This window comes from Salmo salar, chromosome ssa18 (genome assembly GCF_905237065.1).
Source record: "Salmo salar chromosome ssa18, Ssal_v3.1, whole genome shotgun sequence".
Lineage (NCBI taxonomy): Eukaryota > Metazoa > Chordata > Actinopteri > Salmoniformes > Salmonidae > Salmo > Salmo salar.
This window is the reverse complement of record NC_059459.1, coordinates 60,533,987-60,678,165: the sequence shown is the minus strand read 5'-3', so window position 1 is coordinate 60,678,165 and position 144,179 is coordinate 60,533,987. Positions and strand designations below refer to the sequence as shown.

General features: G+C 44.1%; 1 protein-coding gene and 2 long non-coding RNA genes across 3 annotated transcripts; 1 reads left to right on the top strand and 2 right to left on the bottom strand.

Annotated features, from left to right (window-relative positions):
- Positions 1-64,173: 64,173 nt before the first annotated feature.
- Positions 64,174-65,858, bottom strand: LOC106577741 (uncharacterized). Its single transcript, XR_001322192.2, has 2 exons — positions 65,688-65,858; positions 64,174-65,216 (listed from the first exon to the last, which is right to left on the bottom strand). It is a non-coding gene; the product is annotated as an uncharacterized lncRNA (long non-coding RNA).
- On the top strand, positions 65,325-68,355 carry LOC106577740 (uncharacterized). The gene is made up of 3 exons (XR_001322190.2): positions 65,325-65,505; positions 65,826-66,022; positions 67,972-68,355. It is a non-coding gene; the product is annotated as an uncharacterized lncRNA (long non-coding RNA).
- Positions 68,356-70,497: 2,142 nt separating this feature from the next.
- Positions 70,498-114,762, bottom strand: LOC106577610 (peroxisome proliferator-activated receptor gamma coactivator 1-alpha). Its single transcript, XM_045701351.1, is given in 17 exon segments — positions 70,498-73,606; positions 75,861-76,012; positions 76,359-76,480; positions 79,422-79,542; positions 80,194-80,298; positions 82,347-82,504; positions 82,507-82,560; positions 82,562-82,774; positions 82,777-82,958; positions 82,961-83,599; positions 87,563-87,636; positions 87,844-87,889; positions 88,744-90,064; positions 90,865-90,987; positions 91,975-92,169; positions 111,031-111,210; positions 114,560-114,762. Coding segments are annotated over 17 exon segments (3,837 nt in total). The 5' UTR covers positions 114,608-114,762; the 3' UTR covers positions 70,498-73,502.
- Positions 114,763-144,179: the final 29,417 nt, after the last annotated feature.

Genomic DNA, 144,179 nt, shown 5'->3' with positions numbered 1-144,179 from the left:
GCTTCGAAGTACGGTAATGGAATATTTAGAATTTTTTTGTCACGAATTGCGCCATGCTCGTCACCCTTATTTACCCTTTCGGATAGTGTCTTGAACGCACGAACAAAACGCAAGCGTCCCACCTAGCCCATAGAGGTTAATTGTCTTACCCGTTGTTGTCTTAGCTAGCTCTCCCAATCAACACCTGTGATTGCTTTATGCCTCGCTTTATGTCTCTCTCAAATGTCAATATACCTTGTACACTGTTGTTTAGGATAGTTATCATTGTTTTAGTTTACTGCAGAGCCCCTAGTCCCACTCAACATGCCTCAGATACCTCCTTTGTCCCACCTCCCACACATGCAGTGACCTCACCCAGCATTACTGGCCCGTCCAGAGATGCAACCTCTCTTATCATCACTTGGTGCCTGGGCTTCTGTACGCGCACCCCACCATACCCCTGTCTGTACAATATGCCCTGAATCTATTCTACCACACCCAGAAATCTGCTCCTTTTATTCTCTGTCCCCAACGCACTAGACGACCAGTTTTGATAGCCTTTAGCCGTACCCTCATCCTACTCCTCCTCTGTTCCTCGGGTGATTTGGAGGTTAACTCAGGCCCTGCGTGTCCCCAGGCACTCTCATTTGTTGACTTCTGTAACCGTAAAAGCCTTGGTTTCATGCATGTTAACATCAGAAGCCTCCTCCCTAAGTTTATTTTACTCACTGCTTTAGCACACTCCGCCAACCCTGATGTCCTTGCCATGTCTGAATCCTGGCTTAGGAAGGCCACCAAAAATTCTGAGATTTCCATACCCAACTACAACATTTTCCGTCAAGATAGAACTGCCAAAGGGGGAGGAGTTGCAATCTACTCCAGAGATAGCCTGCAAAGTTCTGTCATACTTTCCAGGTCTATGGCCAAACAGTTCGAGCTTCTAATTTTTTTAATTAATCTCTCCAGAAATAAGTCTCTCACTGTTGCCACCTGCCTATCTTCAGAATTTGTTGGTGACCTAAACTGGGATATGCCTAAACTGGTCCATGGTCAAACGACCAACCCTCATCACTGTAAAACGCACCCTACAACACTTCTGCGAGCAGGCATTTCTAATCGACCTGGCCCGGGTATCCTGGAAGGATATTGACCTCATCCCGTCAGTCAAGGATGCCTGGTCGTTCTTTAAAAGTAATTTCCTCACCATCTTAAATGCCCCTTTCAAAAAATGTAGAACTAAGAACAGATATAGCCCTTGGTTTACTCCAGACCTGACTGCCCTCGACAGCACTGTGGCGGACTGCACTAGCATCGAATAGTCCCCGCAATATGCAACTTTTCAGGGAAGTCAGGAACCAATACACGCAGTCAGTCAGGAAAGCAAAGGCTAGCTTTTTCAAACAGAAATTTGCATCCTGTAGCTCTAACTCCAAAAGGTTTTGGGACACTGTAAAGTCCATGGAGAATAAGAGCACCTCCTCCCAGCTGCCCACTGCACTGAGGCTAGGTAACACTGTCACCATTGATAAATCCACGATAATCGAGAATTTCAATGAGCATTTCTCTATGGCTGGCCATGCTTTCCTCCTGGCTACCCCAACCCCGACCAACAGCTCCGCACCCCCCGCAGCTACTTGCCCAAACCTCCCCAGCTTCTCCTTCACCCAAATCCAGATAGCAGATGTTCTGAAAGAGCTGCAAAACCTGGACCCGTACAAATCAGCTGGGCCAGACAATCTGGACCCTCTCTTTCTAAAGTTATCTGCCTCCATTGTTGCAACCCCTATTACCAGTCTGCTCAACCTCTCTTTCATATCCTCCGAGATCCCTAAAGATTGGAAAGCTGCCACGGTCATCCCCCTCTTCAAAGGGGGTGACACTCTAGACCCAAACTGTTATAGACCTATATCCATCCTGCCCTGCCTTTCTAAAGTCTTCGAAAGCCAAGTTAATAAACAGATCACTGACCATTTCGAATCCCAACGTACCTTCTCCTCTGTGCAATCCGGTTTCTGAGCTGGTCACGGGTGCACCTCAGCCACGCTCAAGGTACTAAACGATATCATAACCGCCATCGATAAAAGACAGTACTGTGCAGCCGTCTTATTCGACCTGGGCAAGGCTTTCGACTCTCGATTCTTATCGGCAGACTCAACAGCCTTGGTTTCTCAAATGACTGCCTCGCCTGGTTCACCAACTACTTCTCAGACAGAGTTCAGTGTGTCAAATCGGAGGGCCTGTTGTCCGGACCTCTGGCATTCTCTATGGGGGTACCAAAGGGTTAAATTCTCGGATCGATTCTTTTCTCTGTATATATCAACGATGTCGCTCTTGCTGCGGGTGATTCCCTGATCCACCTCTACGCAGACGACACCATTCTGTATACATCTGGCCATTCTTTGGACACTGTGTTAACTAAGCTCCAAACGAGCTTCAATGCCATACAACACTCCTTCCGTGGCCTCCAACTGCTCTTAAACACTAGTAAAACCAAATGCATGCTTTTCAATCGTTCGCTGCCCGCACCCGCCCGCCCGACTAGCATCACTACTCTGGACGGTTCTGACTTAGAATATGTGGACAACCTCAAATACCTAGCTGTCTGGCTAGACTGTAAACTCTCCTTCCAGACTCACATTAAACATCTCCAATCCAAAATTACATTTTGAATCGGCGTCCTATTTTGCAACAAAGCCTCCTTCACTCACGCCACCAAACATACCCTCGTAAAACTGACTATCCTACCGATCCTCAACTTCAGCGATGTCATTTACAAAATAGCTTCCAATACTCTACTCAGCAAACTTAATGCAGTCTATCACAGTGCCATCCGTTTTGTCACCAAAGCCCCTTATTTCACCCACCACTGCGACCTGTATGCTCTAGGCGGCTGGCCTTCGCTACATATTCGTCGCCAGACCCACTGGCTCCAGGTCATCTATAAGTCTATGCTAGGTAAAGCTCTGCCTTATCTCAGCTCACTGGTCACGATAACAACACCCACCCATAGCACGCGCTCCAGCAGGTATATCTCACTGGTCATCCCCAAAGCCAACACCTCCTTTGTCCGCCTTTCCTTCCAGTTCTCTGCTGCCAATGACTGGAACAAATTGCAAAAATCGCTGAAGCTGGAGACTTATATTTCCCTCACTAACTTTAAACATCAGCTATCTGAGCAGCTAACCTATCGCTGCAGCTGTACATAGCCCATTCTGTAAATAGCCCACCCAATCTACCTACCTCATCCCCATATTGTTTTAATTTACATTTCTGCTCTTTTGCACACCAGTATTTCAACTTGCACATCACCATCTGCTCATCTATCACTCCAGTATTAATTAGCTAAATTGTAATTACTTCGCTACTATGGCCTATTTATTGCCTTACCTCCTCACGCCATTTGCACACACTGTATATATTCTTTCTTTTTTTCTATTGTGTTATTGACTGTCCGCTTGTTTATTCCATGTGTAACTCTGTGTTGTTGTTTGTGTCGCACTGCTTTGCTTTATCTTGGCCAGGTCGCAGTTGTAAATGAGAACTTGTTCTCAACTAGCCTACCTGGTTAAATAAAGGTGAAATAAAAAAATAAATAAAATAAAAAAACAAGAGAGAACGGAGAAAGGAGGTGGATAGGAGGAGATGAAAGAAGAGGAGGAGGAGGAGGACAGTGGGGCTATAAGCGATTGTGATGTCCATTATAAAGCCTGGTCCCTGAGGTCAGACAGAAAAAGCAGGAGGATGAGGAGTTGTTTAAGTAAACTGTCAGCTCACCACTCAGAGATGGTGCTCATGTGGCCCCCTGAGTGACGCAGTGGTCTAAGGCACTGTGCCACTAGCTGTGCCACTAGAGATTCTGGGTTTGATTCCAGGCTCTGTCGCAGTCGGCCGCGACTGGGAGACCCATGGAAGGGGCGCACAGTTGGCCCAGCATCGTCTGGGTTAGGGGAGGGTTTGGCCGGCAGGGATGTCCTTGTCCTATCGCGCACTGGCGTCTCCTGTGGCGGGCCGGGCGCAGTGCATTCTGACACGGTCGCCAGGTGTACGGTGTTTCCTCTGACACATTGGTGCAGCTGGCTTCCGGGTTAAGTGGGCATTGTGTCAAGAAGCAGTGCGGCTTGGTTGGGTTGTGTTTCGGAGGACGCACTCCTCAGCCTTCGCCTCTCCTGAGTCTGTACGGGAGTTGCAGCGATGAGACAAGACTGTAACTACCAATTGGATACCACAAAATTGGGAGAAAAAAAAATGATTTACAAAAAATAACATCAAAAATAAGAGATGGCGCTCACGTCCACCATCCTGTCCAGAGAGCTCTCGACAGACATCTATTAGTGGAGACAGGCCGTTTCCATTTGGACCTCCCGGCCCCAAGGTGACCTGTCCCCCTCCATCTAGGGTTGTACTCAGAGTTTACCACCCCATCTGCATGCCACCTCCCTCCCAGTCTCCAGACAATCTCATCTTGCCCACATCAATCAGGGCTGATGGCTTTGGCTTGGGAGTTTTTTTAATAACTCACTACTATTTGGGGGTTTTCTGTGCTGTGGGAAAACATCAACTCTGTTTGACCATTTAAACCGGAGGACTGGAGAGGTATTTGTGTCTTAACCTGAGTGTAAGTATCTATGTGTAGCTGGTGCAGAGGAGTCAGGCGCAGGACAGGAGAGATGAGTAAATAAAAGAACTTTACTCAAAGTCATCAAAATACAAGAGAATTACCAAGCCCACAATACGGACCACAACACAACAAACAATCACTCACAACCAAACATGGGGAACAGAGGGTTAAATAATAAACAGGTAACTGAGTGAGTGAAACCAGGTGTGTAAGACATAGACAAAACAAATGGAAAATGAAAAGTGGATCGGCGGTGGCTAGAAGGCCGGTGACGTCGACCGCCGAACGCCGCCTGAACAAGGAGAGGGACCGACTTCGGCGGAAGTTGTGACAGTACCCCACCTTGACGCACGGCTCCAGCAGCGCCCCGACACGGAGGTCGAAGCACAGGGCAATCCGGATGGAGATGGTGGAAGTCCCGCAGCAATGAAGGGTCCAAAACGTCCTCCACTGGCACCCAGCATCTCTCCTCCGGACCGTACCCCTCCCACTCCACGAGGTACTGAAGGCCCCTCGCCCGACGCCTCGAGTCCAGAATGGCTCGAACAGCATACGCCGGCTCGCCTTTTGCTGCCTCACGGCCCATTGTTGGTGCACATGGGCGGCGTCCCAGGTCTCCTCCAAGTGCTTAAACCATTTGTCCACCGCAGGAGCTCCGATCTGGCTCTGATGCCACGGTGCCAGAACCGGCTGATACCCCAGTACGCACTGGAAAGTAGAGAGGTTAGTGGAGGAGTAGCGGAGTGAGTTTTGGGCCATCTCTGCCCAGGGGATGAAAGCTGCCCACTCCCCCGGCCGGTCCTGGCAATATGACCACAGAAACCTACCCACATCCTGGTTTACTCTCTCCACCTGCCCGTTACTTTCGGGGTGAAAGCCTGAGGTGAGGCTGACCGAGATCCCCAGACATTCCATGAACGCTCTCCAGACCCTGGACGTGAACTGGGGACCCCGATCAGAAACTATGTCCACAGGCACCCCGTAGTGCCGGAAGACATGTGTAAACAGGGCCTTCACAGTCTGTAGGGCGGTAGGGAGACCGGGCAAAGGGAGGAGACGGCAGGACTTAGATAACCGATCCACAACGACCAGGATCGTGGTGTTGTCCTGTGAGGGAGGAAGATCCATCAGGAAGTCCACTGACAGGTGCGGAACGGGTAGGGTTTGTAACTTCCCTCTGGGCAGGTGCCTAGGAACCTTGCACTGGGCGCACACCGAGCAGGAGGAAACATAAACCCTCACGTCCTTGGCCAAGGTGGACCACCAGTACTTCCCACTAAGGCAACGCACCATCCGACCGATGCCAGGGTGACGTGTGGGCCCAGTAGATCAACCGTTCGCGGACAGCAGACGGAACTTTAGAATTATACACTGTCTTTTTAGGCCTTATCAATAGCCTAGTGAATATAATCTTGCTTATTGACTACTTTTGGCATGTCCATGTGTAACCGATGTGAAATGGCTAGCTAGTTAGCGGTGGTGCGCGCTAATGGCGTTTCAATCGGTGATGTCACTCGCTCTGAGACCTAAAGTAGTTGTTCCCCTTGCTCTGCAAGTGCCGTGGCTTTTGTGGTGCGATGGGTAACGATGCTTCGTGGGTGTCAGTTGTTGATGTGTGCAGAGGGTCCCTGGTTCAAGGCAAGGAGAGGGATGGAAGCTATACTGTTACACATGTCCAGACTATAATTTACAGTAGGTCTAGCTCCTATATCAGTGGGAATGTTATAGCCTATGTTTAACAATGTACAGTATTTCAATATTGAAGCAATGTAATTAGAGCAATGTGGACTGCTGTCACGCCCTGACCTTAGAGATCCCTTTTATTCTCTATTTGGTTATTGCAGGGTGTGACTATGGTGGGCAATCTATGTTTTCTATTTCTTTGTTGGCCGGGTAGGGTTCCCAATCAGAGGCAGCTGTCTATCGTTGTCTCTGATTGGGGATCATACTTAGGCAGACTTTTTTCCACCTTTAGTTTGTGGGTTCTTATTTTTGTACTGTAGCTTTTCAGCCCTACAGAACTGTGCGTTTTGTATTTGTTATTTTTTTCGGTGTCATCATTAAAAGAAGATGTACGCCTACCACGCTGCACCTTGGTCCAATCTTTACGACGAGCGTAACAACTGCAAACATGTTCACAATATTTAACAAATATGGGCAGGCTATTTAACAAACTAGGCTATAACGGACTAACATTCGAATTGGAGTTGATGACAACGCAATACATAAAAGACCATAAATACACAACTTGAAGCAACCTCATATTTAGCCATGGAGCATGTTCTGATTGGCCAGTGAGGGGCCAAGCCTCGACACAGCCGCAACTTGTTTATTCATTAAAACCCAGCCTTTTTGCACCACCTCTACTGCACCCATAATTCCAGTTGTGAAAATAGGAAAAATATTTTTGACAAAACCCCCGAACCACCAGCACTAACATTTACCATTGCGTTTAGTTTGTTAAAATAGAGCCGCCTATTTTCATTTACCTCTTATCTGAAATAAAAGTCTCAGACAAATAGCACAGTTATAATAGTCTATTCTTGACATTTTAAGCAATTATCCTTTGGGTCAGAAGTGCAACACGGTAACTCGATCCACTAGGTTAGAAGTCATGGCCAAGCCATGTACACAACAATACGGAGTTGATTAGTATTGGCACGAGAATCCAGAGCTTGCTTGTACATCACCTTGCAAGGCGTCGCATAACTAGTTTGCATGCAACACAAATAAATTAACTAATTGAATATGCAAAGAACTGCAGTAGGTCACTGACAAACACAACAAGAAACAAAAAAGTTAACGACAACGTGATCCCTGTAATAAAATATGCAAATGAACAACAAATTAAACAACGCAACAGTGCATTGTGAATGGAAGGAAACACAGTAACTGCACAAATACAAGGGAATGGTTACCACATAATTCAAATGGCAACTCAAGGGCAGCTACATTTGTCAAGACCCACACCCCACAGTTAACAAACAAGCGCAGGGGGCAGCGGTTTTGACTTGACGTAAAAGTTCCAGATATTGCCATTTAAAGGTTTAAGTTTGGCAGGATCTGAGAAGCCATTTTGTCATGCTATGTATGTAACCTGGAAGGGGTCTGCTTCCCAAACTCAAGCGAGTGGTCTCTACCGTTGAAATAAACTGCAAATAAAACCAGCACAGACAAGGTGATTATTTCAAACTAAGGCCTCAAAGGCTCCCGATGGCATTTCACTATACTTTAGCCAGCCAGACATTGATGGTGGATGGTAGCTAGCTGGTCATTTAGGCTTGGCTGCTACCTGGCTGTCCCTAATGTTGCACTAAATGAGTTAGAAAGGTTGGAGCGCTATGTGACTGACTGTCTGACTGACTGACTGTCTCTGGACACTGGGCATACTTTGTGTGTGTGTGGCAGATTGTGTGTGTGGCAGACATGTGGCGTTTTGGATGAGGGGCTGGCCTTTCCATGATATAGCATAGGTGAGGATATTAGCATTAGAAAGGTCACTTTGAAAAGTGGAAATCAAATATGGGATTCAGAGGGCCATTAAGCCAACGGGCCTATTAGTATTCATGTGGTGCAGATGAATGGAAAATAAAAGCGCTACAGTGGGGCCAAAGTATTAAACTCAATAAGCGCTGATTTACCCAACCTCCAACACCCTTGTTTTTCTACCCCCCCCATATTAATATCCCTATTTTCGGTATTGCCATCACAACTACCTTAGCGGGCAGAACTGGTTGGAATGACGTCAGGCTTTGTGACGTCATATACTAGTTGTAAAACTGAAAATATGTCTTAAACTTGTAGTAACATAACATAAAGGCTTGTGTGTACAGGAAACCAGAACCAAATGTTTCAAGATTTTTCCTTTGCCTTATGCAGGTGGCCAGCAGAGACTTCTGAGAGAGTGAGTTCTTCTGGGATTGAGTCACTGAATGCTGACTGACTGAGCAGAGGGTCCTGGGCCTGGTTTCCCGATAGCAATGGAATATAGGCTTAGGAGTGTTTTAATGATGCATCGTAAAAACAACATCTGAAAATGTCACATCCGTTTCCCAAAACTCCATGAAGTGCACTCCTTACAAAGTTAAACTTAACTGTGTCGTTACAGGAGCTGCCTCGTTCTGAAAAAAGATAGCAGAGTATAGGCTAAAGAGCTTGCTGTAGCGCTTAAATGGCTATTCAAAGTAATCTTTAAAAAATATAAATAAATTACACAATACAGTTTTCCGATCAAGAGAATAAATGTTCTGTAGCCTATTATGTATTCTAAGTGTTTGTATTATGTTTACCACACCTTATGTATTCTAAGTGTTTGTATTATTTTTACCATGCGTTAAGTATTCTAAGTGTTTGTATTATGTTTACAATGCGTTATGTATTCTAAGTGATTGTATTATGTTTACCATGCGTTAAGTATTCTAAGTGTTTGTATTATGTTTACCATGCGTTAAGTATTCTAAGTGTTTGTATTATGTTTACCATGCGTTAAGTATTCTAAGTGTTTGTATTATGTTTACCATGCGTTAAGTATTCTAAGTGTTTGTATTATGTTTACAATGCGTTATGTATTCTAAGTGTTTGTATTATGTTTACCATGCATTAAGTATTCTAAGTGTTTGTATTATGTTTACCATGCGTTAAGTATTCTAAGTGTTTGTATTATGTTTACCATGCGTTAAGTATTCTAAGTGTTTGTATTATGTTTACCATGCGTTATGTATTCTAAGTGTTTGTATTATGTTTACCATGCGGTATGTATTCTAAGTGATTGTATTATGTTTACCATGCGTTATGTATTCTAAGTGTTTTCACATGCTATTCTGTATGCAATGTTTGATTATGTAAATTCTGCACTCAGTTTGTGTAAACTGTGAGCAAGAATTAATAAAGACAAAGTCAAAGTTGCTCGTTGGCTGTCCACGTGACCTAAAAATAGGATACACTGCATACAGTGCATTTGGAACGTAACACGTTTCCACTGCTCCAGAGTCCAATGGCGGCGAGCTTTACACCACTCCAGCTGACGCTTGACATTGCGCATGGTGATCTTGGGCTTTTGTGCTGCTGCTCAGTCACGGAAACCCATTTCATGAAGCTCCCGACGAACAGTTCTTGAGAACAGTTCTTGTGCTGACTTTACTTCCAGAGTCAGTTTGGAACTCGGTAGTGAGTGTTGCAACCGAGGACAGACAATTTTTACGCGCTACGCACTTCAGCACTCGAAGGTTCCATTATGTGACCTTGTGTGGCCTACCACTTCGCCTTGTTGCTCCTAGACATTTCTACTTCACAATAACAGCACTTAGAGTTGACCGGGGCAGCTCTAGCAAGGCAGAAAGTTAAAGAACTGACTTGTTGGAAAGGTGGCTTCTTATGACAGTGTAACCGATGTGAAATGGCTAGTTAGTTAGCGGTGGTGCGCGCTAATAGCATTTCAATCAGTGACGTCACTCGCTCTGAGACTTGAAGTAGGGTTTCCCTTTGCGTTGCAAGGGCCGTGGCTTTTGTGGCGCGATGGGTAACGATGCTTCGTGGGGTGTCAGTTGTTGATGTGTGCTAGGGTCCCTGGTTCGAGCCCGGGTTGGGGCGAAGAGAGGGACAGAACCTACACTGTTACATTGATGCTGTTGACCCGGATCATTGGTTGCTGCGGAAAAGGAGGAGGTCAAAGGGGGGGTGAGTGTAACCGATGTGAAATGGCTAGTTAGTTAGCGGTGGTGCGCACTAATAGCATTTCAATCAGTGACGTCACTCGCTCTGAGACTTGAAGTAGGGTTTCCCCTTGCGTTGCAAGGGCCGTGGCTTTTGTGGCGCGATGGGTAACGATGCTTCGTGGGGTGTCAGTTGTTGATGTGTGCTAGGGTCCCTGGTTCGAGCCCGGGTTGGGGCGAAGAGAGGGACAGAACCTACACTGTTACATTGATGCTGTTGACCCGGATCATTGGTTGCTGCGGAAAAGGAGGAGGTCAAAGGGGGGGTGAGTGTAACCGATGTGAAATGGCTAGTTAGTTAGCGGTGGTGCGCACTAATAGCATTTCAATCAGTGACGTCACTCGCTCTGAGACTTGAAGTAGGGTTTCCCCTTGCGTTGCAAGGGCCGTGGCTTTTGTGGCGCGATGGGTAACGATGCTTCGTGGGTGTCAGTTGTTGATGTGTGCAAGGGTCCCTGGTTCGAGCCCAGGTTGGGGCGAAGAGAGGGACGGAACCTACACTGTTACAACAGTGCAACTTTGAAAGTCACTGAGCTCTTCAGTAAGGCCATTCTACTGAAAATGTTTATCTATGAAGATTGCGTGGCTGTGTGCTTGATTTTATACACCTATCAGCAATGGGTGTGGCTGAAATAACCAAATCCACTAATTTGAAGGCGTCCACGTACTTTTGTATATACAGTACATTCGGAAAGTATTCAGACCCCTTGACTTTTTCCCAGTTTTCTTTTACGTTACAGCCTTATTCTAAAATGTATTGAATATTAGTTTTTCTCATCAATCTACACACAATACCCCATAATGACAAAGCAAAAACAGGTTTTTAGACATTTTTTCAAATGTATAAAAAAAACTTAAAATGTACATTTACATAAGTATTCAGACCCTTTACTCAATACACTATTGAAGCACCTTCGGCAGCGATTACAGCCGAAGGGTATGACGCTTCAAGCTGGGCAGACATGTATTTGTAGATTTTCTCCCGTTCTTCTCTGCAGATCCTCTCAAGCTCTGTCAGGTTGGATGGGGAGCGTTGCTGCACAGCTATTTTCAGGTCCCTCCATGACTCTGGCTGGGCCACTCAAGGACATTCAGAGACTTGTCCCGAAGCCACTCCTGCGCTGTCTTGGCTGTGTGCTTAGGGTCGTTGTCCTGTTGGAAGGTGACCTTCGCCCCAGTCTGAGATCCTGAGCGCTCTGGTGCAGGTTTTCATCAAGGATCTCTCTGTACTTTGCTCTGTGCATCTTTCCCTCAATCCTGTCTCCCAGTCCCTGCCGCTGAAAAACATCCCCACAGCATGATGCTGCCACCACCATGCTTCACTGTAGGGATGGTCCCCGGTTTCATCAGACCAGAGAATCTTGTTTCTCGTGGTCTGAGAGTCTTTAGGTGGCTTTTGGCAAACTCCAAGCGAGCTGTCATGTGCCTTTCACTGAGGAGTGGCTTCTGTCTGGCCACTCTACCATAAAGGCCCGATCGGTGGAGTGCTGCAGAGATGGTTGTCCTTCTGGAAGGTTCTCCCATCTCCACAGAGGAACTCTAGAGCTCTGTCAGAGTGATCATCGGGTTCTTGGTCACCTCCCTGACCAAGGCCCTTCGCCCCAATAGCTCAGTTGGGCCGGGCAGGTTCCAAACTTCTTGCATTTAAGAATGATGGAGGCCACTGTGTTCTTGGGAACCTTCAATACTGCAGAAATGTTTTAGTACCCTTCCCCAGATCTGTGCCTTGACACAATCCTGTCACAGAGCTCTACGGACAATTCCTTCGACCCCATTGCTTGGTTTTTGCTCTGGCATGCACTGTCAACTGTGAGACATTATGTAGACAGGTGTGTGCCTTTCCAAATCATGTTTAATCAATGGAATTTACAACAGGTGGACTCCAAACAAGTTGTAGAAACATCTCTAGGGTGATCAATCGAAACAAGATGCACCTGAGCTCAATTTCGAGTCTCGTAGGGGTCTGAATACTTATGTAAATAAGGTATTTATAAAAACCTGTTTTCACGTTGTCATTATGGGGTATTGTGTGTAGATTGCTGAGGAAATGTTTTTATTTAATCCATTTTAGAATAAGGCTGTAACGTAACAAAATGTGTAAAAATTCAAGGGGTCTGAAAACTTTCCGAAAGCACTGTATATGCCTAGAATTATTATTTGTTAATGTCAGTATTGCCTTGTAACTTAAGTTTTATGCCTTGTATGCAGTGGCGATTTTAGCGTGGAAATCTTGGTGGGGCAAAAAAAAAAAGTGGGATGCAAGCCAGCAAAGCAACTACACAACACTAAGCAATACATTATTTGCACTATAACAGTGACAAAAAGTGCCCACAAATTGTTATGGCCTACATAAAGCTGCTACACCTGGCTTTCAGCGGAGATGTACAAACTATGGCATAAGGGGACGACAAGCGGATAAGAAGCAATGCATAATTTCGATTAAGACATTAATGAGCGAAATTAAGAGGTGAAAATAGACCAAATTATTAGGGTAAGGCAGGTGGGCTACTAACAGCTTACTACACAACAAACACTTAGTATTACTTTCTTAGATACAGTATACAGTACATATCTCCCTGGCATATTACATCAATTATGCAGCAGCATACAATACATTTTTAAACTCACCTTGTTGTGCTGTGCTCACTTGAAGAGGAAGGTGGCGCAGCGGTCCTTCGTTGGCAAATTTTGTCATCAAACTTTGTCACCAAAGTCTGGCATTCTCTGGATTTATGGTGCTTTCAAGACAACTGGGAACTCCCCCCAAAAAAGGTTGAATCATGATGACGTCAGTGATCTTCAGGCTGTAGTTCTAGAAAGAGGCCCGAGTTCCCAATTTACAATTCCAAGTTGGATGAAAGTTCAAAATGTATTTTCCCAGTCGTAGCTCATTTTTCCCGTCTTCCCAGTTGTCTTGAACTCAAGTCAGATTTTGCAGTTACGAGTTAACAGTTGTTTTGAGTGCGGCACAAATCATGCTTCATTGACAGCATGGCCATTGTTGAATGTTTATACTTTTAAACTAGGAAAATAAACCCTTAATCTTAGACTTGGGACCACACAGCCACTCCACTGAATAGCAGGCTAATGATTGCTTTGCAATGCTTGCAGTCAGCCACTGATTCCTTCCAAACCACTCATTGTTGAATTTGCAATTTCCAACTTGTTGTGTAATGTTCATGTCCTCTGGCCGATGAGCACCGATACGTTTTATATATAATTTGTCTTCATTATTTCTCGTCATATGACAAGGATTAAAAATAATTTGCCAGTAGATTGTCGACTTGAGCTACTGTAGATGTAACGTAATTTGACGTCATTTTATATGTGTCCATATATATATTTGTTGCTAAAATGTGGGTCTCTGCCCCACCTGCCCTGAATGACGGGTCGCCACTGCTTGTACAGTATGTGAATCCATTCATTTGACAAAGTTATTCAATAATACTTTGATATTCGCTTCTCATGACCATTCCTTGATCTCAGTCAGCTAAATGCATAATACTTGATTGCACATGGATTACTATAATGTTAAATGAAGTCAGATAAAGATAAACATTTGAATAGGCTACTTCCATAGTCTTATTACGAGTCGCATATGAGGTGTATATAATATGCCTATACAGTGCCTTCAGAAAGTATTCATTCCCCTTGACTTATTACACATTTTGTTGTATTACAGCCTGAATTCAAAATGGACTAAATATACATTTTTCTCATACATCTACACACAATACCTCATAATGACAAAGTGAAAACACGTGTTTAGACATTTTTGCATGTTTATATAAAAAATGAAATACAGAAATCTCATTTACATTCACACCCCTGAGTCAATACTTTGTAGAAGCACCTTTGTAGCAGCGATTACAGCTGTGAGTCTTTCTGGGTAAGTCTCTAAGAGCTTTCAACATCTGGATTGTGCATCATTGTGAAATTGGTTGTTGATCATAGCTTGACAACAATTTTCAGGTCTTGCCATAGATTTTCAAGTAGATTTTAGTGAAAACTGTAACGCGGCCACTCAGGAACATTTACTGTCTTCTTGGTAAGCAACTCCAGTGTAGATTTGGCCTTATGTTTTAGATTATTCTCCTGCTGAAAGGTGATTTTAGCAGACTGAACTATGTTTTCCTCTAGGATTTTGCCTGTGCTTAGCTCAATTCCATTTATTTTTTATCCTGAAAAACTTCCCAGTCTTTAACGAGTACAAGCTGTCATAAGCGTCGTTGAAGGGGAACCAAAACGCAGCGGGTAAAGTGCTCATCTTCTTATTTTATTAAAGAAAACACTTAATCAAAATAAACAAAACGACAAAAACAGTCCAGTAAGGTGCACAGGCTATACTAGAAACAACCACCCACGAACACAAGTGAAAACAAACACAACTAAATATGGCCTCCAATTAGAGACAACAACAACCAGCTGCCTCTAATTGGAGGTCATTGCCAAAACTCACATAGAAATAGAAAATCTAGATTTAAACATAGAAATAGGAAAACTAGAACCTAAACCCAAAATACCCAAACACACAAAACAAACACCCCCCTGCCACGCCCTGACCAACTATATTGACAAATAACCCCTTTTACTGGTCAGGACGTGACAGTACCACCCCCTAGAGGTGCAGACCCCGAATGCACCTTAAACAAAAAAAACACAAAACAACCCCAAACTTAAAGGGAGGGAAGGGAGGGTGGCCACCGTCAACGACGGCTCCCGTGCTACACCCCCCCAATCCTCCAACTACGGAGGTGGCTCTGGCTCCGGGCTTAGTCCCCATTCTGAAAACTCTGGGCTGCGCGGCGTCGCTGGAGACTCCGGGCTGAGGGGCGTCGCTGGAGACTCCGGGCTGAGGGGCGTCGCTGGAGACTCCGGGCGGAGGGGCATTGCTGGAGACTCTGGGCTGAGGAGCGTCGCTGGAGACTCCGGGCTGAGGAGCGTCGCTGGAGACTCCGGGCTGAGGAGCGTCGCTGGAGACTCCGGGCTGAGGAGCGTCGCTGGAGACTCAGGGCTGAGGAGCGTCGCTGGAGACTCAGGGCTGAGGAGCGTCGCTGGAGACTCCGGGCTGAGGAGCGTCTCTGTCGGCTCCGGGCTGTAGGTCGTCTCTGTCAGTTCCGGACTGTAGGCCGTCTCTGTCGCTTCCGGACTGTTGGCCGTCTCTGTCGGTTCCGGACTGTAGGCCGTCTCTGTCGGTTCCGGACTGTAGACCATCTCTGTCGGTTCCAGACTGTAGGACATCGCCGGAAGCACTGGACAGGGAACTGTCACCGGAAGCTCTGGACGGGGAACTGTCGCCGGAAGCTCTGGATGGGGAACTGTCGCCGGAAGCTCTGGACGGGGAACTGTCGTCGGAAGCTCTGGACGGGGAACTGTCGCCGGAAGCTCTGGACGGGGAACTGTTGCCGGAAGCTCTGGACAGGGAACTGTCGCCGGAAGCTCTGGACTGGGACTGCGCACTGGAGGCCTGATGCGTGGGGCTGGCTTTGGAGGCGCCAGAACAGTAACATGCACCACAGGGCTAGTGCGAGGAGAAGGAACAGGACGTATCAGACTGGGCATACGCACTGGAGGCCTGATGCGTGGGGCTGGCTTTGGAGGCGCCAGAACAGTAACACGCACCTCAAGGCTAGTGCGGAGAGCAGGAACAGGACGTACTGGACTGGGCTGACGCACTGGAGGAAGAGTACGAGGAGCAGGAACAGGATACGCTGGGCCATGAACTCTCACCGGCGGTCTGATGCTTGCAACTTGCATCACCGGTCCTGGCTCGATGCTGGCTCTAGCATGACACCTGTGAGGATCTTTCACCAAGAGCACCGGGCTGTAGCTGCGCACTGGCAATACCATGCGTATCTCCGCATAACATGGTGCTTGCTTGATCCGTCGCTCCCCATAGTAAGCACAGGTGCTCCTTCGTGCCCTTTCCGCCAGTACCTCTCTCCAGAATCTCACGTCAAGCTCCTCGCTTGATTCCTTGACTGGCTCCTTTTTGCTCCACGGCTCCCTCCTGTACGCCCGGGAAGTTAGGTCAGGGCTCCCCCCTGACTTAGCCCAATTCCCCATATGGCCCCCCCCCAAAAAAAAGTTTTTGGGGGCTGCCTCCTCACCTCCTGAAATGGAGGATATAATGCCTCATACCTCTGTTGTTTCCTCTTTGCTTCCTCCAGCTCCTCCTTCGGGCGCTGGTACTCCCCAGCCTGGCTCCATGGACCCTTACCATCGAGGATCTCCTCCCATGCCCATGACTCCAAATAGCTCTCCTGCTGCTCCCTCCTCCGCTGCTTGGTCCTTCTTTGGTGGGTGGTTCTGTCATAAGCGTCATTGAAGCCGGGGACCAAAACACAGCGGGTACAGTGCCCATCTTCTTATTTTATTAAAGAAAACACTTAATCAAAATAAACAAACAACAAAAACAGTCCAGTAACGTGCACAGACTATACTAGAAACAACCACCCACAAAGTCAAGTGAAAACAAACACAACTAAATATGGCCTCCGATTAGAGACAACAACAACCAGCTGCCTCTAATTGGAGGTCATTGCCAAAACTCACATAGAAATAGAAAATCTAGATTTAAACATAGAAATAGGAAAACTAGAACCTAAACCCAAAATACCCAAACACACAAAACAAACACCCCCCTGCCACGCCCTGACCAACTATACTGACAAATAACCCCTTTTACTGGTCAGGACGTGACACAAGCATTCATATAACATGATGCTGCCACCACTATGCTTGATAATATGGAGAGTGGTACTCAGTAATGTGTTGTATTGGATTTGCCACAAACATAATACTTTGTATTCCGGACAAAAAGTGAATTGCTTTGCAAATTTTTTTTCAGTATTACTTTAGTGCCTTATTGCAAACAGGATGCATGTTTTGGAACTTTTTAATTCTGTACAGAGGTCCTTCTTTTCACTCTGTCAATTAGGTAAGTATGGTGGAGTAACTACAATGTTGTTGATCCATCCTCAGTTTTGTCCTATCACAGCCATTAAACTTTAACTGTTTTAAAGTCACTATTGGCCTCATGGTGAAATCCCTGAGCGCTTTCCTTCCTCTACAGCAACTGAGTTAGGAAGGACACCTGTATCTTTGTAGTGACTGTGTATATTGATGTACCATCCAAAGTGCAATTAATAACTTCACCATGCTCAAAGGGATATTCAATGTCTGCTTTTTTACCCATCTACCAATAGGTATCCTTCTTTGCGAGGCATTGGAAAACATCCCTGGTCTTTATGGTTGAATCTGTGTTTGAAATTCACTGCTCATGGTACAGAGATGAGGTAGTTGTCACGCCCTGACCTTAGAGAGACGTTTTATTTCCTCTAGTTTGGTTAGGTCAGGGTGTGATGTGAGGTGGGCAATCTAGTTTTTGTATTTCTTTGTGTTTGGCCGAGTATGGTTCCTAATCAGAGGCAGCTGTCTATCATTGTCTCTGATTAGGAATCATACTTAGGCAGCCCTTTTTCCCTCCTTCAGTTGTGGGATCTTGTTTTGTACAGCTCAGTGAAAGCCTGCAGAACGTGACGTTCGTTTTCCTTTGTTTTGTTTAGTGTTCTGAGTTATTATAACATTTATCATGGGCACTTACCACGCTGCACCTTGGTCTCCTCTCTACGACGAACGTCACAGTAGTCATTAAAAAATCATGTTAAACACAAGTCCATGCAACTTGTTATATGACTTGTTGGGCACATTTTTACTCCTGAACTCCTGAACATTTTTACTCCTGAGGCTTGCCATAACAAAGAGGTTGAATTCTTATCGACTCAAGATATTTCAGCTTTTCATTTTTAATTAACTTGTAAACATTTCAAATAACTTAATTCCATTTTGACATTATGGTGTATTGTGTGTAGGCCAGTAATAAAACATCTCAATTTAATAAATGTTTTGTTCAGGCTGTAACACAACAAAATTTTGAAACAGTCAATGGGTGTGAATACTTTCGTAAGGCACTATATATCAAATATTATAAACTGGGTGGTTCGAGCACTGAATGCTGATTGGCTGACCACGGGTTTGACAAAACATTTATTTTTACAATTACGTTGGTAACCAGTTTATAATAGCAATAAGGGACCTTCGGGGTTTGTGGTATATGGCCAATATACCAAGGCTAAGGGCTGCGTCCAGGTACTCTGCGATGCGTCGTACGTAAGAACAGCCCTTAGTTGCCTTATTGCTTAATTATAACATTGCAAACTTTTGAGGCTATTTATATTCAACTATTACATTTTTGCGCGATCACAGATATACAGAAAAAACATTTTAATTCTATGTTAGCAGAGATTTTCTGTGTGTAAAGTGACGCGGGAGGGCAAACGGTGATCTAACGACGCACTTCGCTGTTCTGCGAGTGGTCTGAGGCAGGTGTTAGATTACGAGCTATGTCAAGTGCAATGTTAATAAAGGCGGGTTTTGGAAAACGGCTCGGAAATTTTAAGATGCTCTTACGAAGGTTCCAACGACAGCAGATCCCCACAAGCAGCCTACACCGCCCCCCAACCCCCACCCTACCTGCCCCTCCCGCCCCACCTTCCGCTCCATCTGTCAGCCAATAACCTGCTGCAGCTTGCCATCCCGTTAGCGCACCTGTTCCTGCAACCTCAAATAGAGTTGTCTGAAGCGCGCAAACGCACAGGAACCCTCTCACGCACTATGCTGTCCTATACACACACGCACAGTATCTACTCAGATGTATGCACACGCATCTACACACACACACACTTTCCCCTCACAATGTAGTCAGCTAACGGCTCGGCTAAACTAAATCCCTGCCACTTCTCAGGATGACGACTGCCAGGCAGTTGGTGTTTGGTGACGGACGGGAACACACACACAGCTTGCCATCTCTCTGTCTCTGTCCCTTTCTTGCTCACATTCACTCACAGTGACGTAAAGAGGACAAAAGGAGTGCCTGGGGCCATGCTCCCACAGTTCCATTACCTCAGATGAGGGATGCACACACACACAGTTGTCATGTACACAGGCACACACACACACATAGCTGTCATATACACAAGTGCATGCAGACACAAAAATGTACACGCACACAAACACACACACATGGACGTCATTGAGCGGCAAAGGTGTTCACCAGGCCCTCCCCTCGTTGGGTTTAAAGTATGGCTGGGAACCACACTGTCCCATCCCCTCCTGTCCCCAGATAGACTCGCACCATCACTCTAGTCTGATAGGGGATAACATGGCAGCCCCCCACCCGTCCTGTGACGGAGTGTCGCTCCCCAACACCTTGAGCCATCTGTTTACCAACACACAGCCAAATGGCACCCTATTTCCTACATGGTGCACTACTGTTGAACAGTGCCCCATGGGCCCTGGTCAAAAGTAATGCACTATGTAGGGAATAGGGTGTCATTGTGGATGCAATCGGGAAATTTTGTCCCCATTTCCCAAACTTTGTTCATTCGGTGTTATCAGGTGCTGCCAACTCAAGATTGGTGGTTGTTGTGCTCATTCAGATGTTATCAGGTGCTGCCAACTCAAGGTTGGTGGTTGTTGTGTTCATTCAGATGTTACCAGGTGCTGCCAACTCAAGGTTGGCGGTTTTTGTGTTTATTCGGATGTTACCAGGTGCTGGCAACTCAAGGTTGGCGGTTTTTGTGTTTATTTGGATGTTACCAGGTGCTGCCAACTCAAAGTTGGCGGTTGTTGTTCATGGGATGAAAAATGTTGTGTTTTCATACATGGTGCTCTTTTTAATACTACAGTGGTTCCACAATTCATATCCTTGAATGAGTTGTGTCCTCTGTACACAAGTTAAATTGTTATGTGATATTAGTCCATTGAATGACACGAGGGAATGTGATCAATTCAATTATTTGATATAACATTTAAACTGTTAAATAACCAGTTAGATAAAAATCCATGACAGTGATAAATAAGTAGTTGAGGCAAAAAACTACTTCCAATTAGAATTATACAATTATACAACCCACCAACCAGAAAAGCTTGCTCAAAAGACTACCACCAGTTCTTTGCTCCGACGACTATGTCACGAAAAGCACCACTCCGGTGGTTCAGAAAGCGAACCGTGTTCTTTGCATAGCCACTGTCTTCTTCCTCGAATGTGGCGAGAAGAAAAGGCACAATTAGTCAGCATTAGTTAGAAATGAATAATTGATTCCGATTTAGATGAGGCTGCCACTGGATTCCCACGTGACGGCGCCGCCGAGGCCTCGGCACAACAAAAAGCCTGTCTGCCAAGAAGATAGAAGATATATGTTTAAGTAATGCTACTGGAAGCCCTGTGCCGCCAGGCTGAGCGATAATACCCATCCCCCAACTTCTCCTACTCATCCGCAGACAAAGTCTATTGACTCTCTCCCAGTCATATTCAGTCGTCTCTCCCGTCAATCTGTCACATATTCTTCCACTGTATTTTCCATTCCCCCCTCTCTCCATGGCACTCCCTTCATCTGCATTGTGTAGTTACGTCCTGAGTGATATTTTGTTGGCCAATTGACCTTTTCCCAGTGACGAGTGGCCCAATGAGTAGGTACTCTGTGATTGTTCTAGACACAAAACATTGCTGCTCTGATGAAAAGGCTCAATTTGGGAGGAGTTTTTTGCTCCTTCTGTCTCTCAGCTAATTGGTGTGGACGTCTTGGTTGTTTGGCTGAGGAGAATCATAGCACATTTATATGGCCTCCCTTCGACGCACATTTATATGGCCTCCCGTCGACTTGAAGAGACACGAATTTGGGTTTAGATTGTCATGGGTAAAGAGCCCCTGTCATTGTCAAAAGGGGCGATAAATGTATTCTGATTAGCTACCCTCACTTTTCGTTTGTATTCAGTCTTTGATTAAATATTTGAAACATTAAAACGTAAATTAAAAGTGAAAAGGAAGTAAATCTCAAAATACTTCTACCCAGAACCATTTTTTAATAGCAACTAGGACTATTTACAGTACAGCAGGGATCATCAACTAAAACCATCCGCGGGCCAAATTCGGCCCGTGGGCCTCCAGTTGGAGAATCCTGATATACAGTATTATCCACCTCTATCCAGTTGACTGTTGCTGGAGAGATTTTGTTACAGAAAGAAATCTCTGTCTGAGCAATCCCTTACCTCCTCACCTCTCTCTCTGTCAATCAATAGTCTCTTTCATCCAGTGGGTTGAGATATCATTAATAATGGCTGAACGCTGCTATAGCGGTAATAAACTGGGGGAATATGGTGTGTAATGGTACAGTAATGGCACCTGGACAGTGTGTTACACATGCGACAGCTCGTGATGGATAAGCCTAGATAAATGGATTTGGGCTCATCGCTACTCCTGGCTTTGGATTGCCTTCCCTCTTTTGAGTTGTGGTGTATGAATACAGGGGGTTTTGTGACCTGCTATTGCTCAGGGAAAGGTAGCAACAGACACATGGATGTGTGGTTTTAAAACGGGGGATGGTCGGCTTTTGGTGCTGCTAAAATAGAGTCTGTGGACAAATATGGAGATTTTCTGAGTGAGACTACCAGACCTGGCTTCAAATCGTATTTGTTGTCTTTGAACATTTTATTGAGCCTGCTTATTTATAGCGGCAGATGGGTGAAGTTTGCACTTTTGGGACTATCCTATTAGTTCCATTGCGCATGGCAAGCTCAATCAAGCACAGCTAACATATTTGAAGAAAAACTAAATACAATTTGAACCCAGGCCTGGAATGTCCCTGAACTGGGGATAAATGTAATTGGTAAGTAGTTTCTAAGTGGGGCAAGTTACAGAAATTGCTATTCCTAGATTTGCAAAATTCTGGGAACTTTCAATAAATTACCTGATTTTCCAGAAATCCTGTCTGGAAGATTCCAGATTTCCTGCTTATGCCCTCATGATTCTAGGATTCCTCCAACCTGGATTTCAGGAAAACCAGGGATTTTATTGAGAGTTCCTGGAATTTTGCAACACTAGTCATTCCCCCTCCCTCTATTCACTATGAAGAATGATTTGCTGGTCCATGTGCTATTCCATCTCTACAAAACATAGACAAATGTCGACCCGGGTAGGGTGCTAAAAAGGCCAAACTCCTTCAGTCGTTTCAGTAGCCAAAGAGTTGAATTAGATGATTGATTTCTAGAGATGATGACTTGTCATTTCAGACTGAGCGAGGAGGAGGAGAGTGAGAAAAAGTCGAGCAAAGATTAGATATTTTTCTTCTCCTAACTGACAAGCCTGAAATTTGATCTATACTGGTTAACCAAAAGGAACACATACATTTTCTACATTAGAAAAATTCCCATTATTTCTCTCTCAGCCATGAAAATCAATTCTGAAATGATTGCATTCAGGGACAGAGGGTGAGAGAGAGAAAATAGTTGATGCGCCTTTGGCTGGTCAAATAGATAGAAATAGAAGTTGTTTTTCTCTTCCTACTTCCCAGTCCCGAGAGAACAGCTCGAGATGGGGACGCCTAACTATTTCTGCTGTTCTTTTTCTTTCCTGTCATCTTCCAACGCGCGTACCTTTTGTTTACCTCATCACGATCCCTGCAGTTGCTCGTCTTAACGTTTTGTGCGTTCCTCCACTGCTATAGTAAAAACCCAGAGCGTAGGTGTTCAAGGTTTTGAGGGTTTGCCTTGTCTTCCCATTTGCATTTTAAGTGCACAGATAATGATGATGCGAGCGCCTGCGAATATTTAATTGTGGCTGCCAGGATTAAGTTAAGCTCTCGAGAACGTCTCTCACCGCCGAACGGGTGTGTGGGCCAATGAGACATTTCATTGACTGCACAGTCCCATGCCCACCGCTTGCTGAATCAGAGCCTGGCGTGGCGAGGGATCGGAGGAGTGTCTGATCCGCTGGGGTAACCGGGTCCCGTTGCTCTGTAGCTAAGAATTTCAAACGGCCAACCCAACCTCACCCATCCCCCTCTCTGCCTCTCACCTCCTCTCCGCATCACGGCATGTGTTCCCTCCAAGGGCGTAATCACAGAATGAACATGTACCTGGCGCCTTTCAAGGGGAAAAAAAGAGGCGGGAGAGGCACATTTATTTTTCATGAACCCTGGCTAAGGTATAATGACCAGAACCTGTAATGTGAGCCGCGAATACGAGTGGGCTAAAATGAAGACGTTGTGGTGTTAGGAGAGACACTTGGAGAGACCCCTCTGTGCCCTCTTGAAAAAGAGTGCCTTTCAAAGGAGTACCGCCTTCAATGAGAGAAATGGCAGGGATAATGGATGTGGTGTTTGTGTGTGGCTGTGTGTACTTGTGTGGTGTTTGGGATTATTTGCAAGACTGGTGTTTGTCTGCCTGTGTGTGTGTATATATATATATATATATGTTAGAAGCTGTATGTGTTAATGTGTGTATGTGTGTGTGCAGGGGTAAGGGGTGGAATTAAAATGCCAAATCCACATCTGGCTGAGTGCCCTGGCCTCATAGCTCATTCCAGATATGCTCATCTGTTAAAGTGGCAACCACTGACATCCTCAAGGAGCCGTTCCTTTTCCGAAGAGAAGCGAGGGAGCAGGAAAATAAACGAGGGCCTGCCAGAGGAGAGAAAGTGAGAAAGAGCTCCTCCGCTTTTCGGTTGGACCCCGCGTCCTCCATAGCTCTACTCAAATTACACACAATCACAGGAGAGGGGAAATTAGCACATTTGAGTACCCAAATTAGCATGCTGCGCAAAGAGAGCAATACAAACTCTGGTTATAGGTAACACATCTCCTGTGAGGCAATAACGGGATAACAGAGGGAGGAAAAGACAGACACAACCCCCCTCCTTTCTGGTTGTCAATGCTCGATGACCTGTTTTAACTGACCCCAGCATCTCAGCTGTGACTCGTCGCTGTGTCCATTAAACATGGATGAGAGGGACTCAATATCGCTCATTGCTTCTTACACACACAGCAACTTTGCCATACAGACACCTGTCCACATTTCAGTCCACTTCTCAAATGCATTTTTTTCCTTTCTTTTTCTTTCTTTTTTTTCTCCAAACGTATTCAATGTTATTACTTTCTCCAAAAGACCACTTAGGATGCACAGGGGTAATATGCTGGGTATCTTCGATTTTTTTCTCCCACAGGTCCGTTCGCTCCCGAGTGTATTTCTAATTCACTCTGTTGGCATGGTTCGCTACATATGAAACCGCACTACATTGAAATGGACCTAAAGGGGGGGGACATTTATGAACTGAATTCCTACCCCCGTGGAACCGAGTGGGGGAAAGATATTTGCCTTCCCAAGCGGTAAAGTGAAATGAGCCATTTGCGGCACTATATTATACATAAAAAAATGTACATGTGGCAACCTCCCTCTGTGGGTGACCCCCATAAATAATCCATGACAGTAAACAGCAACAAGTAAACAATGGATAGAAGGAAGTGAATCGAGAGAGAGATGAAAAGTGCACAGGTGCAGCCGACTGTATCCTTCAACATGTGTGTTCTAGAAACCTCTAAATTCATGCGCTAGTCAAGCTACAGCTCATCTTTTGACAGTTTGCAGCTTAAGTCTAGAGGTTTGTCAAGAAAAACAGTAATGAAAAAGGGTCACTAATGTGAAGGGGCTAAGCCCTCAATCCTAACATGTCCAGCAGTTTATCGATCAAGATATGTCATATATCTACTCTATTCTTTTAAGAAAATCAAGAACATGACGGCAGCCAGTATCCTCTCAAATGCCAGTATGTCAGAAAAGTTTGTTTGTTGAATTAGTATGAGTGCTATTAAGGCATTTTAAGATCTTTGAAAAGGCAGGAAAGATAAGGGATTGCAGTTGCCATGTTTGGTGTTTGCACCTGAAGCCTACCCTGACCCTTGACCCGAACAAACATGACGATTCAGCCAATTGAGTCCGTGCTGCAACCTGTCTCTTTAAGGCAAACACACACAAACACGCATGCATGCACACACACATACATAAATTAAAATGGCCCGAGAACAATCTCAATCTCGGGTCCGTGCCCTTAAATCCACATGACGTGCCTCAATCTCCTGTGCCTGTCACACAACGAACCCAACGCATGCTGACAAATCTGTGTGCGCCTCCATGTATGATAAAATTAGAGAAGTACCCCTGTGGTATCGGGGAGAGACAGAGAGACAAGTTAATCATGTCTGAGTAGCTTCTCCCATCACTGGCAGCCCATTTTAATCAAATTATGACCTTGTAAAGCATGCACTTGTCATTTGGGACCAAAATCTCTTCGCTAATGACTAATTAGCCTCACATCACCTGTGCCTTCCAAACTTCCATTACACCCAAACTATGCTTAAGATAATGGAATAAACAAAAGAGCGGAGGAAAAAAACAAGGCAAAAAAACTTCAGATGGCAGCCATCAATCAAAAACATAGTAATCTATGGTTGAGGGGATGTTTTTTAGTTTTTTTCGTCAGCGAGAGGCCACACTACGGTGCTCCAGAGGACGATAAGGATACACACGTTCATTAAGACCAATTAGCGGGAAATGGCTCGACAGAAAGGCAGAAAACAAGTGAGGAAAAATGCAATGTGATGCTAACCTTGTTTGAGGTTTTGTCGGCAGAGTAGGATGTATAACTTGGGGCAGGCTTTCCCAAACTTCAACCTCAGCGCCCCCAAGGTTTGCGCGTTTTGGTTTTTGCGCTAGCACTACACAGCTGATTAAAATAATCAACTAATCATCAAGCTTTGATCATTTCAATCAGCTTTGTAGTGTTAGGGCAAAAACCAAAAAGTGCACTCCTTGAGGACCGAGTTTGGGAAACGCTGACTTAAGGCCATGACACGTCGGTGACTCCAAGTCAACTAAAACCAAACCCATTTGACTAAACGCAGATAAATAATAATTTCCTTTGTGTTATGTTTTGTTACAAAGTAGCTTTGAGATAGTGCCCATATGGAAATATTATATATTGAAATATATTTCAATAAAATATACATATATTGGGGAAATGTATTTATCAAATATAGAAAGAAAGAAAATATACAGTGCATTCGGTAAGTATTCAGACCCCTTCCCTTTTTACAAATGTTGTTACGCTACAGCCTTAATGACAAAGTGAAAACAGGTTTTTAGAAATTGAGCTCAGGTGCATCCTGTTTCGATTGATTATCCTTGAGATGTTTCTACAACTTGATTAGAGTCCACCTGTTGTAAATTACATTTATTGGACATGATTTGGAAAGGCTCGCACCTATCTAAATACTGTAAGGTCCCACAGTTGACAGTGCATGTCAGATCAAACACCAAGCCATGAGGTCGAAGGAATTCTCTGTAGAGCTCCAATACAGGATCGTGTCGAGGCACAGGAAGGGTACCAAAAAAAACTTTGCAGCATCCCCAGGAACACAGTGGCCTCCATCATTTTTAAATGGAGTAAGTTTGGAACCACCAAGACTCTTCCTGGAGCTGGCCGCCAAAGCAAACTGAGAAATCGGTGGAGAAGGGCCTTGTCAACGAGATGACCAAGAACCCGATGGTCACTCTGACAGAGCTCCAGAGTTCCTCTGTAGAGATGGGAGAACCTTCCAGAAGGATAACCATCTCTGCAGCACTCCACCAATCAGGCCTTTATGGTAGAGTGGCCAGACGGAAGCCACTCCTCAGTAAAAGGCACATGACAGCCCACTTGGAGTTTGCCAAAATGCACCTAAAGCACTCAGACCATGAGAAACAAGGTTCTCTGATCTGATGAAACCAAGATTGAACTCATTGGCCTGAATGCCAAGCGTCACGTCTGGAGGAAATGGTAAAGCATGGTGGTGGCAGCATCATATTGTGGGGATGTTTTTCAGGAGCAGGGACTTGGAGACTAGTCAGGATCAGGGGAAAGATGAACGGAGCAAAGTACAGAGAGATCCTTGAGCGGTCAAGACCTCAGACTGGGGCAAAGGTTCACCTTCCAACAGGACAACAACTCTAAGCACACAGCCAAGACAACCCAGGAGTGGCTTCGGGACAAGTCTCTGAATGTCCTTGAGTGGCTCAGCCAGAGCCCGGACTTGAACATCTCTGGAGAGACCTGAAAATAGCTGTGCAGCAACGCTCCCCATCCAACCTGACAGAGCTTGAGAGGATCTGCAGAGAACAATGGGATAAACTTGTAGCATCATACCCAATAAGATTCGAGGCTGTAATCACTGCCAAAGGTGCTTCAACAAAGTACTGAGTAAAGGGTCTGATTACTTATGTAAATGGAATATCCGTTTTTTATTCTTAATATATTTGCAAACATTTCTAGAAACCTGTGTTTGCTTTGTCATTATGGGGTATTGTGTGTAGATTAATGAGTGAAAAAACTATTTAATCAATTTTAGAACAAGGCTGTAACGTAACAAAATGTGGAAAAAGTCAGTGTTACTGAATAGTTTCCAAAGGCACTGTATGTAATATGTAATATGTAATATGTAATACAGTGCCTTTGGCCATGTTCTGTTATAATCTCCACCCAGCACAACCAGAAGAGGACTGGCCACCCCTCATAGCCTGGTTCCTCTCTAGGTTTCTTCCTAGGTTCTGGCCTTTCTAGGGAGTTTTTCCTAGCCACCGTGCTTCTACACCTGCATTGCTTGCTGTTTGGGGTTTTAGGCTGGGTTTCTGTACAGCACTTTGTGACATCAGCTGATGTAAGAAGGGCTTTATAAATAAATTAGATTGAAATTTGATAATAGATATAATTGATTTGCCAAAGGTATTGTTAAATATTCTTGGCAAAATGTTCTCTGATAGAACTGGCTAGCTAGCTAGATTATTTCTAGCAACAAAAAAATATTTTGCCCTCCTGCAGTGGATCCTTCTGGTCTGGAGTCTCAACTGACCATGGACAGACTCCAGCCAATGGAAGTAGGATTTTGTATCATTTAGCTAGCTAGTTCCCAATTCAATTAAATGTGTTCATGAACATGAATTTATTCTTCATCTTGTGTGGAACTGTTTCACTGACTCCCCACTGGGAACAGACGTCAATTCATTGTCTATTCCACGTTGGTTCAGCGTAATATCATTGAAATGATGTGGAAACAACGTTGATTCAATCAGTGTGTTCCCAGTGAGTCTCGGCATTATCCACAGGGTAATTGTGAATTTTTGAGTCTGCAATGGACACTGGAGGTGAAGGAATCTGCATTGTAAGTATCAATTTGATGTTCAAATACATTCTTTTCAAATACAGATCTTAAGTGCACAGAGGTAAGTTGTACATTATATTTTGTGTTTCAGATGCAACCTTCCAGTGACTCCCATGCCACAATTCATCAATGGACCAAGTTATTTGAGCAAAAAAGGATGACTATTGAAAGCACTCTTTTAAAAAGTTGTTAGTCATTCATTCAAACTTTTCAAAGGATACCACGGCATGGTACTGTGACAGTGCTGAACATTGTAGTTTGATGCACTGAAAAAGCAACATTTTCCTCTCATTAAAATACATGTCAACATATATGGTATTTATTAAATATATTTTGGAATATATTTTACTAGCTACCACAGCATGCTGTTAAAATGCATTTCCACATAATATATTTAAATATATCAGCACATATGTAGAAATATGAAAACAGCCAATTTTGTAATATGTCCATATATTTTGTCCATATATTTAAATACTGTATATGTACATATAAGGCTTAAACACATCTGAAAAGATCTGTAATTGTAACGCCCTGGCCATAGAGAGGGGTTTTTAGTTCTCTATTTTGGTTAGGCCAGTGTGTTACATGGGTGGGCGTTCTATGTTTATTTTTCTATGTTGGTTTGTTTCTTTGGGTTGGCCGTGTGTGGCTCTCAATCAGGAACAGCTGTAGTTTGTTGTTGCTGATTGGGAGTCATACATAGGCAGCCTGTTTTTCCTTTGGGGTTTGTGGGTGATTGCTTTCTGTTTCGTTGTGAGTACCTGACAGAACTGTCGGCTGTCGTTTTTTTGTTTATTTGTATAGTGTTCTATTTTCAGTTTATTAATATCTTGAATATGAATACACATCCTCCGCTGCACCTTGGTCTCATTGCGACGACAGTCGTTACAGTAATTTACATGCACATAAATATACTGCTCAAAAAAATAAAGGGAACACTTAAACAACACATCCTTGATCTGAATGAAATAAATAATCTTATTAAATACTTTTTTCTTTACATAGTTGAATGTGCTGACAACAAAATCACACAAAAATAATCAATGGAAATCCAATTTATCAACCCATGGAAGTCTGGATTTGGAGTCACACTCAAAATTAAAGTGGAAAACCACACTACAGGCTGATCCAACTTTGATGTAATGTCCTTAAAACAAGTCAAAATGAGACTCAGTAGTGTGTGTGGCCTCCACGTGCCTCTATGACCTCCCTACAATGCCTGGGCATGCTCCTGATGAGGTGGCAGATGGTCTCCTGAGGGATCTCCTCCCAGACATGGACTAAAGCATCCGCCAACTCCTGGACAGTCTGTGGTGCAATGGAGCGAGATGGAGCGAGACATGATGTCCCAGATGTGCTCAATTGGATTCAGGTCTGGGGAATGGGCGGGCCAGTCCATAGCATCAATGCCTTCCTCTTGCAGGAACTGCTGACACACTCCAGCCACATGAGGTCTAGCATTGTCTTGCATTAGGAGGAACCCAGGGCCAACCGCACCAGCATATGGTCTCACAAGGGGTCTGAGGATCTCATCTCGGTACCTAATGGCAGTCAGGCTACCTCTGGCGAGCACATGGAGGGCTGTGCAGCCCCCCAAAGAAATGCCACGCCACACCATGACTGACCCACCGCCAAACCGGTCATGCTGGAGGATGTTGCAGGCAGCAGAACGTTCTCCACGGCGTCTCCAGACTCTGTCACGTCTGTCACGTGCTCAGTGTGAACCTGCTTTCATCTGTGAAGAGCACAGGGCGCCAGTGGCGAATTTGCCAATCTTGGTGTTCTCTGGCAAATGCCAAACGTCCTGCACGGTGTTGGGCTGTAAGCACAACCCCCACCTGTGGACGTCGGGCCCTCATTCCACCCTCATGGAGTCTGTTTCTGACTGTTTGAGCAGACACATGCACATTTGTGGCCTGCTGGAGGTCATTTTGCTGGGCTCTGGCAGTGCTTCTCCTGCTCCTCCTTGCACAAAGGCGGAGGTAGCGGTCCTGCTGCTGGGTTGTTGCCCTCCTACGGCCTCCTCCACGTCTCCTGATGTACTGCCCTGTCTCCTGGTAGCGCCTCCATGCTCTGGACACTACGCTGACAGACAGAGAAACCTTCTTGCCACAGCTCGCATTGATGTGCCATCCTGGATGAGCTGCACTACCTGAGCCACTTGTGTGGGTTGTAGACTCCGTCTCATGCTACCACTAGATTTGAAAGTACCGCCAGCATTCAAAAGTGACCAAAACATCAGCCAGTAAGCATAGGAACTGAGAAGTGGTCTGTGGTCCCCACCTGCAGAACCACTCCTTTATTGGGGGTGTCTTGCTAATTGCCTATAATTTCCACCTGTTGTCTATTCCATTTGCACAACAGCATGTGAAATGTACTGTCAATCAGTGTTGCTTCCTAAGTGGACAGTTTGATTTCACAGAAGTGTGATTGACTTGGAGTTACATTGTGTTGTTTAAGTGTTCCCTTTATTTTTTTGAGCAGTGTACATCTACATACTGTACATGTTGTTAAAATATATGTCAATATATTATGTTTCTGTGTGGGTGACCTTTGCAATGAGGTCACACATGCAGTCTACACTGCTTCTGGAGCAGCACCTTATCTGCAAGGAGGACAGAGACTTTGTTTGTGCCATCCGGTGCTCTGTGCAGCTGTGGCGTTTGGCGGCGGGCACACAAACACTCATTACCGCCGTTTTATATCAGCGATACACTCTCCTTCTGGGGGCCCTAAGCATATGCCTCCATAGCAGAGAGATAGGGGGAGAGAGAAAGGAAGAGAGGATTTGAGAAAGAGGGAGAAAAGGGGGGAGAGAGTGGGAGTGTGAAAGAGAGAGAGAGGGACAGAAAGACGAGAGAGAAAATGAGAGAGAAAAAAGAGGTAAAGAGATAGATATGTAGAGAGTAAAAAAATATTACAAAAGAAAGAAAGCTTCTCTGCTGCAATGTGTCCGACCATTTGGATGTCCCTCCCCTTCATCTCTCCCTCCTCATTCTCACATCACAGGAACATCTGGCTGTGAAGCCGGCCAATAAAAAGGCCCATCGGCTGAGAGTCCACAGATCTAGCATAAACACACACACACACACACACACACACACACACACACACACACACACACACACACACACACACACACACACACACACACACACACACACACACACACACACACACACGCACACACACAGCCTCCTTCGTTAAGTCATCCTAGAGGACTCATGGGGGACCAGTACACTCTGCAGTACACAGCTGTAACAATTAGAGCCACAGTTTTAACACAGTCATAACTGCACTTGCCTAGAGTCTGATATGGTATTCAGCATCAAATTCTAAATGAGAAACATAGTAGTCATAAATGTTTAACGGTTCAATACATATTATTTCCCATCTGAAATCGAATACAATCATGTAGCCATGGACATCAAAAACAGCTACAGCAGAGCTCCTTCAGGAAGTAGTCACACCCTTTGATTTTGTCCACATGTTGTTGTCTAACAGCCTGAATTTAAAGATTTTGTGTCCCTGATTTACACAAAATACCCCATAATGTCAAAGTGGAATTATGTTTTTAGACATTTTTAGAAATTATTTAAAAAATGAAAATCTGAAATGTATTGAGTCAATAAGTATTCAAGTCCTTTGTTATGGCAAGCCTAAATATGTGCAGGAGTAACAATATACTTAACAAGTCACATAATAACTTGCATGGACTCACTCAGTGTGCAATAATAGTGTTTAACATGATTTTTTAATGACTACCCCACATATGCAATTATCTGTAAGATCCCTCAGTCGAGCAGTGAATTTCAAACACAGATTCAACCACAAAGACCAGGGAGGGTTTACAATGCCTCACAAAGAAGGGCACCTATTGGTAGATGAGTAAAAAAAAGCAGACATTGAATATCCCTTTGAGCTTGGTGAAGTTATTAAATACACATTGAATGGTGTATCAATACACCCAGTCATTACAATGATACAGGCATCCTTCCTAACTCAGTTGCCAGAGAGGAAGGAAACCGCTCAGGGACTTCACCATGAAGTCAATGGTGACTTCAAAACAGTTACAAAGTTTAATGGCTGTGATAGGAGAAAACTGAGGATGGATCAACAACGTAGTTACTCCAAAATACGAACCTAAATGACAGAATGAAAAGAAAGAAGCACGTACAGAATAAAAAATATTCCATCCTGTTTGCAATAAGGCACTAAAGTAAAACTGCAAAAAATGTGCCAAAGACATGAAATTTATGTCCTGAATAGAACGTGTTATGTGTCACGTCCTGGCCAGTATAAGGATTAATTGTTATTGTAGTTTGGTCAGGACGTGGCAGAGGGTATTTGGTTTATGTGGTTCGGGGTGGTGTTTTTTCTAAAAGGGCATTTGATTTATGTATTCCGGGTTTTTGGGCACTTTTCCTTGTTTATATAATTCTATGTTTAGTCTAGGTAATCTGTTTCTATGTTGAGTTAATTGGGGTGGACTTCCAATTGAAGGCAGCTGTGTGGTGTTGCCTTTGATTGGAAGTCCTATATTAGTTGGGTATGTTTGTCTGTGTATTTGTGGGAGATTGTTCTGAGTTTAGCCTTGTGCCTTGCCATACTGTTTCGTTGTTCGTTTCGAATTGTTGTTTCGGTGTTCACTTAGTTTGTAAATAAATACACAAGATGAGCATCAACATTCCTGCTGCGTTTTGGTCCTCCTTAACCAACGACGACCGTGACATTATGTTTGAGACAAATACAACACATCACTGAGTACCACTCTTCATATTTTCAAGCATGGTGGTGGCTGCATCATGTTATGAGTATGCTTGTCATCGGCAAGGTCTAGGGAGTGTTTTTAGGATTAAAAAAAAATAAAACAGAATAGAGCTAAGCACAGGCAAAATCCTAGAGGAAAACCTGGTACAGTCTGCTTTCCAACAGACACCGGGAGACAAATTCACCTTTCAGCAGGACAATAACCTAAAACACAAGGCCAAATATACACTGGAGTTGCTTTCCAAGATGACATTGAATGTTCCTGAGTGGCCTAGGTACAGTTCTGATTTAAATCGGCTTGTGTCAAGACTTGAAAATGGCTGTCGAGCAATGATCAACAATATTTTACAATCCAGGTTCTTAGAGATTTACCCAGAAAGACTCACAGCTGTAATTGCTGCCAAAGGTGATTGTAACATGTATTGACTTATTGTACGGGTGTGAATACTTATGTAAATTAGATATTTGTTCATTTAATTTTCAATACATTTGCAAAAATGTCTTAAAACCTGTTTTCACTTTGTCATTATGGGGTATTGTGTGTAGATGGGTCAAAAAACAACAACAATTTAATCCCTTTTGAATTCAGGCTGTAACAACAAAATGTGGATTAAGTCATTAATACTTTCTGAAGGCACTGTAATTACAATATTAATGTTTTATTTTTCATTAACTCATTTTTATTCCACTTTGACATTACAGAGTATTATGTGTGGATTACAATTAAATCAATTTTAAGCACACTTTGTAAGACAGCAAAATGTGGAAAAAGTCAAGGAGTATGAATATCTTCCTAAGGCACAATTATGTATTCTGTATTAATTATTTTGTGAACATAAAAAAAATCCTGTTATGTAATGGAAAATAGGAACTAAGTAAGATATAAATACATTAATTACGTTGTTGGTCGAAACTCTATTTAAATGTAATCCAAACTTGAGCTAAAAAGTTTTTGTGTGTGTGCTCCTCTGTTGCTGTCGTCTACACCGTGGCCTCAATCCAGTTCTTTATCTACCATGATGAATGGGCCCATGCCCCTTCCGAAATGAAGATATCCCACTGCCGTCGCTACGGTAACAAAGAACTTCAATAATGTGGCTAACCCAATGGTGGTTGCATTAAATTTGATCTTATTCAATCTGCCAAGGCATGCAAGGACAATGGCTGTCTTTCATACACTGATCAAAAATATAAAATGCAACATGTTGTTCCCATGTTTCACGAGGAGAAATAAAAGATCACAAAAAATGTTCCATGTGTACAAAAAGCTTATTTCTCAAAAATGTTGTCCACAAATTTGTTTATATCCCTATTGGTGAGCATTTCTCTTTTGCCAAGATAATCCATCCACCAGACAGGTGTGGCATATCAAGAAGCTGATTAAACAGCATAATCATTACACATGTGCACCTTGTGCTGGGGACAATAAAAAGCAACTCTAAAATGTGCAGTTTTGTTACACAACATAATGCCACAGATGTCTCAAGTTTTGAGGTAGTGGGCAATTGGCATGCTGACTGCAGGAATGTCCACCAGAGCTGTTGCCAGAGAACTGAATATTCACAAGCCGCCTCAAACGTTATTTTTTTGAATTTGCAGGACATCCAACTGGCCTCACAACTTCAGACATGTAACCACGCCAACCCAGGACCTCCACATCCGGCTTCTTCACCTGTGGGATCGTCTGAGACCAGCCACCTGGACAGCTGATGAAACTGTGGGTTTGCACAACCGAAGAATTTCTGCACAAACTGTCAGTAACCGTCTCAGGGAAGGTCATCTGCATGTTTGTCGTCCTCACCAGGGTATTCACCTCAAATTAAATCAAATTTTATTTGTCACATGCGCCGAAAACAACAGTGAAATGATTACTTATGAGCCCCTAACCAACAATGCAGTTAAAAAAAAAAGAATAAGAAATATAAGTAACAAGTAATTAAAGAGCAGCAGTAAAATAACAATAGCGAGACTATACACAGGGGGGTTCAGGTACAGAGTTAATGTGCAGGGGCACCGGTTAGTCGAGGTAATTGAGGTAATATGTACATGTAGGTAGAGTTATTAAAGTGACTATGCATAGATGATAACAACAGAGAGTAGCAGCGGTGTAAGAGAGGGGGGTGGGGCAATGCAAATAGTCTGGGAAGCCATTTGATTAGATGTTCAGGAGTCTTATGGCTTATGGGTGGAAGCTGTTTAGAAGCCTCTTGGACCTAGACTTCGCACTCCGGTACCGCTTGCCATGCGGAAGCAGAGAGAACAGTCTATGACTAGGGTGGCTGGAGTCTTTGACAATTTTTAGGGCCTTCCTCTGACACCGCCTGGTATAGAGCTCCTGGATTGCAAGACCTCTAAATAGCCTTGGGACTGTTATTATATTGTTGCTCCTTAATTATTTGTTATTTTTCTCTTTTTCTTATTTATTTATATATATACTGCTCAAAAAAATAAAGGGAACACTTAAACAACACATCCTTGATCTGAATGAAATAAATAATCTTATTAAATACTTTTTTCTTTACATAGTTGAATGTGCTAACAACAAAATCACACAAAAAGAATCAATGGAAATCCAATTTATCAACCCATGGAGGTCTGGATTTGGAGTCACACTCAAAATTAAAGTGGAAAACCACACTACAGGCTGATCCAACTTTGATGTAATGTCCTTAAAACAAGTCAAAATGAGGCTCAGTAGTGTGCGTGGCCTCCACGTGCCTGTATGACCTCCCTACAACGCCTGGGCATGCTCCTGATGAGGTGGCGGATGGTCTCCTGAGGGATCTCCTCCCAGACCTGGACTAAAGCATCCGCCAACTCCTGGACAGTCTGTGGTGCAACGTGGCGTTGGTGGATGGAGCGAGACATGATGTCCCAGATGTGCTCAATTGGATTCAGGTCTGGGGAACGGGCGGGCCAGTCCATAGCATCAATGCCTTCCTCTTGCAGGAACTGCTGACACACTCCAGCCACATGAGGTCTAGCATTGTCTTGCATTAAGAGGAACCCAGGGCCAACCGCACCAGCATATGGTCTCACAAGGGGTCTGAGGATCTCATCTCGGTACCTAATGGCAGTCAGGCTACCTCTGGCGAGCACAGGGAGGGCTGTGCGGCCCCCCCAAAGAAATGCCACTCCACACCATGACTGACCCACCGCCAAACCGGTCATGCTGGAGGATGTTGCAGGCAGCAGAACGTTCTCCACGGCGTCTCCAGACTCTGTCACGTCTGTCATGTGCTCAGTGTGAACCTGCTTTCATCTGTGAAGAGCACAGGGCGCCAGTGGCGAATTTGCCAATCTTGGTGTTCTCTGGCAAATGCCAAACGTCCTGCACGGTGTTGGGCTGTAAGCACAACCCCCACCTGTGGACGTCGGGCCCTCATACCACCCTCATGGAGTCTGTTTCTGACCGTTTGAGCAGACACATGCACATTTGTGGCCTGCTGGAGGTCATTTTGCAGGGCTCTGGCAGTGCTTCTCCTGCTCCTCCTTGCACAAAGGCGGAGGTAGCGGTCCTGCTGCTGGGTTGTTGCCCTCATACGGCCTCCTCCACGTCTCCTGATGTACTGGCCTGTCTCCTGGTAGCGCCTCCATGCTCTGGACACTACGCTGACAGACACAGCAAACCTTCTTGCCACAGCTCGCATTGATGTGCCATCCTGGATGAGCTGCACTACCTGAGCCACTTGTGTGGGTTGTAGACTCCGTCTCATGCTACCACTAGAGTGAAAGCACCGCCAGCATTCAAAAGTGACCAAAACATCAGCCAGGAAGCATAGGAACTGAGAAGTGGTCTGTGGTCCCCACCTGCAGAACCACTCCTTTATTGGGGGTGTCTTGCTAATTGCCTATAATTTCCACCTGTTGTCTATACCATTTGCATAACAGCATGTGAAATTTATTGTCAATCAGTGTTGCTTCCTAAGTGGACAGTTTGATTTCACAGAAGTGTGATTGACTTGGAGTTACATTGTGTTGTTTAAGTGTTCCCTTTATTTTTTTGAGCAGTGTGTATATATATATATATATATATATATATATATATATATATATATATATATATATATATATATATATATATAATATATACTTTTTTAACTTCAGTTTATTTGAGTAAATACCTTCTTATCGCTTTCTTTCTTAAAACGGCATTGTTGGTTAAGGGCTTGAAAGTAATCGTTTCACTGTAAGGTCTACACCTGTTGTATTCGGCGCATGTGACAAATCAAATTTGATTTGATTTGATCTGTGCACACGTCCTGGAAGCTGAACATTTCCCAGTTCTTCCATGGCCTGTATGTCACCCACTGAGCATGTGTGGGATGCTCTGGATCGACGTGTACGACAGCGTGTTCCAGTTCCCACCAATATCCAGAAACTTCGCACACGAGTGGAACAACATACCATAGGCCACCATCAAAAGCCTGATCAACTCTATGCTGAGGAATAATGCATTTTTCTTTATTGACTGATTTCCTTATACACTATACCCTATATATACAAAAGTATGTGGACACTCCTTCAAATGAGTGGATTCGGCTATTTCAGCCACACCCGTTGCTGACAGGTGTATAAAATTAAGCACACAGCCTTGCAATCTCCATAGACAAACATTGGCAGTAGAATGGCTTTATTGAGGACCTCAGTGACTTAATGTGGCACCGTCATAGGATACCACATTTCTAACAAGTCTGTTCATCAAATTTCTGCCCTGGTAGAACTGCCCCTGTCAAATGTAAGTGCTGTTATTGTGAAGTGGAAACATCTAGGAGCAACAACGGCTCCTAGAGGTAGGCCACACAAGCTCACAGAACAGGACCGCCGAGTGCTGAAGTGCGTAGGAAGTAAAAATTGAATGTCCTCGGTTGCAACACTCCCTACCAAGTTCCAAACTGCCTCTGGAAGCAACGTCAGCACAATAACTGTTTGTCAGGAGCTTCATGAAATGGGTTTTGATGGCCGAGCAGCCACACACAAGCCTAAGATCACCATGCAGAATGCCAAGCGTCGGCTGGAGTGGTGTAAATCAAACTTCATCATCTGGCAGTCCGACGGACGAATCTGGGTTTGGCGGATGCCAGGAGAGCGCTACCTGCTCGAATGCATAGTGCCAACTATAAAGTTTGGTGGAAATAATGATCTGGGGCTGTTTTCATGGTTTGGGCTAGGCCCCTTAGTTCCAGTGAAGGGGAATCTTAACGCTACAGCATACTAACCATTCTAGATGATTCCATGCTTCCAACTTTGTGGCAACAGTTTGGGGAAGGCCCTTTCCTGTTTCCGCATGACAATGCCCCCGTGCTCAAAGCGAGATCCATACAGAAATGGTTTGTTGAGATCGGTGTGGAAGAACTTGACTGGCCTGCACAGAGCCCTGACCTTAACCTCATCAAACACCTTTGGGATGAATTGGAACACTGCCTGCGAGCCAGGCCTAAGCGCCCAACATCAGTGCCCGACCTCACTAATGCTATTGTGGCTGAATGGAAGCAAGTCCCCGCAGCAATGTTCCAACGTCTAGTGGAAAGCCTTCCCAGAAGAGTGGAAGCATTTCACTGCACCCTTTATAATATCTGCTAAACTGTGTACGCGACCAATAAACCTTGAATTGAATAGCAGATGTCGACCGACATGCAATTTTACCCGGGTTTCCTCAACCCAATCTCGTGTCACTTCTCATAAATTGTGTTTGTACGAAGAACTTTTATGTATTGATGTATTCTGGGACAACCCTCTGAGAATAAAAATATAAATGCAACATGCAACAGCTACGGTTCATACAGTATTAGAATGAGCAATGTGAAGAATACAGTATGTGAATACACAGTGTGAAAAACGGTATAAAATATATGGTCCAGTATTTATATACATGGTACAGCAGCGTTGGCTGTGTGTGTGTGTGAGTGAGTGTGTGTATATGCGTGTATTTGTGAGTATGGGTGTAAAGGCATGTGTGAGTGTATATGTGAGTACAGGAGTGTGCATGTGTATGAGGTGTGTGATCTTGTGGGTGTGTTTTATGTGAGTGTGTCCATCTTTGTCTCTTACTACAGGTTATTGTGTGATGGCTGTTCAACAGTCTGACGGCCAGGAGATAGAAGCTGTTCAACAGTCTGACGGCCAGGAGATAGAAGCTGTTCAACAGTCTGACGGCCAGGAGATAGAAGCTGTTCAACAGTCTGACGGCCAGGAGATAGAAGCTGTTCAACAGTCTGACGGCCAGGAGATAGAAGCTGTTCAACAGTCTGACGGCCAGGAGATAGAAGCTGTTCAACAGTCTGACGGCCAGGAGATAGAAGCTGTTCAACAGTCTGACGGCCAGGAGATAGAAGCTGTTCAACAGTCTGACGGCCAGGAGATAGAAGCTGTTCAACAGTCTGACGGCCAGGAGATAGAAGCTGTTCAACAGTCTGACGGCCAGGAGATAGAAGCTGTTCAACAGTCTGATGGCCAGGAGATAGAAGTTGTTTTTCAGTCTTTCGGTTTCGGCTTTGATGCACCTGTACCGTCTCTGTCTGCTAGATGGTAGTAGAGTCAACAGACCGTGACTCAGGTGGCGTGGTCCTTGATGATCTTCTTGGCCTTCCTTTAACACAGAGTGCTGTAAATGTCCTGGAAGGCAGGCAGTGTGCCTGTAATGTTAATAGCTTAATCAACTCAGGAACCACACCTGTGTGAAAGCACCTGCTTTCGGAATACTTTGTGTCCCTTATTTACTCAAGTGTTTCCTTTATTTTGGCAGATACCTGTATATGCTAATTCAATTGCCCATAATTGAAAAGAAGGTCCAGAATGCACAGCAGCAACAACTGTTGCTAGATGTTTTTAAAGAAGGATGGGGAATCATTACTGAAACCTGGATGGCCAATCAGGTTCATTACGGCTGCAATCTGTGTGAATTAACTTTCACAATTAACCTTAATTCATCACGGACATCGCGCCTCTGGACAGCTCAATTTGAACCATTTGCATGGCATTTAAGACAAAGCGCACTGGCATGCAAAACAGAGCACTGGCATGCTACACTTAACCCTGCAACTAATAATGAAACCAACAATATATGGACCTCAGGACCATGATTTGTTTTCATCTAGCTTCCAAACCAACCCTGCCCTCAAAATATAGTTACCAAAAAGAGAGTTTCATATATAGCAAACAAAATGATTAGACATTTTTAGAGCAATCTCGGGGTCCTGTGGTCGTAATCACTTTGTCGATAGCCTTCCAGCGTGCAGGTGCGCTGATACAGATGGTTTCATGAAGATCCATTAAAAATAATTTAGCCCATCGTCGGGCCCAGGAGGGATCCATCACACAGTGATGGGGGAGACGCACCGAGCCGCCAACAGGTGCTGCCGACCACACCCATTTTCTCACCACCCCACCGTGAGCCGCCCCATTGCCATGGGAACGCCGTGCTCAGATGGAGTGCAGGGAAGAAAGAGAGCAGCATACACACACACACACACACGGCACCACACGCATACGCAGACACATACACTTTGGAGGTGAGGACCACACAGAGGAGGTCAAAGGTGAGCCACTTGCAGCCTCTTGTAGAAGATTGGGGCAGAGTGCTACGTCAATAGCAACGCTGCTACATTAATAGCATGTTACATTAGGTTATGTCATGAAGCCTTTGTAAGGCTGCTTCTTTTGCTGCTTAGGCGATGCTACAAGAGCCAAGTCCATGACCAACACAAGCGGGACGGTGAAAAGAATATTGTTGTGTTTCGTCGGCAGTATGTTTGTTGCTTTGACTGCGGACTATCCACAACACATTCCAATAGACTATTCCTAGAATATAGGGATATCTGATAACTACTGAAAAGGCGCTGAAATGGTCGACAAATCTTGTACATTTTCTGAAAACCACCTTATTTACAATTGTCTAAACCTGCACGATGTGAGTTATTGGAGGTTGTAATACCATGTATGTTTTGAATGGCTGATGTTTTCATGTTTCTTTTGGATAGGGATTATCAAAAGTTGTAGAAAATCAATGTTGTTTAATAAAAAAGGCGTCCTAGGGGATAGACAGTTCTCTTGATGACAGGGGCTGTCTCCTGCCTTATCTCTTCAGATCCAGAGACAGGCAAATATTTCAACAGTGAACACTAAGGATTAGACTACCATGTGGAGCAGTGCTGCTCTGTCAGACTCGACTTTTTCTACTCTGCAAGTCTACACACACACACACACACACACACACACACACACACACACACACACACACACACACACACACACACACACACACACACACACACACACACACACTGTGCTAAGAGAATGTTTACACGTGCGCGCACACACTCACACGCAACCTACAAAACACACACTGTGCTAAGAGACTGTTTACACGCTCACACGCACACACACACACATCCACAATGACCGCAAAACACTCTGCGCTCTCAAAACACACGCACAGACACACACTCCACCAAATAGCGTAACCGCAAAACACACTCGAACACACTCTGAATCATAGTGTGCTTTCTCGTGATATTTCTACAAAGACAACATTCCCCTAGGTGTTTGAAGTGCTAAGAACTAACACACACCACACTGAAATCCTCCACCGGCATCCTCCAACAAGCCACCATCCAAATACACTTTCATCCAGATGATCCTGGGCGTCACCAGACGCCTGCAGACGCTGCAACACCCGCACACTGAAACTCCCCTAATTAATCCCAGATTACATCCTGCGCCTCTCAGACTCCATCATGCCAGTTAGCTCGGAGAAGTGCCTCTCAAGGTTGTGATGAAACTGAGAAATAGTAATACCCACACTGGTCTCGAGCATGACACCATAGGTGTGAGGCGGTGGGGCGGGGAGTTATCTACATAGCAAGATCGGACAGGGTAACATACTATAGGACCTTAACACAACCTCGTCAAGAGTTTCAGATCTCTTGAATTAATGGCTAAGGTGTTGGGCTATTGGTTGTATGAGCTGGGTTCGAGGGGTATCAACTGAATTCTCTGCAATACCTTGAGAGGTGTTACATTTACTCCTAAATGAAAATGAGCGCCCAAAGTTGTGGACTGACCCAAAGTTGACAGAGTCTTTCTGAAAAGTGTCTGACGGTGTGATTTGATAGAAGACTAATAGTGCCAGTGTCCTCTCTCTTGAATGCTGATTTATGTCTGACCTTTCAAAGCTCAATTTATTTTTTCTCAGCCATCGAAACTAAATTAAATAAATGAACTGCATAATACATTAAAGCCCTTTCAATTAAAAAATGGAAATCCCTTTGGTGCCGGCAAATCATTTGTTGATGTGCTTGAGAAAGTGCGACACCCCTCGTTTCAGTGGGGAGACCATAAGGGTCTGTTTACTTCTGATTAGAGCGGGCCGAGTCATTTCTCACAGAGGGGGAGAGCTGTTGTTTTCCCTGCCACTCTCTGTAATGCATGGAGCCATTCGGCGCAGCCACTATGAAAGACTCACTCCATCTGACTAAACAGAATGTCGGCCTGCTCTCTCACTCTCTCTCTCTTTCTTTCGCTCACTCTATCTATCCCTCCCCCTCTCCGTCACTCTCAAAGTTTGGATACTGATGTGGAATGGCGTCTGTGTGCGGCTCGTCTTCAAGCGGCTGCAATCGTGGCCCGATACAACCCCCCCCCGATCCCACCCCGCCAGACAAGCCGGGAGCCCTTGAATTAAGTCAATCATTTAGTCGTAACAAATTAATTAAAAGAATAATTAAATCATTAACACATAAAATATAGCAATTAGAAATCGTGTCCTACATGAGTGAATTTGAGTGAATTTTATGGGGGAGAGCAAATGAAGCAATGGAGTGTGCCAAAACACATTTATTATTTGATTTCTTTAATACTTTTCTTCATCTACCACTACTACACACACGTGTTGCACAACGTCGAGAGTAACCCTCCGATAAAGAAATGAATAAATAACCGCATATCAGAATCTGCAAATGACAATAAAAAAAAGATTGTAAGTGAATACATATCAAATTATAAATCACGTTGAACGAGGATTCTTGGTTACAACTGTCTAATTTACAGCCTTCACAAATCATGCTGTATAGTATTCTTAAAGCCACGGTCTGTAGGATTCCCAGTAACTTCAACTAAGGCATTTGCCTCATTGTTTACATTTAGTTGGTGGGTCCACTTTGATGGTATACACATCTTATAGGGTGTGGCATTTAGACTTGTCTCATGTTTGACTTGGTGGTTTTTATACACCAAGTATAAATCTCACCAGTCTCCCAATCATGACAGTTTATAATGGCAGAGGACACTAAATTTCATGGTCGCCTAGCAACAGCAGCACTCCCTAGTCGAGGTGGACCGGGGTCAGGGGATAAACGCACGCCGCCCCGAACCGCCTTGCTTCGGATGAAGCCCACCAATCGATGGCTCTGGCTAAGGCGATGGCTCTGGACCTCCGAGTCATGGTGGAAATCGGTAGCTGGCTAGGTCGTGGGGATGTCGTTAAGATGTTTAATGCCTGGGTGTAATCCCCTCATATCCCCTGCCAACAGACACTGCCTCGCCGTTAGGAAGCCACTGAAACGGCACATTCGGACAAACACACTGTTATACAAGCAGGGCTTGGTCTGTGTTCGTTTTGGAGCAAGTTGGATGATTGGATGAATAGTTATTTTATATCTTTGTGTGTTTGTGTGTTTGTGTGTGTGTGTGTGTGTGTGTGTGTGTGTGTGTGTGTGTGTGTGTGTGTGTGTGTGTGTGTGTGTGTCCACGTTGCGGCGGAATGCCTCCATATGTCTTTAAACTTCACCAAAGACAAAAAGTCAGTGGCTGTGTCCGAATGAATAACCAAACTAGCGTACTACATACTTAAACTGCATACTATGTACTCAGCTTCGCATACTATTTAGCACGTACCGTTTAGTAAAAAGTATGCAGTATGCCACAGCCACAATGCAGTAGCAGCTCCTAACTGTCTGAGTAGGTGGGCGGGGCCAAGTGCGGGTGGCTTTCTCCAAATTCAACAGACATGCATCGCATTAACCAGCTTGATAATAGCTCATTTACAATTCGATTACATTTTTCTGAACTTTGAATAGAATAGGAATTTAGTTATGGACTTACTCAGGCCGGTTATAGGCAGACTATCACATTTGACCTATACCCTAGTAGTTGTTCTATTTCAACATATTTATGTGAAACCAGTGCTGTAACATATATACATTAAATCAAATAGCCTGGTGCACACACAAACTTTATAAATGTTCAAATCAAAAGGCTATTGCCAAGAAAAACATGGACAGGCGGATGCGTCGCAAATTCAAAACCGCTGGAGAAGCAACATAATAAACTAAAGCACTGATCATTGGGGACGAGAACAGAATGACTGCTAAGGCTTGATCCGTAAATTCAGTAATTCAATAGATAGCCATGCCTACAAAACTAAAACAATCCATATGTTCAAATCAAAAGGCCTGATAAACATAACATCAATAACGCAGCCACATCCCGAGTCCCCGGTACCGACATATTCAGAAATCAAAAGATGGTTTAGCATTTAGTTTAAAAGCACCGACCAAGGCCAAGAGAACAGGAAATGCTTTTCAATGAGAAAACAGAAATCCACTTTGGGTAAAAAATAAATAAAATACACATTTTATGGAGAGCAAAAACAACTTAGCCTACATTTGAACACCCCTGCAGAAGATAATTAAGTAGCCTAATTGTAACGTAGTTGTAACATAGACGCAGGGAGTAAGTGCAGTGTGAGTTTAATGATAACGAATATGGAACGAATACAAACCAAGAGACGCGTCTAACAAGGAAACATAAACAATACTACCTGATGACTGACAGAACAGAGTGCTAGATAAATGGTAAGTAATCAAGGTAGCAATGAAGTCCAGGTGTGACTGATGATGGGGCACAGGTGTGTGTAATGATGGTTGCCAGGTGTGCGTAAAAATGGGTTGCCAGGACCGGTGGTCCTGTGGTTAGTAGACCGGCGACGTCGAGCACCGGAGCGGGAGTAGAAGTGGCCTATAACTCGCAGCCCACCTCTTCCAATGCATTGTGGGAAAGCGTTCTACTAGATGAAGAGCTGAAATGAGTGTAACCTCCTGCCATTTAACCTTCATTTGATTTTCGGAAATACAAACAGTAGAAACAATTTCTTTTCGCATACTGAGAATACGTCATATACGCTTGCGTGTTTCCCCGCTCTTCGTTTTTTTCAGTAGCGCATCCCCATATCTAATTGATCAGCTGTTGTCAAAGAAGAATTTAGTATGATATCCGGGCACTTGACTTGATTTTCGAAATGTCGGATACTATTACATTTTAATTTTGCATAATCAAAATCAAATCAAATGTAATTTGTCATATGCGCCGTATACAACAGGTGTAAACCTTACCGTGAAATGCTTACTTACAAGCCCTTATCCAACAATGCAGTTCAAGAAATAGAATTAAGATAATATTCACTATATAAACTAAAGTAAAAAAAAAATTGAATAATAAAAAAGTAACACAAGAAAATTATATAACAATAACGAGGCTATATACAGTAGGCGGTACCGAGTCAATGTGCGGGGGTAAAGGTTAGTCGAGGTAATTTGTAAAGTGACTATGCATAGATAAGGCATACTCTTTCACAAGTATGGGTATTTTGACATGGCCAGAGTAATTTCAACGCAAAAGAACACAACCCAAAGTCCACACAAAGAAAATAGCAAAAAAATATCTACCATTACATTAACACCAGACAGTGTCCTCCAGCTAGTTTGCAGGTGCGTCCATTTCTCACACATGACAAAAAGACAATGTAATTTCAACATAGCAGAACGCAAAGTTTCAGACAAAGAAAACAGCTGTTGCTCGATGAGCCACAAAAGTTGGCCATGACATTAAAGGATATGTTTTTGCAACCACATGAAATTGTGCCATTCCGACCTTTATCCGCAACCTTATATTCCATTTTATGCGACTTTAGCTGTTTCCCTTAACCAGCTGTTCCATTCTCCATGTAGCCTGCTGCTAGAATGGACAGAGAGGTATCGCTCGAGTTGTAACACAATGTACTAAGAAGTTCAGAATGACACAATTTTATGTGTACAACATCTAAAGACCAGCATCACTATACTGATAGCATTTCCGTTTCTAAAAGGACTTATTTCTGTGTTTTTGGAGCATTTTTTCATGTTTTTTCAGAGCCCCCTGTCATAAAGTTCGTCGCCTGAGGAGGAGAAATCATCGGACCAATATGCAGCGGTTAAGGTGCTCATCTTCTTTTTATTAGAAGGAAAAACCAAAAATACACTTACACAAAACAAACGACGAAAAACAGTCCTGTAAGGTGCTCAGACTATACACGGAAACAACCACCCACAAACACAAGAGAAAATTAATCCACTTAAATATGGCCTCCAATTAGAGGCAACGACAACCAGCTTACTCTAATTGGAGGTCGTTCCAAAACCCCAACATAGAAATAGAAAACCCAGATAAACACATAGAAATAGAAAATATAGAACATACACCAAAAACCCCCGAAACACACAAAACAAACACTCTCTGCCACGCCCTGACCACACTACGATAACAAACAACCCCTTTTACTGGTCAGGACGTGACACCCCCGTGCTGAGCAACGAGGATGAGGAAGTGACTCACTGGTTAGGTTAAGTTTCTCAAAAAAATTGTCTGGACCCTACTAGAACATGCCATTTAACTTTTAACAATTGATATTTGGTTGTAAAAAATCTAAATTGTCCTTTAATCCTCTAGCTAGTTTGCAGGTGGGTCTGTTTCTACTGAGCACAGCCCATTGTTCTGTTGGTGATTTACCTCATTTGAAAGGTGTAAATAATGCCTGGTGCCATGGCTTCAGTGGCGCGTGGACACAAAATGGCTCTCTGGAGGTGTCGAGGGGAGATCTGTGTGCCGGACCGGACGCACGGCTCACTGGTTACGGCCGCCACGCAGCCAGGTAAAATTGACCAGTTAATTGTCTGTTTATCATTTCTAGAAGGATGAGAAGAGGCCAAGGCTTCCTGTGCGAGCACGGACATACTCACTTTTTCTCCTTCCCTATCGTCCTCTCCATTTTTACAGTTATTTTACACACTATTGATGGTATGATGAGCCCGTGGGGGAATGATTGTGTGAGGCCATATTTTTCTGAGAGTACCTATGTGCGTGTGTCCGTTACCCACCTATACTCCATTCTTCAAAAAAGAATGAACTTTGAAGAGTATCTTTTCTTTAGAGATAGATAGTTCATCCTAATACACTCCCACAGTGAATCAGATCAGAGTGTATGCTAGTCTAGAACCAGAAAACAGTTGACAATCCCCTGTGCAGCAATAGCAAGACAGGGATTAAATGCCTTGAGTGAAAGTCTAATATGAGGGGCTTGACAACTTCTCAATTCCAAAAGTCTGATTTGCAGATAGAAGAAAAAACATTTGAAGTATCTGATTTGTGGTTGAAATGTGGTTAAAATGAGTCTACGTTAGAACTTTTGGGGTTTTCAACCAAAACTTCCATTGATAGAATGATAGGTCAACATATTTTTGACCGGTGGGATCATTCCTGGTTGGAGCAGTATTATCCAATGACAGGGTAGAGGACGGAAGGCAGTAAGACGTTGACTGCAAGTCAGCAGGGACCAAAGACGGATGCTATCAAAGGTCGATGCTATCTAAGGTCTATTTGTGTATACATTCCACAATAGCATGAAGATGATGTCTCTCACATCGATCCCCCACGGTCCAAATATTTTTAGACAGGATCAATTCTATATTGGCTTGTGTATTCTTGAAAGCATTAACAGACACGTGTGTGTGTGTGTGTGTGTGTGTGTGTGTGTGTGTGTGTGTGTGTGTGTGTGTGTGTGTGTGGGAGAGTGGTGTATTTTTGTGTGCATGTGTGTTTGTTCGTGCATGCATGCGCGCGTACGTGTGCGTGCATGAGATTGTGCATGAGGGAGAGAGAGAGAGACAAGAAAAGACGAACGAGGAATAACAAAGGGCTTTGATTTCAGATGGATGGGCCTAGAGGATGCCACTGAAGCTCAAGGGATTTCTCCAAGAGAACGTAGGCCCACTCGCAATGTCAAGGGTTTTTCTCCACATGAAAAATAAAATGTCCAACAACAACCCTATCGCAATACCTATTTCCTATAGTGCCTTTATATAAAAAATATAAAAAACGTTCAAAAAATAGCCTTGTGATGCTTCACGGGGAAAAAAATGAAAAAGTCCCCTTGGGGCAATATGTGGTCTTTCACAAACACACTACTTGTTCTTTCAATCAGGCGTGCAGCAGCAGTGTTCAGTGTTATCTCCCAAAATGCTGTTTGCTTTGATAGAAGGCCCTGCTACCCCAATTGGCGTCCACTTGTCACAGCTGCGAGCTAAATCAGAGCCTCACACGGCATCAATATTTCTCGATACCCTCAGAAGCCTCTTACACTTCCGCCAACATTTCCCACAACAACAACATTTCTCTCCTTCACCAACCGCCCTTCCGATTTCCTCGCTAAATGGTGCAAATGGACGATTTAAGAAATTAATTGTTTTGTGCGTGGGGTAGTTAGTCTATGGCTGCCTTTTAATGAAATTATGTGGAATAACCACTATCCAACATTAAAATGCATAAATAATGCATCCCAAATTCATTACCAGATGAATGCCAAGCTCCAATGGCGTTCCCAATGAAAAATAATACCAAGTACTTAGATGGTAATCTTTTCGAGAAATCACGGGTGCCGATTTGGCTGATTACTTTTCGGAGATGCGCAGATATGACGCATACTACAGGTGTGTCATGTGCTTAATATTATTGGTATGCATGCTATGTTTGACTTTCTATGTTTGACTTTGAGGAAGGCACCGCATACGTTTTGTACATAAAATGAGGCTTCATATGAGGCTGAGAAATAATATTTCAATTTGAGACTAGCAGCCACTAAAATGTACTAATTAAAGATGCTGTCCCGGATCTTAAGCACAGCAAATTTGTAACATATTGTACAAATAGGATTCATACAATAACATACGAATTGCAAAAAAACTAAAACATATTATATTAATTGGATGACGTAGTACACAATTGGATGACGTAGTACACAATTGGATGACGTAGTACACAATTAGATGACGTGCTACACACAAAACGGGCCCCCATTTTGGCCTATGAGCACCACTTTCAAAACTACTGGCTGAAATTATATAAAAGTTCTGGAGCATCACATTAAGCAATAATTTGTAGCAAAGTATCTGTTTATTTCAATCTAGACATAAAACATTTAGGCTCGTTGAAAGCTAGAAGAAACAATATATATGATTCATATAGGCATTAATAATACAATGTTTCACCCAGTTCAAAAAACATTAACAGCCGCGCTACAATTCATTGTTTGATCACGTTGAAATAACAGGAGGTAGCTGGGTCAACAAAATACCATTAATATGCTTATTGAGGGCCAAAAAAGACCAACTAATGAAAATACTATTATTCCCTAAAAGCAATGCATGCAACGGCTTTGGAGTAATGTGCTGTACAAACCAAGGTTAAATTAGGTTGCTTAAACTCTGTAAGGGAGGGTTCTACAGTAGCCCAATATACGTACAGTGCATCATAATATTACAATTCGGAACTAATTTAATAGGATCTCTGTGCAGTGTATAGCATCACACACTCATCCATATATATACACCCATATATTTGTATTAGCTTCTTCAACCCCGGGTGGCATTCAGGAGCATTGCAGATAGAAATGTAATTCATTTGAGCTAACTTGACTCCTTACTGTATACGTGTCAGAAAAGCATGTCTATTCGACGCAATATATTTCTGTCCGAGCTAATCACGTGTTTATATCAGAGAGGCTTATTTTCCGTCAGTCTCCCTCGTTGGCTCACTTGCTTAGGCACATCTCAGCCACCGGGCGAGGCCCCTTCTGATGGGACATGATTAAGATATGGAGAAAAGGCGGAGGAAGAAAGGAGTGTGGGTGGGGATGATGTGTGTGCGCGCGTGTGCGTGTGTGTGTGTGCAGAATGGATTAGAGTTAACTGTGTGCAAGTGTGTGTGTGTAGCAGTTTAGAGCAAACCATAGTCACCCACCACCTTACTCGTTCTCAGTCAGATCCCGATCCATTCACTGGGAATATCTCTTCCCCTCCTATTTAGCAAGCAAATCATCTGAGAGGCGTGCTGGGTAGAAGAAGAGGGAACGGGTGGCTTCATCTGATTCATAGCCAAATATTCAGGTGGAACGTACCACCCAATATACAGATATCCCAATCCCCCCTCCAAGCCTCCTCGCCGTGCATCTCTAAGCAGACCATCAAGCCGTTGTAAAACTGAGAGCCATAATGTTCCGGTGCCTTGGAGGCTTATTAGAACGCATAAAAGCAGCATAGCACCTTCATTCATATTCTCCATCAACTGCCATGGCTAGATTTCAGCTTTTTTTTGCCTGCCTTTGGAGGGTTGAAATAAGCCTGCAATGGTATTTATGCTGCATGATTGATTTGCAAATAGGTCTTTACTGGGAAACGTATCTGAATAAGTCAGGCCTTTGCCTGTGTATAGGTGCTGTATTATACGGATGGTGGTGTTAAAGATCTATGTTTATTGGGCTACATATTCAGTAACCATTTCCTCCCCTACTTCTTGTATGTTTTGACTGTATAATCGGCACAATAGGATTTAATTATGATTACAGTAAGCAAAGGAAATAGTGTGGCCCACCTGACATTTTGATCGAGAGAGAGAGAGAGAGGGAACCGGAGAGAGAGAGAACCGGAGAGAGAGAGAGAGAGAGAGAATGAGAACCAGAGAGAGAGAGAGAGAGAGAGAGAGAGAGAGAGAGAGTGAGATAATGAGAACCAGAGAGAGAGAGTGAGAGAATGAGAACCAGAGAGAGAGAGAGAGAATGAATGAGAACCAGAGAGAGAGAGAGAGAATGAGAGAATGAGAACCAGAGAGAGAGAAAGAGACTGAGAACCAGAGAGAGAGAGAGAGAATGAGAACCAGAGAGAGAGAGAGAGAGATGAGAGAATGAGAACCTGAGAGAGAGAGAGAGAGAGAGAGAGAGAGAGAGAGAGAGAGCGTGAGAGTGAGAGTGAGAGAATGAGAACCAGAGAGAGACAGAGAGAGAATGAATGAGAACCAGAGAGAGAGAGAGAGAGAGAGAGAGAATGAGAACCAGAGAGAGAGAGAAAGAGACTGAGAACCAGAGAGAGAGAGAATGAGAACCAGAGAGCGAGAGAGAATGAGAACCAGAGAGAGAGAGAGAGAGAGAAAATGAGAACCAGAGAGAGAGAGAGAATGAGAACCAGAGAGAGAGAGAAAGAGACTGAGAACCAGAGAGAGAGAGAGAGAGAGAGAATGAGAACCAGAGAGAGAGAGAGAGAGTGAGAGAATGAGAACCAGAGAGAGAGAGAGAGAGAGTGAGAGAATGAGAACCAGAGAGAGAGAGAGAGAATGAGAACCAGAGAGAGAGAGAGAGAGAGAGGGAATGAGAACCAGAGAGAGAGAGAGAGAATGAGAACCAGAGAGAGAGAGAGATAATGAGAACCAGAGAGAGAGAGAGAATGAATGAGAACCGGAGAGAAAGAGAGAGAGAGACAGAACGCAAACAGGAGAGAGAGAGAGAAAGTATTGCTATGATGATATAACTCTAAGAATAATTCATTCTCCCCACCATGCAAAGTTCAATATGTGAATTCCACCGCGGCTCTGAGTAGCATCAGAAGTAGCAGTCAGAGAGACAATTACAGGGGCCACGGTGCTCTCGGAATCTGATTTTCCAGAGTGTATTATCTGGGTTTCAAAACAGCTCAGAAGATCGCACACATCTTATCTCACACATAAGCATACTGTATTGAAGCTCCCGTAAATTATACCTTCTGTGAATCCAAATTTAACTGTTTGTTCAACTTACAGCTAACTAGGTCACTAACATGATAGGTAAGAATGGTTTGTTTGAGTGTCTATTTTTGTGTGTGTGTGTGAGGGGGGGACGGGGATGTGAAAGATGGGGGAGAGAGAGAAGGGGTGAAAGAGAGAGGGAAAGAGATGTGTGTGTGTGTGTATACTGTATATATGGTGCATTTGGAAAGTATTCAGACCCATTCACTTTTTCCACATTTTGTTAAGTTACAGCCTTATTCTAAAATGGATTAAATAGTTTTTCCCCTCATCAGTCTACACACAATACCACATAATGACAAAGAAAAAACAGGTTTTTAGACATTTTTACAAATGTATTAAAAATAAAAACTTAAATATAACTTTTACATAAGTATTCAGACCCTTTACTCAGTACTTTGTTGAAGCACCTTTGGCAGCGATTACAGCCTCAAGTTTTCTTGGGTATGACGCTACAAGCTTGGAACACCTGTATTTGGGGAGTTTCTCCCATTCTTCTCTGCAGATCCTCTCAAGCTCTATCAGGTTGGATGGGCGGTGTCACTGCACAGCTATTTTCAGGTCTCTCCAAGGATGTTCGATCGAGTTCAAGTCCGGGCTCTGGCTGGGCCACTCAAGGACATTCAGAGACTTGTCCCGAAGCCACGTTGTCTTGGCTGTGTGCTTGGGGTTGTTGCCCTGTTGGAAGGTGAACCTTCGCCCCAGTCTGAGGTCCTGAGCACTCTGGAGCAGGTTTTCATCAAGGATCTCTCTGTACTTTGCTTTGTTCATCTTTCCCTCAATCCTGACTAGTCTCCAAGTCCCTGCCGCTGAAAAACATCCCCACAGCATGATGCTGCCACCATCATGCTTCAACGTAGGGATTGTACCAGGTTTCCTCCAGACATGACGCTTGGCATTCAGGCCAAAGAGTTCAATCTTGCTTTCATCAGACTGAGAGTCCTTTAGGTGCCTTGTGGCGAACTCCAAGTGGGCTGTCATGTGCCTTTTACTGAGGAGTGGCTTCCGTCTGGCCACTCTACCATAAAGGCCTGATTGGTGGAGTGCTGCAGAGATGGTTGTCCTTCTGGAAGGTTCTCCCATCTCATACAGAGGAACTCTGGAGCTCTGTTAAAGTGACCATTGGGTTCTTGGCCAAGGCCCTTCTCCCCCGATTGCTCAGTTTGGCACGGTGGCCAGCTCTAGGAAGAGTCTTGGTGGTTCCGAACTTCTTCCATTTAAGAATGATGGAGGCCACTGTGTTCTTAGGGACTTTCAATGCTGCAGATTTTTTTGGTATCCTTCCCCAGATCTGTGCCTCGACACAATCCTGTATCAGAGCTCTATGGACAATTCCTTCGACCTCATGGCTAGGTTTTTGCTCTGATATGCACTGTCAATTTTGGGACCTTATATAGACAGGTGTGTGCCTTTTCAAAGCATGTCCAATCAATTGAATTTACCATAGGTGGACTCCAATCAAGTTGTAGAAACATCTCAGGGATGATCAATGAAAACAGGATGCACCTGAGCTCAATTTCGAGTCTCATAGCAAAGGGTCTGAAAACGTACGTAAATAAGGTATCTGTTCATATTTTTAATACATTTGCAAACATTTATAAAAACCTGTTTTCACATTGTCATTATGGAGTATTGCGTGTAGATTGATGAGGGAAATTTTAGAATAATGCTGTAACGTAACAAAATCTAGAAAAAGTCAAGGGGTCTGAATACTTTCCGAATACACTGTATATACTACATGACCAAATGTAAGTGAACACCTGCTCGTCGAAATTCTCATTCCAAAATCATGGGCATTAATATAGAGTCCCCACTTTGCTGCTATAACAGCCACCACTGTTCTGGGAAGGCTTTCCACTAGATTTTGGGAAATTTCTGCGGGGACTTGCTTCCATTCAGCGACAAGAGCATTAGTGAGGTCAGAAGTTGACTTTACAGTCAAAAATATATTTTTGATTTTAGATTCTTCAAAGTAGCCACACTTTGCCTTGATGACAGCTTTGCACATTCTTGGCATTCTCTCAACCAGATTCACCTGGAATGCTTTTCCAACAGTCTTGAAGGAGTTCCTACATATGCTGAGCACTTGTTGGCTGCTTTTCCTTCACTCTGCGGTCCAACTCATCCCAAACCATCTCAATTGGGTTGAGGTCAGGTGATTGTGGATCCCAGGTCATCTGATGCAGCACTCCATCACTCTCCTTCTTGGTCAAATAGCCCTTACACAGCCTGGAGGTGTGCTGGGTCATTGTCCTGTTGAAAAACAGATGACAGTCTCACTTAGCGCAAACCAGATGGGATGGCGTATCACTGCAGAATGCTGTGGTTAAGTGTGCCTTGAATTCTAAATAAATCACTGACAATGTCACCAGCAAAACATCCCAACACCATCACAACTCCTCCTCCATGCTTCATGGTGGGAACCACACATGCGGATATCATCCATTCACCTACTCTGTGTCTCACAAAGACACTGCGTTTGGAACCAAAAATCTCAAGTTTGGACTCCGATTTCCACCGGTCAAATGTCCATTGCTCGTGTTTCTTGGCCCAAGCAAGTCTCTTCTTATTGGTGTCCTTTAGTACAGATTTCTTTGCGGCAATTCGACCATGAAGGCCTGATTCACACAGTCTCCTCTGAACAGTTCATGTTGAGATGTCTCTGTTACTTGAACTGTGAAACATTTATTTGGGCTGCAATTACTGAGGCTGGTAACTCTAATGAACGTATCCTCTGCAGCAGAGGTAACTCTGGGTCTTCCTTTCCTGTGTTGGTTCTCAGGAGAGCCAGTTTCATCATAGCGCTTGATGGTTTTTGCGACTGCACTTGAAGAAACTTTCAAAGTTCTTGAAATGTTCCGTATTAACTGACCTTCATGTCTTAAAGTAATGAAAAACTGTTGTTTCTCTTTGCTTATTTGAGCTGTTCTTGCCATAACATGGACATGGTCTTTTAGCAAATAGGGCTATCTTCTGTATACCACCCTTGCCTTGTCACAATACAACTTATTGGCTCAAACGCATTAAGACAGAAAGAAATTCCACAAATGAACTTTTAACAAGGCACACCTGTTAATTGAAATGCATTCCAGGTGACTACTTCATAAAGCTGGTTGTGAGAATGCAAAGAGTGTGTAAAGCTGTCATCAAGGCAAAAAAATAAAATATATTTACATTTGTTTAAGACTTTTTTGGTTACTACATAATTCCCTACGTGTTATTTAATAGTTTTGATGTCTTCACTATTGTCATACAATGTAGAATATAGTAAAAACTTTTGACAGGTACTGTATATATACACTGAGTGTACAAAATACTTGGAACACCGTCCTAATATCACCCCCTTTTGCCCTCAGAACAGCCTCAATTTGTCGAGGCATGGACTCTACAATGTGTCGAAAGCGTTCCACAGGGATGATGACCCATGTTGACTCCAACGCTTCCCACAGTTGTGTCAGGTTGGCTGCTAGTGGATCTCTACTCCGAATAGCTCGTTCCATCTCATCCCACAGATGCTCAATTGGATTGAGACTGGTCAGGGCATTGCAGTAAGCTGAATTCTTTCATGTTCATGGAACCATTCCTGGACAATCCTAACCTTGTGGCATAGGGCATTATCCTGCTGAAAAAATATATTCGCAGACATACTGCTGGCATGAAGGGATGCACCTGATTGGCAATGATGTTCAGATATCCTGTGGCATTCAAACGTTGCTCCACTTTCATCAAGGGGCCCAGTGTGTGCCATGAAAACACACCCCACATCATCACCACCAGCCTGCAATGTTGACAGGCGGCACAATGGATGCATGTACTCATGTGGTTCTTTCCATACCCTAGTCCTTCCATCAGCGTGAAACAGCAGGTACCAGGATTCATCAGACCAGACAATGTTTTTCCAATTCTCCAGCGTCCAATGTTTTCGTTCCTTATCTCACTGCATCCACTGTTTCCTGTATTTTTGCTGAAAGAATTGGAACTCTGAGGTCGTCGGCTGCCTTACCCCATTTCTGTCAAGGTACGACGAGTTGTGTATTCTTTTATGTGTCTTCGGGCACCAATGTTGTACTGAACTGTCAATTGACTAACTGTAGCCCGTCTGTTGCTCTGCAAAGTTCGTGTCAGCCTCCTTTGTCCTCATTCATCAATAACCCGTTTTTGACCACTGGCCTACCGTTGGCTAGTGGTCCTTTGGGTGGTGGACCTTTCTTGATAAACACGGGAAACTGTTGAGCGTGAGAAACCCAACAGCGTTGAAGACCTTGACACACTCAAACTGGTGCATCTGGCACCTAATACCGTTCTCCCTTTCAAAGGCACTTAAATATTTTGTCATTCCCATTCACCCTCTGAATGGCACACATACACAATCCATGTCTCAATTGTCTCAAGGCTAAAAAAACTTATTTAACCTGTATCCTCCCCTTCATCGACACTGACTGAAGTGTATTTAACAGGTGACATCAATAAGGGATCATAGCTTTCACCTGAATTCACCTGGTCAGTCTATGTCATGGAAATATGAGGATGAGGAGGGAGAGATGAAGGGGAGGGACATCCAATGACTCTTTGCAGCAGAGCAGCACCCACTTTCTTCCTTCCCCTCTCTCTCACTCTCTCTCGTGTTCCTAATGTTTTGTACACTCAGTGTATGTGTACCAGTACCAGTCAAAAGTTTGGACACACCTACTCATTCAAGGGTTTTTCTTTATTTTTACTATTTTCCACATTGTACAATAGTATTGAAGACATCAAAACTATGAAATGACATATGGAGTCATGTAGTAATCAAAAAAGTGTCAAACAAATCAAAATACATTTTATATATGAGATTCTTCAAAGTAGCCACCCTTTGCCTTGATGACAGCTTTGTACACTCTTGGCATTCTCTCAACCAGCTTCATGAGGTAGTCACCTGGAATGCATTTCAGTTAACTGGTGTGCCTTGTTAAAAGTTAATTTAATGTGTTTGAGACAATCAGTTGTGTTGTGAAAAGGTAGGGGTGGTATACAGAAGATAAAGTCCATATTATGGCAAGAACAGCTCAAATAAGCAAAGAGAAATGACAGTCCATCATTACTTTAAGACATGAAGGTCAGTCAATTCGGAAAAACTCAAGAACTTTAGAAGGTTTCTTTAAGAGCATTCGCAAATACCATTAAGTGCTATGATGAAGCTGGCTCATATGAGGACTGCCACAGGAAAGGAAGACCGAGTTACCTTTGCTGCAGAGGATAAGTTCATTAGAGTTACCAGCCTCAGAAATTGCATCCCAAATAAATTATTTAGAGTTCAAGTAACAGACACATCTCAACATGAACTATTCAGAGGAGATTTCGTGAATCAGGCCTTCAGGGTCGATTTGCTGCAAATAAACCAGTACTAAAGGACACCAATAAGAAGAAGAGACTTACTTGAGCCAAGAAACAAGAGCAATAGACATCTTTGTGAGACGCAGAGTAGGTGAATGGATGATCTACGCATGTGTGGTTCCCACCGTGAAGCATGGAGGAGGTGGTGTGATGGTGCCTCCAGGCTGTGTAAGGGCTATTTGACCAAGGAGAGTGATGGAGTGCTGCATCAGATGACCTGGCCTCCACAATCACCCGACCTCAACCCAATTGAGATAGTTTGGGATGAGTTGGACTGCAGAGTGAACAAAAAGCAGCCAACAAGTGCTCAGCATATGTGGGAACTTCTTCAAGACTGTTGGAAAATCATTTCAGGTGAAGCTGGTTGAGCAAATGCCAAGAGTGTGCAAAGCTGTCATCAAGGCAAAGGGTGGCTACTTTGAAGAATCTAAAATATAAATATATTTTGATTTGTTTAACACTTTTTTGCTTACTACATGATTCCATATGTGTTATTTAATAGTTTTGATGTCTGCACTATTATTCTACAATGTAAAAATAAAGAAAAACCCTTGAACGAGTAGGTGTGTCCAAATTTTGGACAGGTACTGTATATATGTGTGTATGAGTGTACAAAACATTAAGAATACCAGCTCTACGGGGGTGGGGGGGGACAGGGCAATGCTCTGCTGCAATGAGTCATTGGACGTCCCTCCCCTTAATTTCTCCCTCCTCATCCTCACATCACAGGAACATCTGGCTGTGAATCCGGCCAATAAAAGGTCCATCGGCTGAGAGTGTGTGTGTGTGTGTGTGTGTGTGTGTGTGCCTGTGTCATGATTGACTAATTAAGCCCCTTGAAATGACAGCCTTCACAAAACCAAATGGCATCATCATTCATATGTAGTGATAGAGGCTCTCCCATATTTAGAGAGGAATATATATTTCACTGCAAAGGTGAGAGTCAACGTTATGGGTCACAAAAGGAAACTGCAATGGGTAAATCAAGTCAATCAACAAATCCAATCCTACATAGCACAACTGTATTCCAGACCAAATAATTGGATTATGCCAAGAAGACCAAACTAATGGATGACGCTAAGGATAGTGTTGAAGTTAAACCATGAGGATGAAATAATTGCACCTTCCTTGGTTGTCTTAACAGTTATCTGTCAGGTGGATTGAGCACTATATTCAACTCATGTCTATCATTTGCAATTACTATCATTTGCAATGCTATATGCAACAGCACATTAACAAGTGAAGCAGGCAAGGTGCTGTCACAACTGAAACAAGTATACAGTACCAATAAAAGCTAGGTTGTTTGGAGCTTTTAAGCCCCTGTACGCAAGACTAAACTCAGCACAGGAGGTTGGTGGCACCTTAATTGGGGAGGACCGGCTCGTGGTAATGTCTGCAGTGGAATAAGTGGAATGGTATTGAATACACCAAACACATGGTTTCCATTTGTTTGATGCCATTTCATTTGTTCTGTTCCAGCCATTATTATGAGCCGTCCTCCCCTCAGCAGCCTCCACTGACACTCAGCTATTTTTGCTACAAACTAAATATTGTATAACATAATATGTACAGCAGGAGCTACCCAGCCGCAGGATTTTGTTCCAACCCTTCTACAACACACCTGATTCTACTAGTCAGCTGCTCCTCGGGACCTTGTTTAGCTGAATCAGGTCGGTTATAGCAGGGCTGGAGCAAAAGCATGCATACCCACTAGCTCTCCCATGTTGCACTGCACTAAATAACTGACTCTAGTAACAGCAACATGTGAGTTGAAATCCTCGAGAGCCTGACGGAAAGCAACAGACAGTATATGCATCGCCACGCTCGACGTCCCTGGAACCCAAACAGGTCACCGTGAATCAGCCGGTGCCGAAAATAATAACAAAACGTGTGTCCCCTCCCCTCGCTCTCTTAAGGTGAGAGCGTTGCTTTCTGCACACCTCCAATGCAGTCATTGGTAAATGTGCCATATCAGCGACAAATTTTGCGGCAATACTAGGCATAATATTGCATCCAGGGACAGACAAGCAGTGCCATAGGCAACAATGTATAGGCTACACCCAGTAAATATTCAATTATTTGTCACGATGGATTGGAGCTGAAGTCGAATGATGGTACAGTGTGACAGGCCTACCATGAGTAGGGTATGTTCAGCCATACAGCATCTTCGGTTTTAACAGTGTGTGTTTTCACCAAACCTGAATGTACAGTTCTAGAATATGGCATATTCCACTGGGTGTGAGTGGCTTTCTTCAGAGCAGAGTGCACTCAGTCTTCAAGAGCTGTGTGTGTCATCTCTGCAGACTCTATGCACAAGCGTGCACACACACACACACACACACACACACACACACACACACAGAAATACACACAGAAATGCACTCTCTCTCTCACACACACACACACACACACACACACACACACACACACACACACACACACACACACACACCGCCTTTGTTTGAGGAGACTACAGTAAGTTCAGTACCCAGAGACCAAGCCTCATGCACAGTTAATGTTTCTCCTGTCTAGATGATTAACGTTCCCCGATCTCCGCTCCCAAACGGTCCCCTCCCGACTCACCTTCTGTGTTCGACACACTCCTGGGCCCCAGTAAAAATAGCTCCTCCACCCCTGTTCTTCACTTTATTCCAGCCTTCTGTCAGCTGCCGTCAATACCAGCTCTTTATCCACTATGACGGCAGGCCTGGGAGATGTTGAGAGAGAACAGAGAATGTTTGAAAATGTCACGTTTGTTTGTTTCAGCTATGTGTTTTTTTGTTTGTTTAATGACATACAATACTAGTCAAAAGTTTGGACACACCTACTCACTCCAAGGTTTTTCTTTATTTTTTACTATTTTCTACATTGTAGAATAATAGTGAAGACATCAAAACTATGAAATAACACATACGGAATCATGTAGTAAACAAAAAAGTATTCAACACATCAACATATATTTTATATTTGAGATTCTTCAAAGTAGCCACCCTTTGTCTTGATGACTCTTGGCATTCTCTCTACCAGCTTCATGAAGTAGTCACCTGGAATACATTTCAATTAACAAGCGTGCCTTGTTAAAAGTTAAATAGTGGAATTTGTTTCCTTCTTAATGTGTTTGAGCCAATCAGTTGTGTTGTGACAAGGTAGGGGTGGTACAGTATACAGAAGATAGCCCTATTTGGTAAAAGATTAAGTCGATATTATAGCAAGACCAGCTCAAATAAGCAAAGTCCATCATTACTTTAAGACTTGAAGGTCAGTCAATTTGGAAAATTTCAAGAACTTTGAAAGTTTCTTCAAGAGAAGTTGCAAAAGCCATCAAGCGCTATGATGAAGCTGGCTCTCATGAGGACCGACACAGGAAAGGAAGACCCAGAGTTACCTCTACTGCAGAGGATAAATTCATTAGAGTTACCAGCCTCAGAAATTGCAGCCCAAATAAATGCTTCACAGAGTTCAAGTAACAGACACATCTCAACATGAACTGTTCAGAAGAGACTGCGTGAATCAGACCTTCATGGTCGAATTGCTGCAAAGAAACCACTACTAAAGGACACCAATAAGAAGAAGAGACTTGCTTGGGCCAAGAAACACGAGCAATGGACATTAGACCGGTGGAAATCTGTCCTTTGGTCTGATGAGTCCAAGTTTGAGATTGTTGGTTCCAACCGCCGTGTTTTTGGGAGACGAAGAGTAGGTGAATGGATGATATCCGCATGTGTGGTTCCCACCGTGAAGCATGGAGGAGGAGGTGTGATGGTGTGGGGGTGCTTTGCTGGTGACACTGTCAGTGATTTATTTAGTATACAAGGCACACATAACCAGCATGGCTACCACAGCATTCTGCAGCGATACGCCATCCCATCTGGTTTGCGCTTAGTGAGACTATCATTTGTTTTTCAATAGGACAATGACCCAACACGCCTCCAGGCTGTGTAAGGGCTATTTGACCAAGAAGGAGAGTGATGAAGTGCTATAAAAATATGACAATGTCAATTATGCTTTTTTTGTTTTGAGCTAGGCTACTGTAGGGGGCTCAAATACTGTGCATGTTGACTTGCTAGTGGCACAACATGGCTTCTCATAGGATATTTAATCACTGAAAGACTCCTACTGTACATGAGCTTTCTTCTAGTATGCGGATATTTCCTGTCCAGTATCTGTAACAAATGAAAAGCGTACTCAAAGTGTGAAGTCTCTGTCCTTCACACTGTCTGATTTGCTTAGCTAAGGCTCTCACATCTTATGCTAATCTGAAAGACACCAGTGGAAATCTTGGCACTGTTTCAAAGGGCTAGATTTGGGCTGGTCCAACGGCCTTCTCACTGAAAACATGGAAAGTTTGCTGGCTCTATATGTCACAGCCAGCACATGCTCAGAGAGAGGAAATATAAAATGGGTTGAAGCTGTCTCTAACATTTGTGGTAGACATGATTGAAGTAGTGTAGTAACTAAGAACGAGTTGCTCATGGCAGATGTATAATTTGTTAATTTGATCATATTTTTGTCATATAATACACAATGGAAACGTGTAAAATATATATTAGAACATATCAAGATTTGGCAAAAAATAAATGACGAGCAAAATTATTTGGAATTTAAACAGTGTGACAATGACAATGTTCTGCTAGGTCACTAAAATCACTTCAATGCAACACGTCTATTTCCAGAGCCACATGAACACCTTCCAGCCATCTCATTGGGTGGGGTTAATGTGTCAACTTCCGGCCCATTGGCAAACAAGCAAAGCCATTCTTAAATATGAATACTATTTGTCAAAACGACTAAATAAAGTGCACAACATTTTTAAGATGTGTTAATTCTCTGTTGAGGAAAGTTATTGAAAACATTTTAACATGCGTTTTTACAAAGTATAAGCACTTGGATGTCGGCGTTAGCATAATTAGCATTGTCATAGACTTAATATTGTGGTTTAGCTAGTTAGTTAATATGCTATCTATTGGTCATTGGTCGAGATCAATGCTTGAAAGAGATATGTTGCTTGACACAGAATACTAACGACAAAAGGATATGTTCTATCTGTTGTGCCACAAAGCTAACTAGCTATCCCGCCATGTTAAGTGTACGAGAATGCTAATTACGCTAAAGTCGGCTTCCGAGTGCTTATACTACATTTCTATAATTTTTCTCACAAGAGAATGACCAAATATTTAAAATCATGTGCACGTTATTTAACAGTTTTTACAAATGTAATTTATATTTAACGACAGATAGCATGACGTCCATAGCGAATCAATGGTCCGTCAAGACAAACAACTTATATTTCTAGATTACAGAAGAATTCTCAAGACGTAATTATAGTGAGTAAAATAAGTTTTAAGCAAATTAGCCTTCCGGAGTAAGTTGAAACAAAGTGTTAAAATGGGGTTAATTGAATTTTAAGCCTTGTCACAGAAGATTATGAAGCCCATGAAACACCACTTTAATTACGTTATTACCATGTGGATTAAGGCGTGGAGTATTTTTAACCAGTAATTAGAGTCACACTGTCCATGCATTTTAATGCAGTTTAGACACATTGGTTTTGGTCTGCATTTCTAACGATCCAAGCATTAAGAGAAGTTCTATTCCAAAATAAACAGCCTCCATGATGCTTTGGAATAATGACATTTCTGTGTTAATTGTAAATGTACCCTCTCAATATCCCTGGATTAAATGGATATGTGGTGTTAATGAGTTATTAATGTGTTGTTAGCCTTGGTTTCATACTATTAGCAACACCAGAGCCTAGAGGACAGTATTGTTCTCAAAAGTTGTTACTACTGTGTGCCCAAACAGCATTTACGTGTTCAGTCTTCCAGTCATGGCATTTTGGTCATAGAATAGTAGGTTTGGTGACAAAGTTTGCCATTCTCATGGTTTTGATGTTTTCTCTCAGATTGCATATGTAGCCATTGCCATTGGCACTTTGTGGCTGGTATGAGATGAGGTGAGCAATGTAAATAAATACTGAAGCGGCACTCTCATGGAGTGAGCATTGATTCCGCACTGGAGGACAGGGAAGGGTACACGTTCCCTGATAACACCGTTTGGCTGTGTTTGTCAAAGTTAGTTGAAGACTTGTGATGATTTTTGTATGCGTCTTCCGTCCAGAGGGAGCGGGCGCTCTGCAATATGCCCCTTTGGGACAAGACCTGTGACTTGCTTTGCTGTCTGGAGCAGGGCGCCATTGAAAGGAGTGATAACTGGAGTGGCGTTAAGTGTTGAGGAGGACCAACTGAAATGGAAGATTCCTGGTGTCTGTGACACCGTGCGACACAGGCCCGTTGGAGAGTTATTGGGACTATCATTTATTTTTCAACAGGACAATGACCGAACACACGACCAGGCTGTGTAAGGGCTATTTGACCAAGAAGGAGAGTGATGGAGTGCTGCATCAAATGACCTGGCCTCCACAATCACTCAACCGCAACCCAATTAAGATGGTTTGGGCAGAGTGAAGGAAAAGCAGCCAACAAGTGCTCAGCATATGTGGGAACTCCTTCAAGACCGTTGGAAAAGCATTCCAGGTGACGCTGGTTGAGAGAATACCAAGAGTGTGCAAAGCTGTCATCAAGGCAAAGGGTGGGCACTTTGAAGAAGCTAAAATATCAAATATATTTTGATTTGTTTAACACTTTTTTTGGTTACTCGTAAAATAGTCTTCTTAAGCTTAACAGATAGATAAACCCGGCACAGTTACTGTTGTGTTGAAGGATGATTTATTGCCACCGCTTCATAGGTACAGTAATAGTGACTGAAATGAGAAACTGAAATATAGAAAGAAAAGAACAATGAGTATGACTTGTTGTATGCTAGCTGAATACTAGGCTTAATTCTCAATAATAACACAGCATGTATTTGTATACATGTTCATGAACACAGAAATACGCGGCATTATGCATTAAATCAAATGAAACTAATTCCCAAAAACATGACAAGATCAAATGCACTCGACAGTTATCTATTCATAAATCTCATTAAAACAATAATCTGTACAAAATGTCATCATAAATTGAAAGCCAAATATGTTATGATTAATTTTACTTAGACAATGCTTCAAAATGATAGCAAGAAGGATGGAGTTTGATAACGTCTGCAGCTCCACAATTTGACTTTCACCATTTTGTAATGTGAACTATTCTTTTTCTACAGGATTTAGCACATTAAACGAACACCACACATCAACACAGGACAGTGGCCCCCAAGTGGTCAACAATATAATTACACGATAGCCTAAAGGAACTCAAACCCACCTACAGGGGCCAGAACACTATTCATAATTATGTTTTTATTTTTCAGAAAGCTTTGGAAAAGCCTTTCGCTGCTCTTACTGTATCCGTTTGTGTCCCTTACCTGCTAACACACTGCCCCATTTTTTTCCTTGAGTCCCCCACACCGGCCCATTTATTTCCATAAGGCCCCAATTATTAGCCATTATTAGCACAACAAAAAAACAAAGATAGATAGGCCGACTGTGCTAAAAATGGACCAACCCGTCTGGCATTTTCCCTTAAATGCCAAATGGCCAGTCCGCCCCTGACAACAAATCCAACAAAATGGCAACCATTTTAAAGCCCTGGGACATGTTCCCAAGATGTGATGTATCATCTATAAACCTTGCATATACTGTATTTAAGGTAAATTGTGCAAACAAATAGTTCTTATCCACTTCCCATTCTATTGTAAAGTGACGTCTAGGCCTGCGATGTGCTCAGCTCCATCTGAGAGTGTGTAAGGGTATTTGCTTCACTAGAAGTGAGTGGAGAGGGGAGAGAGAGAGAGGGGGGGGAGAGAGAGAGAGGGGGGGGAGAGAGAGAGAGAAGCCAGTCAGTCATACTATTTGAATTTGGCTGTCTGTACATTTCCAAAAAATAAGGTGCATGAGGTCTCAGCTGGAGAGGAGGTCCAATAATATTATGTATCGCTGGAGCAGGATAGTGCATCATTCAGTGTTTAATTGCCTCTAAACTGTCTATTTGCAAGAGGAAATGAACATATTTGATTTGTCAGATTCTTGACTAAAGTCATTAAGAACAGGGTGAGTCACGGAAATTATGCTAATAGCTATTGATGCCACTTGATGATTACCAAATAATTAGATGATATAAATGCACTCACATCACCTCATTTGCATATTTTATTCAACGCTAGCTCATCAACCATCACACTAAGTGTATGCTGCTAAAATGCCTCGCTATCAATATCATTCGCCACTCTCACCTGCTACGGGCATTTCAAATTTAAAGTATCCTCGAGGTGGCTAGGCTACATTGCTTTGGATCGTACAGCCAGGCAGCCCTAAAAAGCACAGGCCTGTCAAGTCGAGTCAATTCCTTTCTCACTCTGTTCCTTTCGCAGGTGATGCGCGCACAAAAAGCACACCCATCTGCGGCCAGAACCCTAATGTCCTCTGTCAGCCGGCTGTCCCCACGGTGGCCGCGGCGACTCATCTTTCTGCTGACGTCCCGGTGTGGAGGAGTTGCCAGCCCCAGCATTCTAAAAGGCCTGCCGTGGCACGGAGGAACGCTAACGCTGTGGTACCATGCACAGCGCAGGTGTGTCTGGTCGTGCAATCGGCTCCTCCTCTACCATTCAGACAGTGGCCACAACTGGAGGTCTATCAACAAGCGAGGGTTCTAGCCGCATCTGGGGCAATCGTTAATCCGTTTACGCTTGCTCTTTTCCTTTCCTCTCCACATACAGTTGGGCCACATCTGATTCATTCTATCTCAACTTTCCCTTTTATGTTGTTCTAATTAATATGGTACGTCTTGGGCACACTTGCGGTAATTAGCATTGTTTTTAGCAGACGACACACAGCAGATGGTGATTGAAAATAGGGATGAGTAGCTCAATCAGCCGCCATTTGTCTGTAGCCATTAATTATCTAGGAGAAGTATATGTTCATGGTCCCCAATGTTGATAGTTTGGGAGGAAGAAGAATACTGTCCATCTGTTGCTCATTACTCTTTAAAAGCACAAAGTGCTGCAACACAACAGTTGGAATGGGGGGCGTGTGATCGTAATAGCTCCGTCACGATCATCTCCCCATTACTTGCCATACAATAGACAACAGTCTTGATGGCATAGAAAGGCACTGTTGCTACTGAAACAGTTCTGGAGCCTTTAGGGATTCATGGAGATACTGTCTTTAACCCTGTCAGTGCTAGTCTTGTGGCCTAAGGTTAGCAGGTTCAAATCCACTGTTGAAGGCTAGTCTTAATATACTTCTCAAATAGAGTTAGACAAATTGATTACTTCAAGGGCAGTGATGTGGTAGAGTAGCCTAGTAGCCTAGTGTAGCCTAGTGGTTAGAGCGTTGGACTAGTAACCAAAGGTTGCAAGATCAAATCCCCGAGCTGACAAGGTGCAAATCTGTCATTCTGCCCCTGAACAAGGCAGTTAAACCCACTGTTCCTAGGCTGTCATTGAAAATAAGAATTTGTTCTTAACTGACTTGCCTAGTTAAAAAAAAAGAGGCCAAAAACATAATAATATACTGCACCAAAATTATCCAATGAGAGCAATATGAGGTGGGAATCCCAGTTGTTAGCTCACATGACCACCATGCCACAGGCAGGATTAAAGAAGCTGTCACTCTCTTTTTATGTCAACCGATGGGAGTTGCAACTCTCTGCCAACGGCTATGGGAATCATCACGATGACATGATATTTCAGGCGAAGACAATATTTAGCTTCTTCCACCCATTTTGGCAAGACTCGTTGGAACTGGCAAGCACGGGTTACGCATGACTAGAGGTCAAAGAGTGTAGACTTTGCCTGGTGACAAAGAGGGAACAGCACTGCTTATCAAATCTTCTAAAAATAAAACATAGGGAGGAGAGTGGAGGTTGGGGGCTCAAGCTTAGGAAGCTTTGAAATGAAACAGGAGACAAGAGAACTACGAAATCCAGGGACCTCACCTCGCCCGCGTCTCTGATGGCATTCCATCATCACTAACAGTTTGCTAATCCTGCTTCATATCACACTCAACAAAAATGATAATTCTCCCTTACTCCCCAGTCCTAATGTTGTCACTTAACTTAAGTTATTTTTCATAGAATTATACAGGCAAATGATTTAACTAGAATGCCAGTTTCACAGTATTCGCAAGAAAAAAAACGTGTTCCTTCTGAGATGGATTTTTTTCAAATGAATCATGTGCTTCCCTGAGAATAAACTGTTCCTGATACTAAATTACGGGTAGCATTACATGTTCCACCCCAGAGCCTTTAATTAACTAGTCGTGTGTAGCCTTATCTTATTTTCAAGGATTTTTCTTATTCCACCCTGACACTGTACGGGAGAGGTACAAATGTGTGAGAAAAGGTCAAATGTTGTATTTTTATTTTAAGACAATCTAAATCATCTAGATGTTGTTTGTCAAAAAAAATATACTGTCTTAAAAAGGTATTCATGACTTGAACATATTATTGTTATACATTTTCAATGTGACTGTGACTAGACTTCATTTTATGCTGAAGTTTAATTAGTCTATCCACAGAGCCCTTGAAGACAGTGCCAACCCTGATACCAGTGCTACGCAATGAAGTACAGGAAGGACGATGGCTGCCCTGCAACTCTAAATAACATCACCTGTTTGTCATGGAGGGAACCAAAGCTGATCAAACCCCATTATCTGCAAGACTTCCACTTACCTTCAACCACAGTCCAGATATGTGTTTTTTTTTTATTATTAACCAGTAAGATAAGCACCTAACAGATAAAGTCGGCCATCCTATCATGACGGGAAGGGGAGGAGGGACAGGGAAAAAGCAAGGGAATTGAGATTTTCTGGGATAGTTTCATTCTGTGGAAAGGGCAAGCAGAGAGAGACCTCCTGCTGGAATGCTGAGCCGAAATGAAGCCGGCCGCCTCTCTTTTTCTCCGGGGGCTAAATGGCAGCCCTTAATAAAAAACACAATCAGACCCCCAGCCTTAAAGTTTAATGCACATTCCTCCCATATTTCCTGTCACACCCACAGAAAAAGGTTTGGGGGCTCGCAGCGAGACGTCCAGCCACGAGGCCAACCGGTGGCCGATACAACGATGCAATCATCACCTTCGTCAGTACTCCGTCTGCCAATTTGTGACTTCAAATGAATTTGTCCCCTCAACATTACTAATTAACTTGCAGAGTCATGGTACGCGGGGCTAAAGTTGTGGACACTGACAACTAGTTGAATATATAGCATTTTGATTTGATAGGAATAGCAAAGAGGGGAAAGCTTAGGTCTAATTAAGTTCTTGGTCGAGATTTGTAGCTGAGGGAAAAGTGTCCAGCACTTGAAGGCATTGATATGTTATATGCGTAGACTTTGGTTTCATACAGTACAGTAACCTAATGCAGATAGATGTAGCTTTGTGAAACCTAAGGTAAATGCTTACTACTACAGGCAGCATGGTGTCATTTGCAACATTGCACCCAGTAAAACAGGTACAGTGGCTTCAGAGAGTAGTCACACCCCTTGACTTTTTCCACATTTTGTTGTTACAGTCTGATTAAATAGAGATTTTGTGTCACTGGCCTACAAACACTACACCATAATGCCAACGTGGAATGATGTTTTTCGACATTTTTACAAACTAATTAAAAATAAAAAGCTGAAATGTCTTGAGTCAATAAGTATTCAACCCCTTTGTTATGGCAAGACTACATATCTTCAGGTGTAAAAATGTGCTTAAATCACATGATAAGTTGCATGGAATCCGATTCAACCACAAAGATCTGGGATGTTTTCCAATGCCTCGCAAAGAAGAGCACCTATTGGGTTTTTTTAAACAAAAATAACAGACATTGAATTACACTTTGGATGGTGTAGCAATACACCCAGTCACTACAAAGATACAGGTGTCCTTCCTAACTCAGTTGCCGGAGAGGAAGAAAACCGCTCAGGGATTTCACCATGAGGCCAATGGTGACTTGAAAACAGTTACAGAGTTTAATAGCTGTGATAGAAGAAAACTGAGAATGGATCAACAACATTGTATATAATTAGTGAACAATACTAACCTAAATGACAGAGTGAAAAGAAGGAAGCCTGTACAGAATAAACATATTCCAAAACATGCATCCTGTTAGCAATAAGGCAAAAAACAAATTCTAACATTTGTGGCAAATTTTTATATCCTGAATACAAAGCACTATGTTTGGAGCAAATCCAACACATCACTTAGTACCACTCTTCATATTTTCAAGCATGGTGGTGGCTGCATCATGTTATGGGTATGCTTGTCATCGGCAAGGACTAGTGAGTTTTGTAGGATAAAAAGAAACGGAATAGAGCTAACCACATGCAAAATCCTAGAAGAAAACTTGGTTCAGTCTGCTTTCCAACAGACACTGGTAGAAAAATCCACCTTTCAGCAGGACAATAACCTAAAGCCAGGCCAAATAAAGACTGGAGTTGCTTACCAATACGGCATTGAATTTTCCTGAGTGGCCTACTTATAGTTTTGATTTAAATTGGCTTGACAATCTATGGCAAGACTTGAAAATGCCTGTCCAGCAATGATTGAGAGAGCTTGAAGAATTATTATATATTGTACAATCCAGGTGTGCAAAGCTCTTAGAGACTTTCCCAAAAAGGCTCACAGCTGTAATCGCTGCCAAAGGTGATTCTAACATGTATTGACTCAGGGGTGTGAATACTTATGTAAATGAGATATTTCTGTATTTCATTTTCAATACATTGAAAACATTTCTAAAAACATGTTTTCACTTTGTCAGTTTGTGGTATTGTAGATGGGTGAGGGAAAAAAACGATTTAATCAATGTTTAATAATTCAGGCTCTAATGCAACAAAACGTGGAATACGTCAAGGGGTATGAAGGCACTGCTTTTCAATACTGTCAGTTTTCGCATGGAGGGTAGACTTCAAGGATACGCCATTACAGTCATGCAGTGCTGATTTTTAAATTGGTCACAATGATGCTTGAATAACACAGTCTTACCATGACAATGAGAGAGGAAGCAGGAGGGATGAGACAGTAAAGAAAAGAGGCACATGAAAGGAGGGTTCCAAGTGAGTTTCTTTCAAACACATTTCCCTTTATTGGCATGGTGAGGCTGATGAGAATTGCACATAAAAACAAAATTCACAAGAAAGTCATACAATAGGTAGAACCACAAAGGCATTGGTAAGGACTTGGCAGAAGGCAACGTGGATAGGACACAAACAGGTAACCACCCAAAGCAATACACCCGCCCCCTCCCACCCCCCTCTGCCCAACACACACACACACACACACACACACACCCTGCCTATAAACACACACATGCACACACACGCTCACACCATTGTCCTTCCAAAAGAAACATGATCACCCAACAAACGTTTAAGCAGTGGCAAATTCCTCAGTAGTTCACATTGTTAAAAAGTCTGACACAGCTGACATTTTGAGGACCATAAGGTGTTATAATATATTACTACTCTAGGCGATTTACAAAGCAGATTTTTTTTTATTACAATGATTAAAGCCACATCTATCAAATGGGACGCGACACCATTACCCAAGCGCTGTACATAAAATAAAAATATGTTGAAATACAGGTAGACGGGGAGATTTCCCCACCACTGATTTTGCATCTGCATCAAGGAAATTAGCTCGTTTTCATCTACACAAGTCAAACTTCATGAAAGGTGGCCTGTGATCAGCGAAGCTTTCATACAAAAGAGTTCTACCTCTTGCAATGTAGGCTGGTTTTTCTTGTTACTTAGCTTGCACTATAAACAGGATATTAATTGCACCAGAAAGCACAAGGTTACCTTTAATGTCACGTTGAAGGTGCTGTGATATCTGGACTGTGTGGCAGCAGCGCCTAATAGAAAATGGTGCGGCTCCATGCAGTATTGAGTAGTTTCTCTAGGCTTATAAGATGTCATTCAAGTAGTGCCATTTAGACAGGAGAGCCTGATATCCAAAGTACTATGTGCTGTATCGGCTGTCATCATTTAATAGCCATGCACTACACAGACAAATGTTTTGATGCTAGGATGCTTGTTGTTGAACACTACAGTTTTAACACTGTGTTTTCCATTGTATTAGTTTACATTTGTACAGTTGCCACAATGTTCTACACAAACACACAGACCCAAACTTACACTAAATGGGCAAACAGGAGTGTTGAGTAAAACATTCTGTAAGTGTTCTCTATTGGGTGATAAGGGTCATGTGACCATGCTAAGACACTGGAATGGAATCCCTGTATGTAGCCAGCGATTGGGTAATGGGCCAGGGTCCAAAACCACACAACAATATGAGCTAAAATACAACTTTGAAAAATAATTTATTGCTTTTTTATATACTTTTTCTTTCATTTATATTATTATTATTTTTGTAATTATTGTGAATAATGTCAATATTATTATCATCATATATATATATATATATATATATATATATATATTTTTTGTACATCAAATACAAGATTTGTTTTAAATTCAGGAAAGAAAATTGTAAACTTTTGTTTGGCATTCACATAATCAAGCGTGTGGAGCAACGACACAGATTTTTACAGTGTGGTACAACAAAAATACCTGCAAAATCATTTTATTGCTTCATGTTCTACTGTGTACAAAGGAAAATAATGTGGTAGACATTTTGTCATGGCTGCAAACCACTGTTGTGGAGACAGAAATCACTTGGACAATGAGCAGCATTTCTCATGAAGGGCCACTGTCGAGGAGATTATAATTTATTTTTTATTGTTTCTGAAAGGCATAGAATGTAATATTCCCACATTATTGTACACCTTACCCACTGATTGTAAGTGAAATAACAAAAATCAAATAACAATATAAATAGCAAAAATGTGAGATGGAGAGGATAAATATTTTTGATTCAAATATTAAAATAAATAGATAAATATGCACGGTTTATCCTGATTGAACAGATTAAACATAGTAGTAGTCTTTTCTCACTGAGAGTAAAATTATCAAAACGAGAACCATAAAAAGCATTGAAATCAAAATGAATTGATATATATATATATATATACTGATTGTTTCAGAAATATTATTAAAAATGGGGTTTGTTTCATTACAATCATGAAAAAACACGTTAAAAATGCATTTTATACTTGTTGTATACGGAAAAACACTGATTGAGAAACTTTATAAACAGATAAAACTATACATGGTTAACTTTTTTTCCCCAACAAAATAATTCTTTAAAAAAGGAAATTTGTTCACATGCTCCATCAAAATGAGCCTCCTACACATTTTTACAATCATGTCTTGTCTTCTAAACTTCATGTAGGTGTACAATATGTTTTACATCATTGTAATAACTACAGATCGACATTCTTAATTGAGAAAATGTCTTCATCATTTTAAAAAGGCTGCATTTTACAGTGCATAGCTGTAACAAATAAAGAACTTTGTCTGATATGTACACAAAATAAAAATATTCCTTTTGATAATATCTGTATATACAGGGCTACATTTTTGTCCTGAAAATTTAGACAGCAATGTTATCTTGAGCCTCCAAGATACGCATCCCTATACTCTCGTTAATAACGTAACACCACATCCAAACACCAGATAAAAAAATAAAAAGAATAATCAAGGACAAAAGGAAAAAAGACTGAACAAGCTGCACATGTTCACCACTCAAAGCATAGTTGTGTTTTTGGAGTGCTTGGAGAAAAAAAATCTCATGAATGTTTTTGTCTTTCACTGACTGTTGTACAGCAGTAAAGCACACACACCTGTGTACAGGGTTATGAGGATTCACTGGCTTTCCAGGTACTGTCTCTTCCCAGCTTCTTCAGCAGCTATGTTCATGTAAACGTTGTTTTTAATATACTTTTTGTTATATATATATATATATATATATATATATATATATATATATATATATATATATATATATATATATATATATATATATATATAGGTCTATATATATATATAGATTCCTCTTTATATACTCTCTTACATAGAGTGTAAAACTTCTCGTAGTCAAAGGACAGAAACATTAGTGAGGTATCAAGACATCCCTCTTGGTAGACAGCAGGTGCCAGAGCACTTGTTACCTTCTCAAGCTGCGCTGGGCCTCTCTCAGCAAGCTGTCAAAATCCATGGAGTCATACTTGCTTTTAGTGGAGGCTGGATCAAAGTCGTCAGAATGGGAATCTGAAACCAGGGATTTATTTTGACATCAGTTTTAAGCAACCTAAGTGGTCTGCTGTAAGTCGCTCCGGATAAGAGCGTCTGCCAAATGACTAAAGTGTAATGTAAATGTCTCAAATTGTCGCTGGACACAAAATACCTGTCTCACAGATCAAGGCACGTGGCACGTCTACATCAATCTCAAAGAACCCATCTGCATCTGTTACTTTTCAATAAGTCCCAAAGTTATCCGTGCTCCCCTCCAATGTTTCATATCTCTCCTGAAATTAGGTCTTTAGACACAATGTTTACATGATTAAAATGCTCAGGGTGGAAAATAAAGCTTTTCCTGATACCGAGTGACAAAAAAATCCCAAACTGAGCGAGTGGCGGAGTCATCTATTTTGAATGGTCGGCGCGATAATAAACAAGTGTCTTATCTCTCGTGGCAGACAGCTTCACAAATGGGGCCCCCACACAGGCTGCGGCAAACTTTGAGAGCTTGAGAAATGGGAATGGCCATGGCAAGCAGGAGATGCCAGTCGTGATCTAATGCTATGGCCAAGGGGTGGATTGTGTCATGCCGCACACCTTGACGGATGAAAAATACCCATGCGCACTACTTAGAACTAATGGACAGTGTCTCGGAAAACAACAATAAAAAAAATCGAGACGAACGCGCCGGGCAAGATTGAGAGGAGGGACTGAGGTCGCTACCGCATGACATTATTCAAGTTCCCTCGCTTTGGACACTATGTTTTTCTCTTCTCTTTCTTTTCGCCTTCCCTTTTTCTCCTACACCTGTCACGGGGCAGTTTGGGATAACCTGAACTAGTTTTTCTCTCAAAAAAAGAGAGGAAGCAGAACGAAGGTCTTTCTTTTCATTCCGAGAGACTGATTAGCTGTCTTAGCGTTCCATGTCTTTTCTCAAGGACCACGGAAATATACAATAATACCTTCATTCCTTTGAAGAACATGTTATTTTTTTCCCTCTGCCATGACTTACGGACCTCCCAGTGGCCCTGCATTAAACATTCCCCATTTCACTCTTTGTCAAGGAATGAATGGCGAGTGGAAAATGGGAGCAACTGTACAAGCCCCACTCCGGATCATAACCTCCATCATCAAATGTAGCAAATTATCTCTTATGGCCACAAAGAAGAGCATAGACCTTGATGGACTGACTGACTATTTAAACATCGATGCCAAAATGTCTACCCTCTTATTGATACTGGGGCTATAGTATAGGTAGAGGATGAGAAAAAGATCCATTTTCTATTCTTGTTTTCAACATCGGCGTCTATCAAGGGAGAAGCCGAGGTATTTTTATCAATGTCTTGCATTATTTGTCATATTCGTCATCCGGGCACTATAGCCACGTCCATCCGAACATCGAGTCCAGTCTTTCATGTGGTTTCTTTTTCTGTAAATTGTGTACCTTTTCCTCAGATGAATCGACTAGCTCAACCCGTGCTTTTATGTCGCCGGCACTTTGTAGGGCTGCCGTCTTAAGGACCCGAGCCTGTGTCTGTGTCTTTGTCTATAAATGTCGCATGAGGAAGAGATGGCTGATTATTAGTCAATCAGGCCTCCGCTGTCAGGCTCGTTTCTTCATCCCCCCCTTCCCTCCCGTCAACCCTTCATCCTTCTCTCAGTGGATGACACGCTGCTAGGTACCACAGCGAGGTCTTTCCTCTGTTGAACGCCACAACAGCTGGCAACAGATGGAGGCTCACCCAGGAGGGATGGGCTGATGGGACTTAACCTTGCCCCCCTCCACCCTCCCCTTCATCCCCCTCCCCCTCCCTCTCTTCTTCCATCTACCTCTCTTTACCCTCCAAGAGGACCAGAGCATAAACTATACATCACTGTATATAGGGTATCAAAACAAATCACAGATAAGCTTTTAAAGAATCTAGCGCTCATCTTTCCAATTACTTGTGCATTGACTAAGTAGAAAGATATAGGCTGTGAGCAATGGAATGGAAGAAGGCCTCTCGATTCCTTGAGATATACTCCTATATGGGTGGCGGTAAAAGAGCAGTTCTATTCCTGGACTGGTACACAGAACCGTGATGCCTTGAAGGTGAATTGTAAAGCTTGGGGGGGGGGTTAAGAGTAAATATATGCTCTTTCATTTTAAAAGGTGTCACTTGAGCCTCTTTCTTTCCCAGCTTCCCCCTCTCCCTTCCCCCTCCATCCATCCCGCCCTTTGACAGTCCGCCTGTATTAGCTGTGGCTCCGGGGTTCTCCCGAGCAACAACAAAGCAGAACTTACCCAAGTCTGTATAATTCGATTTGCAGAACTGCTTTTGTCCACCGAAGCACAGCTCGAACTGGGGCTCGTTTGACCGGCGCAAGGTGTGTCCGTTTTCAAGGGCAGCGAAGGCGTCACAAGTGTAGCGGTAGGTGATGAAACCAAAATTGTCCCTGCAGTAGAAAATAGAAAAATGACGTCAGGGCCTCCTCTGTTAGCGGCCATCTACACTATTTATTTATACAATAAAATGTATCTGTAGGGCTCTTTTTAGGCTAGGAACAGATAAGATGAATAAAACATGATTGGAATGCATACAGCTCTATCCCGCCCTGCGTCTCCACTCAACTTTGACATAGAAGTCGATGCAAAGCCCTGAAAGAGATGATGCTTTTCTGTGTTCCCAGATGGTCGGAATGAATGGACACAATGTATTACAATGAATCCTATTACCTCCCTATATAGCCAACACACACGCATGCAGGCACATCACACACAAACACCGTCCCGGGGCCTTACCCGTCATCTCTCAGGTTCACGGCACACTCTTCGATCTCGCCGAAGACTTCAAAACGCCGCTTTAGCTCGGTTCGCGTGCTGTCGGACCTCAGTCTCCCCACGTACACCACCCGTCTCTCCTCCTGCTCATTAAAGGATAGAAAGAGAGAGGGAGAGAGATAAAGGAGGAGTACTTCCTTCTCGTTCATCCTTTTCCCTTCCCTTCAGGTTCACTCGGTGGCCGTAATGAACTACTCGGAACGCCCGGTGGCGAGCGCTGCTGACGTGAGGCCACCCTTTTGTTGCTCCCGTCTTGTTTTGTTCCTCCTTGATTGGTTGGGCTGTGCTAAATACCTCTTATCTGATAGGACAGACAGGCTTTAGAAATCGCCTTAGATCTACCTGCTCATTCACTTGTCTTTTCTGTCTTTGTTTCTGGCCCATATTGAACCGTATATATTTTATTAAATCCAGAGACAAATATCAGAAGGAAGCCTTTTCTCTTTCCATAGCTCGTCCTCTTTCGTTCTAGTCTCAGAATGAGTTGTTTATGCCATACAGTAGGCTCCAGTTAATATGCCATTTAGAGAAACCTGTACGAAACACCATTAAGAACAACAGGAGGCCGGGGGGGGGTCACACAATGTTCCTCGAACCACAAAGGACACAAAGGTCACAGCGGCATAATTTTGGACCTAAAGCACGAGGCTGCAATCATGGTTTTGGGAGCAATTTAATTGCGTCTGCTAATCATATAATGCAGAGCAAGCTTTAGGGCTACGTTGTATCACTGGTATTATTTACTTATTCACTCATTTACTTGCCATTACTGGGGCAAGTCTATTGAGATCCATTCAAATTTCGAAAGCTACCTCAGGCCACTGGTAACTTATACATGTAAATCAGTTGCCTGGTACTAAAACTTAAAGTTCACCTCCGCAAAGAAGCTAAACTAAGGCTCTGTCTCAAATAGCACCCTGTTCCCCACGTAGTGCACTACTTTTGACCAGAGCGCTATTGGGCCTGGTCAAAGGTAGTGCACTATATAGGGAACAGAGTGCCATTTGGGATGCATCCTCAATGGCAAGACATAAGCTCCACTACTTAGAAAAAGAGAGAGAAAAAAAAGACAAATGAACCGGAATGCTCTTTTTTTCTGGCTCTTCTTCACATACAGTTTGCTGAATTAGTTATTTAATTTCTGACAGCTGATAAATATGCCGGCTTTCCAAGACGGCATCCAAGGTAGAGTCCTGATATCCACAGGTCCCTATGTTTGACCAGCAAAAAAAGCTGCCGGGTGGAATTAAAATGTTCTTTCAACCCGCGGGTCGGCTTGCGGTTCAGAACAATTATATTGCAGGTAGGAAACAATTAAGATTTTTTTTTTTACGACCCCATGACCATGTTGTTTTGCACTGTGTCGCAAATTCCATTCTGTGAACGGTAAGGCAGACAGGCTATCAGCCACACATGCAGCGAATCAGGGAACTGTCCATTATATGTGTGGTGCTGAAACATAAAACCGGTAGATGGATACACAGCCTGCAAAGCATATTTGTTTATGATAGGCTAATTCAGTTTATTATCAGTTAATAATCCAGGCTGCATCACATCCGGCCGTGATTGGGAGTCCCATACGGCGGCGCACAATTGCCCCAGCGTCGTCCGGGTTTGGCCGGAGTAGGCCGTCATTGTAAATATATTTTTGTTCTGAACTGACTTAGCTAGTTAAATAAATAAAATATATAATAATCTTATAATGTTAATTCAGGCTTTCGTTCATTTAGACCACATCCATTTTTGAATTTTTTTTTTAACCTTTATTTAAGTAGGCAAGTCCGTTAAGAACAAATTCTTATTTTCAATGACGGCCTAGGAACAGTGGGTTAACTGCCTTGTTCAGGGGCAGAACGACAGATTTAAACCGGTACGACTAGTAAAAGTTTGAGTATAGCATACTAAATAAATCAATTTTTGCAGCCTATATTCAATTCTGGGAATTGTTTATTTAAGTTTCAATTAAACTATTTGAATATCTAAACAAAACTGAATGCAAAGGTTTTGTTATGTCGGCTATAGACTTTCAGGAGGTAAGATGGCTAATGAAAAGGCCCTTTTCTTCAGAACGATTGAGTTGTCAATATGCCGCATCTCATTGTGAAAATAAAAATATATTGCTTTTTATTAACGGCATGGTTTTCTTTTATCCAAATGTTGAATAGACATGCAGACAAATGAAGTCATCATATTTTTTTTAGAAGTTGATATTTGTCGGGTCACGGATCGGCTCTCAGAACAATTGTATGCCGATGGGTTGGGTTGTGGAGAAAAATCTGTCCTGTCGGGTATTGGGTGAAGCTCGGAATTGATGTGGCCGGCGTGGGGCGGGCTGGCAGTCATGCTGGCAGTCAGTGTATGTGTGTGTGGCCCTCACATCCGCTTGCCTCCCAAACCTCTACTGACAGCTTGGCTTTGCTGCCCATAACTGTCTCGTCTAAAATGTATGCAGGCTAAAGCTGTGCGTGTGTGCATTATTTGACGTGTGCCTTTATCAGACTGTGTTAGCATGTTCCAAATGAGTGCAATACTAAACAGAGAGAGAGAGAGAGAGAGAGAGAATTGATATTCATCCCACTTTGATTCAATTCAAACTAGATCACTAGAAAGATTCCTTATTTGAACAGTGTACATTTCCTTGGCGGTGAATTTCCCTTTTTATCCCTCCTCCCACTCTTGCCGTTTCTAACATGTGCCCCTGTGGTGTGATTAATTAGAACTGACACCGTTCCCAGATGCCGGAGACTTTTAAAAATACACAACCTGGAGATAAAGAGGAAACGAATGGAGCCCTGAAAGATTCAGTGACTCACTTTGCATGTATTCATTCATTAGAGAGGAACAGTAGGCAGGGCCACGGGCCCACAACTGTCTGCCCTGTCTAGGTAGTGAGACAGCGATGGGTACAGCTGGGAGATATTAATGCCAGGCTGCTATTAGATGTGAGAGAGAGAGAGAGAGAGAGAGAGAGAGAGAGAGAGAGAGAGAGAGAGAGAGAATAAGAAAAATAACAGGGGAACTCACTATTGCTTTTTCACTTTGCCTCTCCCTCTGCTCGGCCCTCTGGGACTCTCTCTTCTGGTAGTCCTGGCGATACTCCTCCCGCTTCAGACGCTCGTGTTGGTATTCCTCGTAGCTGTCGTACCTGCGGAGGGACCAAACGCATCACCTTCACTGTCCTCCACCGCCCTTCCAACATCCACCCTTCAATTTGACGCCCGCATTATGAAGCGTATCGGCTGAAAAACCCCACCAACGAGACGGGCAACATTTCTCAGAGGGGAAGGGAAACAAACAAACGCATTAATAAGAAGATGCCTCCTCCCCGCTGTTAAGGTTATGGATCCCACAGGAGGCCCGCGGGAGATGGTGGATAGCGGGAGAGGCGTACAGTTGGGAGTTGGGCAGCTGCCACTGTCAGCACTACTTGACGTCATTACTTTCTGCTTAGTTAGGGCTTCATCCGGGGGAAAGAAGTGCAACTTTTCTCTCTCAACTTCCTCGGCAGATTTGGCCATGCATTGGAGAGATGGGAAGATTGGGGTCTTTCCTGGTGTCGTCAGGCTTCTCAATAGCAAATCCTTTTGGAGCTAGGAATGAGTGTCAATATTTTACACTGCCTGTGTTTGTGCATAAGGGCATTTTACAGGGGTTCCACAATCCTGCTGGTTTTCAATCAATTCATGTTTTTGGTTAAAAGGCAAGGATGAAAACAACCATTAACTGCAGGGACTGGCTCATCAGACCAGAGCTGTTTACCCCTAGTTTAGTGTACGGGAATGTGGTGGACCCTTACCTTGGCCTGCGGCTGAGGGGGGATCTGGACTGAGATCGAGACTGCGAGTGAGGGCTTTTGTGGGTCCTGGATCGGTAAGTGCTGGAGTCCATGTTATGACGAGACCTGCAAAAACAGAATGCACATTAATCATCAAGATATCATCCAGGATATTTAAAAAAATGTGTGCATATCTGAAATGCGTATCTCTAAAAAACGATAATATTGTCTAGACATGCCAGTCACTGTACCTTGGCATCCCTAAATCGTAGCTTTTTCTTACAAGATGACAGACAGCCACAGTGTAAAATCTAACCATAAAAAAAAAACACATCACCAAAAGTCCAAATATATTCTGCTAATTTTTCTTAACACGTTTTCCTAGTTCTACTTAATTTGACTTGCTAGACTCTGCTTCTGCACAGTGCAGCTGGGAGATGTTCTCACCTTTTCCCCCATCAGGGCCAGTATATACATGAGGGGAAGGTCCTTAGGCCCCGTGGCCTAACTCTAAAGCTAGTAGCCCTACACAGAGTACAAGCTCTCATTGCTTAATTATTGAACTGATGCTGAAGAAGGGAGACTTGAATAATAGAGGGAGAGAAGCTAGGCAATGGTCAAACGTCCACAAAGTTAAGGAAGACAAGAGTTTGGAAAGAGAGATGGGGAGTCGAGAGTTTTGAGAGAGAGAAAAAATGGATTTGTTGAAATTGTTTCACTTTGAGTTCTTGAGATTGAGGTACTTTTACTCTGGTAAACTTAACCATAACCTTTTATGTGGTTATTTTTCCCCTGTTTTTCTTCTTTCAAGTACCAACCCTGACATCTTTAGAAACCTCGTGACTTTCTCGGCGTACTGTGTACGGTAAAGGACTTCAAAACAGAAGGCAAAACTAACCTCCATTCAGACCTTTCATTAACCCAGCAAACAAACTTAAACTCACTTATGAGCTTGAGGGAAGTGAATGAAGAATCTATCCAGTTTGCAAGGCACTCAATGCAAACTTGCTGACAAAGTCTCCTTATATGTGTCGTCCTACTCAGTACCTAAATCCCTTTAAAAAAAACACAGTACCCCCTCTGCTCTGATCAAAAGGAACCTTGGGTAATGTAGTTCTCTCGAGCTGCTGTGATAATACACACTGTTTTCAGAGGAGGGGGGTCCAGAACTAAACTCACTTCCCAGATTTGGCTTTCATCTTCCGGGACAAAGGGGGGTTCGCCTGGCGCTCAGCAAAAACAACAGCTGCAGCTTAAAACAACATGCACTGCATCAAACAGAGATCCCAGGAAAACGGAGGAGGAGATGAGAGAGACAAAACCTTGCCATGGGAAATGAGGCTTTGACAACGTCGAAGCAACCAAAGCACAGCGCCTCAGTCGCTTCATCATTTTTGTAGTTGCCTCTTTCTCATACCATTTTGATAGCACATAACTAATACACCAAACCTCCTTGTCTGGTATTTTTCAGTGGAACTGTGGGTCTGTATGTATCAAGCTTCTCATAGTAGGAGTGCTGATCTGGGATCAGTTTAGTCTTTTAGAGCACAGTGAATAAGATTATGTACATGAGGGACCTGATCTGAGATCAGCACTTCTACTCTAAGAAGAGTGATACATACAGCCTCTGCACTATAGTAAAGTACTGAGAGAGTTGAGCTTGGCTAGCCTCATTACACCAGCCAATTGCAATCCACTGTCCAGTAGTCAAGCCAGTAAGGATTCTCCCTGACCCTGCCACACTCTCCTATTGTTAAAGCCTCTTTCCTCTGGAATATAATGAGTCTCCCCGATGTTTTTAGTTCAAGCTGAGGATTCTGAAGCAGCTGAAGCTAAAGGAGGCCCCATACTGGGAGACTGAAGAGACTCAGAGCACAGGGCCTATCCTCTACTGACACGTCTCTGACAGCTGATGAGGCCTGTTGACACGACTGAGCTGTCCACCCCCTGCCGGGAACACTGTCAGAGCCGCCCACAACCTTTAGGCAATGCTCAAACAACGTTCGAACAACAGAGGGGAAACGGCACCCAGCAGGAGGGAATGAGTTGGCTGTGTTCAGATATCCACACTGGCATACTACTTAGAATGAAAGTAAGTAGTAGATCCATTGGGCAAGACGTAGTATGGACATGGGAACCTAGGCATGGTGAGTAGAGATTGAGGCTTTACTCACCTGGAGGAGGGGCGTCCGTCGGGTGAGCTGGAAAGGGAGCGCCTCCGGTGGTGGGAGGAGAAACTTCGGGACCGGGAGCGAGAGCGGGAGGAGGGGGAGCCCGAGCGGGGCCAGACAAAGTGTCTGGGGGAGAGGAGGAGGGAGGAGAGGGGCGAGACGGAGCCCCGTGAGGGGGAGCAGCTGGACGGCGAGCAGGACGGCGAGCAGGACTCGAAAAGCAGTTCCAGGGGGGTGCCCTCCCAGGGGTAGAGGTAGCGCCCCTCCACGCCACGTTCCTGGAGCTCAAGTTCCTCGTGGAAGGGCGGGAGGCCCGGGTGCAGGTACCCAGTAGAACCAGAACCAGGGAGCTTGCAGTAGTACTCGTCCCCAGCAGGGTTCTCCTCGGACGCCTGCGGGGCTACAACCTTCTCCCCTCCTCCCTGCCCCCCCCCTCCTCCACCACCAACTCCCCCCCCTTCTCACCCTGGCTGTAAATGGCTTGCTGGGGGCGGCCAAAGTGCTTGTTGAGCTCCGCCCGGATCTCCTGGTCTCGCAGGGGCTGCTTCCTGCTGGTGGAATGCTGGTCCCCATCTGGGGTCTGCGATGGGGGTGCTCTTGTCTGGGTGGTGGGGTCCGGTCCTGTCCCCAAGCGTCCTGCCCCTGAGCCTCCGTAGCCACAGGGTAAGAGCTCTGCTGCAGCTGCTTGGCCAAAGAGGATGAAGATGTAGGAGAAGATGTAGAAGAGGAGGAAGAAAAGGAGGAGGGTGGCATGGCTGAGTCCTTACATTTCACATGCCTGTCCTCCGCCATGACCGGATTGGGCATCAGAGGGGTTGTCGTAGTAGTCGTCATGGTAACAGTAGTATAAGCTGCGTTAGCCGCATTAGCGTCTGCGTCCCGTTTTGTGCTGGCCGCCGTCGACTGACAATAGTCGTGGTCGCTGAAGCCGCGGGGCTGGGCACCCCGCTTGCCGTTGCCGCCGCGGTGCTCCTCCTGGCAACCCCCTGTCGTTGCGGTGACCACTGAGTTGGGGAGGGCAGTGGACGCTTTGCTCAGCTGGGCATACAGCTCAGTCTGCTCGGGGCCCTTCCTGGAGGGACCCCCACCTAGGGTCGGGGTTAGGGCCGGGGGGCCGCAGGGGCCCACCTCGCTCAGCCGAACCCTCTTGCACGCCAGGGCAGGTGAGGAGCATGAAGACAACTTGGTTTTGAGTGATGCTTTGAAAGGGTTCTCTTGACTGGCTTTGTGGGGGGGCGTGGTAGGTGGTGTCAGACCTGGAGAGAGCGAGAGGGAGAGACAGAGAGAGGAAGAGAGAGAGGAAAGAGAGAGAAAGAGATGATAAAAGAATGGAATTATAATGCATTCTACCTCTCCACCTACCCCCCCCCTCCGTTTCCACTCCCCACAACCTGTTTATAGACAGTGGATAAACACAGGGGCTTGATTAAAATATTCACTTTCATTCCCGCTCCTAATCCTGATCCGTATTTTATTGCAATCTTGACAGATTCATGTAATGCTCTGTGTAACTTAATATGGTGGAGCTGCTACATGGCTGGGTTACCTCTGCCATCTCTCCCTCCCTCCCTGACCTTGGACAATCCCTCGTTCAGGAAGAAGAGAAAGCCACACATCCGCAGCGGACAACTAGAACACATCATCCTTTGAAAATATATAGCATCTCGACTTGAACCATCGAATGTAGCCTACGCGAAGACCTTTGGCTTCAGTTTTGAAAATCTATCACAAGTGTCCTATCGCTCAGGCTTCCTCTTTCTACTGCCAGTCAAGGTAGCGAGATATGTCAGTATTCGGAGGTACATGTTGCTATGGCGTGCCACTGTGCTGTCACACGATAGTGTCGGCTTGGCGCGGGGGAGATGTCTGACTGGTAATGGAGGCTCAGTGTCTGCAGGGGTAATGGGTTGTCATTCTTCTCAGATCCCGCCTGCCTCTCCGTGACTCGCGCCGAACCTGACCCCTCCTGACAGATTTACAGGCCGACAGATGGCAGTTATATGGGAATTCCTGAGACTCGTCTGCTTTATAGCACTGTTAATGCACACACACACAAACAACCAGCGCTAGGTAGGCAGTCCCTTTCCCTCTCTCTTGTCTCATCCCTTCTTTTCTTCCTGTCGGCCTTCCTCTCTGGATCAATCTCTCTGTCTCTCTCTTTCTCTGTCTCTCAGCATCTCTCTTTCTCTCACCGTCTGTCTTTCTCTTCCGGACTAATACACAGACAGACAGCCACACATGCATGTTCACACGGACACAGGCACACAATAACCGCGAACAGCCTCCCTCTCCGGAATGTATTTTAGACACTTTGAACACCTACGCTCCCTGTCTTTGCACATTTTATAAACGCACATTACTCTCCATCGCAGTAAATTGGACCAAATGACAGCTATCAGTTTCAAATCCAGTGTAAGAGTATTTAATGGGACGGCTCGGAGTCAGAAAAGAGAGAGTGAGAGAAAGACACAAAGAGAGAACAAGAATGAGAGAGAGCGAGAGAAAGAGCGAGAGAGAGACTGATACATAACAAGTTCAGTTTTGGGGCCATTTCCTGAGTTTGGCCTGTCTAATCCGACCAGCTTATCATCTACAATTATTATCTGGATTTTTACATTAAACCGAACCGCAAACCGCCGTCCCACTTCAACAGTCAGACGTGGACCGCCGATAGAGACACAGAGGCTTGATGCAGCATTTCAGAGCGAGAACTGAGAAAGAGGGCTATAATTATCATTACGCCAATGAAATGAGCTATGAATAAGGAAGGGATGGAGGGCCAGCACGGTGCCTGAGGAACTTCTGTTTCGCCAATGGAACGCCATCTGTGCAAAACAATGCGCACTAGGGTCATAAACTAGGAGCCATTAGCGCTGTCGAAAATAAATCAGAATTCGATAAATATGCGCCTCTCAGTCAAACGGTTCGTGATGGATGTTCGGCAGACACAAACACTTAACATATAGCCATTTTTTTTTTTTTTTGTCTTTTTCTTATTTTTTTTTCCTAATCTGTTTCTGTCCGGACTGTAAATTGCGAAAAGATTTCCAACCGAATGACTCTGACTCGGGGCTTAAAGAGTTGATCCTGCGGTAAGCCATGCAAATAGCAACACATAGACCCAAACCCCAGTGTCATGAGATACTGTAATTAAAGACAACACAGTGCAGAGTAAATCTATTAGTGAGAGGAGATTAGTCCTTCCAGTCAAATCTGTGGGCTGGTTCGGAGTAGTGAGGTTGCCTCAGGTTTACCTCAGTGACAAAACAATAACAACCAAGGGCCTAGGCCATAGTTAAAAGATGCTAGAGTGGTACGGTTAGCGGTTTAAAATCATACTATGACGACGACTCCTGCTACTCCTTGTATTATTACTAGTACTACTACTAGTACTACTACACCTACTACTACCATCACTACTGATAATAAAGAAAACACTTTTCACCCCATGTCATGGAAAAGTTTACAGCTGAAATGTTTATCTACTACTGGCCTACTATTACAACTCCTAATAAAGATATAAAAATGTCTCTCCTTGGCACGGAAAATTCCCTGTCCTGAAGGTGGCCCCTCCCCCTTTGGCTTAGCTCCTTTTGGTTATCAATTAAAGAACCATAATCTCCAGATCTACTCGAGCGGGGCTATTGAGCAGACATTAACTCAAGGGATCACAGAGATTTCATACCCCCCGTTTCTCCATATTCAGCGTTCCCGAGTCACTTACCGCACGGGACTAGACTAATCCTAAAGCGGAAGGGGCTCAATATCCATGAGTTTTTCCTTCTAATTGCTTTTCCCTAATATCTAATCCCAAATCTGCAAAGGGCAGTGGAGTCAGAGTTTGGCTTTATTAACTATGGCTGGAGCAGGAGCGCAGGGACACGAGGAGAATGGGACAGGATTTCAGTCTGCAGTCAGAGGCACACCCACACGCAGTAAAAATAAAGAAATATTAACAGTTTGATTGCTCCACAGCTCTTAATTCCCATTGGGTGTCCCCTCTGACCTCTGATGCTCATATACACACAGTGTTAAATGGCAAGTGGATCGAGGTCAATTGGAGGACCCCCCTTGGTGCATTGGTGTCCCACAAATGTACCCCCTCTCCAACTCTAAGGAGATGGCAGATCATTCCTATTGGTCCTCGTTCCCAAACAAAACGTCACCTTGCGTGTCAGGGCGAGTCTGGTGTGTTTACATCGTGGGCCCTTTATTTTCCCATCTAGTAAATTAATACCAAAAGTCCCATTGACGTAATACATTGTGAAGAAGAAGAAAAGAGCATCCATTTTGTTTTTATTGACCTGGAATGATTCATCTCAGGGAAGGAAGGGGGGAGTACTGAAATAATTACCTGCATAATTCACATACATACACAGAGAGAGAGAGACAAAGACAGAGAGAGAGACAGAGAGAGAGAGAGACAGAGAGAGAGAGAGAGCAGAGAGGAACTGCTGAAGCCTGGTGTTTTAGCTTTGGTTGACATTCTCTTCGTCTGGCTTTTAATTACCTTTTGTCTGTAGCTTCTCACCGACACACTTAATGAATAAGTATAGAATGCACAGGGATAATGACAATAATACTACTAAAATCACCCCGCGTTGACCCCGTTTGGAAAATGTCATCCTTCCCATAAATACCAAGCCTTAACATTGGACATTACCTTCCATGTCTCTAATCAAATTACCAGACTGTCTGACGAAAAAAAGAGACACAGATAATATCGGTCGAAACTGAATTACGTGGCAAAACCAATTAAAATAATAATAATGACACATCAATTGTCTGTGATGTATTGGTGAGCATCACAGTCAAAGAGCATTAAGATCGAAACTAGAGAGAGAGAGAGAGAGAGAGAGAGGAGTGGCAGTATATTAACTCTTCACAGAGAGAAGAAAGGGGATCTGTCTAATAAACCCAAAGGAGATTGGAAAGCTTAATCAATAGCGAGGCATATAAAAAAATGTCACCATGTGTCCTAGTCCTTCACCTTGAACTCTAAACTTTTATGAAACTATCAAGATGGTGTGAAAAGCCTTGAGGCAGTGACTGCAATTTAACCCCTAACTGGATTAGTGAGAGAACTCGGTTTTCCCATTATACCACTACAAAGCAGGGCGAGCTTCTGTCATTTGGGTGAATATTTGCATCAATCCCCACTCATTCATATATGGATGATCTTAATTCATACATTTCCTGAAAACACATGAGATGCTTACCTGGGGTTCCAGAGATCTCCACACTCAATGTGCGTTCAATGGTTTTGCTCTCAAACGGTGATCCCTTGTGGTCACTGAAAGACAAACGAGATTGAACACACCATTTTACACCACACAGGAAAACGTGACTTCAATAAAAAGGGCTTTGTGATCTTAGAAATGGAAATGAGAGTTAACAAAATGCCTCATTCTTGGTGCTAATTCTTTGTCTTTTTATTTGTCTTTGTTCTTTTTTGTTGTTTTCTGGTCTATGTAGAATGTTGAAAAACTCTTGCACTTACTTTGGAGACTCTGGGGTCAAAGGAAGTGGCAAGGTGGTTGGTTTGGCTGCAGAACACAAAGGAGCATGGGTAATTATTTAACTAGATAGATAACAAGTTGAAGCAGAAGAGATCAGGTCCAAATCTGCAAATTGATCTCAGATTTGGGCATTATGTTACAAAACCCAACCTAGTACGATTAGAAATATGCTCTCTTGCTATTGGTTTAGAAGAGCAAATAACCAATAGGCTTTCTCTATTGACCCTGTCCGTTTTTTTGGTTGACTGTTCACTTTGTGAGGCAGGATGAAGTGATGGCATTGGCACATGTGTTCAGAGTACACCGTTTGACACAGATATCCCACTCAATACAAAAAAATGAAATATGAAAACGAAATAGAAAACGGCACAAACAGTACACATGGCAATGGGAGGTGGTGATCCCCCCCCCCCCCCCCCATGAAGTAATTGTCGCATGCATTTGGAACCGAAAGCAGAGGAAGAAAGGAGAGTCGAAGAAGCTTGTGCAGTTGCCTGAGGCTCTGGCTGTCTCCAACTGCAGCTAAAGAGTGAAGCTCAGTTAGACATTAGAGCAGTACTCTGCCAAGACTAGCTAGGTAGACATTCAGAACACTCAGCTTGATCCAGCCAGATAGTGGTTGATTTAACAGATGCCATTATGTATCAACACGTAACAGGCCCCTCTCCCACCTCCCATTAAGTCAATCTTGAGACAAGGGTCTGTACCAATTCGAAAGAATGCCTTTTGGAATAGATGGTACATCTAGAAATGTATTTGTTGTTCTCGGAGTGATAGCTAGCGTCAAATTAGCATAGGGGTTAGTGTGTAGTCAAACTGGAAAGTGGTTAGAGCAGGAGAGGGAGAAAAGAGAGAGAGGGCGGGGATGCAGCGATGATTACCTAACAACAGGAGGCCCTGGTCATCGGGGTGCCTGCAGACTGCCTGCATGTGTAGGTGCTGCTGCCCTTGTGTGACGGAGGGAGTGGGGTCTGGAATTCTAGAATCTGGGAAGAGTGGGCTTGGCAGGCCCTGTGAGAGCACCATGGGGCTGCCCATGGCATCATCATCATCGCGGACCTCCTCCCCGAAACAGCCAGCCTGCTCCACCAGGCCAACCTTCGGCCAACCCAAGCCCAGCTCCAGCCCCAAATCTAGCCCCTGGTCTGGCTGGCTAACCCAGCTGCCTAGGCCTAAGCTCTCAGCCAACAGAGGGTCCGAATCAGGCTCCTTGGCCTGTCTGAGACCCCAGCTGCCGGGATTGATACTGACAGTCCCTCTGTACTTCTCCTCCACCTCAATAGCCTGGCTGGGACACTGATCCCTCTCCAGGACTCCAGAGCTCATTCTTGATGAACTGCTCTTGCGGGGCTGAGGGGTAGTAGCGGGCAGGAGCAAGTGGGCCCGATAGCTGGCGGGCCTCTGCTTGGAGGTCAGCAGCTGGCTAAGCAAAGGATGCCCCGGCTCCTCCTCTCTTTTCTTTATGGTCACTGTGATGTGCCTACGCGCTGCCGCACCACGGCCATGCCCGCCCCAGCACTCGCTAGCCTGAGTGGCAGTGCCCACCTCAGGGCAACGCCCACAGCTGCCTGTCTGACCCGTCTCTCTAGGAAGGAGAGAATAAGAATGCATGTACCTAATGAACCTAGCGGCTGCCAGGCGCCCCGCGTCCACCGCAGGCTGCGGACCTGGCGGCCTTCCTTCTTCACTGGACGGCCTGCGCTCCAGTTTGGGGCGGGCATGGCCACTGCCGTTCCTACGTGTTGGGGGGACAGGAGCGGGTGCCGCCGCGGGTTCGCACTGTCCCTCAGTGCCACCAGCCCCATGAGCGCAACGACGCCACTTCCCAGCCCCCACACCAGCCACACTACACTCGCCAGCAGCCTCACCTCGCTGGTGATGCTGCTGCTGCTGCTGTTGCGACACAACGGACGACGAGGACGACTTCTTCTTGGAGGCGATAGAGGAGGAGGAGGAGAGGGAGGAGAAAGAGGAGGTGGAGGAGGAGGACGGCGATGAGGAGGTGGAGGAGGAGGCGCCCAGCAGGCCGCCCTTGTCTTTGCCGCCACCCCCCCAGGCGCTCTTGGCGTCGCTGGCTTTGGTCTGGAGGAGGATGTCGTCAGTGGCAGTCAGGTACTTGAGCAGCTCGGTGCACGGGCGCCTCACTAGACGGCTCTGCTGCGGACAGCCCCCCCTCGGCTTGCTGTTCCAGGAGATCTCCGTCTGCAGGGGGAGGTAGAACGAAAGAAAGAAAGAAAGAGTTAAAATAGATTAAGGAAGAAAGAGTGAGGCTCAGCACAACGGGTCGGCCCAACTGTTTGGGAGGCGGTGGTGGGAGCGCCGCCCGCCCATCATCTTAATTGCGTGGCCCCCGAGCGGCACCGCAGCAGCTCTGTGCGCTCATCCCCTGTCCTGGGGGAGCCCTCATAGCTCCATGCTCCAGAAGTGGGTGAGTCAAAGGAACGGTTTAAAAATAGACTTTTCAGAGATGTGTTAGTTCTGTGTGTGCACAACACAACAGCTCCTGTATGCGCTGTTTACTAGACAACAACGCTACCAACGCATTCCAAATTATATTTTTTTAGAAAGCGCACCTTTTTCAGTAGTTTCTCCGAACAAGGAGGAGTAAACGAATGCATTATTTATGTGCTATCGTACTAAATAAGAATCGAATCTTCAAGAGCATTCATCACGTTCCAATGAAATACGGCAAACAGCAAAATACTGGAATCACAGACTTCATTTAATTTGTATTCCTGTGCCCATTATACAGCCACTAAAATACTACATTCATCTAAATGGAAAACCCATTCCCTCTACGGGGGGGTTAAATAAGACAACAGTCCCGATGCCTCGCCTGGAAAGCTGAACAGGCAATCAGCCTGTTTTTATTACGAGATTACAGTGGAGCAGAAGTTTAACATATTCCAAGGCCGGCAATGAAAAAACATCTGAGAACAGAGATGTTAAACAAACATGGAGGGGCCCTCGGAAGCGAGCGAACGGTGCGACTGGGTAGCTACCTTGACAACAGCAGGTGTTGGTCTGATCCGGTGGTTGCTGGCTGCATGGTTTTGTGCCTTGTCGCCTATGTATTGATTATAGCTGAGCTGGGAGTTTGCGGGCGCCAGAAGGAGCTTCTTCAGCTGAAAAAACCCCACACAGAACAGAGAAGAAAGGGGGGAGGAAGAGAGAATAGAGAGAAAAAGGGGTGAGTAGAGTTTACGCAAACTGCCGTTGCCTCTGAAATTTCAACATTTCACTCAAATAAACGATCAGAGATAGTCAATGCTTTTGCAAATGTGTGACTGAGGATGTTCGATTTATCTTGGTGTAGTTGTAACAACACAGAAGCCCTCATGAAGACAAACTCATTACTATCTATCAAGCAGGTCTTCTTTCTGTTTATTTACAGTGTTAAAAGGACAAGTCAACGAGAAATTATATAGCTGTGGCAGGTGTTTTGGGGTACACAATGGCCGTGCTTTACTAGTGTGGATAGGTTGGTCAAGCAGAGCCAGCATAAAATACAACGGACAATAGCTGAACAAAATAAACAATATTCCAGGTCAAACCCCCTCAGGAAAGGCCAAATCAAAGGGGTTATGTAGTCATGTTTTGTGTTTCGTAACAAATACACCAGTATGACCAACCTTCATCAGGAAACAGTCTATCTCCAATGATGGTTCTGGGATTAGTATGGCCCACTGACATTAGATGAGATGAGATGGATTTCCTTTTCTCATTACATCCCTAGCTTGATTTTGAGGCCTGTGGCATAGTGTCACCCAATCCAGACCCACCACTGTGCATGTATCATTACATTGGCGCAGCTAGTACGCTACAATGTAATTAGCACCTCACAGCTAACACTGATCAATTCGATTTGCTCTTTCATCCATGCATCTGAATCATGGCTGATCTCAGCCCACAGACAGACATGCACAAGGGGGGGCATGTGGGTTGGCGGCTGGGCTGCCAAAGCTGAAGGCCTGCAAGGCACACAGCCATTTTTGGTCACCGGCTGGCTTCGCTCATAGTGCCTTATCTGGTGTCGGCTGAGGCTCTGGCAAAGGGGGTGAAGGGAAGGGTGTGTGCTGGGGGATGAGGGAGGGGGCGGAACAGGGTCTTACCAAGGAGGGCTCCTCTGGTTCGGGGGTGTGCGGCGAACCGTCGGGGGTACAGGGACAGCTCTGGTCGCTGGCATTGGTCACGTCCCCATCTGCCAGGGCCTCGAATGAAGGCAATCCGTCCTCGTCCACTGGGATGCTGTCCAGCGTTTCTGTAAGCACTGCCAGCAAGTTGGCCTCATTTTCCTCATCTATCTTCTTAGGAGGAGAAGAGAAGAGGGAAGAGGGATGGAGAGAGAAATAGGACATTTTAGTTTAGAGAAGATGCTTTACCAGCGTGTGTATTTTTTTGCAGAAGGGGTTGGGAGGGTGGGTGGTAACATGCTTATGTTGTTAATAGAGTAGGCCAGTTTTGCAGTAAAACGGCTTTGTTCTGGAGTCCTATTTCTTTTAAAAACACAATTCTCTCTCTGCGCGCATGAGTCAGGCCTGTCACTCATATTTTAAGCATGCAGCTTACAGGACCAAAATAATATCTCCCCCAAAAAATCCATTAACAAGGGTGACACACGGCAAAATATCTAGGGGGGAGCAGATAGGGAAGGGGGGATGTTGAGTTGCCTCAATCCCCCAACTCTCCCCTCAGGAAAGGGAATGATAGGCTTGTCAAAAATATGTTTTCGAGCAATCCTCCGATAATGCGAATTGCTGCCTGTTAATGCTAAATTAATGTGTTTTTTTTAAGCGGCAGGAAAAGACAACTGACGTCCGTCGAGAAGCGTGTGTGAGGGGAAAGTTGCCGTCAACATTTCTAAATAAAGTCCTGTTCTCGCCTCTTGTTCCCCTTTGAAGTGGATGTTGTGAGTTAGCTGCAGCTGTTTCCCCAGTTAAAAGTATGCATCTTCACGAGAGAGAGAGCGAAAGAGACGGAGAGATGTGAGCTGCCTAGCATCGACAGGGGAGGTGTGTGAGAGAGAGGGGTATGGAGGAGGGAGGGGGGAGACAACAGGCACTGGAAGTTCCAGGACAAAACCCAGGGGAACCGAAAAGACAGGAAAAGATAAACAGCAATCGCCGCGGGATGCTCCGCGGCGAGCCCAATAAGAATAAAAACAAATCCCTTTATGCCACACAGCAGGATTAGCATCTCTCGCCGATAGCGTGCGGCGATCATCCCGCCGAGGGGGAACCATCCCTTCAGATAGCGGCACTTGCCTGCTCTGGCTTGGCTCCCTCGTGCACACAATTACCCCAGGCCGCTTGCTCCCATTCAACCCCTCTGAGTTTCCCACGATTACACACCACCGTGGATAGCTCTTCACAGGAGAAGCTTTAGAGCTTCCGAGATAGCGGCCATTTAATGTTTTTTTTCTCCTCCATTTTTTGGGAAGATGACACAGATAGCCTAAGCATTTGCGTTAGCTAGCTGACAGTGAGGAGAATGTGAATCCAATGCCCATTCAGACAACATTCACCCTCTAACAACATGTGCTCTCAGTCATTATTTGAACATTATAAAAAGGGCCATAATTTCACAGAGATAACAAAACGGTGACTGGGGCCACGCCAGCACTGGCAGTAAACGGTTAGCAGGAAATTGCTCCCGAAGTGGTACCATGCTGTTTAATTACTTGCAAAAGAGCTTCAATTCAGCGTGCCGGAACCTATGTTGCCGTTCACAGTTTTCCAACATCCCACTTTATTAGCCGTGCGCTAAGCGGGTGGGTAATAACAGTTGATACAGCCAGATCCTTTTCTCAGAACCTAACATGCGCTCCTCAGCTAGAAAATTGTAACTGGGATCATTTCAGATTATCTCAAATGAGGCTTTAATGGAGAACCATCTGTTTGGATTCAACTTAAACAACTTTTCACTGAAGGCTTGGGTGGCGTTTTTTTTACCTCCTTCGCAGTTTCGTCTTTTCCAGTATGCATGTGCTTTGCGCGTGAAATCAAGACCACTGTCTGACCTAGTGCCAGTAGAAGTTAAAAGGCCACCGAGCCTCATCGGAAGGGAGGGGTCTCAGGAATTTTTACAAGGCTCCGGTCGGGTTTCACTCGAGGTACGTGACCACTACAATCCGGTTTGAAAAAGTCTTGCTGGACTTGGGAGGTAGGCCATGTTCCTCAAGAAAACCCCCTGGGGGACTGTAATGCTGTGAAAGGGACACTTGTAAAAGCTCAAGTCATGACGGTCATGCTACAGGCCTTGCTAAAGCTCCGGCTGGTAAGAGTCCCAGGCCAGTCAGGGGATTTTCAGGGGCTTGGGGGAAAAGAGGAGACCTGAGAAAGTGGTTCTCCTCTTGAGAGTGCCCCTGTCCAGCAAAGCCCAGCTTTGCCATGCCAGCTTAAGACCCTCCTCTCGCTGCTTCACTGGACCAAAGTCAATCCACTACCCCTTGACTCTTCACCAGCCAAAAGAACCCCGTTGGGAGAAATCTTTCACTTGGACCGATTGATTGGGTTGAGATATTCAACCGCAAAGGGGGGAGGCCATCGGGGCTAACCTGGCGTCCTCTTTTATCGATTACCACAGCGGCTGTTGAGAGAATGAAATAGGGTTGGCAGAAGAAAAGAAAAAGGAATGGCCTCAGTGGGAGCACCATCTCTCCCATCCTGGTTAATGGACCTCACTGAATTAAAGAGATCTTAACAATCCAAGGCTAATTGTGGGATCACAATATATTAACCCGCTTCAATTCTAAAGGGTGCCATTCATGGCTGTTTTACTCCAAGCGCTTCAATTAGCCATAAAGCATGCTGGCAAGCGCCGGTAGGACTGTTCCATCTCTCTCCCACCTCCTCCCCCCCTTCGTCAGAAAAAAAATCAGCACACCAGTCGTTCATTATCAGGTGAGGTTCTTTGTTATCAGACAGGCTGTCTTTGAAATCGTCCTTGCTTTAACTCTTTTATTGAGTTCCGCCGAGCCATTGTGTTCCAGAGGTATTATACATGCCACTGATAACGGGGTGCGCGTGTTTTTAAAAATAAATAAACACTTTTGAACTCCGAGTTAAATAGCCAAATTAAATGGACTAATTGCTTCTTGAAGATTTGAAGCCTCCAAGCAATGCGCCAGGGATCAAACTTCAAGTAGGCATTTGGCAATACATCTTTACATCTTTGAAGGAAGGGAATAAAAAATCCACTATAAAAGTTTACGCAATTGCAAACCTGATCATTCAATAAGACAGAGATTAATTTTACACCCACTGCTGTTATCTTAAAATGAAAGAGACCGTTACAACAACCACTCAGGGAGAAATCCTCTCATTCTAAATGGGTCATCTGTTATTGAAAGTACTGTTTATAAGGGGAGACTGCAAATAAAAGGGGAGAAATAATTTTAAAAAAGTCAGTCCACACAGACAGAAAACATTTCTTAATAAATTGGCCTGCGAATTGCTCGGGGTTAAATCCGCGCCATGACAATTTAATTGTGCTGCTTCGTCTAGATATTTTTCTCTCTCTCTCTCTGCCCCCTCATAAACTCAAAGGCGTTCTCTCGGACGAGGTTAAACGAGTAGCCAGACCTAATCAAAGCACAATCAGAAACGGAGGGGAAACCAGGCTAGGAGAGGAGAGGAGGAGAGGTGAGTCGCTTCAACGTTACAACTCCACCAAGAAAGCAGCATTAGATTTGATGAACAAATAATGTCATTCTGTATTATTGCCCCAGAAGTCAGAAGCAACTAAGGCGTTAGTCGAGCTGACCTGTCAGCTGGTCACACAGGCGCAACATATGGCAGGAGAGGGGGGAGGGAAAGGGACGATTTTATGCTTGATCCAGCAATGCGGTGCGGAGGCTCTGTACGGAGAGTATGACGCAATTGCGGAGGATTGCGGAGGCCAAATCAAGCTCTGTACGGCGATGCCATGGACCTCCCAAATGTTGTAACAATGCGGAGGGCTCTGTATAGCTCTGCATTTACATGATTGGTTGATGGTAGGTGGGGGCAGTAGGTCCTTTGTAAACACAAACTCACTTCCTTGACAACTTCCATGACAATAAACATGGAGAACCTTGACAAAAGGCTATAAGAACAAGTTTGCAAACATAAACATCTTCATGATACCTTGTGTAGGGATTTCAAAGACACAAAAATGAGGGGAAGAGAGATCGGGGAGGTAATGACGATGGAAAGGGGATGCTTGCCACAAGAAGTGGAGGCAGTTGCAGGACAAGTTCGTAAAGCAAAAAAATGTAAATGGTCGAAGTGGAGATGCAGGTGAGAAAACAGTGCCATTTTACTTCATGCTGTCTTGGCTGAGCTCCTATGTCAAGCACCGGGATACCGACTCCAATATCTTAGAAGAGGTAAGGTCTTGTCTTTTAATTTAGCAGCTGCTTGTAATTACCTGGCTGGCTATAGAGATTAGTCCTGAATCACTGCGACTGGTGCATTTTAAGTGGTGCAGTCCAATTTATTGGATGCATATGACACAATATGCTCTGCGGAGTCCGCATCGCCGTAAATGCTGTATGGCCACTGCAGATGCCGGTTTGACCATGAATCGGCTTTAAGGTGCAGCACGATGCACTGCGGAGACAAATCGTGCAGCCAACAGAGACGGCCAGTCATTTAGCACATGGAGAGAGAAGGTGATTGTAACCTATAGGAACGACACAATACATAAGTGTTGTATAGATCTTTATTGTGTATGTGTGTGTCTGTGTATGTGTGTGTGTGTGTGTGTGTGTGTGTGTGTGTGTGTGTGTGTGTGTGTGTGTGTGTGTGTGGCACATGAACGTGTGTGTGTGTACACGTGCCTGTGCGTATACTTGAGCACATGTATGCGTGTGTATCTGGCTGCACTGTCTGTCTCAGTGTTACGAGTCATAAAACAAAATATTAAAACTGTCAAATTTGTCAAGGCCATGATTGGCCCGGTAACAGATGCCAGAGCTGAAGGCCAGTCTCGTTTTACCGTCTGGCTACTGGAGTCAACAGTGCATCGGATTATTCAAAGTCCATTTCCCGAGCAAACGATCCCAAGCAATAGACCGGGGTCTGCTTGCTTTGGACACAAGCCTCACCAGGTGGCATCGGTCAACACCTGAAAATGTTTATGAGCCAAGACTGTTGTCCGTCTCCACGCCACACACAAAGAACACACGCACGCACGCACGCACACACACATAGAAAAATAAACACACGTATACAGCCCATTTACCCAGCAATAAAAGTCTAATTCCTTGACCGTCTGGGTTTTACATACAGATAAGAGTGGTCAAAACTGTGGGTCGTCCACTCAGCTCAAATCAGACCATTTCCCTCTCTGCTGAGCTAATGCCGTAAGAGGGCTCATATCCTAGCTTGCCTAACATCTTAGCAATGTACTACTAGAGATCCTGGTGCAGGATTATGACCATTGACTGTTTGATCCAAACCAGAAATCTTGGCCCTACACACGGTTTCTCAGTGATATCAGGAGTGATGTCAAGGTAGGATATCACTGTCAAGTGTCACTCCCATTGACAACCAGTGTGACTTTTAAACAGTGGAAACTACATTCCGGCCTTGTCGGTGAAGCCTTGGACTGTGTGAGGGAGAAGTGTATGCCCCGAGGCCAGCACTGATGATGTGTCTCCTGGGAGCCATTTCAACCGTTAGAGCGCTATGAGATGAGAACGGAGAGAGCGAGAGAGCGAGAGAGAGAGAGAGCGCAAGAGCGGAAGAAAATCCTTATGACCGATTCTCTGTCAAAGACCGTCAAACCAGACACAACTCACTCTTATTCTGAGAGTAACCCAAACGTGTTTATAAGAAAACGTCTCTTTATTCTGGTTTGTAAAAAGTCTTTGACCGACAGCTTCGGCTGTCCCACCACAACTCTTGACCAAAAGTCTGACACAAAACATGCCCAGGTCTCGAAAATCTGCTGACGCCACCTTGTCCTACGGCAATTTTTTAGACTTCAGCCTTACCGGTTGTACAGTACCTCTGGGTCAAAAGTCATGGGAGTCAGCAAAAGCTACACTATCACCACAACATCATCAGCAGCCATGAAACAAGCTTGAATCCTTGCTCAGGATTCTCTAAGCAGGTGTACACATAACAGAAACAGACAGACATAGCAGCTTGCACACCGCCAACGGTGGATCTCTAAGGAGATCAGACTGTTGGACGCCAACAAATGAGGAGATGGACACCAACAAATGAAGAGAAGGCCAGTGGTTGGTTCCATATGCCTCTAGCAAAGGGGGGGCGGGGGACAGAACGCCTAAAGCAACCCTCCCTTCCCCCAGGAGGTTTGGACTAGTCTGCCCACCACCACTGCTGAAGACAACTGGAACTCTCCAGTGACTAGACTTACTAGAGTCTGAGGAGTGGCTTAGTCACAAGCGTTACAGGCCCAGGAGAGCCCCCGGTCACCCGACAGCTGAAGCCAGACCATAAGGGGGGTTTATATTAACAGTGTGATTAGAGAATCCACATCTAAGGCCTAACGCAGAACTGCTGTTGTTTTTCGTCTCTCTCCCTCTAACAGATGGTCAGAGTGGTCAGAGCCTGTTTAATTCTTTCTTTTTATTACTCCAACGTAATTACACACCATCAAAATGTTTGGATGCTCTTTCGTGTGGTGATTTGGGTTAGGTGTGGGTTTTTTCTGTATTATCCAGGTTGACGCAAGAAATGGAGGTTCTTGCATTCCTACTTAGTTGAAATGGGCCTTCAGTCACGAGAGCATTGCTTGTATCAAAAAATCCCACTAGATACAGAGTAAGAGGTGGGGAATATTTTCGATGCATTTTTCTAATGGCATGCAACTAGCTGTTTGCTTAAGTAGGCAGCTATGAATCTGGAGTGCTAAGCATCCCTCGGTATGTGTCGAGTGTAAACAATGGTGGTCAGTAGATGGAGAGTGTGGGGGGGGGGGGCTCTGAAGTCAAAACCCTGTTAAATGGACATTGTCACATTTCCTCCACCAAAGAGCGCATCGGTAACCGTTACCGTTACCGTGCGTGTAGCAAAACAAAAACAACTTGTGGTTTTAGTTTGAGGCTGTTTTGTCGTGACATTTTCACGGAGAGAGAACAGCCAAAGCTTCTCCTTTTCTCACAGAACTGCCAAGGATAATATCCGCTGCCCCCCTCCATCTCTTCCCCCTTTCCCCTCCTGACCTTTCAGACCCTGCCAAGCTCATCAAGGGCTGCGGGCCTTTTCATTTGTCGCAGTAATATCTAAGGAGGATACATTCCATAGAAAGGAGAGAGCGAGGATGAGGGTGGACAGATACTGTAGTGGTGTTGTGTACCGGGACGCAAACGGGAAACATTTCGTATGCAGGGAAGCACACTTCTGCGTCGATTGGGTGCGTGTGCGTGTGCGCATGCGGGTGTGTTTCTATGTAAGCGTGTGTGTGTGTCTATGTGTGTGCGTGTTGGGGAGGGTATGGACCCAATATCACAAATATATGGTAATTGAAACCACAGAAATCTTTTTGGGAAATATAGTCAATTTGATTCTGTGGCAAAAGGTCACCCTATTCAATTTACACTCTATGCTGAGTACAACAAGGAGAGCAGAAAACACCTGAAAGCAAATGATCTTATCAAGCCTAGAGACCTCAGCACTTACCTACTGCATAAAAGCTATTTGCTGATTACTAAATAAATGCATTATCTTTTACCTTGACTTCTGTGCATGTGTGTGTGTTTTCCCCCCAGTTGTATCTGGTCAGGGTGCTGCAGCAGGTAACCCTTGTCCGTGCCGTGACTTTGTGAGCAGGTTATCAAGAGTCACGTTTCATCCACTTGGCTATCTGATGGCCTTTCTGGGGTGGCGACACAAACGCCAGCAGGTAAACATAAGAGGGCGCCCAAAACCTTCAACAGTCTGAGTGGGACTATTGAGTAATATTACCTCTCTACAACTGTGGAGATACACAGAGCAAACTAACTAGAGCAAGTCTAAGTCCTCTGCATCAATACAGATGGGTGTTAGGAAAGATTTCATAGATGGACTTAAATTCATTGAAATACCTGTCAAGGATTAGCCTTCACTGTAATTCACATGAATGTATTTATTGCATGTTTATCTAGGATCATAAAATGTCATTATCACATGTAAATCCAGGAAATTGATATTTTCCAATCAGCTCAACCTTTTTCCTGTTTGTTTGAATGTTCGACCGAGTGGAATGTCCCAGTAATTGTCAGCTGACCGCTTGCAAGCCTTGTTATTTCACTAATTGCATACTGACACACCTGTGGCCTCCTGCCTCAAGCGCTTCAGTTTCTTTAAACGGAGGATGGTGTTAAGTGTGTGAAGGTTACTGCTGATATTTGTTATGATATCACCGTCTCTGTCTAATAAATGTGGGAGGGCATCGGCCAGCTAACCTAACACCTTCGTTTATGAACTCTCCAATGCTTGTACTTTCTCCCAAAGCACCTATCCACAAACCTTCATGGATTTGAAGGACAATTACTGGTACATGGAAACGCCCTCTATCCCACGCCTACACCAATACAATGCTTTTCATTTTGTGGGGAGTAGTGAACAAGTGCACACTTCAGCAAGAAGAATGTTTGCAAGAAGTATGTTTTGATATGACATTGCCCGTTGACATAGGCCTTGTTTATTCTGCTCGCAATTGGCCAGCATTTTATTTATTTTTTGTACGTTTATTTAACTAGGTAAGTCAGTTAAGAACAAATTCTTATTTACAATGACGGTCTAGGAACAGTGGGTTAACCGCCTTGTTCAGGGGCAGAACGAGAGATCTTTACCTTGTCAGCTCAAGGATTCGATCCACCAACCTTTCAGTTACTGGCCCAACGCTCTAACCACTAGGCTACCTGCCGTACCATAATTGACAATACCAGACAAAATTGTCTGGGTACAAAGCCTATTCAGTCTGCCAGTTAATATAAGTAATGACAACACTAACGTGGTATTGGACACAGACAGGGATGGAGGAATAGAGGGATTTTGAGCTAGCGCTCATTAAAATTAGGTCAACAGCCCCATCGGAGGACACACACTGTTCCCAAATGTGCTTCATAACAAATGTGTGTACATCCTTCCAGTGAGAATGAACCCCCTAATATACCTCATAAACACAGCAGAGACACACAGAGGCAGGCAGACAAACCCCCCTTTCCCACAAACACACACACAGAGGCAGGCAGACAAACCCCCCCCTTTCCCACAAACACACACACAGAGGCAGGCAGACAAACCCCCCTTTCCCACAAACACACACACACACACACACACACACACACACACACACACACACACACACACACACACACACACACACACACACACACACACACACACACACGCACATGCACACCATCAATGTCCATGCCACAGCTTTCTGCTTAGCCTACTGTCTGTCAGTGGTAATGATTGTCAAGCCAATGTGCGTCATCCCAGCAGCCACTCACTCAAGCACAAGGAGTTACTTCAAGAGCTTCTTCAACTATTCAAGGCCCTGCCTGAGCCCAAATGTTCAAATAGAAAACACAAGCTTCAACCATAAGCATGCAGTTCGCATAGCTCAACTGGTCTTGAACGTAGTTCCGGAATGACCAGGGTTGTGAGTTTGACTTCCACATCAAAAGGCATACAAGAAAAAGAACCACTGCACACTCTTTTGGAAGAACAAACGACCAAGACCAGCTACTTTGTAAGAGACAAACAGGGTCCATTTTGTTCTATCAAGACAATTTTTTGTTTATTCCATCCTATTCTATGAGTAGGTCTAGGGAAGAGAGAGGCGCTAGTGCAGGAATGCTAGCTGTAGCAAGGCAGGGCGGCCGGGCGGCCGGGCGGGCTGGGGAGGGCCGGGCTGGGGAGGGCTGCACACCTCTGATCGATATGCCTCTCCTGGAGAGGAGGATCACACAGGACTGATAGCACTTCACATCTAATCACTGAACCCACGGACTGAGGGCCTCTCTCCTTCTTTCTATCCTTCACTTGCTCTCACTCTCTCTTCAATTCACTTTCTCTCCTTTCTCTCCACTCTATTCTCTCTCTCGCTCTCTCTCTCTTACTCTGCCTCGCTCTCACTCATTCTGTTACTCTTTCTCACTTTATCCCTCTCTAAAAAGCAAGTGTTTTTAACTCCCACCCGCTTGAAAGTATACATTATTAAATAATACAGGAAGGCTTGGCTTGCGGTTTGGGTTCCTATGTGTATTTGTGTGTGTGTATGTCTGTGTATGTCTGTGTGTGTGTGTGTATGTCTATGTGTGTGTATGTGTGTATGTGTGCGTGCAGGGGGCTTATTGGCTTAGCATTTCCGGCCAGGGTAAAGAGAAGCGGTCCTGAAAGGCTCTTAGTACAGATTACGCTCTCGCACTAAAAATAGCCGCGCACACACACACACACACACACACACACACACACACACACACACACACACACACACACACACACACACAGGAAAGCTATGGAAGTGCAGCGACTAGCCATTCATCACATGCAAACGTCACCACCTGGTATTTTTATAAGTTGTCTCACTCTCTTGTGTGTGCCCGTGCGCACATACACACACACACACACACACACACACACACACACACACACACACACACACACACACACACACACACACACACACACAATACACACACACACACACACACACACACACACACACACACACACACACACACACACACACACACACACTACACACACTACACACACATAGCTTGAGGAAGTGCGGGTGCCTACTTATTGCAGCAACGGCATGCCAACTTTACTCCTTACTCTCACTCTTAGAACAACAACAACACATAAACAAACAACACACACACCCAACACACATTACAACCTCAAAAGAAACACAACCTATTATAATATAAAAAAATACAATAAACCTGCCATGGGGGCTTCACTCCAATGGCTGGCGATCAGATTCTACTTTGACGGAAATGCGAGGTGGATGTGACCTCTTCATGGTTAACCTTTACCCCCATGTCCTCATTACGGGTTCAGGAGGGAGACATACAGGACACTAGGTCACATAGCTGACCCCACCGTGTTGGGACCTTATACAGTGCCTTCGGAAAGTACTCAGCCCCCTTGAATTTTTCCAAATTTTGTTACGTTACAGCCTTATTCTAAAATGTATCAGATATATTTTTTTTTCTCAGGGATCTACACACAACACCCCATAATGACAAAGCGAAAAAAGGTTTTTAGAAATGTATGATAATTTACAATACCTTTAAAACAGAAATACCTTATTTACATAAGTATTCAGACCCCTTGCTATGAGACTCGAAATTGAGCTCAGGTGCATCCTGTTTCCATTGATCATCCTTGAGATGTTTCTACAACTTGGAGTCCACCTGTGGTAAATTCAATTGATTGGACATGATTTGAAAAGGCACACACCCCTCTATATAAGGTCCCGCAGTTGACAGTGCATGTCAGAGCAAAAACCAAGCCATGAGGTCGAAGGAATTGTCCGTAGAGCTCAGAGACAGGATTGTGTCAAGGCACAGATCAGGGGAAGGGTACCAAGATTTCTGCAGCATTCAAGGTCCACAAGAACGCAGTGGCCACCATCATTCTTAAATGAAAGAAATGTAGAACCACCAATACTCTTTCTAGAGCAGGCCTCCCAGCCAAACTGAGCAATCGGGGGAGAAGGGCCTTGGCCAAGAACCCGATGGTCACTCTGACAGAGCTCTAGAGTTCCTCTGTGGAGATGGGAGAACCTTCCAGAAGGACAACCATCTCTGCAGAACTCCACCAATCAGGCCTTTATTGTAGAGTGGCCAGTCAGAACCCCCCTCCTCAGTAAAAGGCATATGACAGCCTGCCATTTAACAAGGCACCTAAAGGACTCTCAGACTATGAGAAACAAGATTCTCTGGTCTGATGAAACCAAGATTGAACTCTTTGGCCTGAATGCCAAGCGTCATTTCTGGAGGAAACCTGGCACCATCGCTAACATGCTGACCACACCGCTCGCGTTGCAAAGTAAATGTACACATTCATGTTATTCAATCATTGCACCCACACTTGGTGTGGGTATTTTTACCCACTGGGTGTGGGTATTTTTACCCACTGGGTGTGGGTATTTTAGCACCTGCGTAGCCAACTTGGTTCAATTTGTGAAAATTGATGCGCTGCAAGTCCCGCCTCTCCCATCTCCTCATTGGTTTTTAGGAGCATATACCCACGTGGGTGATTGAAAGATGAACTGAGGTCCACACTCCAGTCCAGTTGGTGGTGGTAATGCACCTTAAAGTTGGTTGCCAACCGCCATATAGAGTCCGAAGAAGGAGGAGAGATTACTAGAAACAAACTTTTACCCTTTTATCTGTGGATTAACTGTCGGAGTAGAAGACCTTGTGCATTTCAGGTAAAATAACAACCCAATGTTAATATCCCAGGACAAATTAGCCAGCAACAGTAAGGTAGCTAGTTAAATTGCCATAAATGTTCAATGCTTTTTCGACCTGTCCCCAAATGAATATAGTTGGTTCAGAGTTTGTTTTGATATTTCACCCTGTGTGACCTGGTGTGGGTGGATAAAATCAACATGCGCGCGATGACGGATGTACGCACGCGAGCTGTCTGGCCAGCATGTAAGGTGGATGTTTTTCAGCGGTAGGGATTTGGAGACTAGTCAGGATCGAGGCAAAGGTGCACGGAGCAAAGTACAGAGAGATCATTGATGAAAACCTGCTCCAGACGCTCAGGACCTCAGACTGGGCCAAATTTCAGTTTACAACAGGAAAACGACCCAAATCACACAGCCAAGACAACGCAGAAGTGTCTTCGGGACAAATCTCTGAATGTCCTTGAGTTGCCCAGCCAGAGCCCAGACTTGAACCCAATCAAAAATATCTGTAGAGACCTGAAAATATCTGTGCAGCAACACTCCCCATTCAACCTGACAGAGCTTGAGAGGATCTGCATAGAGGAATGGGAGAAACTCCCCAAATACAGGTGTGCTAAGCTTGTAGCGTCATACCCAAGAAGACTCGAGGCTGTAATCGCTGCCAAAGGTGCTTCAACAAAGTACTGAGTAAAGTGTCTGAATACTTATGTAAATGTGATTTTTCTGGGTTTTATTTGTAATACATTTTCTAAAATTTCAAATGTTCTTTTTTTTACATTTAAAAAAACATTATGGGGTATTGTGTGTAGATTGACGAGGGAAAAAACGATTTAAGCAATTTCAGAATAAGGCAAAATGTGGAAAAAGTCAAGGGGTCTGAATACTTTCCAAAAGCAGTGTCTATGGTGTCGTCAGATGATTCTGTTGGTGGATTTTCCATCCATGCACAGTACAGTTCTCTGTGTGAGATGGGACCAAAGGTTTTCAGCGCTTGCACACACAAAACCCATTCAACTCTTGGCCATACCACTGCAGTCTGATTGAATAGAAGTGTGTGTGTGTGTGTGTGTGTGTGTGTGTGTGTGTGTGTGTGTGTGTGTGTGTGTGTGTGTGTGTGTGTGTGTGTGTGTGAGACAGAGAGTGAGTGCGTGCAGGTGTCTTGTTAAGCAGAAACAATCAGCTAATACGTTTGAGGACACTCAGCTGGGGCACTTATTTGCTCCAACCCAGCCCTCAATCAGCAGTGTATCTCTTTAGGAAGACATACAACAGTCAGCCAGCCAGCCTGCCAAGCAACCACCAAAAGATATTCCCTCTTGCTCTTTTCCAAACATGCCCTGAGGGTAATATTTTCTTGGCTACCTCGTTCCCTCACTCCCTCTTCCCTCCCCCCTCCTCCCCATCCCTCAGTCTGCGGGTGAATCAATTTCTTTATGCCCACTGGATATGAAACGTAACGGGGCTGTTTGCGGACATCCTTTGGGGAGAGTGTCTGTGTGTCTGTGTGAGAGCCAATGGAGTGTTGTGTAGGGGGGAGAGAGAGATAGAGAGAAGGAGAGAGATAGAGCGAGAGTATCTCTTTGCTGTGGAATGAATCTGACAGACGCTCAGAGATAACGCTCCGACTCAACCGTGTGTGTGTGTGTGTGTGTGTGTGTGTGTGTGTGTGTGTGTGTGTGTGTGTGTGTGTGTGTGTGTGTGTGTGTGTGTGTGTGTGTGTGTGTGTGTGTGTGTGTGTGTGTGTGTGTGTGTGTGTGCTCACGTGTGAGTGAGTGCCTATACGTGTACTCTTGAGTGTGCCTGTGTGTGTTGGAAGAAAGGGGTATTGGAACATGACATTTTGATCAGCACACTTGCAACACCCCTCCCCCAAAACCCCACAAGACTACTTTACAGTCAGAATGGCAGATCTGTGAGTCTGTTACACTGTTACAGAGATTGCCTTTGTTTTTCAGAATAAGGGGAGCCTGGCTTTTATCAAACTATATTATTTGTGCACAAAGTAGGGGTCCTAACAATGAGGGGAAGTGTGTTTTATTTTAATAGGGCTCACTTGAGAGAATCATATTATACAGTACAGTATGATAATTCAGCCACCCTTGCTGAACTGCAGAAAGGGTGCGTGTGCTGTGCTCTCAAATGTCAGCATAAATTTGCAAAATAAACGCAGCCAGCGTTCAGCGGGGACTGGTAACAGGGGGTGATGAAGGTGTGTGTGTGTGTGTGTGTGTGTGTGTGTGTGTGTGTGTGTGTGTGTGTGTGTGTGTGTGTGTGTGTGTGTGTGTGTGTGTGTGTGTGCGTGTGTGTGCAAGTTTACTACTTGTGAGTGTCTAGGGTGAGGGAGGGGGGACTATTAAACAAACGTTTTGATCGCGACACATTCAGCACTTCCAAACGTACACACACAGACACACACACACACACACACACACACACACACACACACACACACACACACACACACACACACACACACACACACACACACACACACACACACACACACACACACACACACATCCCCCCCTAATCAATCTGGGCTGTCTTTCTCTTCCGCGGCCCGCTATGCGTTAGCACTGCATCTGCCCAGGGAAACATTTGAACAACACATAAACAAACAAAAACGAAACAAACAGAGGAGGGACCTCTCTCTCGGAGGCATAATACCTTCTTCCTTTAACAATCCCAAACCCGCCGTAAGCAAGATCGCCCACCTCCGATGACTAATCTAGCGTGTGTTTGTGTGCGACCGACACAGAAAAAGCAATTGCATATACTGTACCTGGCTAATGCCCTAAATCCTCCACTCCCTCTCTCACCAGATTCTCTTGTTTTTCATTCATCAGTTGGGGGATTTCCGCTGGCACTCCACGGCGGGATTCTATCCTCGCCGCGGAAATGACGCCGATCACTCAATCCGCAGGATCAGCGACTTGTTTCAGACAGAGGCACGCAGTCAACATCTTGTTTTACCTCTAGTGATGTTGACTTCCTCACTATCGTTGTTAATGAGGGACTCTGTTAATGCTCTGATATCTTTACTGGGTAATGTTGAGTGATTGACAGCTGGGGATAGAGTCATCTTTAAATGGCTTGATCAGTGTGTTTGAGACCGGCTGTCATTGGGTAATGTTATTTCCACTCCTTCCTTACAAGGAGACGGCAGCCATATTTGATGGAGTGGGTAGAAAGTTGCTCCTAACCACTGATATAGGATCAGATCTTGTTAAATCTGCGTAAGGTTTAAGGTAGGGATTGAAGACAGCGTAATCTGAATCTAGATCTGTTTTTTGAGTAACCTGGAGATCCCACGTGATTCTCGGTCCACATTGGCAACCGGTTGGGGAGTTCTGGACATAATCTCACAGGCAGACCCAACAATCATAGCCCGATATAGAAAGTGTTGGCTTAGTGGCCGGGGCGTGTTGAAGAGGTGTGAGAGCACACTGTGGTCCAGACTGATAGCTGGCCTTGTAAGAGACTGTGTGCCATTCTCAGTATTGTCCGGATACCGCTGAAGAACACAGAGTACAGTAAAATAGGCCATCCAAGGGACAGAACACACACACACACACACACACACACACACACACACACACACACACACACACACACACACACACTACACACACACACACACACACACACACACACACACACACACACACACACACACACACTACACACACACACAACAAGTGCACGCACAAGCAGACAGTCACACACATACACACTCTATATCAAACACTTGATAGTAGTCACACACACCACACACACACACGAATAGCCCATGTGCAGGATGTAAACAATCACCCTGGTCCATTAATGATCAAACCAACTTCACGCTAGATGTTCACATTATTGACAGCCAGCGACTTTAAAAAAAAACTTCTAGCGGTATAATAATAAAGCTGCTTACACATTTGCCACCGCCTGTCACGCAGCCGGCAGCATCTGCATAAGTGCCAACGCAACAAAAACAATACTTGTTCTTCCTCCCAAGTAGTGTTGGACCGAGACTGAAGTTCATCCAACACGACCAGGGTGTCCATTTTAGGAAGGATTCTCAGAGGCTGTTCTTAAAGAAGGAAAGACAAAGCTTTCTTTCTCTGGCATCAGGGTGTCTCTCTCTTGCGGTCTCTCCCTCTCTCTCTATCGGCCTCGGTCTCTCTCTGCCTCTATCACTCTCACTCTGTCTCTTTATATCTGTTTATCGCTCTCTTTATCTCTCACGCTCTCCTCCTCCCTCCAGTTGTGTGCAGTAGCCAGAGGGAGCTCAGCCTAGCACACATCTCCCTGTCTTGGTTTCCCCCTCCCTACCACCCACCCTCCAGAAAGGGGCCCCACGGTGACAGCTGCACCCAGCTTCCAGGCACCCTCCCTGGGAAGCGGCGCAACCTCCACTCCCCTACCACCTCCAGACTCAACTCCACCATTTTAGCCCCGGAGATGCTCCAGATGAATCATGGCCAAGCCAACTGACACTGAAGGGCATCAACCGTCAAGTTCACAACAATCCACTGTGCCTTTTCTGCTGCTGCTCCCTGATCCTCTCTCTCTCTGTCTCTCTGCTCATCTGCCTGCCAGCCAGGGCCTGTTCTGTACTGTGCACACTAGAAGAACTCCATGGCAAATCACAAATGCGAGATAAAAAAACAGAGCAACGTGCCCTTCAGCACTGTGTGTGTGTGTGTGTGTGTGTGTGTGTGTGTGTGTGTGTGTGTGTGTGTGTGTGTGTGTGTGTGTGTGTGTGTGTGTGTGTGTGTGTGTGTGTGTGTGTGTGGAAAAATAGAGAACATTTGTGAGAGAGACTGAGAGAGAGAGTATGTGCATTTGTGTGTGCAGTAGTTATGTAAGTATGTGTGTGGATTTGTATGTCTTTGAGGTTTGTGTGTGTGCGTGTGCATTCATTCGTTTGTGCATTGTTTAAGGTTAGGGTAGAGACGACCTACCACGAACACCCATTAACCTCTAGTCAGGTAGTTTAAGAAAACATTGGCAGTAGATTGTGATTGAGGAAGAACAAAAAGTCCCCTGTGCCAACTTGTTTCACACAACACCTGGCCAATCATTAACCAGTTCTAAAACCTGACGTTGTGATTGGGCGCTGCAGTGCCCCACACAGGCCAATCAGGGAAGCGCAGAAAGTTTGTGCGGCAACCCCCAGCCCCAAGCCTCTGATCTGTGAGCGTGCACACACACACACACACACAGAGAGAACCAACCATTTTTCCCCTGTCAGATTAGTAAGGATTACTAATAACATGAGCCAACTCCCAGCGTTGCTGTATGATGTACTGAGCACTTCGTATGGCAACTTGAAAACTTTCCACTTTCCAATTCCAGATGGCATCCGCCAGCACACGGAATACATTCATTGATTGTAAAGCCAGCTCATTTGAAATGCATCACATTCATTAGTGCTCAGATGTTTTTCGAATGTTATAGCTGTTTTCTGATCGTCTCTCATGGAAAGGCAGAGCCAGCGGTGTAGTATGTGTGTTGAAATAATGTAGTATCCTACACACACACTTCGTACAGTGCTGGTTTCTCTATGCTGGCTACCTCAAAGAGTGCCTTGTGTTTTAAAATGTGACACACACACACACACACACACACACTTGACAGACATGCTAGCTTGTATTTTTATCCATCCCCTCATCGGCCGCAGGCCATATCACTCTGAGGGTCCAGGGTCACACGACTAGCACTCAGGACCCCCGAGCACAAGGGACTGTCTAGGGGCCCCTCACTGGCACTAGGTTGAAGGACCAGAGGGAGGGAGGGAGGGAGGGAGGGAGGGAGGGAGGGAGGGAGGGAGGGAGGCGTGTGTGTGTGTGTGTGTGTGTGTGTGTGTGTGTGTGTGTGTGTGTGTGTGTGTGTGTGTGTGTGTGTGCGGAAAGAATTCTGTCCGCTATCAACCTCTCCCCTACTGGGGCCATTGAGGCACACACTTTCCGCCTCCGAAAACGTGACAGCATGACAAACCACAGACCCACAGTGGCATTCCCCTCCAGCATTCTTCTCTCTCCAGCCAAGCCAGCACCAATCTCCATGTTCCTCGCCTATCTCCCCACTGATAAACCAGTAATGAACTGTCTCTCCTAGCTTACTTGTCCCAAATGACTTTATTTCCCCCCCAGCATGCTACTTTCAGTGGACTTTGCCTCCCTGAATGAGAGAGAGTGCAGCAGGTTGAAAGTTGAAAATTTTCCTCCCAAACCCTTTCGCAATATGGCCATAATATGGGGGCCAACGGGCCAAGAGCTGGGTTTAATTTCCTCTGCTCCTTAAGATGCCTGCCACAGCAGAGTAGAGCTGTGGCTGGACTGTAATAAATGACTTGGGGGATTGATAAGGTACTGTCAGGGAGAGAAGCCAAAGGGCAGTACAAAGGTCTCCAGGCTTATCGCCAAAACCCTGTTATCTTGACTTCGTACTTTTCAGGGGGATATAAAGTCCCTCTCTCAATACAGTCGGTACTACTACATACTGTACGAGGCGGGAGGTTTTTATCAAGTACCTGGAAGGCTTTCAACAGATAGCAAACTCAGCGTACAGTGTGACGCGTGTGTTTTTATCACTGACTGAGCTCAGGCTGGTGACCTCTGAAGAGTTCATTTACCTAGCATCCACTTCCTAGATAGAAAAATACACACTGAACAAGAGTCCAGGCTACCATAATATCCGTAAATAGTTAACGACCGTGTCATAAATCGCGTGATATTGGGGCAAAGGGGAGCAGAGAGACTTGGGAAAATAAAAACAAGCTGTAGTATGATATGCTCTCTTACCTCAAAGAGGTTGGAAGCCTCGTTGCCATATTGACTGGAAATGATCTCTGATTGGTCACTGTACCACTTGAGCCCGCCCAGGAAGCTGTCCGCATCCAGGTCACTGACATCAAGCTCTGAGAGGTCGAGTTCGGGGAGGTCCGGACAGAGGGGTTGGTCTTCGCCAACCAAGGCAGCACACTGGGGAGACAAGAAGACAGGAGGTGTCAAGAAACCCATCAACACACACAAAGGTGCGCAGACACACACGTACGTACCAACGCACACACACAAACACACACGCACACTGAGGCAAATGATGGAAGCCACTTTTTCACATGAATTCACAAGCCGTTACCCCCACAGGTATTATTTTATGGTTATTATGCAATATCTGTACACTACACCCTGGCCTTGAGGACATTCATTATGTATTTGATGATAACAAGTTATCTTTATTGATAGGCCTACCTTTTTACATTTCTCAAACTGCATGGTTCGTTTTAGTAGACTAGGAAATCCTGCTAGGCCTAATAGGGCCTGGCCTAATAGGGCAAACATTCATAAAGCCTGATAATTCATTCAACATCGTGTTGCAGGGGTATTCTTCCTATGGTTTCATGTCCATGTCACTGATAGGCTAAACTCTCGGGGTCAACTTCATTTGAATGACAGCATGGCTAGACTTGCCACCTGGCTGGCTGACCTGGGCGCGTCAACACAATGGCAGCAGTAGCCATGGCACAAATGTCACTCTGACGCAAAAGTCGTTTTCCACCCCGTGCATGTGATACACCGGGCCGCGGTGATGCTAAATGCTGCGTTTCATTCTTCACTGTCCGCTTTTTATATAGGGGCCTATGCGACAGCTGCTCCGCCGCTTTCCAGACACAAATCATCGCTTCATCGAACTGCTTTAAGGGGATCCCCAGACTTTAAATCGGTGTGGTGTGGAGAGAGGAGGAAGATGGGGCAATGGAGTTTGACTCTGCGCCAACGGTTGCAAGCTCAATGTAAATACGTTCCAGGAAGGCGCTTTGCTAACCTACATTTCTTATTCAGGTGCCAATATGTTACAAATGTTAATTGCTTCAGTGGCCCGTGCTTGCTTGAGGCAAGGTTATGCCAGCACTGCACGCAATGCATCTTGTTCTGGAACATGGCAGTCACTTCTACTCGACAGAGAGAGAAACGCGCACAACCCTCAGGCAAGCAAGGAGAGATAAGCTCGAGCGAGCCAAATGCAGGTATTTTTTTTATTCCAAATTTACTCTCGTGTCTTCTCACTGACACCCTCGTTATGCATAGATAAACAGGCGTTTTAAGTTTGGCAAATGTCAAATCGAACCCCACATGTCATAACTGTTGGCTAGAGAGTTGTCAGGATTCAATGTATGCAGACATAAGGGAGAGTTAATGGTGACACCCTGGGGCATACCCCGGAGGCAGTTAGTTCGCCAAGGAGCTAGAGAGAGGGAGAGGGCGTCTGACTGGAGAGAGATGAGCCCAGGGTTCGACTCAGGGCAACAGAGAGACAGATAGCCTACTATGCCAAGTGGGAGGTAGGCGACAAAAAAAGAAAACCCCCCCGGCCAACACGTGCCATAGTCGATCCGGCCTCTGGTTGCGCTCATGAGATGACATAGTCATAGGCTATATTTACGACACAACTCCGTCTCCTTTGCCCATAAACTAGAATAAAGATGCAAAATCATCATAGTCTCTATCCCTCCTAGCCCTGTAAAATGCCCCACTTTATCAAGATATACGAAAAAAAGAAATCAAAGCGAGATCTGACATTTCCTCTCAATCTTCTCATCGACTTCCGAGGGTGTTAATGAAATAGCGCCGCCAGACAGAGCGAGGGGGGAGTGCGCTAACCGCCACTGCGAGCCAACGTGATTTACGCACACAGAACACATACAAGCACCTGCTATGGTGAGATTATTAGGAATATGACTGGGGATTCGGAGTGCAATTCCCTGGTTGTAAAGGGACGGTCTTTGGGAATTTCACGGCATGATTTATGCTCAACTCAGAATGAATTGACGCACTTAGAAAATAAAGAATAAAGTAAGCATGTTGTCACAAGCAGGACTGGTTCTTGAAAAACACGCACATTTCTAATTGGGGGGGGGGTGAACAACACAATAGATAGGCAGCAGATATCACTACGATGATATACTCGAAAATGCCGAGACCGAACAAAAAAGAAAATGTTTTTTTTTATAATAATTTGACAGGCTGGCTCAGGCGAACGAGCATCCATCTATCTCTATGAATAATTGAAGTTAAAGTGTAAAGGAGTGCTACTGGTGCATAAAGTCATTCGCCAGGCTGTCAATGAAAGCAAATAAATACATGCGTAGGTCAATGGTCTTGGTCAATAAGTAATGGATTAAACTGACATTTCAAGGCATTTTGTCAAGCGAATTATTGTCATTCAATCTTGCCTCGAGTGGTGATAATAGACAGATGGAGAAAAGCTGATAAACCGACAGCAGCTTCATATCGAAGATGAGCTTCTATCCCATGAATGCGTTAAAGTCGACGGTAACTGCAGACAACTATAGCCTACATCTCAATGCCTAAAACAACCTGCACAGACATGCATAACACTAATAACAGAGCTGTAGTCTATCGACCATCTCTAAATCACTATTTGCATTATTTCCAGTTATTCAAGTCAAAATCATTGCATTGAGTTGTCAATCTACCCCGTGCATTTTAAACCAAGAGCTTACCAAGTATGCTATGGGGAAAACATTCCCGATGGCAATTACGCAAATATTTTCATTAACCGGTAAAAACATTCTCATAGCCTATTTCGTAATATGCAACTAGGCTACAGATATGTCTTTACTCCTCCAAACGGATGTTGTTGGCAGAAATGTCAAGACGCGCCCGATACATGTAAGAGAAGATGCTCCTTCGTAATATCGAACCTCCGTGCCTGTTATCACCTCTGCACTTTCCACTGAACAAATCCCACTGAACAAATCACGTAAAATCCCTTTAAAGCCCCGATAAAAAGACACGTATATCGTCCGAGTGTTCTTTGTCACTGTACAATACCTGACTTAGAAACATTTCTGTCATTCTGACTTCAAGAGCGGACCCTTCTCACATCAGCACAAGAGCGAATACAGACTTTGAATGGAAAGATCTCCATACGCATGTAAACATTCTTTCCGACTGCACGACATCCTAGGGAGACGCGACCAGCAGCAAACTCCAGGGCTGCAAGAGACGCACCGCTCCTGCAGCCTACAACATTACATATAACGACTTAAACACGACACTATGAAGTAAAAGCAGCAATTTTGCTTTATCCCCTCCACTTGTCATGTATTCCTGTGCTTTGCATTTCCCCGTATCGTATCCTCAGCGCAATAGCGGCGATATTACGCATCCCGTGCCAACACCAGCAAAGGAAAAGCCGTATTCGTTATTGGAAATCACCGTCTTTGGATGTTCTGTGAGGTCCATCACCCAAAACGTTCCAGAACGGTACAGTTGACATTAAGTTGGATATTTTAGAACTGCTCACCTCTAATTCTCTCCAGACCGAGTCCTGGTTACACCTGTCCCACGCCATCCAGGCACTGAATGACGGTCCGAAAGAAACAAAAAAAGAAATCAGGCAAAAAGAAATCCACTCGCGCTCCACTCGCTCTCGCACAGGCTACTGCCCCTTACCGAGAATGAACTGAGGGTACCTGTCTTACAACTGCTTTCCATCACATGACAAAGCTATTAAAAGTAGGCAGGGAAGTGACTCCCTTCGCCCCCTCCCTTCTACTCGCCAATGACGTACTGTAAAGCAGGCGGGGTCTGGAACGCGCATCGTCAATATTTTCCAAATAAAAAATCGTTCAATTCTAATGACACGGTGAAATAAAATATATTTCTAACGCAGCCTAAATACATTGTCGCTTTGCTTATCAAGACACTGCTCTGCCCAGACCGCTCACTGGTCTATAGGCCTACAAACATTTGACAATTGAATCACCACCATGCATGCAGCATTTCAAGATATCAAAATGTACAGTGATATCAATGAAACATCTCTGTCTTGTTGAACGTGTCTACATTGCGCCATAAGCATACTATTTCCCGTAACCTATTAAATATAGTATGGGATAGGCTTAACGCGGTAGGCTACCTTGACATCACGCACCCTGTTTAGTTAAACAAATAGTAGGCAATTACTAATGCTCATCTATTGAAAAGGGGTGCGTTGTGAGTTCCCATATATTATAAGGAAATAACGGATCATGTCAAGAACATGGAGACAAACAAAACATAAGGTTATTCAAACAAACAGATTTAAGTGTAGCCTATTGGTCTGACTTCAATAACATTTCCCAAATGTTCCAACTATGTTACTGTAAAGTTTTCCAATATCTCAAGGCTAGGCTACTGCATTTCCAACTGGGGTATAGGTTTCAGAATCCCCTGGGCGACGCGAGGCTTGTGTATAAAGTGTATTTCATTTACATAACGCCCAATGTCCACCATATGCATATGCGTTTTGTTTGTTGGATGTGTAGCCCGCATTTTTCGTACTTGATGCACGTGCTTCGCTTTTCAATTTGCTAAAAGCTAGCTAGTTGGAGTCTGTGTGTGTACTTCCATGCACCACTGCACAGTAAAGCAACCGCACGAGTAGAAAATATTAAATGCACGTGGTACACAGAACCTGCAGCCTAGTGCGGCATCCCCAACGTAGCGTTGCATACTGCTCAATTGACAATGAATGACTTCCACATGGACGCAGTTTGATGCATCTGGTTGACGTGAGGCGTCATGTCCACGCTGCCAGCCTGCCTGCATGCTAGGCTACTCCAGAACTAATGTTAGACACTTTTGAATTTCCATTTGTCTTTCCTAATAACAGCAGAATGAACGGAAATTGTGCAAGTTTGGACATGATTTGTCCCCCCATCTCAAAGTATGTTACACCTTTAGACATTTTAGCCTAGGCTGTAATTTCAAGACAGAAACCTAATACATGTTGGAGCCTACTGAACACCCCCCATGTGATTTCTATCTGTTTAAAAACTCGAGATTTACATTTAAGAAGACATGGTGCAGCAGGTGACAAGTATCAACCATGCGTACAGTGTCAACAGTGCATGTATACGAAACAGGAGCACAGACAACCAAAAACACAAGCTCTGTGTAGACATTTCAAACAAGCGGGTCATCAGTGGGTTGTGCCTGGGCGAATACCTTTTGGTTGTGGTATTCCTTTCCACAGATAATCCACTTGTTGTAAAACCCTATAGGTATGAAATGAGATACAGTTCTCATCTAAGGAAATTCATCTAGTCCAAAAGTCGATTTTTGCTAAATTCACAAATACAATTGAACATTATTACCTAGGATAAATCTCATATAATTCCAACAATTTAATTAAGATATTTTATCAGGTAAAAAAGCAAAACCAAATGTGAATGTAGCCTCTGAGGCGTCAGTGATAGTCTTAATCTTTTTCAAGTTTAAATGGCCCTTCTCACTGGGTACACCATGTCATTTCAACGTGGAAGGAGGTGCTTAAACTGGGGCGGTGATTTCAAGCCATGTGCGCAGTAGTTATTGTGCCCCAGTGGAAACACTAAAGATGGACCGTTCATTCTACATTTATATTTTCATTAAATGCCATGTTTCACAATAGCCCCCCCCCCCCCCAAACAATAATGTGTAGTGCAAATACACTGAGTATACCAAACATTAGGAACACCTTCCTAATATTGAGTTGCACCCCTCTTTTGCCCTCAGAACAGCCTCAATTCAACAGGGCATGGACTCTACAATATGTCGAAAGCATTCTACAGGGATGCTGGCCCATGTTGACTTCAATGCCTTCCACAGTTGTCAAGTTGGCTGGATGTCCTTTGGGTGGTGGACCATTCTTGATGCACATGGGAAACTGTTGAGCGTAAAAAACCCAGCAGCGTTGCAGTTCTTTACACAAACCGGTGTGCCTGGCACCTACTACCATACCCCATTCAAAGGCACTTCAAACCCTCTGAATGGCACACATACACAATCCATGTCTCAATTGTCTCAAGGATGAAAAATCCTTTAACCTGCCTCCAGCCCTTCATCCACACTGATTGAAGTAGATTTACACTGATTGAAGTGACATCAATAAGGGATCATAGCTTTAACCTGGATTCACCTGGTCAGTCTATGTCATGGAAAGAGCAGGTGTTCTTAATGTTATGTATACACAGTGTATGCATCAATATGATTTGTCACTTTGTTTTTTCATTCAACATTGGAAATTTGAGATAAAAGCGATGCTGCTATGTCAGTGAACAACTTTGGAACACTGCGCAATTGACTGCACCAGGTGTCTATGTAACGAGTGGGTTGCTTTTTGACAATAAGGCGCCAGACTGTCTACAGTCATAACGTTTTGAATCTAGAAGAAGACCGAGAGACGGGAGTAGGCTAGAAGGAGTCGACCAGGATTGGCAAGAGGAATGTCGAGGTGTCCTGAAAAGCATGATAAGCTAACCTTACAGTGTGTCAAGCTAGCTAGAGTAACTTGTTGGTTAGCTAGCTAGCTAACTAGCTGTGTTTTACTGCCAGACTCATGTAGCTAGCTAGACAATGAACTAAACTGCAATTATCATAAACCATTATTATCTAGCAACCTATGGTAGCTATATTTGTCAGATGTAAAGCAAGAAGGATTATGGCATACAAACAATTCATGTTGACTAGCTACCTCAGGTTAGCTAAATTCCATTAGCTAGCTAGCTATAGCCTACAGATGTAACTTGGAGGTGTAGCCTACTTAACCAACATTGTTGATACTTATAGAATTAATAGGGTTGTCACTTAGCTTACCAGCTACCTAGGTACATTTTTTGGTAACACTTTACTTGACACCCAGCATCATAGCACGTTATGACAGTCATAACCATGTCATAATTAAGTGATAATGCCAGAGAAGCCGGTGTTTGGAGGATATATTGGCATGGCTGTTAGGCCCGAGATGAAGTCGAGGGCTGGAAAATCATGCCAATATATCCTCCAAACATCGGCTTCGAGGTACATTATCCCTTTTATACAACGGGTTACCAACATATTCAAATAATGATTTGCATATTATCATTAAAAACATTATTTAGATAAATTTATTGATACTATTTCATCCTTCCACAAGTTATAGTCCCAACACAAATCCAGGGTTGCTACCCAAGCTGGCTAGTCATTCGTTTTATCAGTTCGGGTGCCAGAGACGCGTTCCAGTCATTAAGTCTTTTTGTACTGTATCTATGGACATTCGTTCTAAATCGTTCGTCCAGTCGTTCATTCTAAATGTTCTATTGCCATACTGGCTGGCAACGTTCTTATCCCTTGCTTACTAGCTAGCCAACTACGGCTAACTTACAGTCACGTCAAACAGTGAAGCTAGAATAACAACAAAGTATCTGCGTTTGCATTTGTTTAAGGTGTTTTCTAGATACATTTATTTGGATACATTCATATAAATGAGCTAATGATGTGTGATTTCACCTGGCATAGAAAATGTGCTTTCTCATCAGGACACTGTTGTTCAGAGAAGCTAGCCAACAGCTAACACTCACTTCAAACTGAAGTCGGAAAAACTGCAAACTAGCTGCACTTCATTTAAGTTTACCTGTTTTCTATTGATATTTCTTTGTATAAATCCAGATCAAATATGCTGATTCATGATTTTGACTGGCTGAGAAAAGCTCCCTGCCTGTCTGTTTCATCCCCACTCCTGACACGTTCATTACCATGCGACAGCTGGAGATCGAATTTGAATATTGAAAGTGTTGCAAATGTCGGAGACAGACAACAAGGTTTATATAAATCTCCACTGTTGAAAACTAAATGTTAGTCTAAAAGAAATGTGAGATAATGTCTATATGCTTTATCTAGTAGAGATTATAAATTGGCTGGCTGGGCTGATGAGATAGTGGATTTCGCAGTCAGATGGAACAGAGTAAACAGGCATTTTAACGTCATAGATTTAGCCGGTGGTAACTCGTGGAATAGACACCGGTTGGAATGCGGTTTTAACCAATCAGCATTAAGGATTAGACCAACCCATTGTACAATATGTCATAACAGCTGACATAACTTGTCATAACCTGTCGTAATATGGTCATAACACTGTCATGACCCATATATTTACACCTGTTTGTGACATATATTATTATGTTTTTATGGCTGGTTATGACACCTACATAAGTGTCAAAACTCACATTTATTCAAATGTGTTTTTTCCCTGCCAAGAAGTTTCCTTTCATTTGAAAGTTTGTTTCTTAAGTGCTTTGTTGTTGTTGTAATGAATTCTTTACAGTCATGCTTTTTTAATCATATTTTAAATAACTTGTAGAAAATACACTTTACGACACTGTCATAAAATATTATGACCATCCTGTGTCACTTTACTTGAACTAAGAACATACACTATGACACTATCATGAAGCATTATGACCATCCTGTCACTTTAATTGGACTAAGAAAGTATACTTTATGACATTGTCATGAAGCATTATGACCATCCTGTCACTTTATTTGGACTAGAAAGCACACTTTATGTCACTGTCATGAAGCATTATGACCATCATAATCATATACATATCACGTACATGCCCTTATGTCAGTCATCAGTCACAAAGAGGGTGTCTTGTCCTGCTCCTAAAATCTGATCCTGCATTCATCCCAGTCATCAGAAACAGAGCATTGGGGTAGGTGCAAGGCTGACATTAATGTGTGCGCAATTACAATTATAATTTAATATGGCAAATTTCAGAAAATGTCATATAACATAAACATACTATTGACAAGTAGGCTATGGTGTAATGGAATGTTTTGCCTTGTGTGGTAGGTTTTGTGGGATATGACACTAATGTACGGACCATATCCAGCCATAAAATAACTAATGTGGTAGGTTTAGTGGGTTTTGACACTCTAATGTACGGACCATATCCAGCCATAAAATAACTAATGTGGTAGGTTTAGTGGGTTTTGACACTCTAATGTACGGACCATATCCAGCCATAAAATAACTAATGTGGTAGGTTTAGTGGGTTTTGACACTCTAATGTACGGACCATATCCAGCCATAAAATAACTAATGTGGTAGGTTTAGTGGGTTTTGACACTCTAATGTACGGACCATATCCAGCCATAAAATAACTAATGTGGTAGGTTTAGTGGGTTTTGACACACTTATGTAGGTGTCATAAGCAGCTATAAAATAACGCAATATATGTCATGACAGTGTTATGACCATATTATGACAGGTTATGTCAGCTGTTATGACATGACATGTTATGACGCTGGGTGTCAAGTAAAGTGTTACTCATTTTTCAGACATCACCATCTATGAAGCTGTTTGGATGCTAAATTAGGTCTCAATCACAGGAATCTAAGTTGTAAGCTAGCTAACTACAGTAAAATAAGGAGGAGCATGATGTTGTCATGATGGAATAAGTCGAGGTAGCAATTGTTAGTGAGATGAGACGTGGTGCCATAATATAATTCACTTGGATGGCATGTCACATTTTTTTTATCAGCTCTATTGTTGTCATTTACAGACATTAGTCATGAAATAGGCCAACTGACAGAAGAATCCTAAATACAGGTACCATTTACCTTTGTTAATCTCTTCAGGTTTGTCATCTGATTTCTTGGAGCCTGGTAGAGATAGATGCCACCAGTCTACAAGGCAGGACATTTATCTGCATCCAGGTTGAGGCTTGCTACCAGCAGGAACATGCAGCACTCTGTGTCAGTAAGTCATGATATGATTGTTTTCTTTACATCGCATGGTACTATTACAATAGTATCAAGAGTACTAAAACTCCACTCATATGAGTGGAGAAGCCCTAGGCACCATACACCTGTATAATCCTGGAGTAACTCACTGTCAGTGAGACTGTGATTAGAGGATTAGGCAGGAGGCCAGTGGGAGGTCAGGGGTGAGGGCTCTATTTCAAGCACACTCACTACGTCTATCAGTCTCTCTCCAGGTGCTACAGAGACATAATGGTTCGATGACCTCCAGAGCCTTCAGACCAACTTCCTGCAATCTCTCCAGAGCACAGAGAAGTAAGCTCCACTCATAATAGTATACTTGATGCACTCTGTAAAATGTATTTTACTATGGCAGTCTGCCTGTGTGATTGCATAGCATATTATCCAGGGCCACTGGTTGGATTGGATTTAATGTACTCACTCAAAGTTATGGTCTCTCCTCCCTTTAAAAGTCTCCCAGACTTTTATAAAAAAACAAACATGTGTCCATCCCCCTATCTGCAGGTGAGTCTTCTGGGCTATGAACTCTAGAACAGCACATCAAAAAACCTGCCACTCTGTTGTCAGCTATCCGCAGACAGTTCCCTGAGGAAAGACGCAACTAACTAACTAACCCTTTCAATGGCCACATTTTGTGGATGGCCAAATGCACCAAAGTGTTGTATAAACAACTGATTTTCATTTTTCAATTGTTAGATTACAAAACTTTTTCATGGCATGTTTGGCAAGTTGGTCTTCACTTTTTTTTTTCTGTGGTAAATTCATCAAGACAGCACTTATGATTCAAAAGGTCTAAAATCAGTGCAAGTCTCATGTCCAGGTGAATACTACTTTATTAATGTACAGTACCAGTCAAAAGTTTAGACACACCTACTCATTCAAGTTTTTTTTATTTTTACTATTTTGTACATTGTAGAATAATAGTGAAGACATCAAAACCATTAAATATCACATATGGAATCATGTAACTATAAAAAGTGTTATACAAATTCAAATATATGTTATATTTTAGATTCTTCAAAGTATCCAACCTTTGCCTTGATGACAGCTTTGTACACTCTTGGTGTTCTCTCAACCAGCTTCATGAGATAGTCACATGGAATGATTTTCCAAAGTATTGAAGGAGTTCCCACATATGCTGAACACTTATTGGCGGATTTTCCTTCACTCTGCGGTCCAACTCATCCCAAACCATCTCAATTGGGTTGTGGTCAGATGATTGTGGAGGCCAGGTCATCTGATGCAGCACTCCATCACTCTCCTTCTTGGCTCAAATAGCCCTTATACAGCCTGGAGATGTGTTTTGGGTCATTGTCCTGTTGAAAAAGAAATGATAGTCCCACTAAGAGCAAACCAAATGGGATGGCGTATCGCTGCAGAATGCTGTGGTAGCCATGCTGGTTAAGTGTCCCTTGAATTCTAAATCAATCACAGACAGTATCACCCCCACACCATCACACATCCTCCTCCATGCTTCACGGTGGGAACCACACAAGCAGAGACTATCCATTCACCTACTCTGCGTCTCACAAAGACACGGCAGTTGGAACCAAAAATCTCAAATTTGGACTCATCAGACCAAATTACAGATTTACACCGGTCTAATGTCCATTGCTCATGTTTCTTGGCCCAAGCAAGTCTCTTCTTATTATTGGTGTCCTTTAGTAGTGGTTTCTTTGCAGCAATTCGACCATAAAGGCTTGATTCACGCAGTCTCTTCTGAACAGTTGATGTTGAGATGTGTCTGTTACTTGAACTCTGTGAAGTATTTATTTGGGCTGCAATCTGAGGTGCAGTTAACTGCCGATTTCCAAGGCTGGTAACACTAATGAACTTATCCTCTGCAGCAGAGGTAACTCTGGGTCTTCCTTTCCTGTGGCGGTCCTCATGAGAGCCAGTTTCATCATAGCACTTGATGTTTTTTGTGATTGCACTTGAAGAAACTTTCAAAGTTCTTGAAATTTTCCGGATTGACTGAACTTCATGTCTTAAAGTAATGATGGACTCTCGTTTCTCTTTGCTTATTTGAGCTGTTCTTGCCATAATATGGACTTGGTCTTCTGTATACCACCCCTAAGTTGTCACAACACAACTGATTGGCTCAAACGCATTAAGAATGAAAAAAATTCCACAAATGAACCTTTAGCCTGTTAGGGCTAGGGGGCAGTATTGACACGGCCGGATAAAAAACGTACCCGATTTAATCTGGTTACTACTCCTGCCCAGTAACTAGAATATGCATATAATTATTGGCTTTGGATAGAAAACACCCTAAAGTTTCTAAAACTGTTTGAATGGTGTCTGTGAGTATAACAGAACTCAAATGGCAGGCCAAAACCTGAGACGATTCCATGCAGGAAGTGGCCTGTCTGACAAGTTGTGCTCTTTTTATTGAAGACTGAGGATCTTTGCTCTAACGTGACACTTCCTACGGCTCCCATAGGCTCTCAGAGCCCGGGAAAAAGCTGAACGATATCGAGGCAGCCTCTGGCTGAAACACATTATCGCTTTTGGCAAGTGGCCGATCAGAGTACCATGGGCTTAGGCGCGTGCCCGAGTCGACCCCATGCTTTATTTTCTTTCGTCTGTTTACCTAAACGCAGATTCCCGGTCGGAATATTATCGCTTTTTTATGAGAAAAATGGCATAAAAATTTATTTTAAACAGCGGTTGACATGCTTCGAAGTACGGTAATGGAATATTTTGAATTTTTTTGTCACGAATTGCGCCATGCTCGTCACCCTTATTTACCCTTTTGGATAGTGTCTTGAACGCACGAACAAAACGCCGCTGTTTGGATATAACTATGGATTATTTTGAACCAAACCAACATTTGTTATTGAAGTAGAAGTCCTGGGAGTGCATTCTGACGAAGACAGCAAAGGTAATAACATTTTTCTTATAGTAAATCTGACTTTGGTGAGTGCTAAACTTGCTGGGTGTCTAAATAGCTAGCCCTGTGATGCCGGGCTATCTACTGAGAATATTGCAAAATGTGCTTTCACCGAAAAGCTATTTTAAAATCGGACATATCGAGTGCATAGAGGAGTTCTGTATCTATAATTCTTAAAATAATTGTTGTGCTTTTTGTGAACGTTTATCGTGAGTAATTTAGTAAATTCACCGGCAGTCTTCGGTGGGAATGCTAGTCACATGCTAGTCACATGCTAATGTAAAAAGCTGGTTTTTGATATAAATATGAACTTGATTGAACAAAACATGCATGTATTGTATAACATAAGGTCCTAGGGTTGTCATCTGATGAAGATCATCAAAGGTTAGTGCTGCATTTAGCTGTGGTTTGGGTTTATGTGACATTATATGCTAGCTTGAAAAATGGGTGTCTGATTATTTCTGGCTGGGTACTCTGCTGACATAATCTAATGTTTTGCATTCGTTGTAAAGCCTTTTTGAAATCGGACAGTGTGGTTAGATTAACGAGAGTCTTGTCTTTAAAATGGTGTAAAATAGTCATATGTTTGAAAAATTTAAGTTTTTGCATTTTTTAGGTTTTTGAATAACGCGCCACAGGATTACACTGGCTGTTATGTAGGTGGGACGATTTGGTGTCACCTGCCCTAGAGAGGTTAACTTTGGGCTAGACGTGCCGCTAGCGGCACACCTCGACAACATCCGGCGAAATTGCAGAGCGTGAAATTAAATAAATCACTTACCTTTGAAGATCTTCCTCTGTTTGCAATCCCAAGGGTCCCAGCTACATAACAAATGGTAGTTTTGTTTGATAAAGTCCTTCTTTATATCCCAAAAAAGTCAGTTTAGTTGGCGCGCTTGATTCAGTAATCTACCTGTTCCCCTCGTTCAAAATGCATACAAAGGAATCCCTAAAGTTACCAATAAACTTCGTCCAAACAAGTCAAACAAGGTTTCTAAACAATCCTCGGGTACCCTAATATGTAAATAAACTATACAATTTAAGACGGAGAATAGTATGTTCATTACCGGAGATAAATAACGAAGTGTGCACCCTCATCCATGCGCGCCACAAGACTACAGTCAAAATGAGAGCCACCTAGAAAAACTACAATTTCTAGCAAATTTTTCATAAAACAAGCATGAAACCCTTTCTAAAGACTGTTGACATCTAGTGGAAGCCATAGGAACTGCAATCTGGGAGGATTTCCTTTGATTTTCCAATACATTTACATTTTAGTCATTTAGTAGACAATCTTATCCAGAGCAACTTACAGTAGTGAATGCATACATTTCATTTTAATTTTGTATTTTTTTTTTGTACTGGCCCCCCGTGTGAATCAAACCCACAACCCTGGCGTTGCACACACCATGCTGGCATTGCAAACACCATGCTCTACCAACTGAGCCACAGGTAAGACTATAGAGCGCCATTCCAACCTCAACAAAAAAAATAATCTGGATGGATTCTCCTCGGTTTTTCACCTGCCATATCAGTTCTTGTAACGGCTGTCTGTAAGAGGGAACCAAGGTGCAGCAGAGGATGTGTTCATCATTAGAATTTAAATGTAAAAAAACAAGAGAACACTACAAAATGAACAAAAACGACAGCAAACAGTCCTGTTAGGAAAATACTCTAAACAGAAACAATTACCCACAAAACCCAAAGGAAAAACATGCTCCTTATGTGTGACAAGAAATACCAAAACATAGAAAAAGGAACATAGAACGCCCACCCAATGTAACACCCTGGCCTAACCAAAATAAAGAACAAAAAACCCCTCTCTATGGCCAGGGCGTTACAGTACCCCCCTCCCAAAGGTGCGGACTCCGGCCGCAAAACCTGACTCTGAAGGGGAGGGTCCGGGTGGGCCTTCTTACGGCGGCGGCTCAGGTGCGGGACGTGGCCTCTGCTCCACCCTTGGCGTCGCCCTCTTAGGTGGCGCACCTGGCCGCGCCGAAGGTCTGGTGGGCGACGCTGACTGCGCCCGGCTGGCGGGCGGCGATGGCTGCGCCCGGCTGGCGGGCGACCCTGGTTGCGCCCGGCTGGCGGGCGGCGGCGCGGGCTTGCGCCCGGCTGGCGGGCGACCCTGGCTGCGCCCGGCTGGCGGGCGACCCTGGCTGCGCCCGGCTGGCGGGCGTCCGCTGCGCCCGGCTGGCGGGCGTCCTCTCTGGCCACTCTGGCAGTTCAGGGCAGTCTGGCCACTCTGGCAGTTCAGGGCAGTCTGGCCACTCTGGCAGTTCAGGGCAGTCTGGCCACTCCGGCAGTTCAGCGCAGTCTGGCCACTCCGGCAGTTCAGCGCAGTCTGGCCACTCCGGCAGTTCAGCGCAGTCTGACCTCTCTGGCGACTGTTGACTGGCGGGCAGCTCTGACGACTGTTGACTGGCGGGCAGCTCTGACGACTGTTGACTGGCGGGCAGCTCTGACGACTGTTGACTGGCGGGCAGCTCTGACGACTGTTGACTGGCAGGCAGCTCTGACTGCTCTGGACAGGTGAGACCCACTGGAGGCCTAGTCCTGGGAGGTGGCCCAGGACAGACCAGGATGGGGAGACCCACTGGAGGCCTAGTCTTGGGAGGTGGCACAGGATGGACCAGGATGGGGAGACCCACTGGAGGCCTGGTCCGAGGAGGAGGCACAGGATAAACCGGGCTGTGGGGGAGCACTGGAGTTCTGGTACGGACACTCTTTACCCACACTCCAGGCTGAATGCCCACTTTGGCCCGGCACGGGCGGAGAGCAGGCATTGGGCGAACTGGACCCTCCCAGCGCTCTGGAGACACAGTGCGCAACGCCGGCGCAGGATAACCTGGACCGAGCAGGCGCACTGGAGACCAGACGCGCTGAGCTGGCACCATCCGCCCTGGCTCGATGCCTGCATTCGCATGGCACTTGCGGGGGGCTGGTATGTAGCGCACCGGGCTTTGAACGCGCACTGGGGACACCGTGCGCTCCACAGCATAACACGGTGTCTTACCAGTACCACGCTGCTTCCGGTAAGCACGGGGAGTTGGCTTAGGTCTACCACCTGACTCCGCCAATCTCCCCGTGTGCCCCCCCCCCAAAAAAAATTGTGGGGCTGCCTCCCGTGTCCGTTGCGCTCCCTCTCCTCATACCAGCGCCTCTCAGCTCTCGCCGCCTCGATCTCCCACTGTGGGCGGCGATAATCCCCAGCTTGAGTCCATGGTCCTTTCCCGTCCAGGATTTCCTCCCAAGTCCATGACTCCAGATAGCCTTTCTCCTGGTGCCTCTCCTTCCTCTGCTGCTTGGTCCGTTGTTGGTGGGTAATTCTGTAACGGCTGTCTGTAAGAGGGAACCAAGGTGCAGCAGAGGATGTGTTCATCATTAGAATTTTAATAAAAAAAAACAAGAGAACACTACAAAATGAACCAAAAACGACAGCAAACAGTCCTGTTAGGAAAATACTCTAAACAGAAACAATTACCCACAAAACCCAAAGGAAAAACATGCTCCTTATGTGTGACAACCAATCAGCAGCAACGAGCTTCAGCTGTGCCTGATTGGGAGCCACACACATGGCCCAAAACAAAGAAATACCAAAACATAGAAAAAGGAACATAGAACGCCCACCCAATGTAACACGCTGGCCTAACCAAAATAAAGAACAAAAAAACCCTCTCTATGGCCAGGGCGTTACAGTTCTGTTATACTCACAGATATTATTTAACCGTTTTAGAAACTTCAGAGTGTTTTCTATCCAATACTACCAATTATATGCATATCCTAGCTTCTGGGCCTGAGTAACAGGCAGTTTACTTTGGGCACCTCAGTCATCTGAACTTCCGAATACTGCCCCTTATCAAGGCACACCTGTAAACTGAAATGCATTCCAGGTGACTACCTCATGAAGTTGGTTGAGAGAATGCCAAGAGTGTGCAAAGCTGTCATCAAGGCGAAGGGTGGCTACTTTGAAGAATCTCAAACATCAAATATATTTTGATTTGTTATTTCATAGTTTTGATGTCTTCACCATTATTCTACAATGTAGAAAATAGTAAAAATGAAGAAAAAGCCTGGAATGAGTAGGTGTGTCCAAACGTTTGACTGGTACTGTATATCAGACATCACACAACTAAAATATATATCCCAGTCAAGATTAAAGAATGGGACAAGTAGTGAATACAAGTCCGTGCTTTTGCCCGTATTACTTCGTATGAATTTGAGTGGATACATACAATACAGTGCCTTCAGAAAGTATTCACACCCCTTGACATTTTCCACATTTTGTTGTGTTACAGCCTGAATTTGAAATGGATTAAATTGAGATGTTTTGTCACTCGCCTACACACAATACCCCATAATGTCCCAAAAAAAAAAAATTTGAATTATGTTCTTAGAATTTTTTTACAAATGAATTAGAAATGAAAAGCTGAAATGTCTTGAGTCAATAAGTATTTAACCCCTTTGTTATGGCAAGCCTACATAAGTTCAGGAGTAAAAATGTGCGTAACAAGCCAGATAATAACTTGAATGGACTCACTCTCTGTACAATAATAGTGTTTAACATGATTTTTTAATGAATACCTCATCTCTGTACACAACACATACAATTATCTCTAAGGTCCCTCAGTCGAGCAGTGAATTTCAAACACAGATTCAACCACAAAAACCTGGGAGGTTTTCCAATGACTCCAAAGAAGTGCACCTAATGGTATATGGGTAAAAATTTTTAAAAAATATGAAATTGAATATCCCTTTGAGCATGATGAAGTTATTATTTACACTTTGGATGGTGTATAAATACACACAGTAACTACAAAGATACAGGCATCCTTCCTAACTCAGTTGCCGGAGAGGAAGGAAACCGCTCAGGGATTGGTGACTTTAAAACAGTTACAAAGTTTAATGGCTGTGACAGAAGAAAACTGAGGATGGATGAAGAATGTTGTAATTACTCCACAATACTAACCAAATTGAAAGAGTGAAAAAAAGAAGCCTGTACAGAATAAAAAATATTCCAAAACATGCATCCTGTTTGCAACAAGGCACTAAAGTAATACTGCAAAAAATGTGGCAAAGCAATTAACCATTTGTCCTGAATACAAAGTGTTATGTTTGGGGCAACACATTACTGAGTACCACTCTCCATATTTTCAAGCACAGTGGTCGCTGCATCATGTTTTGGGTGTGCTTGTAATCGTTAAGGACCGGGGAGTTTTTCAGGACAAAAAATAAATGGATTGGAGCTAAGTACAGGCAAAATCCTAGAGGAAAACCTGGTTCAGTCTGCTTTCCACCAGACACTGGGAGATTAATTCACCATTCAGCAGGACAATAAACATAAAACACAAGGCCAAATCTACACTGGAGTTGCTTACCAAGAAGAAAGTGAATGTGGTCAAGTTACAGTTTTGACTTAAATCTGCTTGAAAACCTATGGCAAGACTCGAAAATGGTTGTCTAGCAACAACCAAGTTGACAGAACTTTAAAAAGAATAATGGAAAATATTGTACAATCTCAGTGTGCAAAGCTCTTAGAGACTTACCCAGAAAAACTCACAGCTGTAAACACTGCCAAATGTGATTCTGACATGTATTGACTCAGGGGTGTTAACACTTATGTCAATTAGATATTTCTGTATTTTATTTTCAATACATTTGCCAAGATTTCTAAAAACATGTTTTCAGTTTTTCATTATGGAGTATTGTGTGTAGATGGATGAGAAAGAAATATACATTTGATACATTTTGAATTCAGCCTGTAACACAACAAAATGTGGAATAAGTAAAGTGATATGAATACTTTCTGAAAGCACTGACATGTTGACAGAATGGCTGTGTGAGACAGAGCGAGAGAGAGAGAGAGAGACTGTTGCTGTGCTCCCAGTTAAGGCCCTTGCTTCCAGTAGCACTGAAGTCCCCAGTATTCAGTCAGGTAGCTTGAAGAAAATGTGTCACCATCCAGGCCCTTGTCACAGCATGTAGTGGCCTGATACGGAGACAACAATAAACGCATTTCATCACCAAAGCCATGCTAGCATTTACTGGAAGTTGCTGAAAAATGCAACATATTTTTTAGTCTCATTGATATATGGAAATTCACTTATATTCAGTTCATAAGCATTGACTATAATACCTCTAGAGTCCTGTGGTGAAACGACCGCTGTGCAAGTTATTGGACAACAAGCTTTATTCCAGGGCCCATATTCACAAAGCGTCTTCAGAGTAGGAATAGTGATTTAGAACCACCAATTTTAGGTTGAGTTGGAGACGTGAATCCAACATATAATTTGTTAACTTACCGAAGTTACTAGGCTTTTTATTTGATTTATAAAGTGATATTGAATTGTGTTTGGTGTTCAACGCAACCTCAGTAAAAGGCATGACAGCCCACTTGGAGTTTGCCAAAAGGAATCTAAAGGACTCTCAGACCATGAAAAACAAGATTCTCTGGTCTGATGAAACCAAGATTGAACTTTTTGGCCTAAATGCCAAGCGTCACGTCTAGAGGAAACCTGGCACCATCACTACGGTGAAGCAAGGTGGTGGCAGTATCATGCTGTGGAGATGTTTCAGCGGCAGGGCCTGGGAAACTAATCAGAATCGAAGGAAAGATGAGCGGTGCAAAGTACAGAGAGATCTTTGATGAAAACCTCCTCCAGAGCGCTCAGGCCCTCAGACTGGGGCGAAGGTTCACCTTCCAACAGGACAATGACCCTAAGCACACAGCCAAGACAACGCAGGAGTGGCTTCACGACAAGTCTCTGAATGTCCTTGCCTGGCCCAGCTAAAGCCCGGACTTGAACCCGAGACCTGAGAATAGCTGTGCAGTGACGCTCCCCGTCCAACCAGACAGAGCTTGAGAGGATCTGCAGAGAAGAATGGGAGAAAGTAAAAAAATACAGGTGTGCCAAGCTTGTAGCGTCATAACCAAGAAGACTCGAGGCTGTAATCGCTGCCAAATGTGTCTCAACAAAGTACTGAGTAAAGGGTCTGAATACTTATGTAAATGTGATTTTTCAGTTGTTTTTTTAAATAAATTCGCAAACATTTCTAAAAACCTGTTTTTTCTTTGTCATTATGGGGTATTGTGTGTCGGTGGATGAGGGGAAAAAATTGATTTAATCAATTTTAGAATCATTTTAACAAAATGTGAAAAAAGTCAAGGGGTCTGAATACTTTCTGAATGCACTGTACATCTCATTCAAATGTTGATATTTGGTTGCGTTGACAACCAAACACAATTCATTATCACTAAATATCATTACATATTAAATCCAACAGAGCTTGAAACTCTAGGGTAGCTTTTCCCAAACTAGGGGTTGTGAGCGAAACTGAGATAATGGCAGCCGTTTTATGGGCTCCTAACCAACTGTGCTACTTTATTTTGTTTTTTCGCATTGTCTGTAACACATTTTGTACATAAAGTTGCTGCTACGGTTTCTTATGACCGAAAATAGCTTCTGGACATCAGAACAGCTATTACTCACCTCGAACTGGACGAAGATATTTTCTTTAATGACTCCGACTCGAAGGATATACTGCTTTGTCAAGACAAGGCCCAAATCCCCGTCATCAGGGATGGCTACCAGCGTGAAGAAAAGACGGAGGAAAAGGGGGAGGAGGGCGGGGTGCATTGTAAGAATTTGTCGACGAGTAGGTAAACCACCACTTCCCTCCATATTATTGGCCAACGTGCAATCATTGGAAAACAAACTGGATTAAGACTATCCTACCAACAAGACATAAAAAACTGTAATATCTTATGTTTTACGAGATGTGGCTGAACGATGACATGGATAATATAGAGCTGGCTGTGTTTTCCGTGCATCGGCAGGACAGAGCAGCTACGTCTGGTAAGATGAGGGGCGGGGGTGTGTGTCTATATGTCAATAACTGCAGGTGTGCGATGTCTAATATTAAAGAAGTCTCAAGGTATTGCTCGCCTGAGGTAGAATACCTCCTGATAAGCTGTAGACCACACTATCTACCAGTATGTCACATGTGCAACCAGAGGGAAAAGAACTCTAAACCATTTGGCAAATCTGACCATTATTCTATCCTCCTGATTCCTGCTTACAAGCAAAAACTAAAGCAGGAAGTACCTGTGACTCTATCAATAAGGAATTGGTCAGATGACGTGGATGCTACGCTACAGGACTGTTTAGCTAGCACAGACTAGAATATCTTCCAGGATTCATCCAATGGCATTGAGGAGTACACCACCTCAGTAACCGGATTCATCAATAAGTGCATCGACGACGTCTTCCCCACAGTGACCGTATGTACATTTCCCTAACCAGAAGCCATGGATTACAGGCAACATCCGCCCCCAAGCTAAAAACTAGAGCTGCCGCTTTCAAGGAGCGGGACACTAATCCGGACACTTATAAGAAATCCCGCTATACCCTCAGACGAAACTTCAAACAGGCAAAGCGCCAATACAGCACTAAGATTGAATCCTACTACACCGGCTCTGACGCTCGTCGGATGTGGCAGGGCTTGAAAAATATTTCGGACTTCAAAGGGAAACCCAGCCGCCAGCTGCCCAGTGACGCGAGCCTCCCAAATGAGCTAAATGCCTTTTATGCTCGCTTCAAGGCAAGCAACACTGAAGCATGCATGAAGCACCAGCTGTTCCGGACGACTGTGTGATCACGCTCTCCGTAGCCATTGTGAGCAAGACCTTTAAACAGGTCAACATTCACAAAGGCGCAGGGCCAGACGGATTACCAGGACGTGTACTCAAAGCATGCGCGGACCAACTGGAAAGGGTATTCACTGACATTTTCAAACTCCCCCTGACCGAGTCTGTAATACCTACATGTTTCAAACAGACCACACTGTCCCTGTGCCCAAGAAAGCAACGGTAACCTGCCTAAATGATTACTGCCCCATAGCACTCACGTCGGTAGCCATGGAGTGCTTTGAAAGGCACTCCACACTGCCCTTTCCCACCTGGACAAAAAGAACACCTATGTGGAAATGCTGTTTATTGACTACAGCTCAGCGTTCAACACCATAGTGCCCACAAAGCTCATCACTAAGCTAAGGACCCTGGGACTAAACACCTCCCCTGCAACTGGATCCTGGACTTCCTGACGGACCGCCCCCAGGTGGTAAGGGTAGGCAACAACATATCTGCCATGCTGATCCTCAATACTGGGACCCCTCAGGGGTGCGTGCTTAGTCCCCTCCTGTACTCCCTGATCACCCACGATTGCGTGGCCAAGCCGAACTCCAACACCAACATTAAGTTTGCTGACGACACCACAGTGGTAGGCCTGATCACCAACAACGATGAGACAGCTTATAGGGAGGAGGTCAGAGACCTGGCAGTGTGGTGCCAGGACAACAAACTCTCACTCAATGTGAGCAAGACAAAGGAGCTGATTGTGGACTATAGGAAAAGGAGGGCCGAACAGGCCCCATTAACATCGACAGGGCTGAAGTGGAACGGGTCAAGAGTTTCAAGTTCCTTGGTGTCCACATCACCAACAAACTATCATGGTCCAAACACACCGAGACAGTTGTGAAGAGGGCACAACAGCACCATTTCCCCCTCAGGAGACTGAAAGGATTTGGCATGGGTCCCCAGATCCTCAAAAAGTTATACAGCTGCACCATCGAGAGCATACTGACCAGTTGCATCACCGCCTGGTATGGCAACTGCTCGGCATCTGACCGTAAGGTGCTACAAAGGGTAGTGCGTACGGCCCAGTACATCACGGGGGCCAAGCCTCCTGACATCCAGGAACTATATACTAGGCGGTGTCAGAGGAAGGCCCAAAAAATTGTCAAAGACTCCAGTCACCAAAGTCATAGACTGTTCTCTCTGCACCAAGTCTAGGACCTAAAAGCTCCTTAACGGCTTCTACCCCCAAGCCATAAGATTGCTGAACAATTCATCAAATGGCCACCCGGACTATTTACATTGACCTCCCACCCTTTGTTTTTACACTGCTGCTACTCTCTGTTTATTATCTATGCATAGTCACTTTAGAAATTACCTCAACTAACCTGTACCCCCGCACATTGACTCGGTACCGGTACCCCCTGCACATAGCCTCGTTATTGTTATTGTCATTTTCTTGTATTATAATTTTTTTAACTGCATTGTTGGTTAAGGGTTTGTAAGTAAGCATTTCACGGAAAGGCCTACACCTGTTGTATTCGGCGCATGTGACAAATACAATTTGATTTGATATAAAATAAAATAAATTGCGCTTGGTTTATAGAACCATACATCAGCAACCTCTGGTAACTGCAAGATGCGGTTTAAATAAAAAGAGAGGTTTCTGTTTTCTTCCTACAAATGTAGCTCTATCTTCTGAACGGTTTAAGCTGCAAAATATTATGACCCCTTCACTGAAAGCTAAGACTCTCAGGAACATGTATGTGTCTTCTAGAACAGAGTGGAAAAGACCAGGCACTAAATCAGACTGGCGGGAAAGGAACATCATCAATGATGTTTTCTACACAGAAGATCATACAAAAGTATTGCCTGAGGGTTGGGATGGTGTTCTTCGGCTTGCAAGCCTCCCCCTTTTCCTCCAAACATAATGATGGTCATTATTGCCAAACAGTTCTATTTTTGTTTCATCAGACCAGAGGACATTTATCCAAAAAGTACAATCTTTGTCCCCATGTGCAGTTGCAAACTGTAGTCAATATAAGACTCGTTTTACTGTGGATATAGATACTTTAGCACCTGTTTCCTCCAGCATCTTCACAAGGTCCTTTGCTGTTGTTCTGGGATTGATTTGCACTGTTCGCACCAAAGTACCTTGATCTCTAGGAGACAGAACACGTCTCCATCCTGAGCGGTATGGCGGTTGCGTGGTCCCATGGTGTTTATACTTGCGTACTATTGTTTGTACAGATGAACATGGTACCTTCAGGCATTTGGAAAAGGATGAACCACACTTGTGGAGGTCTACCATTTTGTTTCTGAGGTCTTGGCTGATTTCTTTTGATTTTCCCATAATGTCAAGCAAAGAGGCTCTGAGTTTGAAGGTAGGCTTTGAAATACATCCACAGGTACACCTCCAATTGACTCAAATGATGTCAATTAGCCTATCAGAAGGTTCTAAAGCCATGACATCATGTTCTGGAATATTCCAAGCTGTTTAAAGGCACAGTCAACTTAGTGTATGTAAACTTCTGACCCACTGGAATTGTGATACAGTGAAATAATCTGTCTGTAAACAATTGTTGGAAACATGACTTGTGTCATGCACAAAGTAGACGTCCTGACTTTCCAAAACTATAGTTTGTTAACAAGAAATTTGTGGAGTGGTTGAAAAACTAGTTTGAATGACTCCAACCTAAGTGTATGTAAACTTCCGACTTCAACTGTATATAGGCCTAAATAGCATCATTGATGAAATATGAGTGATAAAGTATGGCCCCATTTTATTAGCTCTGTTAAACCTACCCTTTGGAATGACTTTGATAGCAACAGTGAATCTATTTAGTTTTTAAGTGAAGATCTCTCAACAATCATTCTCACAATAGCACATTGGTAATAGTCAGTGACAAATATCATACCTAAGCAGGGCTGAGCTTGGTTAAAACCCTGTATCGGAGACCAAACGGTAGCTGTAGAGATATCAATTCTCCAGCCTATTGTTTTTTGTTCTTCTAATAGTCGATATAACTCTGTTTTAAAGGTTCAAATTCAACAGGTTTTATATAAGGTTTGGCAAGTTTAAATTTGGTTACCATGACGACATACTCCTGTGGTTGAAATTTCACCCTCAAAACAACAGTTGATTACTTTTTTCAAATCTAGTGCATTTTCTATGTAGATTCCACATCAAAATACGTTGACAATTTTTGATTGAACGTTGACTCAACCAGTTTGTGCCCAATGGGCTGTGATGGTATTGAACATTTGTCAGAATAATTCAAGGAAGATTTTGTATTGTGTAATACCACTATTACATTACAATGTAACAAAATTCATAAATGTGTTGTTACTATAAATGCACCATTAGTACACAAGTATAAGAGAAACGTAATGTAAAGTTTTACCAATGTATTCTTTAGAGGTACACACAGATAATTCCATACAACACAACACACACAACCCAAACAAGGAATAACATTTCACTCTATGGAATAAACCGGGCTCAGTCCAGTTTTGTTGTCAAGGGCCTATTAACTCCACCTGAGCATGCAAGGAGCAATTGTCTCCCTAAATTAGCAAGCCACATAAGTCTCATTAAACATGAAATTGCACAGAAACCTGTAAAAAGGCTTCTGAAACCTGGAGCTGGGGACATGCTTTGTAAGCGGTGGTGACATTGTGTCTGCTTGATGATTATTGCCATCCCAGGGCCTTTTCTACCAGTAAACCTACACATCTGCTTCGCCATGCGTGCCCAGTGGCCACAGACGCTACCCAGAAGCCACGGTGAAACCTGATTTGAGCAGCCGGTGTGCAATGACCTCACTGGGCCCAGATGGACCAGCACCCCCCACAAACACACATAGAGCAGGGGACCTATGGAAGTGACACGGAACACGATAGTAGGGGCTCTGGAAGCATACCCAGGCTTCTGGGTAGCGTCTGACTCACATACCCAGGCTTATCTGATTGTCTTCTTCATGCCAATTAAGACGGCCGAGCTTAAAAATAGACACGACTATGTTGTGATTTGAATTTTGGATTGCTTTTGTTTCTGATTTGTTGGTTTTTCTACCCTTTTTTTCTGGTAGATGCAGCGTATAGATTTTTGTTTAGCGTCGCGGTGGTTGACAGATTTAAGGCTAATCTTTGAAGATGGAGTCTGTCCAGCCTTATTTAAAGTTCTATTGGGTAACGTGGTCAAGGTATAGGTAGTCTATTTAATGAAGTGGTCTATCAGTGGTCTGTGTATAGGCATATCCCTCTCACAGGGTGACTAATGCATTGGAAACATGTATTGGCCAACATTCGAAGGGACATTGGGGGGCGGCGCACTGAAAGCAATGCTTGTGGCAATATCACAGCTACTCATATATAAAAAGATGGCCGTAAGTCTTGCTTTCACACAGTCTTTACATTAAGGCCTCCTCATGGACATACATCATGCTTCCAAAGGATCAACCTATAGTGGAAGATGGGTGAACATTTCTTCACACTCATTTGCTGCATGGGGTATTGTGATGTGATGGACTTGGTCACTACAAAGCAGAAGCTTTGAGCATTGATATACACCGCATGATGATGACCCCCAACCTGACAATTAGATGGTTGTGAAGCCTCCATTCGTAGTTCGGCATTTTAAGGTAATTTAGTAGATTATTCAAAAATGTCTGTCAGTTTTCATGGCAAACTCGTCACTAGCTAGCTCCATTGTTTTAGTATGGCAATCCTTTACCAGGATTTTACTCTGCTGATGGCATTTCCCAGAAATAGAATGCCCTAAATGGTTAAGTGATTTGTCTGAGAATTAGTGGACAGGGGTGTCATCTGGGATTCTCATATCCGAAATGGCGAAAAGCCATATTTATCTCAGTTATGAACTTTGAACTTTCCATCTATTACTGCATTTAAGCCTTCATGTGAGGAGGCAGTTATAGTCAAATATGCCAATATAAAATGTTTACCCTTGATGAATTAGCTGCTTAGAGGTTGGCCTGGTCCCACAGCACTTGGTGCCCTGCCCCACTTACAGCTATTACATGACAGGAAATCCAGGCAAATTGTTTACCCCTGAATTCCTTATATATTCTGAACTCGAAAGTTGTTCTAATCCAATGTTCTGCACCCCCTATGATCATGAGGCTTAGTTTGAGACTATTGCTACCCTTTTCATCATCATTTGTTACAGGAAACAGTCCCTTTAGGGAAGTTTAAGTACTATGTTAATCATTTTGGCAAAAGTGACCATTAATCCAGAAAATAGGAGCCTATGAGAATATGTTTCATGGGGCTCACGCTTTTGGAAGGTGATTCATATCACTTTGTCGTATGTCACACCCTCCCAACAGAATCTATCCAAGCATCTGGCCAGTTTGATGCGTAACAGATGCATTTATATGAATTAATCGCGAGCAGAGGTGGCAGGAGAATAAATATCTATTCGCGTATTGTACAGGAACACGATAAGATACACTATCTCTTCTTTTGATCATCGTTTGACGTCCTTTCAGACGCTCCAGAGCCCCGGTCATTTTTCCTTTGATAAATGTGGCGTCCGCTCCGGAGCAAACATTGGGGGACAAAGTAAGAAAGTGCTCACGTTTCAGGATGGGTCGCGTCCCTGGCAATGCCACGCTTCGACACAACGTTGACCACAGGAAATGTAAAGGAATACATGTGCTATGAACGCGCAAGCCAATTGTGTTGATAGCACATGGCTTCCTTAGATGTAAGATACACCATGGAGAAATAACAATGAGGCAATGTTACCAATGCAGAGACCACCATATTCTATATCTGATGTGCATGATGTGAAGTTTAATATTTTGGACACAAGATTGTAATACCTATCAAAGCATGACAAGCAAGCCATCACACAAGTGTTATTGAAAGGATGGAACACATAACCGACAAATGGAATGAATTCAAAAATAAGTGAGAGGACAGGTGACCAACCTCCCATTACAAATGGGATCCCATAGGCTTTTTCTGTGAAGAACACTACATAAGGAGTGCATTACACATGGATAAGTAAATCAGCTCACTTTCTTTGACATCTAGGTGAGCCACCTCTTCCCTTCGAACATGATCCATCACCTTTGTGTAGTGCCCTTCATAGGATATGTCAATCAATCAATCCAATGCAGTTATAAAGCCCTTTTTTACATCAGCAGATGTCACAAAGTGCTTATACAGAAACCCAGCCTAATACCCCGGAGAGCAAGCAATGCAGACGTAGAAGCACAATGGCTCGGAAAATCTGCCTAGATAGTCAGGAACCTGGGAAGAAACCTAGAGAGGAACCAGGCTCCGAGGGGGGGGGGGGGCTGTCCTCTTCTGGCTGTGCGGGACGGATATTATAAGAGTACATGGCCATTAAGGCCAAATCGTTCTTCAAGACGTTCATAGATGACCAGCAGGGTCAAATAATAATCACAGTGGTTGTTTAGGGTGCAACAGGTCAGCACCTCAGGAGTAAATGTCAGTTGGCTTTTCATAGCCGAGCATTCAGAGGTCGAGACAGCAGGTGTGGTAGAGAGAGAGATAAATATAAAGAGGGTCGCTTCGCCACGCGCCCTGCGTGCAAGCATGTAATCCTTTCCATCAATGAACTTCAATGTGGCATAAAGCAAGTCTCAGGGTGGCGGCGATTCTCCCCATTGAGAGTCCAGCACACGTTATTAAGGCAAATGGCATGACGGGGGCTGGGGCCGAGTTAGCCAGGTCTGTGCCTTGAAATTGAAAATAACATCAGTCCCACGCAGAGGTGGGTAAACACAAAAGGGACGCGGCAGGGCGCCCCCCCCGTCCTTACTTTCGAGGAGCGGAGGGCGCAGCGGCGAGCCTTGCTCTCCCGCCGACGAATAATATCATGGTCGCTCGGCGAATCGAGTTGTAGTCCCCCGTCGGTGCTCCCTGTTGTAAGGGCTGTTATTGGGCCTGTTTAAAACCACCACGAGTCATGAAAGATGCATGGGAGAAAGTGGCAGCAGAGGAAGAGGGCAAAGAGCCAACGCGGGCGTGCCGTGTAATGCTCTGGTTATAGAGAGCTGTGGTAAGCTAACTCTCTGAGTAGGCACCCGTAGGGGAGCTTTGGGTTTTGCCTGGGTGGGACTTGAGAGGAATGCTAAAACTGATGGACCATAAGGGGTGGGACTGACACACACACACACACACACACACACACACACACACATGCACAAACACACACACACACACGAATACGTTTCCATAAACTTACATTTTAAGACAGTTGTAAAATTCCGGCAGATGTCAAATGATGCAACATACCTCAAATGTGACAATGGCTGACCAAAATAATTAGCTTGAAAGAGCAAAATAGAGATTCAAACTGCATTGTCTTCCAGACTGTTACAAAGACGTCTGGGAAATGTATGAATTTGGTGGAATAGTTTTAGACTTAAATTCTACGGGATCACTATAATCGCCCGAAAACACAACAGATGTCATTTAATTGCCAAATACTAGAACGGCACCTCTTGGAATACCTTGACAGCGAGTCTCGTGCTCCTTATGTACTCGTAGCATTGGAAGTGTGCCAGACAAGAATTAGGTCAGACAAAGTGCAGTGTACCTTGTGGAACTCCATGCTAAAACCACACCAGGGGAGGAGGGGAGGTGTCACACACAGGTATCATTTTCTAGAGCAGCACAAATTGGCTTCATTTCTTTTCTTCTTTTTGTCGCGTTTCACAGAAACGTGAGCAGAGGCGTTCCGCCCATGAGTCCAAACACTGGCCTGATTATTTGGAGCAATGGAAGGAGGGGGGAAAAGCATGTGAATTGCATTTCTTTCATAGTGGCCTGCATAGAGCATGTATACGGGGTGTGTAACCACAAGTGCATGAAAATCCTTACAGCACAATAAAACTGATTGTATCATCACCTTTTTTTCCCCTTACAGGGTACATTTCTACTCTACTCTTTTCACCCGCTCCCTAAATGAGCACACCGTTAAGGAAAAGAAGGGGGGGAGTGTGGGCACTACTGGGAAAAGAAGGCACAGTCGATTCACATTCTCACTGAGGCATCCCACTGTCACAGAGAGAAAGAGAAAGAAAGAAAAGGTGATGGAAATGGATGGATAGAGAACCCCCCCCACTGATTAAACCTGAGATGACAGAGTGCTTCACAACCCCCCTCCACCCCACTGCCCCCATACCTCATCTTCAGATAAACCCCTGTCCACCCACCCCCACCCCTCAAAGGGCCTGACTCAGGCCCCCACCGACCGAGGACCAGCCAGACTGCCATCCACGCCTCTCCCATCCCCTCCCCACATTCCCGTCATGGGACAAGATCTTCCTGTTTACAATGAGGTTTCTGGCTCACATGTGCTGTGTGTTCATTTACAGGAAAATCTATATTTCCATGCATGTGCACAACAAACATGCGCACGCGCACACACACACAAACACAGCCTACAGAGTGATTCACACGCCACTCCATTTCCAATGCCCACATGACCTCACTGCCCAATGAGGAAAATGCAATTCTCCTAATATCTACTGGCACTAGGTAAGGAATTGAGAGTCTTATTCATGGATGCCACATCGGGGTTGGCGTCAGATGCTGACAGAGGTGGTTAGACCTAGACTACTGTACATAGTATTCAAATGCCTTGGCAAGTGTCCCGCCGCTTTGTGTGTGTCTAAGCATCGATGTTTGGCCCTTTCCCCATGAGTGGGCAACCTCAGAGTCGTTGGCACTGACACTTTGGTGGTTTTCTGTGGCCTCTGTTGCCTCACCACCTAGTGCGATTCCCATGGCGGAGGGGTCAAATAATTGACATGAAACCACTTTGAATCATCATAGCATCAATCCGTCAATGCCTTAAAGGTCGCCAACCGTTGAGACTACACCACTGTATGTCAGCTATCTGTTTACTGGTGGCAAGTCAGTTACACCTATTTGCACCTTCATTACCAGCACACCCATAGCCAGTCTGTCTCTCTGGTGGCCAGCCGTAACAACGGGGACTCGTTGCCGTCGCCACTGTAAACAGGATTAATTAGCGCTGGCGACAGGCACTCTGGTCCAGATGACGTGTGTAATTACGGAATAATTGTCACGTCATCTGTAAATGAGGAAAGATGACATGAGTGAAAAACTGGCATCTGGCAGCGGCCATAACCACTCCACTTTAATTCTTTTATTTTTTATTTAACTATGCAAGTCAGTTAAGACCATATTCTTATTTACAATGACAGCCACCGGCCTAACCCAGACGACGCTGGGACAATTGTGCGCCGCCCTATGGGACTCCCAATCACAGCCGGTTGTGATACAGCCTGGAATTGAATCAGGGTCTGTAGTGACGCATCTAGCACTGAGATGCAGTGCCTTAGATCGCTGCGCCACTCGGGAGCCCACTGAAGAGCCTAACTTCCTACTTCCTTATTTCTGAGGAACACTTCTCCAATGTCTTTATTTACTTGACTAACTCAGTCCGTGGCATTGTAATTCGCTCACTGATTCATTTATTTCCCCACTAACTCGCTTACACACTAATTTGCTAACTTATTCATTTATCCACATCCGAGATGACACAGTCGATCGCTTGCGTATTCATTTATGCATGTTTGGAAGTCACTCGCATTCACGCTCGCTTAATTGCTTAGACCTGTCTTTTCTTTTACACACAAAGAAGAGGGTTTTAAATGTCTCAATATACTGTAGCGTCACAATGTGAGATGGTTGAGATGCGCTTAGATGTTTGGGGTTATTCTGGCCAATACAATGGGCTGCTCTGCTCTTATATTTACTTATAAACTTGGAGCTGCGGGATAATGTCAGGGCCCCATTTCATGGCTCAGCTGGGAGATGATAGGGTGAAACCATAGAGATACATAGCGGACTCTAGTGCCCAAAAGCCTGTTTTAATATGGGCAGTGCCATTGAGGACTTTCACCATTTTCAAGTGGTAAATTGGGTGGGACTTCCTATGGGTTAAGGAAGGATCACATAATTCCATCCAGGTCATCAGGAGGGATCAGCCAATGAATTATACTCATGAGCAAACATTCCATAACTGCAGGTCCCAGTTAATCGCCAACCTTGGCTTGATACCTATTCAAACAACACATTCCAGGTGGCAGTATGCACCATTTCAGTTTGGACTACTTCAAAATGGAGATGGCCTGAATGGCACTTCCCCTGTTCTAATGGGCCATAATCTAACTATCTCTATGGCTGGGGGTTATCCACGTGGATTCAATGGGGAGTTTTGTTTAAAGGACAATGGTATTGCTGTGGTCTAGGGAACAGGAAATGGTGATACCTAGTCAGTTGTACAACTGAATGCCTTTAACTGAAATGTGTTTCCACACATTTAACCCAACCCCTCTGAATCAGAGAGGTGCAGGGGGCTGCCTTAATTGACATCCACATCTTCAGCACCTGGGGAACAGTGTGTTAACTGCCTTGCTCAGGGGCAGAAAGACAGATTTTTACCATGTCAGCTTGGAGATTCGATCCAGCAACCTTTCGGTTACTGGCCCAATGCTCTATTCACTAGGCTACCTGCCGCCCCCGGTGGTACTGTGAGCTCATGCATCAGAGTCATGTTTCAGTGTTTTATTAAGTCATCGATGGAGGTTTTGATTTGATCACGGTCTGTGTTTTAATGTATCTGATTCTGATCTCACAAAGAGACCCTTTATCCCAATGCAATGTCTCGGTACTAAAAACAACCACAGTAACAACCACCAAACTCAATCAATCAAACGCTTTGGTATCGTTAGCAATCAAACCAATGCTATCCACTATTCTCCAACTAGCCAGTCAACTGATGCCAAAGCATTCTGAGAGGAAGGAGCAGAACAGCTCAGCCTTCTAGTGAAGTTCTGCTGGAGCTGCAGCCACAGCCGGAGCGTCGCTGGTTACCAGATGGGGGAGAAGTTTGCCGGGAGGGGGTCGGCGGTGGGCAGGCCTGATAACCTGAGATAGCTGCTGGGTAATTTTCTGTGTGTTCCCTATCACAGCGGACGCCCCGGCGTCGTGCTGAGGGGAGAGAGGGCTGCCATAATGGCAAAGCAAATGGCTCATAGAGATATCCCAGTTGTTTTTTCATCACATCAATTTCACACCCACGCCGCCGGGTTTCTGAGGAACGTGACAAGGTGAGGACAGACAGACGGAGAGAGAGAGAGAGAGAGAGCGAGCGAGAGAGAGAAAGGAGATTAAAGGAAGAAATGGAGAGTGAGATAGAAGTGGTCCTTTTAGTGGCTCTTTGGAGGTGTGTGTGTGTGTACACAGGAGGTGTGGGTGTGTACACAGTGGGAATGTATGTACATATGGACTGCATAAAGTAGGTGAGGGTTTTACCCGCATTCTTATGTAAAACAAGCTTGAGGTATTCTCAGAATTCGCTTGAGAATCATTTTTCTACATTGACATTTTTGTGTATGGAAAAACACAGTAATGCCTTGATAGTACGGAAAGAAACGTTCTTTCACATGAGGGCATATTTCCTCAGATTTCAGTTATTGCATAGGTATTTCATATCTGAAGGAATATCTTAGCTGCCAATAAGTTTCTTCAAGGGAAACTTATTGCCACAAAAAAATGTTCCCTTTCACTGACTCTTTGTGAAAGGCACAGTTAACTAGCGATCGGCTTGTTTGCGCAAAGATGAATATCACTACCAAGATCTAAGAGCACCATTACAGCATGTTTGCAAAATGGAGAATATTTAACCTGACTATGTTTTATTCGTTCTTGACCTGAAGGTGTTTTATTGGACCCTGGATCAAAAATTGGTGAACAAGACTTTCTTTAAAGAGTGGTTATCTTGGTGTGAGCTTTGGAATT